Below are 132,500 nucleotides of genomic sequence, written 5' to 3'. Positions count from 1 at the left end.
TGTGTCTGTTACTTGAACTCTGTGAAGCATTTATTTGGGCTGTAATTTCTGAGGCTGGTAACTCTAATGAACTTATCCTCTGCAGCAGAGGTAACTCTGGGTCTTCCTTTCCTGTGGAGGTCTTCATGTGAGCCTCATCATAGCTCGAGATGGTTTTGTGACTGCGCTTAAAGGAACTTTCAAAGTACTTGAAATGTTCCTGATTGACTGACCTTCATGTCTTAAAGTAATGATGGACTGTCGTTTCTCTTTGCTTATTTGAGCTGTTCTTAATATGGACTTGTTCTTTTACCAAATATGGGTAGGGTATCTTCCGTATACCTACCTTGTCACAACACAACTGATTGCATGACATGTATGAAGAAGGAAAGAAATTCCACAAATAAACTTTTAATAAGACACACCTGTTAACTGAAATGCATTCCAGGTGACTACCTCATGAAGCTGGTTGAGAGAATGCCAAGAGTATGCAAAGCTGTCATCAAGGCAAAGGGTGGCTACTTTGATTTGTTTAACACTTTTTTGGGTTACTACATGATTCCATATGTGTTATTTCATAGTTTTGATGTCTTCACTGTAATTCTACAATGTAGAAAATAGTAAAAATAAAGAAAAACCCTGGTATGAATAGGTGTGTCCAAAATTTTGATTGGTACTGTACAGTGGTTGCTCAACTAACAGTTTTGAGATTATGCTGCGGGATTTAGAGGTAATTTGTGGTTTAGTACGGTACCCTGCGTCACTGCTTTATTGCTCCAGACCAGCCCAAGGGGGAGTTAGAGCACTGATTATGCTTTTAGGTCCAAAGGCACTAATGTGTCTCTAACTGACAATGAATGGGCAACATAAACCAAATAAAAACTGATAATTGTGCACGACTTCAAAATTAAATTTCAATGAACTGAATGATGAAGATGAAGATGGTGATTGAATTTAGAACAATAGTGTCACGACTTCTACCGAAGGCAACTCCTCTCCCTGTTCGGGCGGTGCTCGGCGTCGCCAGTCTACTAGCCGCTACCGATCCCTTTTTCTTTTTCTGGTTGTTTTGTCTGTGTTCCTTTTCACACCTGGTTTTCAATTGCTTTGATTTCTGTGGGTATATAGGGCACCTGTTACCTGCCGTAATTCGTGCAGGATTAGACTTGTGTGTATTGCGCTCGATTGTATTTGATGTTTGTTGTTTTTTCGCTATTACGCACGTGTATGTAAAGTGTCGGAACTGTGTTTGTTCCTCCGTGCGTTTGCACGAGTTTCTGAGTATTCGAGAGCGTAGTTTTGGGATTTTTGTCTGTGCCGTTTTGTATTGGTGGACTATATTATTAAACACGCTTCTCAGACATCCCTGCTCTCCTGCGCCTGACTCCTACACCTCTCACCAAGACGCATGTTATCACAGTATCCTGCACCAATATAATTATGGAGTCAGCAGGAGCGAGGGTCCGTGGAGGAGCGAGTTCAACACCACACGGCAGTGTTACACCGACTGGGGACCGCCATGGATCAGGTGATGGCGACGATGGAGAGATGGGAGAGAGGTGGCTTTCCCACACCGTTATCAGCCACACCCCAACCAGTACCACTACCCTCTCCTTCATTGCCTGAGCACAGTGGGATTCGACTCGCCCTCCCGAGGGAGTATGATGGGACGGCGGCCGGGTGCCAGGGCTTCTTACTCCAGATGGACCTATACCTGGCGACCGTTCGTCCGGCTCCTTCAGGGGGTGAGAGCGTGAACGCCCTCGTCTCCTGCCTCGCAGGTAAAGCCCTGGAGTGGGCCAACGCGGTATGGAACGATCCTGACCACTACCCAGAGTTCACCCGAACGGCTGTTCCATCTGAGGCAGGAGAGGAGGAGTGCTCAGGACTTTGCTCTAGAGTTCCGGACCTTGGCCGCTGGCGCGGGATGGAACGACAGGGCCTTGATCGATCACTATAGGTGTAGTTTGCGTGAGGACGTCCGTAGGGAGCTGGCCTGTAGAGACACCACCCTGTCCTTGGACCAATTGATCGACATGTCCATTCGGTTGCACAACTTGCTGGCGACCCGCGGACGTCCAGATCGGGCTCTGTCAGTTCCATCTCCCAGCTCCACCACTCCAACACCCATGGAGCTAGGAGGTGCTTCAGCGAGGGACACCGGAGGAGGGGGCCTTTCCTGTGCCAGCTGTGGTCGCAGAGGGCACACTGCTGACCGGTGCTGGGGGGGTCCCCCCGGGAGTCGAGACACCAGGCCGAGCACTGCCCGGACACCTCAGGTGAGTCGGCACCAGGCTCACCCAGAGCCCCCTGTTGGTCACATGTATGTATGGATTGTTTTTTCTGAATTTTCCCCTCTTTCCCGGCATAAGGCGCTAGTAGATTCAGGTGCGGCGGGGAATTTTATTGACCGCGGTTTAGCGAACAGGTTAGGGATTCCCCTTGTTCAGCTGGACAAACCCTTCCCAGTGCACGCCTTAGATAGCCGACCATTAGGGTCAGGGCTAGTCAGGGAGGCCACGGCTCCGCTGGGTATGGTTACGCAGGAGAGTCATGAGGAGAGAATTAGTCTCTTCCTCATTGATTCTCCTGCGTGTCCGGTGGTGTTGGGGATCCCCTGGTTGGCCCGTCACAACCCCAGGATTTCGTGGCAACAGAGGGCTCTACAGGGGTGGTCGGAGGAGTGCTCAGGCAGGTGTGTAGGAGTTTCCATTGGTGCTACAACGGTGGAGAGTCCAGACCAAGTCTCCACCGTGCACATTCCCTCAGAATATGCCGATTTGGCTATTGCCTTCTGTAAAAAGAAGGCGACCGAATTACCACCTCATCGACGAGGTGATTGTGCGATAAATCTCCTGGTAGGCGCTGAACTTCCCAGAAGTCACGTGTATCCCCTGTCACAGGAGGAGACGGTGGCTATGGAGACATACATATCAGAATCTCTGGGGCAGGTGTTCATTCGGCCCTCCATCTCACCTGCCTCCTCGAGTTTCTTTTTTGTGAAGAAGAAGGAGGGTGGTCTGCGTCCGTGCATTGACTATAGAGGTCTAAATTCCATCACGGTGGGGTATAGTTACCCACTACATCTCATTGCCACGGTGATTGAGTCATTTCACGGAGCACGGTTTTTCACAAAACTGGATCTCAGGAGTGCATATAACTTGGTGCGTATCCGGAAGGGAGATGAGTGGAAGACGGCGTTTAGTACCACCTCCGGCCATTATGAGTACCTCGTCATGCCGTACAGGTTGAAGAATGCTCCAGCAGTCTTCCAATCTTTTGTGGATGAAATTCTCAGGGACCTGCACGGTCAGGGTGTGGTGGTTTAAATCGATGATATTCTGGTCTATTCCGCTACACGGGCCGCGCATGTGTCTCTGGTGCGCAGGGTACTTGGGCGACTGTTGGTGCATGACCTGTACGTCAAGGCTGAGAAATGCTCGTTCTTCCAACAGGCCATCTCCTTCCTTGGATATCGCATTTCCACATCGGGGTTGGTGATGGAGGAAGACCGCATTGCAGCTGTGCGTAATTGGCCGACTCCAACCACGGTAAAGGAGGTGCAGCGGTTCTTAGGGTTTGCCAACTACTACCGGAGGTTTATCCGGGGTTTTGGGCAGGTGGCTGCGCCCATTACATCACTGCTGAAGGGGGGGCCGACGCGTCTGGGATGGTCGGCTGAGGCCATGGCTTTTGGTCGCCTGAAGGCTCTTTTTACCTTGGCTCCCGTGCTGGCGTATCCGGACCCCTCTTTGGCATTTATAGTGGAGGTGGACGCATCCGAGGCTGGGGTTGGAGCCGTGCTCTCCCAGCGCTCGGGTGCGCCACCGAAGCTCCACCCCTGTGCTTTCTTTTCTCGGAAGCTCAGCCCGGGGGAGCGAAACTATGACGTGGGGGATCGGGAGCTGCTAGCTGTTGTCAGAGCCCTGAAGGTGTGGAGACATTGGCTGGAGGGGGCCCAACACCCTTTCCTCATCTGGACTGACCACCGTAATCTAGAGTACATTCGGGCAGCGAGGATGTACCTTTCACCTTTATTTAACCAGGTAGGCTAGTTGAGAACAAGTTCTCATTTGCAACTGCGACCTGGCCAAGATAAAGCATAGCAGTGTGAGCATACAACAAAGAGTTACACATGGAGTAAACAATTAACAAGTCAATAACACAGTAGAAAACAAAGGGGGGGTCTATATACAATGTGTGCAAAAGGCATGAGGAGGTAGGCAAATAATTACAATTTTGCAGATTAACACTGGAGTGATAAATGATCAGATGGTCATGTACAGGTAGAGATATTGGTGTGCAGAAGAGCAGAAAAGTAAATAAATAAAAACAGTATGGGGATGAGGTAGGTGAAAAGGGTGGGCTATTTACCAATAGACTATGTACAGCTGCAGCGATCGGTTAGCTGCTCAGATAGCTGATGTTTGAAGTTGGTGAGGGAGATAAAAGTCTCCAACTTCAGCGATTTTTGCAATTCGTTCCACTCACAGGCAGCAGAGTACTGGAACGAAAGGCGGCCAAATGAGGTGTTGGCTTTAGGGATGATCAGTGAGATACACCTGCTGGAGCGCGTGCTACGGATGGGTGTTGCCATCGTGACCAGTGAGCTGAGATAAGGCGGAGCTTTACCTAGCATAGACTTGTAGATGACCTGGAGCCAGTGGGTCTGGCGACGAATATGTAGCGAGGGCCAGCCGACTAGAGCATACAAGTCGCAGTGGTGGGTGGTATAAGGTGCTTTAGTGACAAAACGGATGGCACTGTGATAGACTGCATCCAGTTTGCTGAGTAGAGTGTTGGAAGCCATTTTGTAGATGACATCGCCGAAGTCGAGGATCGGTAGGATAGTCAGTTTTACTAGGGTAAGCTTGGCGGCTTGAGTGAAGGAGGCTTTGTTGCGGAATAGAAAGCCGACTCTTGATTTGATTTTCGATTGGAGATGTTTGATATGAGTCTGGAAGGAGAGTTTGCAGTCTAGCCAGACACCTAGGTACTTATAGACGTCCACATATTCTAGGTCGGAACCATCCAGGGTGGTGATGCTAGTCGGGCATGCAGGTGCAGGCAGCGACCGGTTGAAAAGCATGCATTTGGTTTTACTAGCATCAGGCAAGGTGGGCCATGTTTTTCACCCGATTTAGGTTTACCATCTCCTATAGACCAGGCTCCCAGAACACTAAGGCAGACGCACTGTCCCGACTAAATGATACGGAGGAGCGGGCCATTGATCCTGCGCCCATCCTCCCGGCTTCTTGTCTAGTGGCACCTGTAAGGTGGGAGGTGGACGCAGACATTGAGCGAGCTTCGCGTGTTGAGCCCACTCCACCACAGTGTCCAGCGGGACGGGTGTATGTTCCGCTGGAGGTTAGAGACAGGTTAATTTGGTGGGCTCACACATCCCCCCTCCTCTGGTCACCCGGGGATCGGGAGGACGGTGCGATGTCTTAGTGGGAAGTACTGGTGGCCCACTTTAGCCAAGGACGTGAGGGTTTATGTGTCCTCCTGCTCAGTGTGCGCTCAGTGCAAGGCTCCTAGGCACCTGCCCAGAGGGAAGTTACAACCCCTTCCCGTTCCACAGCGGCCTTGGTCACAGCTGTCGGTTGACTTTTTGACGGATCTGCCACCGTCACAGGGCAACACCACGATCCTGGTCGTTGTGGATCGGTTTTCTAAGTCCTGTCGTCTCCTCCCTTTGCCCGGTCTCCCTACGGCCCTACAGACGGCGGAGGCCCTGTTTACTCACGTCTTCCGGCACTACGGGGTGCCTGAGGATATTGTTTCTGATCGGGGTCCCCAGTTCGCATCCAGGGTGTGGAAGGCATGGAACGTTTGGGGGTCTCGGTCAGCCTGACCTCTGGGTTTCACCCCGAGAGTAATGGGAAGGTGGAAAGAGTGAACCAGGATGTGGGTAGGTTTCTGCGGTCGTATTGCCAGGACCGGCCAGGGGAGTGGGCGAAGTACATCCCCTGGGCGGAGATGGCCCAGAACTCACTCCCCCACTCCTCTACGAACCTGTCGCCCTTCCAATGTGTGTTGGGCTATCAGCCGGTCCTGGTACCATGGCATCAGAGCCAGACCAAGGCTCCTGCGGTGGACGATTGGGTGAAACGCTCAAGGGAAACCTGGGAGGCTGCCCACGGGTACCTTAAACGGGCCGAAGGGCGGCAGAAGGCCAGTGCCAACCGCCACCGGTGTACACACCGGGGGACCGGGTCTGGCTCTCGACCCTCCACCTGCCCCTCCACCTGCCCTGCCGGAAGCTGGGTCCGCGGTTTGTGGGGCCATTCAAAGTCCTGAGGAGAATAAACGAGGTGTGTTATAGGTTACAGCTCCCCCCGTATTACCGTATTAACCCCTCGTTTCATGTGTCTCTCCTCAGGCCGGTGGTGGCTGGTCCGCTTCAAGAAGATGAGGTGCGGGAGATCCCTCCGCCCCCCCTGGACATCGGGGGGGGCGCCGGCGTATGCAGTTCGGTCCATACTGCACTCGAGGTGTCGGGTGGGGGGGTCTTCAGTACCTCATGGACTGGGAGGGGTACGGTCCGGAGGAGAGATGCTGGGTGCCGGTGGAGGACGTACTGGATCCACCTATGCTAAGGGAGTTTCACCGCCTCCATCCGGATCGCCCTGCGCCTCGTCCTTCGGGTCGTCCTCGAGGCCGGCATCGTCACGCTGCGGGAGCCGTGCGTCAGGGGGACTCCTCTCCCTGTTCGGGCAGCGCTCGGCGCTCAGCGTCGCCAGTCTACTAGCCGCTAACGATCCCTTTTTCTTTTTCTGGTTGTTTTGTCTGTGTTCCTTTTCACACCTGGTTTTCAATTGCTTTGATTTCTGTGGGTATATAGGGCACCTGTTACCTGCCGTAATTCGTGCAGGATTAGACTTGTGTGTATTGCGCTCGATTGTATTTGATGTTTGTTGTTTTTTCGCTTTTACGCGCGTGTATGTAAAGTGTCGGAACTGTGTTTGTTTCTCCGTGCGTTTGCACGAGTTTCTGAGTATTCGAGAGCGTAGTGTTTTGTATTGGTGGACTATATTATTAAACACGCTTCTCAGACATTCCTGCTCTCCTGCGCCTGACTCCTACACCTCTCACCAAGACGCATGTTATCACAAATAGTGTAAGAATTGCTTTTCCTCTGTCCTGCACGTGCACACCCAGAAAAGACACTGATTTGTTTTGTTTCTACTCATCAGTATTACTTACTAAAACTGTTGTTCCACTAAGGTTTTTATTCTAAGAATTGACTGAACATAAGCAAATGATGTCTGCTAAATAATCAAGTTGATGGTGCAGTCATATAGCCTCGGCACCTACATAAAGCTGAGTGACTCACTCATTCATGGCTTTGAATGGCTTTGAATCAAAATAAATATGTACCAACATTCTTTCTGATAGCATGACAATAGACTCTTACCAAGAACAAACAGCCGTGATTGGGAGTCCCATAGGGCGGCGCACAATTGTCCCAACGTCGTCCGGGTTTGACCAGAATAGGCCGTTATATAATGGTGCTGTGCAACGTGACCGGTCAGGTAGCACCATAGAAAGAAGCTGGCTTGATGTCCATTTAGTCTGTTCTCTTTGGTTGCAACGTCATTTTTTTTTAAACAGCTCGTTTTTGAATGGTAACTGTGTTAAGGGTGGAGTTTGGGGCGGGGTGAGGAGTACTGGAAAGGTGTGAATTTCAGGTTACAGTAGGACATAAGTATACAGCAGATCACCTGTAACGTGTGTGCTGGGAGTCGGGAAGCAAGTTCAGGGAGTGAATCATTTAATAAATGAACTAAACATAATACAAAACAATACAACAATACATAATACACAAGCAACACGAACCACGCAGAGCCATGAAACTAAAACAGAAACAATAACGCCTGGGGAAGGAACCAAAGGGAGTGACATATATAAGGCAGGTAATCAGGGAGGTGATGGAGTCCAGGTGAGTGTCATTAGGCGCTGATGCGCGAGCCGATGGTGACAGGTGTGCAATAATAAGCAGCCTGGTGACCTAGAGGCCGGAGAGGGAGGCCGATTGTCCTCTCTTTGATTATGCTGTAACAACATACTGCCTAGTTAAATAAAGGATATTTTTTTGTGTTATGCAGTACACATTTTATTGTGTTACAAAGTGGGATTTAAATAAAAAATGTATGACTAAAATGTAGTAATTGCAAAAGGATTCAGACCCTTTGTTTAGGCAAGCCTAAATGAGTTCAGGAGTAAAACGTGGCTTATTAACAAATCACATAATTAGTTACATGGACCCACACATATAACATCTGTAAGGGCCCTCAGTCAATTATTGAATTTCAAGCACAGATTCAACCACAAAGACCAGGGAGCTTTTCTAAAGCCTCATAAAGCAGGGCAGTGATTGGTAGATGGGTAACAATAACGAATCAGACATTGAATATATCTTTAAGCATGGTCAAGTTAATACTTATTCTGTGTACAAAACATTGACACCTGCTCTTTCCATAACATGACCAGGTGAATCCAGGTGAAAGCCATGATCTCTTATTAATGATGTTGAGCATTTGAACATGTTGAGCATTTGAACATGTTGAACATTTGAACATCTTGGCCATGTTCTGTTATAATCTCCACCCGACACAGCCAGAAGAGGACTGGCCACCCCACATAGCCTGGTTCCTCTCTAGGTTTCTTCCTAGGTTTTGGCCTTTTCTATGGAGTATTTCCTAGCCACCATGCTTCTACACCTGCATTGCTTGCTGTTTGGGGGTTTTAGGCTGGGTTTCTGTACAGCACTTTGAGATATTAGCTGATGTACGAAGGGCTATGTAAATACATTTGATTTGATTTTGATTTGATTTTGATATTAATGTCACTTGTTACATCCACGTCAATCCATGTAGATGAAGGGGAGGAGACAGGTTAAAGAAGGATTTTTAAGCTTAGAGACAATTGAGATATGGATTTTGTGCCATTCAGAGGGTGAATTGGCAAGACAAAGGATTTGAGTGCCTTTTGAACAGGGTATGAAAGTAGGTGCCAGATGGACCGGTTTGGGCGTGTCAAGAATTGCAACACTGCTGGGTATTTCATGCTCTACAGTTTCCCGTGTGTATCAAGAATGGTCCACCACCCAAAGGACATCCTTCCAACTTGACCCAACTGTGGGAAGCATTGGAGTCAACATGGGCCAGCATCCCTGTGAAACGCTTGACACTTTGAAGAGTCCATGCCCCGCTGAATTGAAGATGTTCTGAGGGCAAAAGGTGGGTGCAACTCAATATTAAAATCAAATAAATGTATTTTTTCACATGCGCCAAATACAACAGGTACAGTGAAATGCTTACTTACAAGCGCTTAACCAACAATGCAGTTTTAAGAAAAATACCACAGAATATATATATAAGTAACAAATAATTAAAGAGCAGCAGTAAAATAACAATAGCGAGGCTACATACAGGGGGTACCGGAACAGAGTCAATGTGCGGGGGCACCGGTTAGTCAAGGTAATTAAGGTAATATGTACATGTAGGTTATGAAGAGTTATTAAAGTGACTATGCATAGATAATAACAGAGAGTAGCAGCAGCGTTGATCACGTTGAGGGAGAGTTTGTTGTCCTTGTTAGTGATCAGGCCTACCACTGTTGTGTTATCGGCAAACTTAATGATGGTGTTGGAGTTTTGCGTGGTCATGCAGTCATGAGTGAACAGGGAGTACAGGAGGGGACTTAGCACGCACCCCTGAGGGACCCCTGTGTTGTGGTTCAGCGTGGTGGATGTGTTGTTACCTACCCTTACCACCTGCTGGCGGCCTGTCAAGAAGTCCACAATCCAGTTGCAGAGGGAGGTGTTTAGTCCCAGCTTAGCTTAGTGATGAGCTTTGAGGGCACTATGGTGTTGAATACTGTAGTATGTAGCTGTAGTCAATGAATAGCATTATCAAATAGATGTTCCTTTTGTCCAGATGTGAAAGGGCAGTGTGGACTGCAATAGAGATTGTGTCATCTGTGGATATGTTGGGGCGGTATCCTTATTGGAGAGGGTCTGGGGTTTCTGGGATAATGGTGTTGATGTGAGCCATGACCAGCCTTTCAAAGCACTTCATGGCTACAGACGTGAGTGCTACTACCCTTTAGCTCAGTGCGGATGTTGCCTGTAATCCATGGCTTCTGGTTGGGGTATGTACGCACAGTCATTGTTGGGATGACATCATCGATGCACTTATTGATGAAGCCAGTGACTGATGTAGTGTACTCCTCAATGCCTTCGGGAGAATCCCTGAACATATTCCAGTCTGTGCTTGCAAAACAGTCCTGTTTTGTTAGCACAGACTGGACAGTCTTTTAGCATCTGCTTCATCTGACCACTTTTTTATTGGCCGAGTCAATGGTGCTTCCTGCTTTAATTTTTGCTTGTAAGCAGGAATCAAGAAGATATAATTAGGTGTTCCTAGCATATGCGTCATCTGACCACTTTTTTATTGGCCAAGTCACTGGTGCTTCCTGCTTTAATTGTTGCTTATATCTGCTTCATCTGTTCCTAATGCTTTCTAAACTCAGTGCACTGTAATTTACGTGAAGCTCGCCTGTTCCCCTTTTGCTTGATTGTTTAGTTTGACCACATAGAGAGTACTATTAGAAACCAAAACCATCATGCCACCCCAGCATTAGGCAGCACAAGGAGCTCCATTACTGTGGGAAGCATTGGAGTTGCATTGAAATTGAGGATGCTCTGAGGGCAAAAGGGGGTGCAACTCAATATTAGAAAGATGTTCCTAATATTTTGTACACTCTGTGTATTCATATAAATACATATGGCTGCTGTATAAGTAAGTAACTGTCCAGTGTTCCCAGATTTCAATGAAATATGAACTATATTTAATTAAAATGTGTGGGTATACCGGTCATTCACAATATTAATGGCAAGCATTTCTGAAACGCTGTTTGAGATACAATTTTGAGTTGGGGTTTTTAAAGTGTTTTTGTTTCTCCAATTTATGCTTTGGCTACAAACACCAGTACAGGATGAGTCAACAACGTTATTTGGGTATGAACTTTTAAAAGTGAGAATTTCACTGGTCAGTTATTTTAATATATGGCTTTGTATCTACCTGGTTGAATGCATGTTATGTATCAAAATGGTAACACGTATGTGCATGTTACAGAACAGGACCGAACATGAGTGTACAAGACATGTTCAGGACTTGTTGCTCATCCACTCTGCTTGTGGCACAAAGGTATGTACTATATGGCATTCAAACTCATCCGTCAGAACCAGTACATACACACAACACACACGGCAGACAGACTGTGGAGGAGAGAGAGAGCAAGAGAGCGAGAGAGGAGCAGATTTCTGGTGGGATGACATTTCCCTCGATAATCTGTTGACCTTTTATGATAATATTTCATGTGATCAAACACTCCTCTCCTCCAGGGTGACTTAAAGATAGATGAAAGCCTGGGTGGAAGACACATGGACAGGAGAGGTGGCTATAAGTGTTGTTCCAGCCAGTCCCTCAGACTCTGTCTGTAAAACACAGGACCAGTGTTCTGATTGGATACAGGAACTTATGCTGTTATGAAAGCGTAACACATCTTTAAGTGGATATCTATTCTCTAACCAATCTGGTGAATATAGAATGGTGCGAAAAATATGTCGAAGACAATTATTGTAAGACACAAGTTGAAGTTTAGGTAATTACACACGTGATAATTACACAACAGTCTAAAGTGGATGTAATCTAATAATAGCCTATTAGAGAACTGTCAGGGGATGGTATGAATATTGCGATGGAGAGATGGAGAACAGAAGAAAAGAAGGAAGCGAAAAGAAGACGAGACGATGTCGTCAGTTTTTTTGGGTCATGTAGCATCCAATCACTCGTCAGGTCACCTCAGCGTGGAATCTGTATCCCGGATTGCCATGGCGACGCGGTTGCTATGAGATCAATCCATCTTTAGATCACACGGTGGCTTGCGGATGCCTCTCCTCTCCTCTCAAAACGGACTCAGTTACATACAGTTAAAACTCGACCTCCTAGCTTTTACACTCTGCGTAGCTAGTAATGATTAGCAGTCATCTACTACACAACCAAGACCTGTCTGTCTGGCCATCTGCAAGTGCCCATTGAGAATAGCATTCCACCCAACAGACTGTCCCCCTCCCCCGTTTCCTTCCCTCTTTTCCCCCTTCCCTGCGTATCCCAGGGACTCTCCTGCGAATCATGGTGTCCCCGTATGACGCTTGGCCCAGTACCTTTGACGTGGGGTGGTGTAAGAGCCCTGGCTAGCTGTCAACATACAGTACACTCAACTACCTACAGTTGAAGTCGGAAGTTTACATACACCTTAGCCAAATACATTTAAACTCAGTTTTTCACAATTCCTGACATTTACTCAGAGTAAAAATTCCCTGTCTTAGGTCAGTCAGTCACCACTTTATTTTAAGAATGTGAAATGTCAGAATAATAGTAGAGAGAATGATTTATTTCAGCTTTTATTTCTTCCATCACATTCCCAGTAGGTCAGAAGTTTACATACACTCAATTGGTATTTGGCAGCATTTCCTTTAAATTGTTTAATTTGGGTGAAACATTTCGGGTAGCCTTCCACAAGCTTCTCATAATAAGTTGGGTGAATTTTGGCCCATTCCTCCTGACAGAGCTGGTGTAACTGAGTCAGGTTTGTAGGCCTCCTTGCTCGCACACACTTTTTCAGTTCTGCCCACAAATTTTCTATAGGATTGAGGTCAGGTCTTTGTGATGGCCACTCCAATAGCTTGACTTTGTTGTCCTTTGCCACAACTTTGGAAGTATGCTTGGGGTCATTGTTCATTTGGAAGACCCATTTGCGACCAAGCTTTAACTTCCTGACTGATGTCTTAAGATGTTGCTTCAATATATACACACATAATTGTCCTCCCTCATGATGCCATCCATTTTGTGAAGTGCACCAGTCCCTCCTGCAGCAAAAGCACCCCCACAACATGATGCTGCCACCCCCTTGCTTCCCGGTTGGGATGGTGTTCTTCGGGCTTGCAAGCCTCCCCCTTTTCCTCCAAACATAATGATGGTCATTATGGCCAAACAGTTCTATTTTTGTTTCATCAGACTAGAGGACATCTCTCCAAAAAGTATGAACTTTGTCCCCATGTGCAGTTGCAAACCGTAGTCTGGCTATTTTATGGCGGCCTTTCAGGTTATGACGATATAGGACTCGTTTTGCTGTGGATATAGATACGTTTGTACCTGTTTCCTCCAGCATCTTCACAAGGTCCTTTGATGTTGTTCTGGGATTGATTTGCACTTTTCGCACCAAAGTACGTTCATCTCTAGGAGACAGAACACGCCTCCTTCCTGAGCGGTATGACGGCTGTGTGGTCCCATGGTGTTTATACTTGCATACTATTGTTTGTACAGATGAATGTGGTACTTTCAGGCGTTTTGGAAATTGCTCCCAAGGATGAACCATACTAGTGGAGGTCTACAATTTTCTTTCTGAGGTCTTGGCTGATTTGTTTTGATTTTACCATGATGTCAAGCAAAGAGGCACTGAGTTTGAAGGTAGGCCTTGATAAACATCCACAGGTACACCTCAAATTGACTCAAATGTTGTCAATTAGCCTATCAGAACTTTCTAAAGCCATGAATTTTTGGGAATATTCTAAGCTGTTTAAAGGCACAGTCAGAGAGAGAGAGTCCCCACAAGGTCAAATGCTATTTCTAGGTGGGGTATGCTCAAGGTTAGATTTAATGTTAGGGTTAGGAACTAGGGTTACTTTTAGGGTTAGGAACTGGGGTTAGGTTTAGGGTTGAGGTTATGGGGTTAGGGTAAATACGATTTTGAATGGGACTGGGTCCACAAGGCGTGTGTGTGTGTGTGTGTGTGTGTGTGTGTGTGTGTGTGTGTGTGTGTGTGTGTGTGTGTGTGTGTGTGTGTGTGTGTGTGTGTGTGTGTGTGTGTGTGTGTGTGTGTGTGTGTGTGTGTGTGTGTGTGTGTGTGTGTGTTTGTAGGATGGAGGTGGGGTTGAGAGCGTTTGATTGTCAAGGCTTTGTGCTAAGCGTGGCCCTGGCCTCGAGATAGTCTCATGTTACATGAATGTTAGAGCCTCTGGCATCATACGACCGACCCTATGTTGTACTCGGAGATATAAATCACAGCCACAGTTGTTGGCAGAATCTACAATACAATACAATACAATTCAATATAAAGTTATTGTCCACTTGTCACAATTGAAAATTGGTCTTCACACAACGGGAATTGGACACACAATGGGAATTGAACGCACACACACATACATGTTTAAGAAGACCTCAGGGTTAGGGTCATGGATCAATGGTTAGGGTCAGACACAGAAAGTGACTCTGGTCCTGGTTATAAACCAAACTCTGGAGGGAAATGGGGAGCACACAAACTGTTTAGACTTTTTCAGTAAAGTGACTGAAGTCTACGTAGCATAATGCAGCCTGTACCATCCCACCTGAATCTGAAGAAGGTTGTTGTCAGAGGTTGGATTGTGAGTGGAATACGGAGGCATAGGATCCAGGTCTTCAAGATATTATGCAGGAACTCTGAGTCTATGGTCGGCTTTTCTCTTTAGAGTTTAAGCCACAGGGAATTGATAACGCGTCACAACAGAATCAATCTGTGGATATCACAAAATCAATCTGAAAGTTACAGTCTCTGTTCCAATAGCCCACCATGGATCCTAAACTTCTCCTGTCTGGTGTTAATGACATTCAGTGCCTTCAAAAAGTATACATACCCTTTCATTTTATTTTATTTATTTTATTTAACCTTTATTTAGCTAGGCAAATCAGTTAAGAACTCATTCTTATTTGCAATGATGACCTACCTAATGACAAAATGTTCTTAGAAATGTTAGCAAATCTATTGAAAATCAAATAAATAAATATCTCATATACATAAGTATTCACACCCCTTGTCAATTCATGTTAGAATCCTGTTTGGCAGCGACTACAGCTGTGAGTCTTTCTGGGAAAGTCTCTAAGAATTTAGCACACCCGGATTGTACAATATTTGTACATTATTCTTTTTAAATCTCTCCAAGCCCTGTCAGGTTGGTTATTGATCATTTCCAGACAGCCATTTTCAGGTCTTGCCATATATTTTCAAGCCGATTCAATAAGTCAAAGCTGTAACTAGGCCACTCAGGAACATTGAAGCAACTCCAGTGTATATTCGGCCTTGTGTTTTAGGTTATTGTCCTGCTGAAAGGTGAATTTGTCTCCCAGCGTCTGTTGGAAAGCAGACTGAACCAGGTTTTCCTCTTGGATTTTGCCTGTGCTTATCTGTATTCTGTTTCTTTTTATAAAAAAATTAACTCCCTAGTCCTTACCGATAACATACCCATAACATGATGCAGCCACCATCATGCTTGAAAATATGAAGAGTGTTACTCAGTGATGTGTTGTTTGGATTTGCCCCAAACATAAAGCTTTGTATTCAGGACATAAAGTTAATTTCTTTGCCATATTTTTGCAGTTTTACTTTAGTGCCTTATTGCAAACAGGATGCATGTTTTGGAATTTTCGTATTCTGTACGGGCTTTCTTCTTTCCATTCGGTCATTTAGTTAGTATTGTGGAGAAACTACGATGTTGTTGATCCCTCCTCAGTTTTCTCCTATCGCAGCCATTAAACCCAGTGACACATCTCAATTGAATCCATTTTAAATTCAGGCTGTAACACAACACAAAACAAGTCAAGGAGTGTGAAAACTTTTCTGAAGGAACTGTAACCATGGCTCACAGCTGAACATCTGAACCTGTCGCCAGAGGTTACACCCCTGATGTCATGTGGCCACTCAATCCTTCGACTGCATCCCCCCAGGAGAAATTGAGAGAGAGAGATGGAGAGATGGCTTGTTGCAATATTAATCAGGAGAATAGGTTCTGTTCAACACGGAAGAAACACCCTGGGATTGACACATTATTACAAGTCTGAGGCATCTTGGATTTCATCTGCATTTAATAAATTGATATATTAAGTGACAGAAAAGTGACCAAAAAGAACTGCATTGATACTGTACTTCTAAGAACAATGAATGATTCAAAGTAGTTTCACTGTGAGCCTGGCAAAATGGTAATTTATCCATTATTCCCCTTACACATCAAAGACATTCATTACAGCAGATCTGTCAAGTTCATTGTCTGCTCAAACAGCTTAACAATGAAGCAGGTGTTTCTGTTTATTTCAATGTTCTGATGGTATTTCATAAAACGTTTATTTTGTTGATTCGTCATTATAGTGCAGAATTTAATTTTAATGAAACAAAAAATTCAATTAATCTTACAATATGTTACAAGTGTTTTTGATATGTTTATGCTGAAACTGAGAGTTTAGAAAATTCAACCAATATTTCACGTTCGTCATAAGGAGAAGACCAAGATGCAGGGTGGTATGTTTTCATCCTTTATTATGGAATAGAAAACTTCAAAGAAAAAGAAAAACAAAGATAACAAACGAAACGTGACGCTATAATAATGCTCACAGGCAACTATACATAGACAAGATCCCACAAAGCACAATGGGGAAATGGCTACCTAAATATGATCCCCAATCAGAAACAACGATAAACAGCTGACTCTGATTGGGCACCATACCAGGCCAACATAGATATACAATTCCCCTAGATAAACCACCCTTAATCACACCTCGACCTAACCAACATAGAGAATAAACAGATCTCTATGGTCAGGGCGTGACACAATAGTGTGATCATCTTGATCAATTGGATGGTAAAAACTGTGATAAAATGCCTTACTTACGTAATACGTAGGCTCATAGGGACCATAGGCAATCAATCAACTCCTCTCCATCGCTCCCTGTTCTGGGCTTCTCAATCTCGTTCCACCCCAATGCCGGATCTTTTGGTGTCTGAAATAAATTGTCGTTGTATCAAATTGATAATTAGTTAATCACCATGCTGGAAATATCATGTATTTGTCAATGCACCTTAGAGATGTTGCACTTGGCATTTACAAATACTCATCAGTCTATGTGTAATTCTTCTTACTGAAATGTACAAATGCTCTATCCAAGCAGACACACACCGGATTCTTCGAATCAACTTATCATAGTCTTTAATCAAGGCTTTGAGTAATATAATCAGGTGTGTTAAAGCTTGGCTGGAACAAAAGCCTGGACCCACACACACACATACACTGGCAGAGTAAGATTGCCCACTCCTGCTTCTGACAGTCAGAGTGTGGTCTTGGCCACCTGTGGTTTTCCAGTGTGGTCTGAATGTACCTTTGTCCCTTATACAGTACAGCTGCAGGGGCAGCAAGACACACACTTACCTGTCCCTCAGACTCTCACACAGAGAGGGTGTTGTTGTTGTTCCCATTTGACTCTGGTGGACAATAGCATAGTCCCTGGGTGTGGCTGTGGGTGTGTGTTATAAAAACATTATCTGAAGATGGCAATTCCTCACTACAGGAACAATAATGTGTAAAATAATAAAAATAATAATTATTGTCACAAGCAAACAAATTTTGGCAGGTAAAATGTATTGGAACTCACATTTCACAATCTGACATAAGGGTAGGCAACCTTTCATGCTTTACATTAGAAATGTGCTATGTTTTTCATCCATTTGAACCCCATTGAGCTTTTTTAGGAGCCAAATTAACGGCTCATTTTGGTGAGCTGATCCAAAAGATCTGGCTCACCAAACATACCTGGAATGCCCATCACCCATTAACCCAGTCAGCTCTGATAAGTAAACATTTTCCAGTAAACATTTTGTGTGTGTATGTGTGTGTGCTTGTGCATCTGTGTTCTGCTACTGAGGGTGACAGCAGCAGAGTGTCCTGGTGTAACTCTGTCATATCCTGACAGACAGCGGTCCCAGCGTCCCTGTTGATTGGATTACGGCTGAGGATACCAACACAGCTTTATCCACTTCACAAACACACACACACACAAAATGCACCTCCTGTCCCGCCTTATCAGTTCAACTCAGATCACTGCGTCTCCCCTCCTCTCACCTCGCCTCACCTCAGACGAACTCTCAGCACTCAAGTTCTTAAACATACTCCCCCCCCCCCCCCCCCCCCCCCCCCACACCCTCCTGGCTCCCACTCCAGCACAAAATACAGCTCTTGGAACAAATCTTTAAGACAGTTCCTGGGCAAGAGTTCAGCAAGAAAATATACACTATTCACAGAAGACCTCTCTGCTCCTAGAAGACACGAGTTTGTGGAAGTCACCCTCTTCTCTTGTTAAGAAGCGAGAGATTTCCTAACAAAATATAACATTGTCGCTAATAACTGTACTTGGTCAAAGTTGTATGCCTTATTCCTTTGCAATTACAATGTACAAAGTCAACATCCAATGGGTATTTACAGAGCAGTTTTAGACAACGAGCCTGTTCTAATACTATAGACATGCTTCGCCCTTCCTTTCTTGGATAGTTAGAGAACACACTTAGATAGCCAAGATGCCACGACATCCAATACCCAGTCAGCTCTGATCAGTAATCACTTCCAAGACCGTGATGAGGAAAAGACGCCTTCTATTATTTTCAAGAACTAGACTAGAACATTGTCGAGCTGTCTTTTTTTTCTTTTCAGAGCCAAGTATCACTCTTGGTCTGTAGGGAAAAGGGAGGTGTGAACTGCAAGTCTAGCCTGTCACCGGCCCATTTCTATTATTATGACTAGAGTGAACTCTGAGTGAGTTCAAACCAAGTTCATAGAGCACCATCGCAACACTTAACAGCAGATTCATAAACCAAAGAACTGGGCTTCGCCCCTCTCAGAGACCCCAACCCCATGGACCCCAACCCCATGGACTCTCTGCTTTCCATCTATTGTCCTTTCTCTGTGTGGCCTTCATAATGGCCTCATTCGCGGCGCATTATTAGCAATGTAACCCTCCCTTCAGGACAGAACAAAACATCGCTAAATATCTGTCCCTGGTAAAAACCTGTCAGGAGTAACTACACCCACTTTAACATACTGAATTGATACCGTAGCTCACCAAAATTTTTTGTTTCTGTTTAACCATGCTAAAAAAAAAACATCACAGACCAGCATAGGCTTTCTCTGTTTTGGACACTAGTGACCAGCCTTCACTGTGCTTTTGTTAGAGACCAGCATTCACAGTTTTTTTTGCTGGTGTCGTCACTGTTTTTGCAGGTGACCAGCCTTCACTGTGTTTTGGACACTGGTCACCAGCATACAAACATATGCTCGCCACCAGCAAAACCAGCATCGAAGTGCTTAATTATTTAGGACAATACATTACATACAGCCTTACTTTAAAGGCCTAGTTTTTCGCTAATACAGTGGCCACATCTGGCCTGCAAGCCACATTAAAATAAGAAATCATTTAGAGTGCTTATATTTGTCCAATTTTATGTACAAGTGTGTATTATACGCATGTGTGAATTGAAAATGTGCTTTTTTGCGCATCCCTTCTCTCCTTGAGGCACCCTCGGAGAGTGAGGTCACGGCCAGGGTCAGCCATTATCAACAGCGACCCAGGAGCAATTAGGGTTAAGTGCCTTGCTCAAGGGCACGTCAACAGATTTTTTTTACCTTGTCGGCTCAGGGATTTCAGTTACTGGCCCAACACTCTAACTGCCAGGGTACCTTCCACTGGCTTGCAAAGTTATGTTTAATTCCTATTGGTATCCAGCCAGAGTGGGGATATCCAACAACTGGAACTTTTATTCACCCACAATCTGCATTCAGAATGCTGCCGGGGTCATAGACTTCCTAAACCATCTCAACTGTAACAACCATTTCAGTAACAGGTGTAATAAGTCCAACTAACAGATTGGATTAGTTTATCAAAATGTATGGTATTTATCTTTGTGTATGATAAGATTAATGAATCACTCAATGCACATACAAAAACAAACAAAACAAAGAGCAATAGAGCATGCTGGGAAATATTATGGGTGTGGTTTTGCCAGACCATCTTGACCAGCTAGACCAGCTAGGTCTAGCATACCAAGCATCACCAGCATACCAGCATGAGCTAGTCACCAGCATCACTAGCTTGAACAGATGGTCGGCCAGCCTAACCAGCTAGACCAGCTTGAAATTTAGGTTGGTCTATACTAGGGGTTTCAGCAGGAAATACATTTCTTTGTTAAAGGCATAGTTCATTGAAATAGGCTACTGAAGTCTCAGTCTGAATAACCCTTTGAAGCCTACTTCCGAATTTACAGCCTATTTTATTCAATACGGAGACAAAGGAGACTGAAGCTATGATAAGGTGTGACTGACTTTAGAGGCTTCAGCAGACATCTTGTTTAATGGTTATCTACATGTAGACTGGACCAAAAGCCAGTCTCGAGGTTGCTGTCCTGTTGTGGCCTCGGACAGGGTGAGAGAGGGACGTTGGCTCGACTCCACCCACTCTGTTGAAGCTCATGTTAAGTCGATGCTGCCGCTCACTCTCATTCACTCCACCTCGCTCCCTCTTTCTTTTCATTGTTTTCTTCCAGGTCAATTAAAAGTGTGTTTCATGAAGTGGAGGCTACAAATATAACCCCCTCAGCTGAGAGATACACAGGACCTTGCTCCTGCACCAGTAAGGATGGTTATTATTAAAGCAAGAGCACCACAGGTAGCAAATCCTAAACTAGATATGCCCCTTAATTAAGCCACTCATTTACACTCTCCCTCTCCTTATATCTTTCTATTGCTCTACCACTCCACCCCCCACTTCCTCTCTGAGTAGTGTCAGTGTCACAACTGTTCCCCTCTCGAAGACGTGCATGTTGATTAAGGCAGCCCTCCACACCTCTCTAATTCAGAGGGGTTGGGTTAAATGTGGAAGACACATTTCAGTTGAATGTATTCAGTTGTTCAACTGACTAGGCGTACCCCTTTCCCTCACTTGATCGCCTTCTTATTCTTTCCTTTTCCATCCCTCTCTTCCTCCCCCCCTTTCCTTCCTTCTGTGTGCCCATCACTCACCCTCCCTGCTCCATGCCACACCACTCCAGTCAGTGTGCTGATCACAGAGAGAGCTGCTTTAGTGGTGGATGACTTAGTGAATGGATCGCATGGTCCCATGATGACGGAGGGAACAGACAGAAAGTAAGTAAGGGAAAACAAACACATCCCTCTCTAAGAAACAGCACAGCTGAAGACAGAGAATTAAACAAGAGGGAGTCACATCACTGCCGTTCCAGACCTTCAGGGCAGTGTGAGTCCGTTTCCTGATTCTCAGTAGCTCCTTCCTTGGTAGCTGGCCCCCTCCATCCCCCTTCCCTATCCCATTCATCCACAGACTGCTGGAGAGGGGTGCTGAGTCATGGAGATGCGGGGGAGTAAAACACACACACACACACACACACACACACACAGCAATTGCAACGAAAGTAATGATCATTGTCGAATTCTCTTCCTAAAATACAGGGAACACTAAAATAACACATCCTAGATCTGAATGAATGAAATATTCTGATTAAATACTTATTTCTTTACATAGTTGAATGTGCTGACAACAAAATCACACAAAAATGATCAATGGAAATCAAATTTATCAACCCATGGAGGTCTGGATTTGGAGTCACACTCAAAATTAAAGTGGAAAACCACACTACAGGCTGATCCAACTTTGATGTAATGTCCTTAAAACAAGTCAAAATTAGGCTCAGTAGTGTGTGGCCTCCACGTGCCTGTATGACCTCCCTACAACGCCTGGGCATGCTCCTGATGAGGTGGCGGATGGTCTCCTGAGGGATCTCCTCCCAGACCTGGACTAAAGCATCCGCCAACTCTTGGACAGTCTGGTGCAACGTGGCATTGGTGGATGGAGCGAGACATGATGTCCCAGATGTGCTCAATTGGATTCAGGTCTGGGGAACAGGCGGGCCAGTCCATAGGATCAATGCCTTCCTCTTGCAGGAACTGCTGACACACTCCAGCCACATGAGGTCTAGCATTGTCTTGCATTAGGAGGAAACAGCACAACCCAGGGCCAACCGCACCAGCATATGGTCTCACAAGGGGTCTGAGGATCTCATCTCGGTACCTAATGGCAGTCAAGCTACCTCTGGCGAGCACATGGAGGGCTGTGCGGCCCCCCAAAGAAATGCCACCCCGGACACCATGACTGACCCACCGCCAAACAGATCATGCTGGAGGATGTTGCAGGCAGCAGAACGTTCTCCACGACTGTCACATTGCTCAGTGTGAACCTGCTATCATCTGTGAAGAGCACAGGGCGCCAGTGGCGAATTTGCCAATCTTGGTGTTCTCTGGCAAATGCCAAATGTCCTGCACGGTGTTGGGCTGTAAGCACAACCCCCACCTGTGGACGTCGGGCCCTCATAACCCCCTCATGGAGTGTTTCTAACCGTTTTAGCAGACACATGCACATTTGTGGCCTGCTGGAGGTCATTTTGCAGGGCTCTGGCAGTGCTCCTCCTGCTCCTCCTTGCACAAAGGCGGAGGTAGCGGTCCTGTTGCTGTGTTGTTGCCCTCCTACGGCCTCCTCCACGTCTCCTGAAGTACTGGCCTGTCTCCTGGTAGCACCTCCATGCTCTGGACACTATGCTGACAGACACAGCAGACCTTCTTGCCACAGCTCACATTGACATCCCATCCTGGATGAGCTGCACTACCTGAGCCACTTGTGTGGGTTATACACTCATTCAAAAGCATTCAAAAGTGACCAAAACATCAGCCAGGAAGCATAGGAACTGAGAAGTGGTCTGTGGTCCCCACCTGCAGAACCACTCCTTTATTGGGGGTGTCTTGCTAATTGCCTATAGTTTCCACCTGTTGTCTATTCCATTTGCACAACAGCATGTGAAATTTATTGTCAATCAGTGTTGCTTCCTAAGTGGACAGTTTGATTTCACAGAAGTGTGATTGACTTGGAGTTATTGTGTTGTTTAAGTGTTCCCTATATTTTTTTGAGCAGTGTATTATTGAACGCAATCACAATGGAGTCGACGCTTAAAAGTTCCAAGTCATGTTTCCATAGCAATAGGAGCTGACACCATCCCGTCGTGACAAAATGTCTTTATATACAGAGACCTGGGGTAGCACCGCAGCCGTAAGATCTAACACTGGAGGTGGAGGGAGGTATACAGGAGGAAAGGCATATAACTAGTACATGATCCTTTTTGAAAATCTCTGGTAGCCTAAACAAAACGCTACAGCTGTCGGCAAAAACATTCAGCATCTTAAACGACCTCGTCTGAGAGACAGAGATGAAGAAAGATAGAGAGAGCGAGGGAGGAAAAAGGGAGGGTAACCACAGGGGGGAGGGAGAGAGAGAGAACCATTAGACAACCAGTTTATTTAGTTATTTTCAACATCTCAGATTCCTCAGAGAACATATGTTTTGGGATAAATGGGAAGCAATGTGTCGATGATAAAGCAAATTATTTGTTCATAATAAACACCTCCAATAAGGGTCAAAACGGGGACACTATTCACTTACGTAAATGAATGATTATGGCACAGATGAATAGTTTTCAGAAGTTGACCACCGATTCCTTTTTCCCTGCTAACCTAAATCGATTTGTTCGCCTATGCCTAATGTTGTTCTTACTGGGAGTGATCCACACTGTCTATAGAGGACGGCTCTACATACACACTCACACGTCATCACCTCCACAATACCGAGGCCAGAAAACAAAAATGACTGTGTCAATCACAACCATCACAATTATTATCATCCTGATAATGATCATGGGTTTGAGTGAGCATAATAATTATAGACATGATTCCCTGAGTGGCTGAGTGTGTTGGTCTGTTGGATGGCTGGATGGTGTGGGAGCAGAGCAGGGCTCAGCAGATGTGCTAGACACAGTGTGCGTAGGGGTAGCGTCCCCCCCACCACAGTCCGCCCTGTCTGCTCTCTAAGGGGCTGGGGAACCGCATGACCCTAGAACAACCAATTAAGTTCGGAGCTGGCACCGTGTAGCCAATTGTCTCACTGCACCACTACTGAGAGTGCACAGGGACAACACGGCACAGAAATAGCCTACACTTACCTCATCTATGAGGTTATATTGGTCGATAACAGCTAAGAGGTACAGCTTTTGCCTCAAGGTTATGAATTGGTGCTCTGAGGTTCACTAGCCCGAAGGCTAAGGAGGCAGACCTGTAGGCAGAAGGTCGCCGGGACAAATCCTGGGCTGGGTGACAAATGTCCATTGTTCACTGTGTATCAAATACACAATAAGTGGTATGCTATGGACAATGGAAGGGAGCCTGTTTGATCACATCATACATCATCTCGTGAATAGACCTCTTACCCAATGTGAGTGAACGCTTTATTCTGGACTAATCTCAAAAGTATTTGATTGTACCCAGGTCTGATTCAGTTGTGTAGCCCCCAGACTTTGACTAAGCCCTCCAACAGTCAATAGGTCATCCCATTTACGCAACAGGCTAACTGAAATTAGTCTAGTATGTCAAAACAATAACAAGGCCCTCCCTGTCTGCTCCACTGAATCAGTTTTATGCAACTGGCCCCCTTACCTAGTACACCAAATGGCAGACTAGCAAATCGCTTCAGAATGTCACTGGTTCAGTAGGTTCACTTTGATCGAAAGCTTAAGTATTTGTTTTCCGGAGCTCAGTATTAAAGTAACCGTTTTAAACCACAAGATGGTAGCAGAGAGTTAGTAGGAATCTCTAGTCTAGCAGCTTGATCCTGGGACCTGTTTCAAAGCTAGGAAAATGCTTGCTTGGGGAAATTGTAAGTGGTGTAACATATATATTTTTTTAAAAGTGAGAATAATTTCCTACACTCCAATATCCTCGTACCAGTATAGAATACACGCCTAAGCATTTGATTATACGACACTAGGGGTGTCAAATACTAAGAACTGTTGCTGCCATGCTATGTTGTCATTTTAGGTCTCCATGTAGTGTTGTCTCACTTGTGATGTGTTTGTTCTATTTTTTAAATTAAATACACGTTTAATCCCATCCAGTCCCCGCAAGAGGACTTTTGCCAGGCCGTCATTGTATATAAGAATTTGTTCTCAACTGACTATGCCTATCTAAATAAAAGGTTAAATGAAATGACTCGTACAACGCATCATGACTGCAGGCTAAAATTGTACCCATGGGCTCATTCTAAATGGTAGGCTTGGTACAGAGCCAATAAAAACAAGTCTGGTGTTTGATTTGTAAATATTCTCTCAGGGTTGATGTGCTGTGGTGTAGAGATGTATTAAAAAGGTAATCTCCAGATTTTGAATGATGGAGATTTGAGACTGAAACCTTGATAAGTGATCTGTGTCCACGGATACCGAACTAAATAATAGGGATAGGAGATGGAATCCGTCAAGGAGTAGTCTCCCGTGGCCATCCTTTCTGATCTCATCTCATGGGGTTCCAAGGCTAGTCAAGAAGGAATGAGGCAAATCATGAATGCACTCAATGGCTGTTCTTGGATGAAAATATAAAAAACACATTCTTTATTTACCATATATGTTGATGTACACAGCTGTTTTTTTTTATAAAAGCGCTCACAAAATGCTAATGTAGGATCACTTCACATTTTTTAAATGCTGTAAAACAAATTGTTTAATTACAAAGCGATAAAAAAATATTATAATTCAAATTCTTAACTGCTCTAAATGCAAAATAGTCACATATTGTAGTCTGTGCCACATCCAAACTGTCTGCAGTAGCTAATAACCTTTGTTTCCTGTATGTACACAGGGGCATCTACCATTTAATAATACACAGATCAAATAAAAGTACATTATATGTACAATAGTAGATTAAGCCATTTAGTACAGGATGTCTACTAAAAGGACACTTGCAGTATTATTCTTTTGAAAAAAAAAAAAGTGCTTATGTAAAATATAAAAGAGGACTCCAAAGAAACTATAATATTAAAGTCATTTGATATCACCAAAGTGAAGTCCTCGGTTCTCAGGACATTGGAACAGACAGGGTTGGGAACCATTCTACTTTGTCAATTCAGGAAGTCAACTGAAGAGCCAATTCTCTTCTTTGAGAAGCAATGAATTGGAATTTAAGTTTACTTCCTTAATTTAAGAAAATGTAAGTGAATTGACCACAACCCTGGAGCCATCCAGTTGTTTGTGCCATCTATAAATCACTCTAGACTTCCTTATAGTAATTGTACAGCAAAATAGTTGGGAGTGGAAGGGGATGGCATAAATGGGTGAATGTTATTTCTTTAAAAAAGAAACTAAAAAGAAACCGCAAAACGTGATCATGGTAGTAAATCTACCATTTGCACCTTCAATTTGAACAGGCAAATAATAGAATTTGCAGGCAAAGGAATAGACCCTGCAAGCATCCCGAAGCAGTCTCACACACAAACATACACAGCAGCAACACCTGGATGGTGAGAGACAACCCACATATAGCCAGAGTTCTTGTCTGTCTGGGGGTGCAAACAATGGTACTGCAACATACATCAATACTCTTGATAGAATCTCAAATGGCACACTATTTCCTATATAGTGCACTACTTTTGATCAAGGTCTATAGGGCTCTAGGGGAATAAGTTGCCATTTGGGATAGATCCTAAATGGAACAGGGAATTAGAGGTTAATTGGGAAGCATCCTTCTCTACACGTTATTCATCGGGCACACAGAGGGATTGACAGAACCGAGCAGACCACACAGCATGACTGACTCATTTTGGATATTTTTATTGTTCATGTTTTAAAAATCAGGAAGTCCTTCCATGTTAAGTCATTGGGGCTACTCCACTCCTCTCTAGCTTGACCACCATCATCATCATCATCATCAGCTTTGTAGATTTAACAATACTCTGGGGCAGTGTGTTTCGACGGCTCTCTCTGGTCTGTTAGGAAGCTAATGATGAATTTAACATGGTTTGGCCTTCAAATAACGTTAGTCTTCTATTATTTCCCAGTTTAGCCGATGTCCCCCATGTACAATAAAGGCACTATGAAAAGAAAGGCTTGTGTTCAAATTTGACTCGGTTTCTCCAGACAGAATGGTCTTTATATGGCTGAACTAGCCTACTACTTGCTAACACATAACAGCAACATCAGAAAGAAAGGGGTTTTAGTTATGAAGAGTAGAAAAACCAGCAATGAGTATTCCTCTGTGTGTAGCCCAGTTCAGTTCCTCTTGTCCCACTCACACACACTAAAACTCAAAATGAGTCTGTAAACACTGAACTATAAAATTAGACCTTGGAGTTTTCACATCAATAACATGACAGGAGTTGATAACATTGATCAATATTAATGAGGACTGAAAGACTGATGGGGATTGTGAAGTACACAGACGGAGTCTGTGTCTTTTGTTTTTACATAGACAGTAAACTCCAATGGATCCAGAAAACCATTGACCATTGTGTGAACAACCCAAACACACTGCAACCTGGGTCAACTTATTGCCTACAATATCATTCAGATAAAAAAAAAAAAGTGAAGTTGGCACCAAACTATGTTTGTACAGACCAGCAGATATCCAGTCGAGGACAGAAGAACCCCTTCCTGTCCCTCAGCCTCAACCTTCCCCAGGCCAGCACATTTAAATCCCCACAACAACGTCTGTTGACCAACAGACAGTCCGCAGACTATCCCCCTTGCTTCTCCTCCTATCCAATCATAGCAGAACAAAGAAAAATGCACACAGAGAGAGAAGGGTAAAGCTCATGGCAAAAGCAGCTGTAATGGGGCTCTGAGGAAGAAGTACGGCACTTTCCTTTCTAAGCTCAAGTAGAGAGAGATGGGAAGAAAATAAAGTTGTCTTCAACCAAGCTGCTTCTTCCTTCGCCCATTACGTACAGCATGTGCCTATAATACATGTCTGTTCGCCAGTCGGATTTCCAAAGCACATGACATCATTAATGAGAGAAAAAGAACAGAAAACAAATAAAAACAAGAAAAGAAAACCTGAGAAATAACCAGAAGGGGGCACCACTGCACCCTAGAGCGCTTTTACAAGACAGCGAGAGCAGAACAGAGGGATAGGGAGGTGGGGCGAGGGAAACAATTTCATGTTTGGTCATGCCATAACGTCCTGTGCGCAGTGCGCAGGACATCTGTTGCGCAGGGCTGGAGTGGACTGGGGATCAACTGTCATAGTTGGACTGGGCTAAGTAGAGTTGTGCTGATTTGGTTTGAGCTCCAGATTTTTTCAGCCAGGTCATTCTGTTCTCTTCTCTTCTGTGCTGGTCCGTCTGTCGTGTCCTTCCGTCCGTATTGGACTGTCAGTGTGCATCGGACTGTCAGTGTGCATCGGACTGTCAGTGTGAATCGGACTGTCAGTGTGAATCGGACTGTCAGTGTGAATCGGACTGTCAGTGTGAATCGGACTGTCAGTGTGAATCGGACTGTCAGTGTGAATCGGACTGTCAGTGTGAATCGGACTGTACTGTGTGTGGTCTCTAGTGGCCGTCGTGTGGAGTTACCATGTCCTCGGCCCTCTGGTGCGTCTCCAGGGCATTGACGGTGGAAATGTCTTGAGGCAGCTCAGACTTCCTCCTGACCAGCGGACGCTCCTTACGCTCGTTCCTTTGGAGCTATCAGGGACAGGCAGGAACAGAGAGAGAACAGTTAAGCATAGTCCAGTCATACCAAAAGCTACAAGCACTCCCATTTTTGGGTGTATTTTCCAAATAGCATGCACAACTTCACATTGGCTGTTGGCCTATCCAGCACAGTGCCGAAGCTAGCTAACTAGACCCTCCACCGATTGGTTATTTGTTGCTGCTAATTTGCATAAACATGGGACTCATAGTTGTCGACCGCTAAGTTCCTGAATGTATCCTCGTCTCCTCCCCCCATTGAAAAACAAATTATCTCCAGCAGTTTATCGTTAGAGATGGTGCCTGGTGTAATCAAAGCATTGGACTGGTCACACACCCATACTGGTTCCTCTGCACCAAGAGACAAAGGAACAGTTACACAGAGTGAGTTCACCCCCTCAACACAAACGTTCTCTAGTCCTTAATACTCTTCAGTACCGCTAAAATTCAAATAACAAGTTTCACTAGGTCCATCAGATCTTGACAAGATCTCAACTCAAAGTGATTCATACTGTATCGCTAACTCAGCCCAATCCATCAGTGATCACTAAACCCTCCTAGACATGTAGTAGTCTAGTAGGAAGTGTACACTATGCTGTGCATTGTAGGACAGCGGTTCTCAGCCTTTTCCGGGGACCACCAAATCACTGTCAAAAGCTCTCGAGGACAATCATTCGACGAGTCAAACATATATATATTTTTTTACATAAAATATTTTGGCAGTCATATTTTGTAAATATTTGCGTTGAATGTAACAAATTAAAGGCTTATTATTATTAGAATAAACAAATGTGCATTGTGATATGTAAAAAAGTTTATAATACTATTAATACTCCAAACATATTTTTTGGAAGAAAAACATTATTTTTTTATATAATAATTTGTATACCACTTGCAGTACCCCTGCGGACCACAGGTTGAAAACAACTGCTGTAGGGTGTACACTGGAGTACAGTGTTTAATTAATTAATTAATGTAAGCTCTCCACTGCCTTTGAAATGTGAGCCTGCCTATATCTGATCCTGTCAATAAGTGCGGCACTCAGCCCTCTCCCTGAACCTGTTCTTCACCTACAACCTAGACTACGTCCCAAATTGCACACTATTCCCCACGTAGTGAACTACTTTTGACCAGGGCCCATGCTACCCTGCTCCTGTTCCACACATTTAAAAACTGCAACAAGGTGTGAGAGGATCCACAAGATTAGTTCTACTAATGTCACACTGGTGCTACATTTCACACAGTGAGGAAGACACTGCTCTGGACGTTCACGTGAACACACAACAGCATGGAGGTGATCGGCAGGAAAGGAACACACAGTCCCACACCCACAGTACCTGTGTGGCCTCTTCCTCTATAGTCTTCTTCAGCATGTTGAAGTCCTCTATCATTGGTCCATCTGTCTCCATGGGACTACCCAGGCCTGACTGGTCCACGTACACCAGGAACTAAACATGGAGAGTGAAAGGGAGGAGGATTATAATGAGACACCAGGAAGTAAAACCAGCAAGAGAAAGAGGTGAAGGACTCCCAGAACCAAAGATAATAAATATACCTTGTTTAGATAATTTGGTCAAAATATATGATGGCTGTGTGTCCAGTTCTGCTAAGTGGTTGTTGGGCTCTGAGCAATACAGAGTACAGCCATAGCGTACATCCATTTATCTGTTGCTGCCTGGGCTGTTCTGTCCTGAGATGGGGGACTAGGTGCAGTACTACTGGGTTGAGAGGGGAAGAGACACCGGGGCTGGAGTAACATGCCCGCACAGAGACGAATAGAGACGAATAGTGACGATGCATGCTCACCTGAGGATTGGACTTGGCCAGATTCTCGATCTTCACCCACGCTTCTTCTCGCTCTTTCCACTTGGCCTTCTCTCTGCGCACACACGACGACAGGGGAACAGTCATTTCAGAGTCATGGGCAACACGTGGGTGGATGTTGTAAGTTTAAAGCTTCTTACTTGTTCTTCTCTGCTCGGAACTGCTGTGTGCAGTCGTCGAATAGCTTCTGGTTCATCTCCATGAAGAGCTTCAGGGCGTTGTAGATCAGACCGTGGATCGTCCTGTACACACAGACATGCAGAGAGACACGCAGACACAAATTCGTATGAACCCAGAAATGCATAACAATAAAACATACGGTTGTTAACTTTCTTATAATAGGGCGGAAAACCGCTAGGCAGAAAGAGAGGCAAGCTCCATAGTGGTAGTTAGTTGTTAGCAGAGTGACTCACTTGTTCCAGTGGGTCTTGGAGTTGCGGTAGAGCGAGGGGAACATGATAGGGAGGATTCTGGCGGCATTGTCACTGATCAGACTCATGATGTACTCGTTGTTCCAGTAGTACAGCGCTCTCTCTGCCACCTGACACATGAGGAATCATTGGTCAGGTAACGTCTTAGCACACATAACCACTAACACACGCACAAGCACGCAACACACAACACTTGAGCAAACAACATAACACACCTGGAAGTGTGGGCTGGACACACACTTGGCCAGCTGTCTGAAAAGGGGCTCCATGACCTTGACAAACTCAGAGGGTTCGATGACATCCAAAATCTCCTCCAGCTCGTTGAGGAACATCACCTCCTTTGGACTGTGGGTCTTTGGCCAGTACTTCAACAGAGCCATCACTGTCTGTAGGCGAGAAGAGTAGAGCCATACTTTAACACTGCACTAACTAGTCACACACAGAGCTGTTGGTCTTTGGCCAGTACTTTAACAGAGCCATCACTGCCTATGGAGATGATTTACACATGATAACTGAACCAGCATTGGAGCAATGTACTAATCTCAAACAGTGTACTGGGGACTGGTGATTCTTGCCCAGCGAACTGGAAGAGGTCTTACCGGTTCCGTGAGGGTGCTGTCCTTCTCTAGAAACTGCACCACACAGTACGCCAGCTAGAAAGACAGACACAAAAGAGCATATTAACTACAACTATCATGTTAACAACGCTGACTAGAACTGGAATTAACATGTATTCCAGCCTATAACACTGTAGGTCTATATCAAAAGGTTTTGTTCTAAAGTAGGCCTAAGGCTTCTTTAACAGTAATGGGTCTAGATGCTATACCTGCGGGTGATAGACACTAAGGGACTTGACTTTGTGTAAAGGCAGCAACACCTTCAACAGGAATATCTTGTGCTCCTCTTTCAACGGTAAGGCAAACCCATTGATTATGCTGCAAACAGAAAGACAAAAGGGTTGTGATCAGCAAATCTAATAAGGGGAGATTGGAAAACAACGTAGGCACAAAAGCTATTTGAAATAATTACAAATTGACATACCTTCCTAATATTTCCAATAACTCTGCTATTCCATTATGATGTTCCGTTTCATAAATGAAGCTGCGAAGAAATGACAGTTCTATCAATTAAAATTACCAAAGACCCAAGCGAAACAGACTAGTGAAATTAATGGTCATTTAAAAACATTGCCAACATATAACTAATCTCACAGTGCTCTATTAGGGCTATTTACTCACCTATAAAATATGTTATTTATCTGTTTCCTGATGTACGCTCTCAGGCCCAGGAACTTGCCATAGATGCGATGCAGAGTGGTCTTTAGAAAGTCCCTTTCCCTGGGGTCTTCACTGTCAAACAGGTCCAATAGCTGTGGAGACAACACAGTGACCTTACAACACCTGTTCACAACACACAGACAGTCCCACACAGACAAGATCACATCCCATGTTGCTTTACTTCCAGTGAGAAAGGACCCGTGCTTACCTGCATTACAAATTTCTGGTCGATATACTTCTTGGCTACATTTGGTTGAAAGTCTGGAGACTCTAGAAACCGGAGGAAGAACTCGTAGACGAGCTGGAGAAAGAGGAGCAGAGATGTACACATCACTGGTATGAAACAGTGTGTGTTCATTCACGTGTGTGTGTGTGTGTGTGTGTGTGTGTGTGTGTGTGTGTACCTGTAGGTGTGGCCACGCTGCCTCTAGCGTGGGCTCATCCTCCTCCGGGTCAAACTCCGCCCCTGTGGGGTTGGACGATGGAGGCAATGTCCTGAACATGTTCACTGCAAACTGAAGGACAGAGACAGACAAGTCACTACACAGAACGCCACACATTACCACCATCAGAGCTATTGAAAAAAATAATCATGACAGGGGTCAAAGATTAGCTTTCAAACCAACTCCGGCAAACGTGAAAACAGACATTTTGATGAATGTGTATCAAACTAAATAGAAGATATCGGTACAGACTTTCATCGGACCTCTTCACCCATCAGCCTGTTTATTCCTGTTCATTTATGTGCTCATTTTTAGATTTCAAAACATTTTGTCAATGCAGCCAAAAGATGAAGCACAAACCACTACTGCTGCAGACTAGACAGAGGAGGAAGAAATGACACGACCGTCAAGATGACATTTACCTGGCCTCTCGCTCTCCAGCTCTGTCAAAAAAAATCAAGTAGCCTAGATTGGTGAAAAGAAAGCAACTGTCTCTCAATCTCCCATAACGAATAAGCAGCAGACATCCCTCATCACTCCGTCAGAGTAGACGCAGGCTTCTCTTTATCTCACAGCCTTTTCTCACCTCTTAAAGAAAACTACATCCCGCCACACCCCTTGCAGGCCTGAGGTTAGCGTGCACTCACTTGTCAATGTTTACGTTCTGAGAACCCATTTTATTTTCCCCGAGTGTGTCACTGTCAGTCTAATGGACCACCAAGGCACATGAACAGGGAGTGCTTTACCAATCTGAAGCTAATACGTCTAACAATAGCGCACTTATCAAAGAGCTGTCCGTTGTGGCCTATTATAACCATAAAGAACACCTTTTACAGTGCGCTTCATCCATCCCTCTCCATACTTTGATGTTAAAAGCAGTGAACACTTCAAAGTGAAGGGGCAAGAAGGGGAGAACTAAAGTAAACCAAGAACATTGTTATGCCGATTTGGCAGCAGCCTTGCATTTTCTGCTGCACTGATCAAATAGAGACAGGATCAGGAGAATAGGGGAACATTTGCACCTCGATCATCCTCGGTTTCCTGCGTAGCATTGAGGCCTGCTTTGATAAACATCAAAGGCTTTAATTCAGACCTGGCTGGCTGACAGGCACGCATGCAGCACTTAACATCTGCAGCCATGTCCACACTGGACTCATTTACATTTAGACTACCCCACAGAATCAGTATTTCATTCACTCAGCTACAGGTAGTAGTGGTCTGGCCTGCTAACCAGGGCTGAACTGAGGGGACAACGAGGAGGCTATATCTGTTAGAGGTAGGTGAACCCATGATGACGAACACCAATTCGATTTTTTGTTAACTATGTGGACTGAAACAGATTCAGGCCACAGTAGTAGCCCTTGGCTGATAACAGCTAGCAAGTTAATACTGGTAGATAAGAGGCCTAGAGCTAACCGATAAGATTTAAGTCCAGTGAGTGTAAAGGCTTCAGTATGCTTCAATTCAGCTGGCGGCTAACCGAAGTCGGCTAGGCAAACCGAACGAGTGTGCTCACATACTCCCTTAAAAAGACCTTGGCTTGAGAAACTAGAAAAAAAGCAGCAAGTACTGTTTGTCCTTTCTGAGAGACCGTAGCCAGTGTACACTTCCTTAAAATAGTCATTATTAATCTATGACAACTCAAGAAATCTGTCAATCATTTTGACGTTTTTGCCATTTAGATCTTAAATCACGCATTTTTACATCTGATTAATGTTACATGGTGCAGTATTTCTCAATGAAAAAATGTGCATGAGAACGAGGTCTTCTCTCGTTGAATGACAACAAAGACTGAAGAATCCCTACTGTTGACCAATCACCGACGAAAGGGAGTAGGATGTCAGCACCAAACTTCACCGAAGTCCAAAACGTCACCATAATATATGAACGCACTCTTCTGAACTGTTTGGGCTGGGAAGCATGCAGATGCCTTAAAGCAATTTTATTTTGTCATACCCTGGGTTCACAGTTCATCTGATAGGCACGTCCCATTCCCTATGCCTCAGGAACCAAAATACAATATCTAAATAGAACTGAAATAACCTGCAACCTCAACAATTTATTTTTATAATAGCTTCTGACAGTTGAATTGATTGAAATGGTTTATAGCTTTTTTGATTGAGGATGGCAGGGTTTTGACGTGAATAAAGCCAGAGACAGAACAATACACAAAATATTTGTTTGCATGAGGGGCTTATTAGGTCTACCTACACCTGACCCAGGACAAGACCTCTAGGGGAACACTGGGTTGTCTCTGGTGACCATAGCATAGTTTATGAGGACAGAGTCAATGTCGTTGTGACTAGTCCTATGTTCACCACACAATCAGTATGGAAGGGAAACGGCAAGATAGGCATTTGTAAGTGCATGAGGCAAGGCCTTGTCCACTGTGTGTCTACTGACCACATGCACCACCTCTGGGTAGATGGGCTCTGTGATGACGTTCCTATTGTGGGTGATGTACTCCACCATCTCGCTGAGTGCAGCCCGCTTCACCTCCTTCCATTTCAGGTCGCTCAGAGGATCCGACAAAAAGTCAAAGAGGACACAGCACTGACGCAGCTTCTGGACAAACAGCTTCTCCTGCTCCGCCGCAGGGACATCTAGGAGGGGGAGAGAGAGAGAGAGAGAGTCAGATTCATAGGTTGTCGCCTCACGAAGGAAATTCCTTTTCACTGCTTGACAAAATACGAAGAACAAACAAATTTGCAGCACAGGCTGTAGGCAAAATAATGAAATGGAGAGGCTGGGGATCCAATATAGTGATTTCATGTTTTTTCAGAAGGGAGTACATGCAGCTATTTAGGCAAGCTAAAAGCAGCATATCAAAACACAAGCAAGACAGACAGGTAGTCGAAGCAGCAATGTTATTTTTTCATTGCAAACATGGTCAAAGCAGGGGGGCAGACAAGCAGTCAAAGTGTTATTTTCCAGCAATTAAGGTTACGATATGGCAGCATAACTGTACATCTTTTAATTGCTTTGAGGAGCAGCAGAAGTAATTCCTGGAACCCAAAGAACTGCTGGTGTGTAAACAGTCTAGTTGTTTTCAAGGTCAAAATGTGCAATTGACCATATTATTCACAGGTGGGATCATCCTTACGACCGGGAAGGAATCCACTTTTCAAAATTAAAAAGTTAAGATTTCCCAAAGAAGAATGGCAGCGGGATGCAGTGCCTGCACAGATAGTAACGTTAGCCGCAGGAGGTTGCGGCGCCAGGATGACGTGTAGCACACGGTAAGTTTTTCAAAATGTTTTATTATTATTTAAAACATACTTGCAGTGAAAGCGCTCAACAACTACATCACATTAGTCATCTAACAGACTCACATCAGAGCGACACACAGAAGCAACCAGGGTCAACGCCCTGCTCAAGGGCACGTAGACAGATCTCCCACAAGGTCAAAAACAAGGACCCGAACCATCAGCCACTGGCCAAAGCTCCCAACCGCCAGGCCAATATCCTCCCCACAGTTCCCAAGAGCTGCCCCCCTTTTTCTTGTAAATAAATACAAATAAATAATTTCCCCATCAATCTAAAAAATACCCCGCAATGACAAAGCAAAAAATGGTTTAGAAATGTTTGCAATTTAAATCAACTGAAATATCACATTTGCATAAGTATTCAGACCCTTTACTCAGTACTTGTTGAAGCACTTTGGGCAGCGATTAGTCTGGAGTATTCTTGGGTATGACGCTACAAGCTTGGCACACCTGTAATTGGGGACTTCCTCCCATTCTTCTCTGCAGATCCTCAGGTTAGATAGGGAGTGTTGCTGCACAGCTATTTCCAGGTCTCTCCAGAGATGTTTGATCGGGTTCAAGTCCGGGCTCTGGCTGGGCCACTGAAGAACATTCAGAGACTTGTCCCGAAGCCACTTCTGTGTGGTCTTGGATGGGTGCTTAGAATCATTGTCCTGTTGGAAGGTGAACCTTCGCCCCAGTCTAAGGTCCTGAGCGCTCTGGAGCAGGTTTATCAAGGATCTCTCCCCATTTGCTCCGCTCATCTTTCCCTTGATTCTGACTAGTCTCCCAGTCCCTGCCCTGAAAAACATTCTCATTATGTTCTTGGGGACCTTCAATGCTGCAGAAATGTCCCGTTACCCTTCCCCAGATGTCTCGACACAATCCTGTCTCAGTGCTCTACGGACAATTCCTTTGATCTCACGGCTTGGTTTTTGCTCTGACATCCACTGTGGGGACCTTATGTAGACAGGTGTGCCTTCCCAAATTATATGTCCAATAAATTGAATTGACCACAGGTGGACTCCAAGTTGTAGAAACATCAAGGATGATCAATGGAAACAGGAAGCACCTGAGCTCAATTTCTAGGGTCTAAATACTTACGTAAATAAGGTGGTGTTTATTATTTGTAATACATTTGCTAAACATTATAAAAACCTGTTTTTGCTTTGTCATTATGGGGTAGTGTGTGTAGATAGATGAGGAAATCGTTTTATTTAATTAACTTTAGAAGAATAAGACAAACGTAACAAAATGTGGAAAAATTCAAGTGGCCGAACACTGTAGGTGGTGGTCTTTGCATGATATGAAAGTGTTCATTCTTTGACTTCAGTATAGTGAATTTTATGGTAATTTAACTGATGGGATTAGTATTGCCCTTGTGGGCATGTGCAATGCATGTGGCTTGTCATTTCTATACTGAAACAGGACTAATCAATTCTCACAGTTCTCAACTAAATGTAAACAGTTCTCCATTTTAAAATGATATTAGACGTAGTAAAAGCACTCACATCTAAGGTAAAGTGTGTAGGAATCATTTGATGATAATTTAAAAAAGAAAAAGGCTGATATTGGAAAGATGTGTGTGTGTGTGTGTGTTTTTCATTTTATGAGGCTAACTGTGTGGAAGAATAACCGATTTGACTTCGCCAGCTACTGTACATGCAGTCATGAAATATATTTGTGCAAGCCCTACCCTTGCTACAGATGTTAAAGCCAGATAATGTGATTTAACCCCACAATGTTGGTATCCATTAAACTGGGAGTTACAGGTTTGCCTACACAAAACGTCAGATGTTTCAACTAACCTGGTATTGGCGATATTATCTTTGTTCTCAATTCACAGAAACAGGAGTCTCAATGTCCATGTCCAGTTGCAGGGGGCCCATTTTAACTTAGAAAATGCTCTGTTACTAAAATAAATACATATTTGCCCCATGAAGTAAATCAAACAACGTGTACACCACCATCTTGTCTATTTCAAATATTCTCTCATTGTAAGAGACAGGTGAGTGTCATGAAATGTGGCACTTTAGGGTGGCAACTTTAGGGTGGCAAAATACAAAAAAATAAAATAAATAAAAATCGCCAAATGCTGCTTGAAATAAAGTTAATATTATGTACCATCCTTGTGCGCAGTTCAAAATGAACACCACAAGGCGTCAGTGCTAGCATCTGTACAGTCTAGCTTTACTGTAAACAAACCACTGTCTAGGTCTCGTAATTTTTTATTTTACCTTTATTTAACTAGGCAAGTCAGTTAAGAACAAATTCTTATTTTCAATGACGGCCTAGGAACAGTGGGTTAACTGCCTGTTCAGGGGCAGAACGACAGATTTGTATCTTGTCAGCTCGGGGATTTGAACTTGCAACCTTTCGGTTACTAGTCCAACACTAACCACTGGGCTACCCTGGTCGATAATACATGACTAGAGCAAGCTAGCGGTTCATTATCCCAGAGAGGTTATGAGGGACGGTATCACACCACCTCGCCAACAGCCAGTGAAAGTGCAGAGCGCCAAATTCAAAACAACAAAAATCTAAATTAAAATTCCTCAAGCATCCAAGTATTTTACACCATTTAAGATAAAAATTATCGTTATTCCAGCCACAGTGTGATTTCAAAAAGGCTTTACAGCGAAAGCTCCACAAACGATTGTTAGGTCACCAACTCACAGAAAAACCCAGTCATTTTTCCAGCCAAAGAGAGGAGTCACAAAAAGCACAAATAGATAAAATTAATCACTAACCTTTGATGATCATCAGATGACACTCATAGGACTTCATGTATGTTTTGTTCGCTAAAGTGCATATTTATACCCCAAAAAAATCTCCTTTTACATTGGCGCGTTAGGTTCAGTAGTTCTAAAACATGCGGTGATTGTGCAGAGAGCCACATCAATTTACAGAAATACTCATCATAAATGTTGATGAAAATACAAGTCTGTAGAAAAGCTATGGAACGAGAGCTACCTCATGTGAATGCGCGTCACTGAGATCGAGGCTGATTTCTCAGGTTTTCACCTGCCATATGAGTTTTGTTATACTCACAGACATCATTCAAACAGTTTTAGAAACTTCCGAGTGTTTTCTATCCAATACTACTAATAATATGCATATATTAGCATCAGGGACAGAGTAGCAGGCAGTTTACTATGGGCACCTTATTCAGCCAAGCTACTCAATACTTCCCCCTGTCACCAAGAAGTTAAAACTACAGTACGTTTTTATTTTAACACTATGAAGGCCAAAGGGCTCATTTTGACCCAATATTAATTTAACATTTAAAATGTATTTATGTCCCCACCATCCTTGACTCTATTTAACACACGCATGTTAGAATTTCAATATCACAAACAATGTGTTATAAGCAGTTAAGAGGACATGTCAATCGAAACATCACATGCAGGTAAAATGGTTACATTTATATATAGTATCAGAAAGAGCATATTGAGATTTCCAAAACACTTTGCCAAGTAACTCTATGTTCCATGCGCTCCACAAGTGAGCACACGGCAACAAACAGCGTACAGTAACAAACTGATGAATGGTAGTCAAGATTGATTTTTTCCTTGTTACCCAAGACCTTCATAAACACAAGCAAAATATTATTCTACCCGTAGCATACATGAAATGTATTTATTACTATTATTTATTACTATTAGAATGTTGAGTAAAAATGACTACTCATTGGCCTCAACGGGGCTACAAAGAGACCAGACTTTTCTAGTGTTAATAGAAACTAAGTGGTAAATACACCTGGGCAAAATATAGTTGCATTTTGGAGGAAGCAGACGAAGTGCTGATTGACGAGGTGTTGATAACAAGCAGCAGTAAATACCCCACTAACTTTTGATGTAAACAATGTGGCCATCACACTAGCTCTGTGGTGTTATTTGCTGTGCTAATCCCATAAACACCATCGCAACACATCACACCCAAGTATCATGATATCGTTTCGTGAGGTCCCTGGCATTTCCCAGCCCTAAAGTACAACACTAGTGCTTAAAACAGATTACTTTGTGGCAAAACAATATGTAGACTAAGGATATTATGCTACTGCAATATCCTTAGTTACAACAGAGAAGGTTGTAGCCTAAATCCCCCTACAAAACGTATTTATTTTTGGAAGGTCAATTCAAATAGCCGCTGGGTTTTTATTTCTGTTGTTCAGAAATTTGAGGCAGAAACATAGGCTACATCATGTTGATCAAATTGGTTGAAGGTTCAGAAGACGGTGAGTAAAGAGAGAAACGTGAAGGGGGAGGTTGAGCAGCAGATACATAAGAAATGTGATGAGGGGGAGGGTGGGCAGCAGCTTCCTAAAAAAGTGTAAAATAACATGCACAGAACGGGAATGAGCAAATGATTGATACTCTAATAGTAGGCAGTCTCAGACCCTGAGGCACTCCTGACAACAGTGCTTGCTGAATGAATACAAAATGTAAAACACTTTCAATCATGCTCCAGGAGAACAGAGCGTGACAGCCACCACAGAACCATTAACTCACAAATAGCCATTCGTTATCAGTCTCATTTTTCTGGATGAACGCTCACCTCATGTAGATAGCTAGCTATTGCACACTCATCATTGCCGAGCAGCAGCCTTCTGTGCATGTGATGACCGACCACAAAAACAGCCGGACAGAAATCAAGGTTTAGAACAAAGCAGCCTCGTACACTACACAGCCATGCCAATCTGCAGAGGACACAGATGCAGTCTGACATGGGTTTCCCGTGGCCTCAGACAGTGCATTCTGGTAAACCACTCAGAATGTTGCTTTTAACCTGTTCAAGTAGACAAATGTTTCTTTATGAAATGTCTGCCGTTCATTTTTTCCCAACTTGTCAGCGTAGGTTAGTGCTTTACTGACCCACCTGTATCTGACTACTTCTATCTATGCATCACCATCACCACTGAGACAGGCAAGAGACCAGGAGCGCTGCTCTAGGATGAGTTGTACCTTTTAGATCACAAATTTATGGACAGTGGGCCCCGATGATAGATAGACCAGCACTTGATACATATGGCCACAGATGACAATTCTAATCCCACAGATAGCAATAAGTTGTTGTTGTTTTTGGCTAAACTACACTCGCATGATGGGTAGCCTAACCATGCCTGGCTAGCTTAGACTTGAAGATGCAGTTATCCAAGATGGAACCCTGTTCTGTTCTGACACACAAAGTTAATGGAGATCAAGGCATCTACACTACCTATGTATTTGGACAGTGACACTAATATTTAAATATGGCTCTAAACTCCAGAATTTTCATACATCAGTGCTTTACTGTTTAGAAACAAAAGCACTTTATACATCTAATCCCCCATTTGAAAATGTATAAGTATTTATTAAAGTAGTAAACCATGTATTATTTGGTCCCATATTCCTTACACACAATGACTATCAAGCTTGTGACTCTACAAGCTTGTTTTGGTTGTGTTTCAGATTATGTTTTGTCCAATAGGAAGTGAACGATAAATAATGGTGTCATTTGAGTCATTTTTATTGTATGTAAGCATGAATGTGGTTCCTACCATGAATACAGATAACAATGACAATCGTGAATGGTGATGAGTGAGAAAGTTAGAGGGACCCTGGCGGCAGGTAGCCTAGCAGTTAAAACTTGTTAGGGATGATGCGAATTTTCGCAGCTTTTGTAAAAAAAAAATCGCGCAACATTTCAACGTCCTGCTACTCATGCCAGGAATATAGTATATGCATGATAAGTATGTGTGTATAGAAAACACTCTGAAGTCTCTAAAACTGGTTAACCTCTTAAGCCTACGGGGGCGCTATTTCATTTTTGGATAAAAAGACGTTCCCGTTTTAAGCGCAATATATCGTCACAAAAAGATGCTCGACTATGCATGGAATTGGTAGCTTTGGAAAGAAGACACTGACATTTCCAGAACTGCAAAGATTTTCACTGTGAGTGCCCCAGAACTCATGCTACAGGCGAAACCAAGATGTTTCTGCAACCAGGAAATGAACAGGATTTCTGAGGCACCAATTTGCATAATCTCCTTATATGGCTGTGAATGGGACAGGAATGAGCCTGCCCTTTCTATCGTTTCCCCAAGGGGTCTGGAGCATTGTGACGTATTTGCAGGCATATCATTGGAAGATTGACCATAAGAGACTACATTTTCCAAGTGTCCCGCACGGTGTCCTGCGTGGAAATTGATGCGCAAAACTCAGGTGCTGGTATTTTTCCATGGAATTCAGAGACAAACCATGCTTCCACGAACGGCATATCAATGAAGAGATGTGAAAAAACACCTTGGGGATTGATTCAAACAACGTTTGCCATGTTTCGGTCGATATTATGGAGTTAATTCGGAAAAAAGTTCGACGTTTTGGTGACTGAATTTTCGGTTCGGTAGCCAAATGTGTAGTAACAAAACGGAGCAATTTGTCCTACACAAAGAATCTTTCAGGAAAAACTGGACATCTGCTATGTAACTGAGAGTCTCCTCATTGAAACATCTGAAGTTCTTCAAAGGTAAATTATTTTATTTGATTACTTTGCTGGTTTTTGTGAAAATGTTATGTGCTAAATGCTACGCTAATGCTACGCTAAATGCTACGGCAGCCATTATCACTCTTACACAAATGATTGATTTGCTATGGTTCAAAAGCATATTTTGAAAATCTGAGATGACAGTGTTGTTAAGAAAAGGCTAAGCTTGAGAGCAGGCATATTAATTTCATTTCATTTGCAATTTTGAGAAATCGTTAACGTTGCGTTATGGTAATGAGCCTGAGGTTGTAGTTACGCTCCCGGATACGGTATCAGTAGTTCAGAGAGGTTAAATCGTGTCTGTGGCTATAACAGAACGTGTTTAGGAGTAAAAATCCCAGGGAAAACTGTTCTCCAAAAACACACAAAAAATATTCATCCGCCAGTCAATGTATTGTCTAAGGCAACAGACAAAAAAACGAGGTCCCCATTACAATGCCTACAGCTTCCACACGATGTCGCCAGTACTGGCATTTTTTGGCTGCTTTATCCTTGGTTAGATGACGTATAGGCACTTCCTTTCTTGGGGCTCACCGCAGGATGTTATGAAAGTGAAAACATGGAGTATGATTTCAAGACTTGCTGCTATCGAATACAGATCACCCCGTGATCAATTTGATAGATTATTAACGTTTATTAATACCTAAAGTTGGTTTAGAAAAGTAGTTTGAAGTGATTTGTAAAAGTTTATAGGCAACTTTTGTAATTTTAAAAAGTGACGTTGCGTCTTGTAAAGAGGAATTTTCCTGGATCAGACAGGCCTTCATGAAATGACATTTTGGGTATACAATGACGGATTTAAAATCGGGAAAAAAGACCCAATTGTGATGTTTATGGGACATATAGGAGTGCCAACAGAGAAGCTCGTCAAAGGTAATGAATGTTTTATATTTTATTTATGAGTTTTGTGTAGCGCCGGCTACCGCAAAATCTGTTGTTTAGGTGACGTTCTGGGATTTTGGGGGGTGCATGCTATCAGATAATAGCTTCTCATGCTTTCGCCGAAAAGCATTTTACAAATCTGACTTGGTGGCTAGATTCACAACGAGTGTAGCTTTAATTCAGTACCTTGCATGTGTGTTTTAATGAAAGTTTGAGTTATCGAAAACTATAGGTGGCGCTCTGAAATTTCCGCTGATTGATGTTCCTGCACTGGGATTAGATTCTGCATCATCCCTAACAGGTTAAGAGCATTGGGCCAGTAACCTAAAGATCAGTACTTATTGCGCAAAACATGCCAAAAAAACAGAATTAAAACAAACTGCGAATGTATCCAACGAGTTTGTGGAGTCACAAGCTTGATGTAGTCATTGCGTGCTAGGAATATGGTACACTAACATGCTGACCAGACCGTGCGCACATGTTGATTTTGCCCACCCCCAACAGACGAACAGGACACGCAGGTTGAAATATCAAAAACTCTGAACCAACTATATTCATTTGGGGACAGGTTGAAACACATGAAACATTCATGGCAATTTAGCTAGCTAGCTTGCTATTGCTAGCTCATTTGTCCTGGGATGTAAACATTGGGTTGTTATTTTACCTGAAATGCACTAGGTCCTCTACTCCGACAATTAATCCACAGATAAAAGGGTAAACAGTTCGTTTTTAGTAATCTCTCTTCCTTCAGGCTTCTTCTTTGGACTTTGTATGGCGGTTGGCAACCAACTATAAAAGGTGCATTACCACCACCACCACCACCACTAACTGGACTGGAGTGTGGACCTCAGTTCATCTTTCAATCACCCACATGGGTGTATGCTCCTAAAAACAAATGAGGAGATGGGAGAGGTGGGACTTTCAGCGCAACAAGCTTCACATATAGAACCAAGTTATATTTTAGCGCCTGGCTACGCAGACGGACGTGAGCAGTGTGGGTGCAATGATTGAATAACATGTACAGTACCAGTCAAAAGGTTTGGAAAAACATTCGAGGTGAAGCTGGTTGAGAGAATGACTACTTTGAATTCAAATATATTTTGATTTGATTAAACACTTTTGGTTACTACATGATTCCATCGTTTTGATGTCTTCACTATTATTCTACAATGTAGAATATAGTAAAGATATATTAAAAATGCTGAAATTAGTAGGTGTCCAAACTTTTGACTGGTGTACATTTATTTTGCAACAGTGGTCAGCATTTGTGAAATTTGTCCAAACACTTATGACTTCTTTAAAATGGGGGACTAGATATATAAATTGCTGTCATTTGTAAAGAGTAAAGTCAGATATTTATGACAATACCCTTAACTTCTTGGTGACGGGGCAGTATTTTCACATCCGGATGAAATGCATGCCCAAATTCAACTGCCTGCTACTCAATCCCCAGAAGATAAGATATACATATTATTAGTAGATTTGGATAGAAAACAATGAAGTTTCTAAAACTGTTTGAATCATGTCTGAGTATAACAGAACCTATTTAGCAGGTGAAACAGAGGACAAACCATTCATATATATATATATATATATATTATTATTAAAAAAAAATTGAAGTCACTCTTTTCAATGCGTTTTCATTGGGAATCCAGATTTCTAAGGGACCTTCTTGCAAGTCCTATCGCTTCCACTGGATGTCAGTCTTTAGAAATTGGTTGAGGTTATTCCTTTGTGTAATGAAGAAGTACGGCCATCTTGAACAAGGGTCATTTGAAGTGTACTGTTAGATAGAGGCGCGAGACCAGAAAGCATGCTACAGATTGTTTTCTTCCTGTATTGAACACAGATCATCCAGTCTTTAATTTTATAGATTATTTACGTTAATTTACAAAAGTAGTTTGAAAATGTTTTGGCAAAGTTTACAGGTAACTTGAGATATTTTGTAGTCACGTTGAGCAAGTTGGAACCAGTGTTTTTCTGGATCAAAGGTGCCAAATAAATTTACATTTCGGATACACACACACAGCTCAAAAAAAAAAGGGAACACTAAAATAACATCCTAGATCTGAATGAATTAAATATTCTTATTAAATACTTTTTTCTTTACATAGTTGAATGTGCTGACAACAACAATCACACAAAAATGATCAATGGAAATCAAATGTATCAACCCATGGAGGTCTGGATTTGGAGTCACACTCAAAATTAAAGTGGAAAACCACACTACAGGCTGATCCAACTTTGATGTAATGTCCTTAAAACAAGTCAAAATGAGGCTCAGTAGTGTGCGTGGCCTCTACGTGCCTGTATGACCTCCCTACAACGCCTGGGCATGCTCCTGATGAGGTGGCGGATGGTCTCCTGAGGGATCTCCTCCCAGACCTGGACTAAAGCATCCGCCAACTCCTGGACAGTCTGTGGTGCAACGTGGCGTTGGTGGATGGAGCGAGACATGATGTCCCAGATGTGCTCAATTGGATTCAGGTCTGGGGAACAGGCGGGCCAGTCCATAGCATCAATGCCTTCCTCTTGTAGGAACTGCCGACACACTCCAGCCATAGGTCTAGCATTGTCTTGCATTAGGAGGAACCTAGGGCCAACCGCACCAGCATATGGTCTCACAAGGGGTCTGAGGATCTCATCTCGGTACCTAATGGCAGTCAGGCTACCTCTGGCGAGCACATGGAGGGCTGTGCGGCCCCCCAAAGAAATGCCACCCCACACGATGACTGACCCACCGCCAAAGCGTTCATGCTGGAGGATGTTGCAGGCAGCAGAACATTCTCCACAGCGTCTCCAGACTGTCACATGTGCTCAGTGTGAACCTGCTATCATCTGTGAAGAGCACAGGGCGCCAGTGGCGAATTTGCCAATCTTGGTGTTCTCTGGCAAATGCCAAACGTCCTGCACGGTGTTGGGCTGTAAGCACAACCCCCGCCTGTGGACGTCGGTCCCTCATACCACCCTCATGGAGTCTGTTTCTGACCGTTTGAGCAGACACATGCACATTTGTGGCCTGCTGGAGGTCATTTTGCAGGGCTCTGGCAGTGCTACTCCTGCTCCTCCTTGCACAAAGGCAGAGGTAGCAGTCCTGCTTCTGGGTTGTTTCCTTCCTACGGCCTCCTCCACGTCTCCTGATGTACTGGCCTGTCTCCTGGTAGCGCCTCCATGCTCTAGACACTACGCTGACAGAAACAGTGAACCTTCTTGCCACAGCTCGCATTGATGTGCCATCCTGGATGAGCTGCACTACCTGAGCCACTTGTAGACTCCATCTCATGATACTACTAGAGTGAAAGCACCACCAGCATTCAAAAGTAACCAAAACATCAGCCAGGAAGCATAGGAACTGAGAAGTGGTCTGTGGTCACCACCTGCAGAACCACTCCTTTATTGGGGGTGTCTTGCTAATTGCCTATAATTTCCACCTGTTGTCTATTCCATTTGCACAACAGCATGTGACATTTGTCAATCAGTGTTGCTTCCTAAGTGGACAGTTTGATTTCACAGAAGTGATTGACTTGGAGTTACATTGTGTTGTTTAAATGTTCTCTTTATTTTTTTGAGCAGTGTATATATATATATATAGACAGAATTAATCGAACAAAATGACAATTTGTGATCGTTAGCCTTGTTTGCTTTCGCCGAAAAGCCTTTTTGAAATCTGACATGTTGGCTGGATTCACAACAAGTGTAGCTTTAATTTGCTATCTTGCATATGATTTAATGAAAGTTTGATTTTTATAGTAATTTATTTGAATTTGGCACTCTGCATTCTCCCTGGCATATCCCAGAGATGTTAATTAAATAAAAAGGTGACAATCTATACAGTCACCTCATGAAACATTTGATGTCAATTCACTGTCCAAACACATATGTAGGAGAGTGTATACAGATATGCTGGATAGGCTAAGCCCTAACACAAAAACAGATGATACTGGAGGAGGGAGACTGAACATTCAACAATAACATCACACCAAGCACACAACCTTATCACAGAGGGGGGGGGAAAAACTTCCTGGCAATGTCAGATTTTCCCAGTTCCCACAGCATGACCAAGAGGCTGTGTCCGAAATGGTACCCTTTTCCCTATGGAATGGGATACTTTTTACTAGAACCCATTTTTATGACGCAACCCCATAGAAAATCCTGAAGAAAAGGTTGCGCAAACTGGGACGGGGGCTGTTGATCATAGAACACAGCAAATCGAGCATTTCACTCAAAATATAATACATTTGCGTATGAAATATGAGTAGTGCACCAACCCTAATGATTGGCCAAACTGGAAAATTCCATAACATAAGCCTAAACCTATGTTTTTCACAAAGTAAAAATACACTACCTGACAGCCCTGTTCTAACATGTCCCTGTCAATCTCCTGTTTCCCAACACTGCTCCTGCTATGGTACATGCCGGTGTTAGGTGTGTTGAGGCACATGTTGCGCTTACACGGTTGTCCTATGATCCTCCATGCCTACCATACCCCTGCTCTCCTTACAACAGCATTAGGGTTTCTCAACACGCCTAAAACATTCAAGGGATGCGCTGTGGCGCCACACACAGCTAACAGACACACGGGCACATGGCCTTTATGCCCCCACAGGCATTTACAGTTTAAGAGAAAGCATCTGAACATTTGACGGGTGTAAAAGGCAAGAGATCAAGGATCCGCTTCATCAGAACTCCCAGTGAACACAAGCACATCTGAAGGGTGGTTGTTGCACAGACCCAGATTCAGCCAAGGCACTTGCAGTGGGAAAGTCTGTTGAAAAAACATTTAACTCCAGTAACAAGCTTAAACTGATTCTCTGCAACAGCCCCGTAGTGTGGCTAGAAGTGCCTGCTCTCAATACTTTAGGCCAATATGAAAGTGTGGAGTGCCCTCCCTAAACAAACTGCTTTGAATGTTTACACCATTTAGAAGCCAAATAATGGCATACATGCATTTCTCATGAATAGGTATAGTAACAAGTCCCCACCTCGAAGCCAAAATGGCAGTGTCACTGCTGCAGTGTCTCACTAAACTATTCGCAACAGTGCCAGTGGCCATTAGCTTCTATGAATATTTGAACGAGTGCTGATGCTTAATGCATTAACCCCACAAAAGAAATGTAATGACATCTGAGGCCGCAGGTGTCTTAGCATAATTTACAGTACTAGTCAAAAGTCTGGACACCTACTCATTCAAGGGTTTTTATTTTTTAATATATTCTACATTGTAGAATAGTGAAGACATCAAAACTATGAAATAACATATGGAATCATGAGGCAACCAAAAACAGGTTAAACAAATCAAAATAATGTTCAATTTTAGATTCTCGAAGTAGCCACCTGTTGCCTTGATAACAGTTTGCACTCTTGGTATTCTCTCAAGCAGCTTCACCTGGAATGCTTTCCAACAGTCTTGAAGGAGCTCCCACATATGTTGAGCACTTGTTGGCTGCTTTTTCTTCACTCTGCGGTCCAATTCAACCCAAACCCTCTCAATTAGGTTGAGGTCACGTGATTGTGCCAGCCAGGTCATCTGCTGCAGCACTACATCACTCGTTTTCTTGGTCAAATAGCCCTTACACAGCCTGGAGGTGTGTTGGTCATTGTCCTGTTGAAAAACAAATGATAGTGGGACTAAGCGCAAACCAGATGGGCATGGCGTATCGCTGCAGAATGCTGTGGTAGCCATGGTGGTTAAGTGTACCTTGAATTCTAAATAAATCGCAGACAGTACCACCAGCAAAGCACGCTCACACCTCCATGCTGCACCGTTGTAACCACACATGCCGAGAATATCCGTTCACCTACTCTGCGTCTCACAAAGACACAGCGGTTGGAACCAAAAATCACAAATTTGCACTCATCAGACCAAAAGAGAGATTTCCAGTCGAATGTCCATTGCTCGTGATTCTTGGCCCAAGCAAGTCTCCTTATTGGTCTCCTTTAGTAGTGGTTTCTTTGCAGCAATTCGACCACGAAGGCCTGATTCACGCAATCTCCTCTGAACAGTTGATGTTGAGATGTGTCTGTTAATTTAAGTCTGAAGCATTTATTTGGGCTGCAATTCCTCAGGCTGGCAAATATAATGAACTTATTCTCATGAACCGCCACATGAAGACCAGTTTCATAGAAGACCAGTTTCATCAGAGCGCTTGATCGTTTTTGCAAACGCACTTAAAGAAACTTTCCAGATTTTTTCCAGATTGACTGACCAGGTCTTAAAATTAACGGACTGTCATTTCTCTTTGCTTATTTGAGCTGTTCTTAACATAATATGGACTTGGTATTTTACCAAATCGGGATATCTTCTGTATTCCACCCCTGAAAGAAATTTCACAAGTTAACAAGGCACACATGTTAATTGAAAGGCATTCCTTGAGACAACCTCATGGATGAGAGAATGTCAAGTGTGCAAAGCTGTTATTAAAGCAAAGGGTGGCTATTTGTTTGTTTGTTTTAACACTTTGGTTACTACATGATTCCAAATGTTATGTCATAGTTTGATGGTCTTTGCTATTATTCTACAATGTAGAAAACAGTAAAAGTAAAGAAGAAACCTTGAATGAGTAGGTGTCCAAACTTTTGACTGGTACTGTATGTGCATAATAAAACGAGATAAGTGTAGTGTCCCCATCAGCACATAGTACGGTATCTATAAACATTTACTCATATTGCAACAAGGAAACCAAACAGGATTATTACAGGAGGCAGACCGACACATACTGACTTGAAGTGTTCATCTCCGCTTATGTGGGGCCTACATTTAACAGGGGACAATTTATGTTGATATCTACAGTGTTCTGATACCGTCAACCCAGAAGCAAAATTACATCAATTTATTCATCTCAAAAGTCACGCACATGATAGTCTGCGTCTGCTACTGTTGTACTAATTTTCCCCTTCAAAAGCTACAGTGTAACACAAAGGGGATGTATGAAAAAGAAACCATTTCCTCTGTGAAGGGAGGACTGCAAGACAGAACATAGCCAAAGGGCACTGCCGCTTTAGGGTAACACTAAACACATGCAAACGGCTGTGACCTCACTTCCTTTGACGTCAGCAGTCTTGGTGGGGGATGGGAGAGGCAGAAGGCAGTAAAACTAGCCCCCCTCCCATCGCTGTCTCTCACTAAGCGATCCTAGTCGTTTTCATAGGACAAACACGCACAACCTTTTCCTGCTTCAAATACACCACAGTTACGCAGACAAAGATAAGACACCCTTCCCTGTCTCCTAAAGCAGGTTTTACTTTCAAAACTGTTTATCTCCAAAGTACACTAAAAAGCTACAGATGGTAAATCGCAACATTCTTGTCCACCTCCCCCTAACACACACACAAACAGCCAGCCAGCTAGCGTTGCTCACCTCTAAAATGCATGAGGGCCACGGGCTGGAAAGGCCCATTTGAGTTGGGTGAATCCAGAACCATCGCACTGGCAGCTCTAGTACATGTCAACATCTAGGGGCTGGGGTAGAAGAGATAGCGATAGCCCAGGCTAAGTCGAGGAGCCAGCCTCCATTTTAGCATCAAACACTCAGAGCAGAAAATAAAGCTCTGCACTGCTGCTGGAGGGAACAGGCTAGTTAGTGATGTCATCCCTCTAGGAAGGAGCCCGATTGGCCAACCTGGGTCACATGGGGAAGGCTGTCAGAATGCATAACCATGAGGCAGGGGATTGGCTAGTGGGCTGAGGCAGGGGATTGGCTGGTGGGCTGGGGCAGGACCTTTGCTGTGATTGGCGCAGAGGCAGGAGGTCTGGCTAACTGAGGCACAGCTAACCTTTCCCCTCATTTATTTTTTATTTCCCTCAGGCTCACACGTCTACCCTACAATAAATTACATTCCCAACAAGCAGAGTTTTTGGCTTATCCTAATACATATCACCTCCCTTATCTTCACTCCAGGAAAAGCATAGAGAGTCCATTGATACATCATAGAAAGGTCAGTTCTATACACACACACACACACATTTTTAGGCTCTCTTTAATTATCTGGCCTTTCTGGAGCCACAACACCTGGATTTCCCCTCAAACATCATACAATGACAGTGAACAATTAGAGATGTGAAAAATAACCAACACTTGAAGGGAAGCATTGATTATCATTCAGTAAAAGGCTGTTATAAACACAGAATTCACTGCTGACGTGTGTGTGTGTGTACAGATGGCCCAGGTGTGAGAAACAGGAAGCCACGATTATACAAAAAACAGGAAGCCAGTGAGCGAGTGTGCTCTGCCTCAGCTGCTCTCCCAGAGTGAGCAGTTACAGTGCTTAACACCAACGCAATGTCCCCATCTGCACCACATAGTGCACACACAGCAATGGCTCACATCCGTCTATTGTTCTTAGTTGTGTATCAGACTTTTATGCTTTATAAGACTTTGACACGAGTGTAGACTTACAATGAACATGGTTAGTCAGAGGCAAGTTATGTTTTTAATGTCACATGCACAATTACAGCAAATTGCCTTTCTTGCTCATGCTTTCCCAACAATGCAGTAATCAATATCTGTAGTACTATAAAAAAAAAAATGAATACATACATAAAAAAGTAGAACAAAAACACGAGAGATAGAAATAAAAGCCTGAGAAAGTAAGCTACAGTGTTTACAAGTTCAGTTCCAATACCATATTTACAACGTGCAGGGACACTGGAGTGATAGAGGTTGATACTGTATGTATGTATGTATGTATGTATGTATGTATAGGGGTAAGGTGACTACGCATCAGGATATGATAAACAGAGTAGCATCAGTGTATATGATGACTGTATGCGAGAGTATGAGCAAATTTAGTGAGTGTGTTGGAGTGTCCGTGACTGTGCGAGTGAGTGTGTAGTGTGCGCGTATGGAGTGAGTGCATAGAGAAAATAAAATAGAAGAGTCAATGTATTCCTCCTACTGTTGTTGATTACCTAAATCCTTAGGTGAAGTTAGTCATATTGCATCCAGTGAACAGAAAACACCCCAACTCTAAGCGGGACTTCTTGGCTTTGTTTGTAACAGGTAAAACAGAACTTGACCCGTCAGGTTAGCTGCTGAATGTTTTCAGTCTGAACTTTGTAGGTCCTGGGCTGGGTGGCTACAGGAAGGTGTGAGGAAGCATTGATGTTGCTATTGACTCATTTCTCAAGTTATTGATAGAGACCTGCAGCCTTGTCCTTTGTTAACTACATTTGGAGCTCCATCTGTTCTGCTCAGTCTCACCAAACATAAAGCAGATGTTGTAGCACTCTCATGCCGTGGACAGATTTGACTCAATTGGAAATCCTTCAAACGAGTCCACTCACTATCCTCCCACTGTCTAGTCATGGGGGCATTCTCCTGTCTGAAGAGCTGTTGTTCTTCTGATACAGACCAAATAAGCACACGCCTGCGTGAACGAACACACTTTCTCTCCAACGGTCTGCGGTTATCCTCTACTTTGGCACACGTAACCGGGCTCCAGTTATTTATAAACTCTACATCTGTGCAGAACGACGGGGTTGATCTTGTGACTGACTCTGGCTATTAACATTAACAAAGTCTGTTTTGTAGCGATTTCAAAGAGGAGTCAACGACAGGAATTGAAGACAGACCGCTGACCCTCGAGAATCTACTGACCTCGATTACTGAACTTGAAGCTATTTATCATCCAGCCAAGTCAGTGAACTTTATCCACTATGAGACCACAGTTCCCATTCCCCCCAACAGAGGGAGACCGAGCGTGAGAAACTATCCCTCCCAGGACAGTTCCTCTTTTCACACTATAACCAGCTGTTTGTTCGTTCACTACCTTTTGGCAAACACTTGCAGCTGGAGAGTTGAGGTGAATTATGTTTTTTTTTTTTAAAGGCACCCGTCTGAAACGCTGTGGTGTTGCTGTCCACCAACATAGCATGTTTGTCATGCTTATCAATTATCCTGCGACTGTGGCACAGCTCTTTTCAAGCATTAATCACCAAATGAACACAATGCATACTGCATCTTCCACTCAGCAATAATGTGAGGTGGTATCAGTCATCTTTTCCTGCCTATAGACTGCTGTCCAAAAGAGGCACTTACTAGAAGAACTACCTTTCCAAAAGCAGCCCTCTACTACTTCATGTAGCCCAAGTCTCCAGAGTGAGCACTTTGGTAAAGCTCTGAAAACAAGCCTTTCCTGACTACCTGTCAGGACAGGACCACTGACAACATCCATGGCCCATGGGACAATACTTGGAGAAGCCCTCGTTGCTGGGCCGCTGGACGTGCCCAGCTGTTATCACAAATCAAAGCTTATGGAATGTGTTGTAAAGACCATAGTAAAACCAAGATAAAAGGTCCTCCATGATCAGAGAAAACAGTCCTTTGTGTCTGACAATGTAGGCTGTCCAGTGTTTCCAAAGTATTAAAATTTAGCAGCGGTGGCTCTAAAGAGTCAAGCTTTTAAATGGATAGTCGTTAGCTCAAATGACTTGAAGTCTATAAGAACAGCTAGCATGTCAATGCGCTAACAAGCAATTCACTAACCCTAGCAGCCATGCACCCCCCCCCAAACCATTGCTGAAAAAAATCCCAGAGGGAAGCACTGCGGTCTGACAGAAGACATAGGGAAGAATGAGAGGTGACAGGTCATGACACCATATCACTACTGAGGTAGCTGGCTTGGTTGGCAACTGTAACAAGGCAACTGTGGTGTGTGTGTGTGTGTGTGTGTGTGTGTGTGTGTGTGTGTGTGTTCGGCTGGATTGTTGCCAAAGCTCCAGTCTAGACTGAGTTGAAGCCAGATAGCGGCTCTCTACTTTGCCCTAGAGAGGTTTGGTGGTTCAGGTCATGGTAGATTAGCATGGAGATGATCCACACAGTGATCCAAACACAGCTACATTAAAACTCTAGAAGCTCCTAAACACTAACATTATTATGGACTCTGCAAGACTGCATCATCTCTCCTGTAAAATCCGCTGGATTTGCACACTGTGCACTTTCCACATCTTTAAAAGTTTGGCCATGGAGAGCCAACTTAGTGCCAGTCACTCAAAGTAGTAACATGATAGCATAGCATTGGACATGCATCTGCCAGTGCTGACATTTTCCATGAGAGGAGCAGGGGATGAGAGGTGGGCTGCAGTTGTACACTGTAGCTCCCTGCCAGCCACCCGCTTATCTAGGCACTGGCAGCATCCTGAAACACAAGGACCCGTAGCATTAAAGCCTTATCTCTGGATTTTCCCTAAATATAGACACTTGGGTTAAATCAAGCACAGTCAGTCACTTACATTTAATGTTACCATGGCTTGCGCAACACCGTGGCGGTGCGTTTTATAGCAGGGCAGTGTGGATTTTCAGACACACACAGAGAAGAGAGGGATAGACACGGTGTAATTTACATCAGATAAGAATGCAAGCAGACTGAGATGGCAGGCAGCTATGTTAAGGCTGAACTTAAAGGCTAAGCCAAGACCAGGGGACAGGCATCAGTAAGGTGGGCTGGGAAACCAAACCTTACCAAGCCTATACATGGTTCTGTCCTGAACGACTAGTTGACTAGTCAATCAAAAGTGGTTCAAAAAGGGTTGGGAAATCTTCTGTTAGTATCGGATATTGAAGATGGCGACGACATCGTGATGTGACAGACAAAGTATAGCCCATTTCAACTTGACCAGCACCACGCAGTAAGGAGCTGACCGGTCAGCGCACAGCAGGGCCATGCCAAGTGGCCTATTTCTTTGCTATAGCCTGCATAACCTATTATTTCAAGATGTTAAACAATTTACAGAATGCAAGAGAACAATGTAGACAGATGTAAGATTTACACCAAGCAGTGCAAAATGTCCAGTCAAACCCCCCCCCCCAAACTCCCTCTCTGAATGTTGGAAGATCTGGGTCATATAGCCAAAGAGCCAAATTTGGAATTCTCTCCATTAGATATGAATATGACTTCGGTTTTTTATGCATGCTGGCTTTGTCCCGCCACGCTACCTCATGATCAAACAATGAATTATCTAACGGAGTTCTAGGCTATAAGAAAGTTAAGTTGTTTATGAATAACATAAAAACATGATTGGCCTAAGGTAATAATGAGAGCGGTAGAACAAGAGCAAGATAGAAAAATCGAAAGATACTTTGAACAAACCTTAGTTGGAAGCCTAGTCTATTATACAATACATTATTCATGCACCCCTCATTGCTGTTGTGAACAAAATGGCCAAAAGCTACTAATTAAAAAACAACCTATCAAAAGCATTAAGTTAGTTATGAAAAGTAATTCTCATAAGCTATTCTAATAAAGTGTTTAATGTCCTAAAGTTGCAGCTTTCAAAATGGGAACAATTGTGAAAGTCAGAGTCTACAGGTGATTCTCTCTCACAGCTTTATTTTGAATGACAAATATTACAGGCAACAAGAAGTGAAATTGAGCAAACAAGATCAATATGGAAAAATCTAATGAGAAGTCAAAAGATACAGCTGAGTAAAGCTTATGAAAAGACATGTAGAGTAGGTCTATTTCCATTGCCTATTGTTAGCAATGTAGGCTACAACGTATAGAAGCCCAGGCCTAATAAGAATGTAAAATTAGTCAGCGATGTGAATTTTAAAAATAATTATCCAGTTCTGGGGACAGCAGAGTTGCGTGCTCTGCAGATGGGAACCTTGATGATTTTAGCTGCCTTTCCCCCTCCCGCTCTAATTTAAATATTATTTGTTTATCCATTATTTTTTTGAGCAGTGTACACACACACTAAAAATATTTTTGTGAGTTACAATTCATAAAAGGACATTCATTAGGTCCTAATCTATGGATGTCACAAGACTGGGAACACAGATATGCATCGGTTGGTCACCAAAAAAAACTAAGTAGGTGGGTGGATCAGAAACCAGTCAGTATCTGGTGTGTCCATTTGCCTCATGAAACATCTCCTTCACAGAGTTGATCAAGATGTTGATTTTTTTTGCCTGTGGAATGTTGTCCCACTCCTCCTCAAAAAGGTTGTGCGAAGTTGCTGGATATTGGCAGGAACTGGAACACACTGTCGTACATGTCAATCCAGAGCATCCAAAACATGCTCAATGTGTGAAATGTCTGGTGAGTGTGCAGGCCATGGAAGAACCGGGACATTTTCAGCTTACAGGAATTGTGTACAGATCCTTGTGACACGGGGCTGTGCATTATCATGCTGAAACATGCAATGCCGGTGGTTGAACGGGCCCTCAGGATCTCATCACAGTATCTCTGTGCATTCAAACTGCCATCGATAAAACGGAATTGTGTTTGTTGTTCGTAGCTTATGCCTGCCCATAACCCCACCATGGGCACTCTGTTCACAGTAGAAAACCGCTTGACCACACAACACCATACAAGTGGTCTGCGGTTGAGAAGCCAGTTGGAAGTACTGCCAAATTCTCTAAAACGACGTTGGAGGCAGCATATGGTAGAGGAATGAACATACCAGTCTCTGGCAACAGCTCTGGTGGACATTCCTGCAGTCAGCATACCAATTGCATGCTCGCTCAAAACTTGAGATATGTGGCATTGTGTTGTGTGACAAAACAGCACATTTTAGAATGGCCTTTCATTGCCCCCATCACAAGGTGCACCTGTGTAATGATAATTCTGTTTAATCAGCTATGCCACAACTGTCAGGTGGACGGATTATCTTGGCAAAGGAGAAATGCTCACGAACAGGGATGTAAACAAATTTGTGCACAAAACTTGAGAAATAAGCGTATGTGCGTTTGTAACATTTCAGCAAACATGTATTTCAGCTCATAAAACATGGGATCAACACTTTACATGTTGTGTTTATATTTTTGTTCGGTCCAGATAATCTGCTTTTACCTAACAGTGACACAAAATAGGTCTTAGAATAAACTGTTTAGAGCTAGGCGATATGGCCTAAAAATGATCTTGATTTTTGTTTTATACTTTCAGACGATTCACAATATCTTGACTTTAATGTTCTCGAAATAAGCTTTGCTCTACAATTAAAATGTCAAATACACTGCATTTCAAACAGTCAGCAATAATCTAAATTATTTCAGGGCCTGTGAAATGCTACCCAAGCTACATATAAGCCTTCCACAAACGTTAATCAAAATAGTTTAACCCGTCTTTGTTGCAATAGTCACTGATATGGTCAGTCTACGAAAATGCCCTTTGTTACAAATTTAACCAAAACTATGCATAACGCACATTCACTAATAATGACTAACTTCTTGTTGCAGGTGTTTTAGAAAGCTAACACAGGTCTCAAACAATCTCAAGCTCGTGTGCTAGTGAGTAGCCAGCTAATCTTTATATGTCAAGTTTAGCCAATAATTTGTATCCATTTGCTAGCTAACAAGGCAGAGCAGTTGAATTGTTATGAACACACTTCAGTGTCTCCCCAACTGTTTAAACAGCATATTAGCCTGTCCACTTTGTTCAGATGTTGAAATTAAGGGGCCTAGCTTATTTCTAAGAACGAGTTGCCAATTCCTTATATAAAATGGTGTTCTATGTTTATTGCACATTTATTAAACAGAATAGACAGCTAGTATAACAGTCATTGGCTAAAATGCAGCTACTGGTACCACAACGCTGCACGTAACAAACCTCTCATTCATTTTCCAGAAGCAATGTTCATTGATGCTCCCATTTGAGTAGTTTCTGCTGAGCGCAATTTGAGTAGTTGAAAAATAAAAGGGTCTCGTTAGAGAGGTTCACTTCTCTAACACAGTAAAATAATGTCAACATTTGTTTCGGTGTCTATATGACCAATTATGTTGGACCAAACCTGATAGACGTGAGAGTTCAGTGTGTCAAATCAGAGGGCCTGTTGTCCGGGCCTCTGGCAGTCTCTATGGGGGTGCCACAGGGTTCAATTCTTGGGCCGACTCTCTTCTCCGTAAACATCAATGATGTCGCTCTTGCTGCTGGTGAGTCTCTGATCCACCTCTACGCAGACGACACCATTCTGTATACTTCTGGCCCTTCTTTGGACACTGTGTTAACAACCCTCCAGACGAGCTTCAATGCCATACAACTCTCCTTCCATGGCCTCCAATTGCTCTTAAATACAAGTAAAACCAAATGCATGCTCATCAACCGATCGCTAACTGGACCTGCCCGTCCAACATCACTACTCTGGACGGTTCTGACTTAGAAAATGTGGACAAATACAAATACCTAGGTGTCTGGTTAGACTGGAAACTCTCCTTCCAGACTCACATTAAGCATCTCCAATCCAAAGTGAAATCTAGATTTGGCTTCCTATTACGCAACAGAGTCCTTCACTCATGCTGCCAAACATACCCTCATAAAACTGACCATCCTACCGATCCTCGATTTCGGCGATGTCATTTACAAAATAGCCTCCAATACCCTACTTAATAAATTGGATGCAGTCTAGCACAGTGCCATCTGTTTTGTCACCAAAGCCCCATATACTACCCACCACTGCGACCTGTACGCACTCGTTGGCTGGCCCTCGCTTCATACTCGTCGCCAAACCCACTGGCTCCATGTCATCTACAAGACCCTGCTAGGTAAAGTCCCCCCTTATCTCAGCTCGCTGGTCACCATAGCAGCACCCACCTGTAGCACGCACTCCAGCAGGTATATGGTCACTCTCTGGTCACCCCCAAAACCAATTCTTCCTTTGGCCGCCTCTCCTTCCAGTTCTCTGCTGCGAATGACTGGAACGAACTACAAAAATCTCTGAAACTGGAAACGCTTACCTCCCTCACTAGCTTTAAGCACCAGCTGTCAGAGCAGCTCACAGATTATTGCACATAGCCCATCTATAATTTAGCCCAAACAACTACCTCTTCCCCTACTGTATTAATTTATTTAGCTCCTTTGCACCCCATTATTTCGATTTCTACTTTGCACATTCTTCCACTGCAAATCTACCATTGTAGTGTTTTACTTGCTATATTGCATTTACTTCCCCACCATGGCCTTTTTTTTGCCTTTACCTCACTTCTCACCTCATTTGCTCACATCGTATATAGACGTATTTTTCTACTGTATTTTTGACTGTATGCTTGTTTTACTCCATGTGTAACTATGTTGTTGTAGGCGTCGACCTGCTTTGCTTTATCTTGGCCAGGTCGCACTTGCCTACCTGGTTAAATAATAAAGGTGAAAAAAAAGAAAGTAAAAACTCAAAATGCAAATAGCGATTTAAAACCGCTTGTCAGAGGAAGAAGTGATCTCCCATCTTTGTTGCTGTGAGTGGCAGGTTAGAGGCTTGGTGTGTGTGTGTAAACAAAGAGGAAGAGGTGAAGCGAGAGGTTTCAATCTCACAAATCTGCACAAAAATAAGCCCAATGCATTTCTATGGGTTATTTTGGACCTAAGCTTGCAGCCACTCTTCCCGCCTTTGGGACAACGACTTCCATTGTTAGGGTGGAGACATGCGCATCTCATCATTATATACAGATCTCTGACGTAAATGGGAAGGTGCACACCTCAGAAGGAGCGAAGGAGGCGAGACCAAAAACATGTGAACAAGTGGCTCATAAATATAAATAAACTGATTCTTGCAATACAGGCATTTGACATATCGTCAAAAACTCATTTATTTAACTCGATATATCCCCCAGCCCCAACTAGCCTAGGCTAGTAGTGGCGTGCTACGCAGTCATACTTTTGAAGGCAAAAGAATGGGCTGCATTACAGCAAGGCAAGGAATAGACTAGATTAGGTCCAGTCATACCTTTGAAGGCGGGCAGCTTTTGCAGCTCTCTGTTGTTGCTGAGGCTGAAGCGGGACGAGCTCTGCCTCTTGTCCTTCTTGACAGGCATCTGGGAACCCAGCTGCTTGCCCTTCAGCAGCTGAGTGGTAGGAGGGACACTGTTACTGCCTTTTCTGTTGGAGCCCTGCTGTATGAAGGGAGGGAAAGAGTAGAGGTGGATCAGAGCATGCACCTGGGTTTGTTCACGAGACACCAAACGAAGAAAAAAGACAAACGCGGAGGGACTATTCATTTCAAAAGGTTTTAGCACAACCCAGTGTTGTCCCCAATCTCCCCTAGGTTAGATATGTAATCTGGTGAATGTGGGCAGTTTCATTCATCACCACACACACGACAACAAGGGGGGGTGGGAATTTTCAAATGAACTTAGAACCTCAACTAATTTTGCCCTTCACACTACAAGACAGGGGTTTAGGGTTTTAGGCCTTCTTAGTGAGCCGCCGGCTGGCTGACTGTCTGGGAGACTAAAGCTGCTGAACCCCGTGATGGGCCTGGATTACTGACGCATGTGACCCAACCGAAGGTCTTTTCTCCCACTGATTCATTTACCCAAATGTGTGCCAGTTTCTTACTGTGCCAGCTTCTTTTTACCTTCAAATAACAGCATTAGCTTCATAAATGTCTGGTTTTAATAGCTTCATATACTGTATTCTCTTCATACTGCGGCTCGTCAGGCCCTTGGGTTAGAGATTGAATAAGAGGAGTGGTTCATACATCCAAAACACAAGATGGATAGAAAAATAGGTTTAGCTATATCAACCAGAGGCAGAAATGTCTGTTCGGAAACCAGCAGAATACATATTAACAGACCTCTTTGCTTACATTTAGTGCCCTTTTTAACCTTGCTCAAACAATGAGAAGATAATGCCAGCTCACAGACCATTGGCACTTGAACAAAGGAAATGACCAAGCCTGAATCAGCCTGTCTTAATATGACTCCCATGTTTTTGTCGTTGTCCCATTGACGTCGAAAGCTTAGAGCCCTAGTGCCCACAAGCATCCGTGAGGAGAGTGGAGCCTGGCTGTACGCAGGGAAGGGGAGTAATACAGCAACAGCTTGTTGTCCATCGATTTAAATTTGACACATGGTTGGCACATTAGCAGATCTGCCTCATGGCTGATGACACACAGTAGAAACATAATCCAGGGTTATAGCCCCAGAGAGAAGAGCAGACTACACAAAATAAAGAAATGCATTACTGGGTGTTAACAAGGGACATCTTCCATTCTATGAGCTTTTTTCATTACCGATCGGTTTGTGTGTTTCTGTGGGTTTAAGGCCACATCTTCGTTTTGGTCTTCAGTATATTTTCTGATTTGAACGGACATAGCTAATCATCTCAAGTGGTCTCAGCGCACAATGGTAGTGGCTAATGTTTTGCAAACATTATTTTTACCATCCATTCTGAAGGGATAGTGGCTACCTAGTCTGCTTAAATCAGGCTGTAATACAGTCTGAAACTGCCTGCAAAAATCATGTAAATATTCATTACAAGCCAGAATGTTACATAAAATTACATTTAACCCTACTCTGCCGGTTGTCTGTGCGGTATGTCTTTCAGCTGTGAAAGCGAGCTTTGGTGATTCAATTTCACTTCCTTCTGTTTTAAATACAATTTACCAAGACAAATATGATTATTCATGTTCTGAATTGTTCAGTGGGGTCTTTAACAGTATATAAAAAAAAAATTCGCAGCGATACACTTGTTTTTGTGAGAAATCATCCATTTTTGGGGGGGGGGGAGATTTCAAATTAATATGAAAAGTATATACTAAAAATAGACTTGTTGTTTAACAACAGAAACTGACACGTGCGCAATTACGAGGCAAAACAGACAGTTGGCTTAGACAGTTGAAAACATGCAAACCTTATTTTGTTTCCAAATATTTATTGAAAAGAAATACATTTGCACAATGAGCACTTGTCTCTCAAATACAGTTGTTGTTGGTTAGTTAACAAATAATTGCCATATTAGCATAGACATGACATCAGTCAACACCTCAAAACAAGACATGGTATCCATAAGACACGAGCCACCTACGATTCCCCACACGGCAGCTACTTGTCATTGTTGCTAGTGCTCTGACCATTTAGAATCATAACGCATGCCTTCCAGCCACATCGATGCGCACAGCATTTGTGTTGTCAGCCAACCAGTCCATAAAACAAATACTACATGTCATGTCTCAATGTCCATCTAACCTCTATTGTTTTATGTCCTGCAGATATGATATGACGAATTCAATGAGAAAGTGGAGCCTGTCAGGTAGAGCAGCCTTAAAGCTGAAATATATAACTTTTGGAGGAACCTGACTAAATTCACATAGAAGTACGTGTTATAGATCTGTCACTCATTGAAAGCAAGTCTAAAAAGCAATAGATATGTTATGTGGGCTATTTCTATGCTTCCCGTTCTTAAATTTAGTTTTTGTAGGGCCTCCCGAGTGGCGCAGTGGTCTAAGGCACTGCATCACAGTGCTAGCTGTGCCACTAGAGATTTTGGGATCGAGTCCAGGCTCTGACACAGCCTGCCACGACTGGGAGACCCACTATTGGGTCATCCGGTTAGGGGAGGGTTGTCCTTATCCCATCGCGCACTAGCGACTCCTGTGGCGGGAGGGGCACAGTGCACGCTGACACTGTCGCCAGGTGTACGGTGTTTCCTCCGACACATTGGTGCAACTGGCTTCCGGGTCAAGTGGGCATTGTGTCAAGAAGCAGTGGTTGGGTTGTGCTTCGGAGGACGCACGGCTCTCGACCTTCACCTCTCCTGAGTCCGTACGGGAGTTGCAGCGATGTGACAAGACTAACTACCAATTGGATACCACGAAACTAATTCATATTTAGTTGGTTATATAACGTTAGCTAACATGCTGACATTATAGCACATGCGCTGCAAATAAATGTACACATACATGTTATTCGATCATTGCGTGCGCCAACGAGTGTCTGCATAGCCAGGGACCAAAATAAAACTTGGTTCTATTTGTGATGCGCTGCAAGTCCCGCCTCTCCCATCTCCCCATTGGTTTTTAAGAGGATATACCTACATGGGTGATTAAAAGATGAACTGAGGTCCACACTCCAGTTGGTGGTTGTAATGCAGCTTAAAAGTTGTTTGCCAACCACTATAAAGTCCAAAGAACAAGACTGAAGGAAGAGAGATTACTAAAAACTAACTGTTTACCCTTTTATCTGTGGATTAATTGTCTGAGTAGAGGACCTTGTGCATTTCTGGTAAAATAACAACCAATGTTTAAATCCAAGGACAAATTTTCCAGTAATAGCAAGTTCGCTAGCTAGCTACATTTCCATAAATGTTTAATGCTTTTTGACCTGTCCCCAAATTAATATAGCTGGTTCAGTTTGTATCACAGATCCAGCTGTGATTGAGAGTCCCACAGGGCAGCGCACAATTGGCCAAACGACGTTTGGTTTGGCCAGTGTAGGCCATTGTAAATAATACATTTGTTATTACCCGATTTTCCTAGTTAAATAAAGGTTCAATTAAACGTTTAATTTTTAAGTAGAGTCTGTTGCTGGTGGACAAAATCAACATGCAAACGTTGGCGCACGCAAGCGGTGTGGTCAGCATGCACGTGTTATAAAGTTACCTCAATGTCCGAGTTCTCTTGACCTCCAGTTTTGCAAACTTTTCCATATTTAGGAGAGTCCTGTAAAAATGGAGATGCATTATTCACCAGTCAGCTAATGTGAAGGGACAGAGGCAATTTAGCTAGTACTTTAACTTTTCCGCTAACTAAACTGTTTGACAGTTGTGGTTAGTTAAACAAGTTGACTTTAAAATGTGAATTTTGTAGCAAACGTTAGCTAGCGTTTTCATGTACCACAAAACGTACATACGGTAACGTTAGATATTAACGTTACTCAAACTACAGCTAGCTTCACTAAAACACTCAGGTAGCTAGCAAGCCTAGTTAGCTAGCTGATGATGCGTTGATGGGACATTACAAATATCGCGTCGATGGGTGTCTGTTCGTAGTTTTAAAACATAAAAAAAAACTAGCTAGTTTTGTTAGTACTCTGCACTAGTATCAACTGTTTTGCAAGCCAACTCCTAACTCACCTTCTCTTTTTTCGCTTTATTCGGCATTGCACAAAAATAACCGCCGTCGTTCCCGTTTTGACACACCGAAGCTAAATCATGACAACTCTCCACTGCACTAGCCGTTCGCCTATCCTCTCGGATATGATAGGCTGATATCTATCAGGTGACTCAACGTGCTCTAAAAGAGTGCATCCGAGGGAGTTCTTTATACCTTCGTGATGGAAGCACCCTGCCAGCGAGACAAATTACAGCATAAGTCATGTATACAGTCATTGGGTGGGTCTTGTTCCCTCTCCAACGTGGCAGGTAGCAGTTTCTTTTAATGTGTGGGGCTAACTTTTTAATTTTTTAATTAATCTGCTGGAGACCATTCAGAATTGTCAGTTATCTATAAATTATTTGTATTTGTGTCAGATGCTCTGACATATATTTCACAAATAAATAACGATGCACATTAGCAAATATGTGTATGTAGCTATTACTAGTAGCTACTGTAGTTAGTGCCTTAAACATGTTCAATATGCCGACCTCTTTCAGTCACTGTGGGGTAGTCATGGACGCAGATGCCATCTGGTGGCCAAGGTGTCTGACGCAAGACTGTAGGTTTCGCTGACTGCTGTGCATATTTATTCAGATTATGGAGTTCTTTTCCATTCGTGGTGTGCATGCACAGGATATGCAACTGTAATTATGTATTGTGCAATTGGTGTAGACTAAATTGTAATACAAAGTATTTCTCAGCACAGTAAGTGACCAAATAAGCTCGCATCACCTCAAACTTGAGTATTTGTACAGTATCTAACTAAACCTCTAAAAGAGCTAATTTCATTCAACAACATAAATAGCGAAAATGAAGCAATGGAATTTGTTAACATAGGCAACTTTATTTTGGGGTCCCACCATTTCAAGTTACAGTATCAATTTCAGAAAATATTTACAGTCAAGTCAACACACAAAAGAAAGTTGGAATGTCAATAAAAAAAATAATTGATACAACTCAAGATACAAAAAAAGTGTCAACAGGCTCTTGTTTTGTAAACACTAACACTTATGGGAATAAATCTAAACTGCATATGATCAATGCAGGTCAAGGGATTTTGGATCGAGAAGGAGGGCAAGGGGGGAAATTCCAGGTTCATGAACAAACAAAGTCATCCTGTCTTAATTTACAACACTACTAGTGTCAAAGCAAACTGGTGTAGTTACAGTAACACTGCAGCTGAGACAGTTGGTCTAGTCAACCTCCTCCATCCTGGATGTGTCCTCGTCTCCCTCCAGGGGAGGCATGTCCTCCACAGGGGCTGAGGTTGGCTCCTCGGGGGTCAGGTCATCCTCATCAATACCTGGACAGGCGAAGGGAGGGAATAGAGTCTCAGTCAGTTACTGAAGCTTAAACAATGTTCTCTCATATCTAGACCACTTAATGCTGAGAAAATGAAGGAGGGCTAGATGGAGCCATTATTACACCAACATGGGTCCTTCAGATCAGCAAACACAAAAGGAATACAGACAAGGGGCTAGCATTGATCATATATTGACAGCAAACATGGTTCTTGTTTAGACAAACTCACCCAGTCCTAGCTTGATCATTCTGTAGATGCGGTTGGAGTGTGTCTGAGGGTCATCCAAGGTGAACCCAGAGGACAACAGAGCCGTCTCAAACAGCAGAAGGACTAGGTCCTTCACTGATTTATCATTCTTATCAGCCTCTGCCTTCTGCCTCAGGGTCTCCACAATGGGGTGGTCTGGGTTGATCTCCAGGTGCTTCTTGGCAGCCATGTAGCCCATGGTGGAGTTGTCCCTCAGGGCCTGGGCCTTCATGATCCTCTCCATGTTGGCCGTCCAGCCATAGGTGCTGGTCACGATGCAGCAGGGGGAGGAGACCAGGCGGTTGGACACTGTCACCTATAAAGGGGGGGGGAAGATAGGAGAGGTTGGTTATTAGGGAGATGATCAGAACAACATTGAATCAGGCAATCATTGTACTGGCAGTGAGCATATAAATACAGTGGCAAATATTGGTGGCATTTTTAAGGTAATGTCAAGCCTCCTGACATTTGTCTTAACATAAAGGACCCCTTCAGCAACATGATATATGTAAGCAATGTGATTAAGCGTTCTTACCTTCTCCACTTTCTTCTCCAAGATGTCCTTCATGATCTTGCAGAGGTTCTCAAACTGAGACTTCTGTTCTTCATGCCTCTTCTTCATGTCCTCGTCCTCAGGCAGCTCCAGACCCTCCTTGGTCACAGAGACAAGGGTCTTGCCATCATACTCCTTCAGCTGCTGGACACAGTACTCATCAATAGGCTCAATCATGTAGATTACTTCCAGGCCGGCCTTTCGAAGGCGTTCCACAAATGCAGAGTTAGCCACCTGGTCTCTGGTCTCGCCTGAAACATGCAGTAGATAAAGCAACTTGAGAAATCAGGTTCTTATCACGTGACAACCTATGAACTGGGCTGTACAGAGAGAAGTGTGTTTCCTCACCAGTGATGTAGTAGATATGTTTCTGGGTTTCCTTCATGCGTGTGACATAGTCTTTGAGGGATACCATCTCGTCCCCTGAGGCTGAGGAGTAGTAGCGCAGCATGTCTGACAGCCTCTTACGGTTCTGAGAGTCCTCATGGATCCCCAGCTGGGAGAGAGAAAACACAGGATAGGTTATGTGGCCCTTTCCTGCAGTCAATGACAAAAACCACCCTCTTTGGCCTCATGGGTGGAATTTTATTAATATTTTTCATAATAAAGATTATGAAACTATGAAAATCTGGTGTTTCTATGTCAAACAGTTGTTATATTTCAGTCTTCTGTAATGTATAAAAGTGTAATATTGGGACGATTTAACGTGTACGCTAGGAGTCTGGAAGCAAGTACAGGTGAATATTTAATATATAAACAAACATGGACCAATACAAGCAACACAAGTAGCGTACAGACATGGAACACAGAGTTAATAACGTCTAGGGAAAGAACCAAAGGAAGTGACAGATAAAGGGAAGGTAATCAGGAAGGTAATGGAGTCCAGTTGAGTCTCATGAAGCGCAGGTGCGTGTAACGATGGTGGCAGGTGTGCATACTAATGAATAAACTGGCGACAACGAGAGCCAGAGAGGGGGAGTGGGAGTAGATGTGACAGTACCCCCTCCCTGACGCGTGGCTCCATCCACAGCACGTCGATGAGAGAGACGGTCCCAGGGACCTGAAGCGGACCGGTCGCCTCTGAGGCGCGGGAACCCGTAGAACCAGCTGAGACGCGGGAGCCCGACGAGCCGGCTGTTCTATGTTCATTTATTTATTAAATACACTCCCTGTACTTGCTTCCCAGCATATACGTTACAGAATATCACCTCACCAAAGGGGCGCATCAGGGAGTGTTTTTGTAGGTGACGCCGGGTCCGGGTACCACTACAGGAACAACCGGGGATGCCTCAGCGGGCTCGTCAGGTTTACAAGACTTGGAGGATGCCTCAGCTAGCTCGTCAGGTTCCCGAGCCTCAGCAGAAACGACCGGCTCGCTCCTGGTCCCTGGGACCATCCCTCTGGTCGGTGTCCTGTGGCTTAGGCCGCGCGTCAGGGAGGGTGTACCCTCACGTATACTCCCTCTCAAGCACTCGAGGTCGCCAGTCTGCTTATTACGCACACCTGTCACATCGTTACTCGCAACAGCGTCTCAGACTCAGATTAGACTACTTTCCGGCTACCTAGGTAAAGCACTAAATAAACCCCTCAGAGCCTGGTTCCTCTCTAGGTTTCTTCCTAGGTTCCAGCCTTTCTAGGGAGTTTTTCCTAGCCACCGTGCTTCTCTACATCTGCATTGCTTGAAGTTTGGGGTTTTAGGCTGGGTTTCTGTATAGCACTTTGTGACATCGGCTGATGTAAAAAGGGCTTTATAAATACATTTGATTGATTGACCTGGACTCCATCACCTTCCTGATTACCTTCCCGATATCTGTCACACCCTTTGGTTCTTTCCCTAGGCATTACTGACTGTATCCCATATCTGTACTCTACTTGTGTTTCTTGTTTTGATCTATGTTAATTTATTTATTAAATACACTCCCTATACTTGCTTCCTGACTCCCAGCATACACGTTACAGATGCAAACTCAAAATTGAATACATTTCAACTCTAAATCTGACATGGTACAGACTCTTTTTTTAAGCCCATAACCATGTGTGTGATATTTATACTCTTGTTTCAAAGTAGATTTGTTTAAGACTACCAATAATCAATCTGTATGACCATGATTTATCCCATTGCAGTAAAAGGTTAAATAACAACTGTCCCCCAAAAATATCTTGATGTGTTACAAGACTGACATTTTCCAGGAAGTAACCTAAGTTCAGTAAATATGATACCAACAAGGGGCGTGTTGTTGACTTGTCAGTAAGGTTTTTCTGACTATGTAATTAGTGTACTCAGGCAAAAATATATATAAAGGGGTAAACGTCCCCTTTAAGATTAAAACCAGATAGATTTCACATAATTTCAGCAGACATGACAAAGTTGCACCCCCTGCAGATTATTTCCACATGGAATCCAAGGTTTACCTTAACTGTAACGATATGCCATAGAGCCTGTCTAGTCATTTAAACACACTACAGAAAGCCAGAGGATGGTGGTAAGGAGCTCTGTGAAGGACTGGGCCCTAAGCCGCTTATATCAGGTTTAGAGGAGACAAGATGGCGAGGGGATCAGACGGGTGGTGACCAGTTAAAGGTTAGTGGAACATTCAACAACTACACCATTCAGAATATTCCCCAAGGATTTTTAAAAGAACAGGTGGTGATAAGGGTCATCGTAGTATCCACCTAGATCATGTCTACCACTAAATACAATGCATCCTTAGTTCAGTTTAGGTTGACCTTTAAGGCAATGTTACATAATGATGAAAGCTGGACTCGTGGTGAACCTGCTAGCACAAAATGGCTGCCTTGTATCACCCATGTGGTGGGTGCTGCTGCAACATCAATTGTCAGAAAGAACTAGTGAGAATATCTGTATAAATAATGCAATCCATTATTACTATGTTCTATACTGTTGCGTTAAAAAGTATGAAACTGACCTTGATGTTCTTGGAGAACTGCTCATAGTACTTCTTGTAGTTTTCTTTGTCCTCTGACAGCTCAGTGAAGAGCTCTATACACTTCTTGACCAGGTTCTTGCGGATCACCTTGAGGATCTTGCTCTGCTGCAGCATCTCTCTGGAGATGTTTAGGGGGAGATCCTCAGAGTCCACCACACCCTTGATGAAGTCTGGAGAAAATGACAGAGACAATTGGTCAGACACCTTCTCAATTAGATTATAGCTCATTCCCAGATCTACGTGAGCATCTGCTTCAGTTCTGTCTGACTCACTGAGGTACTCAGGGATAAGATCATCACAGTTGTCCATGATGAAGACCCTCCTGACGTACAGCTTGATATTGTTCTTCTTCTTCTTGTTTTCAAAGAGGTCAAAGGGTGCACGGCGAGGCACAAAGAGCAGGGCACGGAACTCCAGCTGGCCCTCAACTGAGAAGTGCTGTGTAAGTAAACAAACAGAATGCCAACTGCTGAAACCTTAATATACATGTATATTTGTCGTTATGAAATTACCTCACTTCACACATCAGCGAGGGAAACTTAGTAAATAAACAGCGTGGGAACTTATTCGGTTGGCCAATATGAATAGAATATCCTCACCTTGACAGCCAGGTGTTCCTCCCAGTCGTTGGTCAGACTCTTGTAGAACTCTCCATACTCCTCGTTGGTGATGTCATCAGGGTTACGGGTCCACAAGGGCTTGGTCTTGTTCAGCTCCTCCTGGTCAATGTATTTCTCCTTGATCTTCTTCTTCTTCTTCTTCTTCTTGTCACCGCATGCACTGTCGTGGTCATGGTCATGGTCATGGTGATCCTCCTCGTCTGAGCCTACGTCCTCGATCTCGGGTTTGTCAACCTCTCTCTTCTCTCCTTCTTCCCCATCCTTCTTCTCCTCTTCCTCCTCTGCCTCATCGTCACTCACTTCCTTGTCACGCTCCTTCTCCACCTGAACAGAGAGGATCATGAGAATGTTAGGGGACACATTCAATGTGTTGATGTACTGTAGCTGACTTTAAGTGGGTAGTTGTCTAAAATATTTCATTCACTGTGCCTGTTTTTCATTCAATAAAAAAAATCTAAAAGTGAAAGATATCCGCATCAATTTATCATCCAGTCATTTACTTGTCCAATCTGAAATCAACTCCTAGCCCCTCCCTTGACACCTCTTTCATGTAAACCTGAAAGGAAGTTTCAGATGTAGTACAACAATTTGGTAATCACTCATCACTCATCACTCTCATGCCTGCTAGCTCTTACAAAGAGTGTGATGGGATATCCGATGAACTGGGAGTGCTTCTTCACGATCTCCTTGACACGTTTCTCCTCACAGTATTCTGTCTGGTCATCCTTCAGGTACAGAATCACCTTGGTCCCACGACCAATAGACTCAGCTAGAGTAGAGTGACATGGGAGTTTAGTGGGTGTTAAGAACAGACCACACCAGGAAAACAATAGTCTGTAACTGTAGGCCTCTTCAGTTCACACAATTTATATAAAATATATATTAATATAATAACAAGCTCTGGTTAAGTTAAGTGTAAAACTATAATCTGTCCTTACCTGACGGGTCGACTTTGACGGTGAAGGATCCGCCAGCGGATGATTCCCAGATGTACTGCTCATCATCGTTGTGCTTGGTGATGACGGTCACCCTCTCAGCCACCAGGTAGGCAGAGTAGAAACCCACACCGAACTGCCCAATCATGGAGATGTCAGCCCCAGCCTGCAGGGCCTCCATGAAGGCCTTGGTGCCAGACTTTGCAATGGTTCCCAGGTTGTTGATCAGGTCAGCCTTGGTCATGCCGATGCCGGTGTCAACCAGGGTCAGGGTGCGCTCCTCCTTGTTGGGAATGACCTCGATCTTCAGGTCCTTGCCAGAGTCCATCTTGGATGGGTCTGTGAGGCTTTCATAGCGGATTTTGTCTAGAGCCTAGTTGAATGAAAATACATAGGTCTAAATAAATCTGTTTTTTGACGTCACTAGATTAACAAAACTCTTAATTATATGTAAATGTATTCTGCAGGCTACGTCAATATTTTATGTAATAAAATATGAATACCTCCTAATAAACTATCTATAGATATGTAATAAAATATGAATAGTGGTGTAATAAACAAGTATTTAAAGTAATATGCCTGTGTGTGTATTTTGTAAATCATCTAATAATACTAAACTACCAAGTAGTCTAAACGCCTGTGGTGCCTGAAGTACTCACATCTGAGGAGTTGGAGATGAGCTCCCTAAGGAAAATCTCTTTGTTGGAGTAGAAAGTGTTGATGATCAGGGACATCAGCTGGGCGATCTCAGCCTGGAAGGCAAAGGTCTCTGCCTCTTCCTCCATCGGGGCGTCATGGGCTTCCGGCATCTGTGGAGACACAACACACATACTGAATGAATATACTGTAAACACACTGTGGTGACAAGGGGGCCCAAGATCCCCGTCTTAGGTTCTCAGCTGATGGTATGGAGGACAGCTGGTTCCATGTGAACTACAATCCCAACGCTTTGTTTTAACATTTAGAAACGAATAATCCTTGCTTGTGGTACAGTTTTTGAAACATTTGTAACTTAACTTTCATAACAGCACTAAATAATCTTTCAAAAACAAATTATGCACTTACTGTACGCAGTTCAGCAAAGTTGCATCCTGGTTACACCCTGCAGAATTGTTTAAAACACAGCCCCAAGCTGAGATACGAAACCTCCTCCCCAGATACGCTCCATAGGAGAAGTTTGAATCAAAAATATGGAGGGGAGGAAGTGTATTCTCGGTTGTTGGTAGTGTTCTTGAAAATACAGCCAGGTGCAACTTTCCTAAACTGCTACAGTAAGTGTATCTTTTGTATTTTTTAAATGATTTCTCACTTAATGAAAGTTAAGTTCCAAATGTCACTGGAGCAGCGTCGGAGCATTTCTCTCACAGGGCTAACAGATCGTTTTAACTAGTACTTATATTCCGCCTCGCCACAAAGAGAGTACAGCATGAATATTGTCGCAAACCTTATGCGCAAAATATGTAATCAGGTCCTCAAATCAAAGGTTCTCCTTCAATATAAAGTTGCTTCTGACAAATTAGACGTGTCAGTTTGTCACTTTCACAGATTGCTTGGAGTAAAAACATGTTCAACTCCTTAAGACATTGGTTCAAAACCTACGTTGTGCCTTTTGTTTTAGAGATAATTAACAACTGAAAAATTTTACGCTTCTCTCATTGATTTCCCAAACCTCGGCCTAGTCTGTTTGATCTGTTTCGCAAGCGTTCCTGGAAGTCTTGCGATGTTGCGCCTCTGGGTTAAGAAAGGAGCGTGCCACAATGTCGTGGAGTATTTGCATAAAGTTCAGCTCTCCCCAACTTTGGTGCCGCTCAGTTCACGTCCCTCGCCCATGCTTGCATCGCCCCAAAGGTCCTCCGCCCACTTTGCTTCTCTTCCATTGGAAATTAATGGCTTTCCGTAGTTTTATCGCCCACATCGTCTTCAGAGACACTGTAAAGGGGGCGTCCAATAGGTTAATGTAATACAATGGAATTGGAGTCATGAATAAGGGTTAAGCGTAAGCACATACTGAGAAGGAGGCACAACACTACAAAACGCCCTGGCACTGCATTGTCTTCTGACAGCTTGCATCACTCCTTTGGCTGTTAGCACAGCCACTTAAAGCATGGTTTGGTTGCCCCTTGCAACCATCAAATATTCCATCCCCAAATAAACAACTGTTTATCAGCATGTTAGTCACAGTATGGTTATGACAGTCCACAAGCCTACTTCAGGTCAACGGGAATCAGTGGGACTCACTACACTAAGAAAAAAAGGGTTCCCGAAAGGATCCTTCTGCTGTCCCCATAAGAGAACCCTTGTTGGTTCCAGGTGACACCGTTTTGGTTCCATGTAGAACCCTTTCCACACAGGAAAGGGTTTTAGGAAAATGTTCTCCAATAAACTGAAATAAGTTCCTTGTAAGGAAATTGATAGGCACATCATAAATTGATAATTTTGTACTTTGGACAGGCACACTAGAATATAATCAAATGGAATCAAATATTCTACATTCCACATTGCTGGTAGACTATGTAAGAACCAGCCATAATGATGATGCACAGTTTGAAGGGACGGATATATTACATTGGCTTTCATTCATTATTCCGTATCCCAGTGAAAACTGACCAAGCGTAACGGTAAAACATACTCCACCTGCCGGTTCGCGCGGCTAATAACATGATTCTAGAAACTACCAGAACGATCGATCAAACGTTTCCATCCTTTCTCAATCTCGCAACCGGGTAACATAACGAGTTTGAATGTGAATCTTGATGAATTTCCTATTTGAATAAATATTGGCCAAATCGTGATGAATAGTTGTCATGTCGACAGTGAAGTGACGTGAATGAAAATACTTTTCTGAAAAGGATTATCAAAGCATGTGTGGCAGTCAAGACCCAAATGTGGATGTATTGGCCTAGGTTTTATAGGTCAACTTTAATAGAGAATGTGGTAGCCTATTCTGAAATAGCGGACGAAGTTCATTCTGAAATAACGTCGTTAGACCTACAAATTAGGAAATGTACAATGCAATTCATTGCAACAAAATTTAAAATAATGTTTCGAGTGGATTATTCTGAGAGTAAAAACGATATTTGATGATATTATGTTGATATTCTAAACTTCCATTGACTATATTAATTGGATAATGACACTCGCATCATCATGCTGGAACATAAATGTTATTTCATGTCTTACCTTGCTGTGGAAATATCCCTGAATTCTTCTTCAGAAGTTGGTCGCCAACGAAACGAAACCTAGCCAGCTATCAGAGAAGATGGGGAGATGATAACTGGCTAGGTTTTATAGACGCTGAGAGTGTTCGAGAAATCAGCTTCCAGAACCGTCTGGAATCTTCCTGACGCTTCTACTGTTTGTAGGATGAGCGTGTACACTGAGAGGAGCGATGGAATATCAATCAAACCCTACTGTTTCTCTGTCCACGCCCCTCCTTCATTTAACTCTATCGTGAAGGCGGGTCTATGGGCGTGGCGATATCAAATCTGTACAGTGGGTACATAGTGTACCTGGGATATTCATCATCATTCATGACCCTCACAAGATTTCACAATTAAGATAAACTTTTTACCTAAACGTTTACTCTAAAAAGATCTGAAATACAGGAGGTTCTTATGGGGGTAAGGTGATTGCAAAAGTATGAATGAAGATGCAAAATAGATAGTCCAGTATTGAATTATAAACATGCCATCACAATAATCCAGACTATTTGATAAAGAGAAAACATGTCAAATATGTTTCAAAATATTTTTTTATTATAAACCTTGTCATTTTTCATAGAAAATAGCTTACAGAAATAGATAAAGACACAAGTCAAATCCCTGTTGACTTTTACAGTTGAATAGGGTTGAAAGCAGTAGATATACTATATAATTATGGTATTCATTAATTATGATGAATTAATTACAACACTTTCCCTATGACTCAACAGTCATGAAAATGTAAAGTCTATTTGGGACACAATGAAGTAACTTTAAAAAATGAAATGTTAAAAAGGGAAAAAATTATGTACTTCTGATATATCTTTAGTCAACTTCCTCCATTCTTGATGTGTCATCATCTCCCTCCAAGACAGGCATGTCATCCTCACTGGGCTGGAGGATTTCCTCCACAGCTGAGTCATCACCATCGATGCCTGTAGAGGCAACATTAGAAAAACATATTCACATCGTGTACAATCTGCTATTCAGACAGCCAAAGTATGGGAAAAAACTAAAGCCTTATTCCTAACCATTGTACTACCATGATAGTCCTGTAAGTTATTTGGTGTTTGCAGACCTGTACTGTAAATTGCTCTAGGAGGAGCCTTTAAATCCCATCAACCAAGACAAAAGTTGAGGGCAAATAATGCATTAAGGCAAAGCAACTCACCCAGGCCAAGCTTAATCATCCTGTAAATGCGGTTTGCATGGGTCTGAGGGTCGTCCAGCGTGAACCCAGATGACAATAGAGCAGTCTCGAACAGCAAGATGACCAAGTCCTTTACGGCTTTGTCGTTCTTGTCAGCTTCAGCTTTCTCTCTCAAAGTCTCGACAATAGGGTGGGTTGGGTTGATCTCCAGGTGCTTCTTGGCTGTCATGTAGCCCATGGTGGAGTTGTCTCTGAGAGCTTGAGATTTCATGATTCTCTCCATGTTGGCCGTCCAGCCGTATGTACTGGTGACGATGCAGCAGGGGGAGGAGACCAGGCGGTTGGAAACTGAAACCTGTAGACATATTGACAGTTGTGTATGAAGTGGTATGTTATTAAAAGGCGTAGACACATTGCAGAGGGATTGGGTTCAGGTGAGTTGTGCTTGTACCTTCTCAATCTTCTTGTCCAGGATGTCCTTCATGGTCTTGCAGAGGTTCTCGAATTTAGTGTTCAGCTCCTCCTGCTTCTTCTTCTCATCCTCATCCTCAGGCAGCTCCAGACCCTCCTTGGTCACAGAGACCAGGTTCTTGCCATCATACTCCTTCAGCTGCTGGACACAGTACTCATCAATGGGTTCAATCATGTAGATTACTTCCAAGCCGGCCTTGCGGAGGCGCTCTACAAAGGAAGAGTTGGCGACCTGTTCCTTGGTCTCACCTAGAAGAGAATACACAGTTATTAACAGTTAGATTACCCTGGTTTAAATGATGTATTTTTATGTCACATGGATTTAACAAAGAAGGAATAATGGAGAGTGAAAATAGATAGCAGCTCACCAGTTATGTAGTAGATGTGTTTCTGGGTGTCCTTCATGCGAGAAACATACTCCTTCAGGGAGACCATTTCGTCAGCGTTGGAGTTGGAGGTGTAGTAGCGCAGCATGTCTGACAGCTTCTTGCGGTTCTGAGCGTCTTCATGGATTCCCAGCTAATGGAAAGATGGAAAATGTTCAAGCTGAAGGTCCCTCAAAAAGAGAAGGAGAAGTTCTGGTTGAAGAGTTTCAGGAACTTGGAAAATCCATTTCAAAGGGAGGAAGACCTTACCTTGATGTTCTTGGAGAACTGCTCATAGAACTTCTTGTAGTTGTCCTTGTCTTCTGAGAGCTCGACGAAAAGATCCATACACTTTTTGACCAGGTTCTTGCGGATCACCTTGAGGATCTTGCTCTGCTGCAGCATCTCTCTGGAGATGTTCAGGGGGAGATCCTCAGAGTCCACCACACCCTTAATGAAGTCTGGAGATAAGAGAATGGCAACTGGTCAGACATCTTACTTACAGCTTTACTCAATGTCATGCTTGAGTGCGGTGCTGAAGAGGTATCCATGAAAGGCTAAAGGTTCAAGGTACAGTACTCACTGAGATACTCTGGCATCAGCTCGTCACAGTTGTCCATGATGAACACCCTGCGCACGTACAGCTTGATGTTGTTCTTCTTCTTCTTGTTCTCGAAGAGGTCGAAGGAAGCCCTCCTGGGCACAAAAAGCAGAGCGCGGAACTCCAGCTGGCCCTCCACTGAGAAGTGCTGTGGGAATAATGAGATAAACGTTGACTCATACAGTCATACTAATATATTAATTCATAGGTTGGATCAAGACAAACCCATAAGGCTTGAGTTTTGATTTTCAGTTTGCCATCATAGAGACTCGCCTTGATAGCCAGGTGGTCCTCCCAGTCGTTGGTCAGACTCTTGTAGAACTCTCCGTACTCCTCATTGGTGATGTCATCAGGGTTACGGGTCCAGATAGGCTTGGTCTTATTCAGCTCCTCTGCGTCAATGTACTTCTCCTTGACCTTCTTCTTCCTCTTGTTCTTGGAATCCTTGGTGTCCTCATCCTCATCAGAACCGACATCTTCGATCTTGGGCTTATCTTGGTCCTCAGCTGCAGAATCTTTATCAGCCTCCTCATCCTTTTCTCCCTCCTCAAGGTCCACCTCTTTCTCTCTAGACTTCTCCACCTGGATGAAAATGTTTGTTATTAAAAAGTTGAAGGATTTGTCCAGTATGGGGAGCAATGTTTGGATCCACTTTTTTTTAACAGGTTACTTTCCTAGTTCATACAGCAGATTTCAGTCAATCTCCGCATTATGTTGTTACATTGTTACAACCAAAGAAATATAAAGTTCTATTTGAACTTACAAAGAGTGTGATGGGATAGCCAATGAACTGAGAGTGCTTCTTCACAACCTCCTTGACGCGCTTCTCCTCACAGTATTCAAACTGGTCCTCCTTCATGTGCAGTATTACTCTGGTGCCACGGCCAATGGACTCACCTTCAGATCAGAAAAATCAGACTTAGTCATTGGATCTAAACTTACTTCCTTTTGAATGACATTGTTGAAAAGAAGATTCAACTGATCCAGGATGTAGGTTGATAGTGTTGTATTGGAGAAAAGTAATTGCAGCAGCATATTAATCAATACTGTTGAAGATGCTTACCAGTGTCAACTTTGACAGTGAAAGAGCCACCAGCTGCAGACTCCCAGATGTACTGCTCATCATCATTGTGCTTGGTGATGACAGTCACCCTCTCAGCCACCAGGTAGGCAGAGTAGAAACCCACACCGAACTGCCCGATCATGGAGATGTCAGCTCCAGCCTGCAGGGCCTCCATGAAGGCCTTTGTGCCAGACTTTGCAATGGTTCCCAGGTTGTTGATCAGGTCGGCCTTGGTCATGCCGATGCCAGTGTCAACCAGGGTCAGGGTACGAGTGCGCAGGTCAGGGGTGACCTCGATCTTCAGCTCCTTGCAAGAATCCAATTTGGTTGGGTCTGTCAAGCTCTCGTATCTGATCTTGTCCAAAGCCTGTCAGATCATGGCAAAAAGAGGTCACAAGGGTAAAAGAAAAGTGTCATGGTTGATACCTTGAGCGAATTTAACAAAGTGTTTAGCAGGTTAACTCTGGGATATAGCTTGTTTTACTATATTGGCTCAGAGAGCAGTGTATAAGTGGCTGCTTATTAAGGTAAAATGTTACATTGGTCAATTCAGCATTATGATTAATCTACTCACATCTGAAGAGTTGGAGATGAGCTCCCTAAGGAAGATCTCTTTGTTGGAATAGAAGGTGTTGATGATCAGAGACATCAGCTGGGCGATCTCAGCCTGGAAGGCAAAGGTCTCCACTTCCTCATCCATGGTGTGGCCGGCTTTCTCTGGCATCTGGAAGGAGAAACAAAATAGCAGAGTTTGTACTTCAGACTGATGGAGACTTTGATGCCTCAACACTTAGATTTGAATTGTTCTTCAATTATCCTAACAATGGATGAATATTGTATTAATAAGGCTATTCAGAAGACATGTTTTTGAAAAGCACATAAGGCTTTTTTCTGCATTTTGCAATAAGACTTGCTTCAGCTAAATAAAAAAATAATACAGCTTATAGTAGCTTGCAAATGATCATGTCTGAAATGTGGACTTTTATATTTTACAGCTTTTAAAGCCAGAAACACCTGCTTTTTTGTATACAGCCTCTAGTCTAGTCAGACCACATGACAATGAGGCAATAAGGGATTGAAGTATTGAGGAATAGAGGCACCTGTTACAGCCCTCCGTCAGAGGCTCCTATTGCACAGGCCACATCTGTCAATCAAGGCCTCTGCCATTTGAAAAACTGTCGGAGTTTCCAGACCTTTTCACACCCCCTTGCCAACAGCTGCAGTCATGCCATGTGATACCCTTTCTTTGAAATGGAGTATTAAGATGAAGCAAGACTTGGCTTGAATAGAGTAATGTAGAGTTGTATTAATAGAGCTTCTTCACACTACACTACTTAAATTACACAAACTAGGTCCAGGAGATATACTTGTCTAGTGTAAAGAGACGGATCTATATTAAAATCTCTCTTTTTAAGAGATTTCTCCCACGCTACCTCTGCAGGTAGTGTGCAAGACATCTACACAACATATCCTCCTCTGAGTTGTACAGTGTAAAGACAATAGCTCTCCCACACCACATATCCCTGCAACAATGACCTTAACACCAGTAGAGAGCATTTTTGCTCTGTTAGCCAAATAGAAAATGAAAGGCTTTTAAAATATCTGCACATTTGTGAATCATTGCATGAATAAAGTGTGCAATATGTACACTGTGCAATATGGTTTAGATGAGAAGCGCCTGTATAGTTTGAATTGCTACCCTTATTTTGTTTGTCTATATACTATGGTTTTTATGGTATGTTAATTAATAGCTGCAGTCACACTTTAAGCAAGAATGTGGATTTGGCCACACCACATCCAAGGCTAGTGTAAACAGAACATTTGCAAATCTGGTGTTGAAGAGAGATAGATCTCACTAGACATATTTTACTAATGTAAATCCACCCATAGGCTGTCTTCAACATTGCATTTTTCTCTTAAGTATAGGGTTTTATATGTTATTAACTTTCAGCAAAAATATTAGAGTTGCTCTTAAAAGTTATGATTGTTTAACAGCACTGATATACTGAGAAGTATTCATCAAATGCCATTAACACTCTTTCCCATGAAAGATACCTTTTCCTAAAGTAGCTGCTTATCAATAAAAAACATCAAAGGCATTTCTCCAGTTCAATGAATGAATAAATGAATCCTTCCTGGTCCTTGGCTTCAAATTCACTACATGAACCAGTAGAATTCTGGTCTGAGACACTTTCAGGTCTGATAAATGCATTATTTAATAACTTGGTATAGATAACTTGATTGTAATAATTATTTGTGCTGACTGCCAGGCCTCTCTTCTTTCTCTTCAACTGCCATGTCCCTTGCTCCTTCTAACCAGGGTCATATTCCATGCCATGTGCTCCTCTCTTGCCATGCACCCACAAAAGGGTTTTTACCAGATCCAGGGTAACTGTCTATCAAAGTCTCCTCACTGATTTAATGCCATTTCAGATTAATACAGTGCAATTCATCCCCATGATATATTATTCAATTTAGAGTATCAATATATACTGTAGGCTGCTTACTTCCTGCTGGTGTTTCACCTTTATAATATCAATGCATAATGTATTTCCAGAATATTGTCAATTGATCTTCCTTGTGCCCCTGAACTGCAAGTGGCTACATATTTGGTTTACCTTTCTCCCTGATACCCTCTCTCTCTTACCTTGAATAGATAAGAATGAGCTCCTGTGCTTCACTTCTCGTTTGCTGATCGCTGTAAATTGAATCTCTGAGCGTCACTTCTGTTCCTCTGCAGATTAATGTAGTCTTTAAATCTCTGTATTTCACTGCTCCTAAATCCTCTATGGCTTCAGGTGAATGTCTTCTCACTTTCTGTATCTGAGTACCCCTGGGCCTAGTCCATTCTTTTTATACAAGGGGCAGCTTTCTCGAAGCCCCCATTCAGAAGCTTCCAGAAGGAATGCCCAGTCCCACTACAGTACAGGCTAAGAGAGAAATGACCAGTAGGGTGGGGGTGACAGTGAAAGCTGTGAGGGGTCTGCGCCATAAACCACATGTGTCCTTATAGGGCAGCACAGTCATAAGGGGTGCCTGCCACTCGGGGGCCTGAGGCGTCATGATAGTGTGTCAGGCCTGGCCCACTAGGCCCCACCATACACCTCTATGGCGTGTCAGCAATGTCACAGCTGTGCGCAGCCTTTCAAACCACCTGCTCCCATTGAACCATCCGGACAGACAGACGCAGGGCAGAAGGACTCTGGAAAGATAACAGGCTGGCCACAAGTATGTTTTGGGGGCCTGTGAGATTGGGAAAGAATAGATGTGTTCAAGTAATGGTTCAGTTCTAGGCCACAGAAACTGTGTTGACAAATTGGATAAAGAGTTTACTTCTACATTCTTTAATCCCGCCAACCAATAAAACACTTGTAGGCCTATAGAAATACACTCTTTTGTGTGGTTTTATCCCAACAAGAGGGCATGTTTTGTGTCCTAACGGTGACACTACTGCTCATTTAGTTATAATGATGATATTAACATGACTTGCAATATGTTGATTTTGTGTGAGGAGTTTAACATGAGTAGGCTAACACATATACAATACACATCTTGATTATAAACAAGAAATTTGAAAATCTTTCATGTCAAATCATAGAAAATACCAGAATTCTCAGGCATGGGTATACTGCACAGTGCTGGACCGCAGACTGACCAGACGATGGCACTATTAGCAACAGACGAGGTATTAAAACATATCTAGTTGTTTCGAGAAGTTACTGTATATCCCCTAGTGGATGTAAACATCGAGAGGAGACAGAATAATTAGATTTAGACTATGGTCACACTACAGAGAACATCTGGACAGAACAAATAATGAACAAGAAGGAATACATTGAATTGCTTGCAACTATGATGATTGGACTGGATGACTAGAGTTTGCAATTTCAATGTCATACATTTATGTAACTAATCAATCAAATATTCATCACATATTCATATTCACAACATTAATATAAATGTCGGGGTATTGTATTCAAATTGAAAGAAAACTTGTTTTCTTTACGACATTCTCGAGCGTGTTCAAGAGGATATTATATTCCAAAGGTCCACCATGATTCAAGGACCCACAGAGACCGCATTCTCCACAATAAGAAATTACTCATCCATGCAATTCCACAAGAGCGTTTAAACTAGATTAAACTATGACATTTATTTTTGTCGAGGGTTTAGAAGTGAATTTCGTCTTATCAAATACCTCACTGCTTTCGCTAAACTAGAGCGTCACTTCTAACGTTCATTGATGCTTTTAGCGCATGGGTTCTAGAATCAATTGCCGAGCGCATGCTCTGTGGGTAAGATCCGGGTTTTGGACAGGATGAACGCCAATTTCCAAGATGGCGGCGGAGGGAGGAGGGAAGGAGATGAACGAAATTAAAACTCAATTCACCACTCGGGAAGGTGTCTATAAACTCCTCACTCACTCCGAATATAGCCGCCCTAACAGGGTGCCTTTCAATTCACAGGGCTCGAATCCGGTGAAAGTCTCCTTCGTGAACGTCAACGACCAGTCCGGCAACGGCGACAGAATCTGTTTCAATGTGGGCCGGGAACTGTATTTTTATATCTACAAAGGCGTAAGAAAGGTACATAGCACTCAGGTGACAATGCCTGTATTATCAAGAAGTGAATGTGTGTGTTCAAACGCATAGTAATTTGCTGTCCAGTATGGTATTTTCACTGACGTGCGCAGATAGCCAGACTAGGCCACTTAGCTATGGTGGCTAGCTAGCTAGCATCGCCACAGTTTGTTTTGCCCGCACCTTGTGGAGATATGCTGGTTTACATGTCACCCACCTAGCTATCTAGCTGGCCAGTTAACCAGTTCAATTCAGGCGAAGGGCCCTCCTTCTGTTATGGTGGACTGTTTACTCATAGTCATGAGATTACTCTTGTGTGATGCCTATTTGCTCTATATGAATATGTACGATTTAACCTTGGAGTGTGGGCAAAGGCTCGTGCCCGTCTTCAGTTCTGACATGTTGATTGACATCTGCAGTTTCAGAGTATGTTAAATAAGACACGTTTCCTCGTTGACATAGTGTATTTTGACGTTAGTGATAATTAACTGGTTGTGTTTTTAGTGCTCTTGTTTAATTGATGATTCTGCACAGGTTCTTTGCAATCATAGAATAGTTGACCATTGCATAGCAAGCTAGTTATGTGTGATATGCTGCTGGTACTTCAAGGCCCCAAAGCCAGCGCTGTACAGTATTGTGGATGTGTGTTAGATTGGAAGTAAACTGTGTTTGTTGATGATTCGGGATGATGATGTCATGCAAGTGATCTGTCTGGTTCTGACAGTGGTGGTGATGCAACATTTGGGGATGTCACTGCATCGAGCTGTATGCTTGTTTACGGTATCTAGTGACGATGATGGTGATCACGTCTGATCCACACATTTCTAAATAATCCATTGGCTGCTAGGGGCTTTCTAGTGTTATGATGAGGAAGATGTTTTACCACTTCCATGACTTACTGTGTTGGCCTAGTTGGTTTTAAAGGTCCATTGCAGCTGTTTTTATCACAATATCAAATCATTTCTGGCTAACAATTAATTATCTTACTGTGATTGTTTTCAATTAAAATTGTCAAAAAGAAACACGTAGCTTTTTGATAAGCTATTTCTCACGCAAGAATTTTGCACGAGTAGTCTTCAGTGAGGTACCTAATTGGAGGAGCTTAATGGGAGGGATATGAAACTAGATGAAGGAAAAAGGAAACCACACACTGCTCTTGATAGTATCACCGATCTTTAATAAGCTTACGTATCGGCCACACGGCCTTCGTCAGAGCTTTTGGGATTTTTTGAAAGTTGCACCATTATGTGGACCTGGCCCCACCCACATCCGTTCTACACATCGAAGGGGGTTGGAGGCAAAGGAAAAATAAGTGCTACCAAATATAACAATATGCATTTCATAAATATTGCAAAAGTGTATGAATAAGGCGTATTAAACACGTCTGTAAAATCTCAATGAGGACATAGCAAGTTTTCATTAGTCATAGGGTACATCATACGAAAAACGTCAGAATAATCTACAAGAGACACATATTTCATGTTCAAATTCACAACATAACATACATAGGCATTTCATCATTAAGTCCTTTAGGAAATAATGTCTGGAGGGTGAAAATCCCAAAACATTCTCTTTTACTCAGAGTATTATTAATATCTCCTCCCCTGTCTGATATGTAACTAGAAAATTAGCTGTTATTGGGAACTCTTTGTTGTTGGTCTATTAGCTTTAACGAGGCAAACCAAAAACAATAATAAATTCCTCCTCCCTCGAGCGTCCCATTGGTTCCTGCATGAAGGCCCCCCTTTCGAGCACGGCATCTTCATGCTTGTGTGACATTAATGGTATTCAGTATTTTCCCTGATTTTCCTTGCTACTAAAAATGTGGCTTAAAAGGAAAATAAAAGTATCTGCTGTGTACCAGAGTCTTCCTAGCTAGCAAAGTGTCTGTCCTTCGCTCCAGCCTGTTGAACACCTGCCCCTTGCCATCATTAACAGAACTGCAGGAAAGCAGTGCCTGACAGGTGGGGCAAAGGACACTGTCTCCCATTGTCCTAGCTAACTCTGGGTCTTCCTTTCCTGTGGCTGTCCTCATGAGCGCTTGATGGCTTTTGCACATTTTTATTTGATTTATTTAACAAGGCAAGTCAGTTAAGATCAAATTCTTATTTACAATGACGGCCTACCAAATGGCAAAAGGCCTTCTGCGGGGCTGGGATTAAAAATAAATAAAATATAGGACAAAACACACATCACGACATAAGGAGAGACCTAGGACGACAACATAGCATGTCAGCAACACAATATGGCAGCTCACAACATGTTAGCATTACAAAACAGGGTAAAAACATTGTTGGGCACAGACAACAGCACAAAGAGCAAGAAGGTAGAGACAATACATCACGCAAAGCAGCCACAACTGTCAGTAAGTGTACATGATTGAGTCTTTGAATTAAGAGATTGAGATAAAAACTGTCCAGTTTGAGTGTTTGTTGCAGCTAGCTGCAGCGAACTGAAAAGCCGAGCGACCAAGGGATGTGTGTGCTTTGGGGACCTTTAACAGAATGTGACTGGCAGAACGGGTGTTGTATGTGGAGGATTAGGGCTGCAGTAGATATCTCAGATAGGGGGGAGTGAGGCCTAAGAGGGTTTCATAAATAAGCAACAACCAGTGGCAGGGCTCTACGCTGAGATTTTTGACGAGGAGCACATGTGCACCTCAGTTGAAACATCCCTTTTAATTTATTTTTGTTGCACTAAATGTTATCCAAGTACTGTAGGGGCACTGGCGCTTCCAAATAAAAATGTCAGGTAGCACAGCAAAATATTTAGGAGCCAATGTGACCAAAATGGTAGCACCATAGAGCCCTGAGTAGGTCTTGCGATGGGTATACAGAGATGACTAGTTTACATAAGAGTATAGGCTTTTGCGAATGCTTTTGAATACATTTTCAAAGTTGTTGAAATTTTCCTCTGACTGACCTTGACGTCTTAAAGTAATGATGGACTGTCATTTCTCTTTGCTTATTTGAGTTGTTCTTGCAATAATATGGACTTGGTGTTAGCCCTATTTGGTATATCTTCAGTATGCCACATCTACCTTGTCACAGAACAAATTATTGGCTCAAATTCAGTAAGAAAGAGATTCCACAAATTCACTTAACAAGGCACACCTGTTAACTGAAATGGATTCCAGGGGACTACATCATGAAGCTGGTTGAGAGAATGCAGTGAGTGTGCAAAGCTCTCATCAAGGCAAAGGGTGGCTACTTTAAAGAATCTCAAATATAACATTTTGATTCAACAGTTTTTTTTTTCTGGTTACTACATGATTCCGTATGTGTTATTTCATAGTTTTGATGTCTTTACTATTATTCTACAATATAGAAAGTAAAGAAAACCCCTGAATAAGGAGGTATATCCAAACTTGACTGGTACTGTAAGTATTCAGACTCTTTGCTATGAGACTCGAAGTTGAACTCCGGTGCATCCTGTTTCCATTGATGATCCTTGAGATGTTTCAACAACTTGATTGGAGTCCACCTGTGGTAAATTCAATTGATTGGACATGATTTGGAAAGGCACACACCTGTCTATATAAGGTCCCACAGTTGACAGTGCATGTCAGAGCAAAAACCAAGCCATGAAGTCGAAGGAATTGGCCATAGAGAGCCAAGACAGGATTGTGAGAGGTCACTGATCTTGGGAAGGGTACGAAAAATTTGCTGTACCATTGAACGTCCCCAAGAACACAGTGGCTGCCATCATTCTTAAATGGAAGAAGTTTGAAATGACCAACTCTTCCTAGAGCTGGCCGCCAGGCCAAACCGAGCAATCGGGGGAGAAGGGCCTTGGTCAGGGAGGTAACCAAGAACCGGATGGTCACTCTTGACAGAACTCCAGAGTTCCTCTGTGGAGATGGGAAAACCTTCCTGAAGGACAAACATCTCTGCAGCACTCCACCAATCAAGCCTGTTTGGTATAGTGGCCAGATGGAAGCCACTCCTCAGTAAAAGGCACATGACCACCAGCTTGGAGTTTGCCAAAAGGCACCTAAAGGACTCTCAGACCATGAGAAACAAGATTCTCTGGTCTGATGAAACCAAGATTAAACTCTTTGGGCTGAATGCCAAGCGTCACGTCTGGAAGAAACCTGGCACCATTCCTACGGTGAAGCATGGTGGTTGCAGCGTCATTCTGTGTGGAGGTTTTTCAGCTGTAGGGACTGGGAGACTAGTCAGGATCGAGGGAAAGATGAACTGAGCAAAGTACAGAGATCCTTGATGAAAACCTGCTCCAGAGCACTCAGGACATCAGACTGGGGCGAAGGTTCACCTTCCAACAGGACTACGTTCCCACACAGCCAATACAACGCAGGAGTGGCTTCGGGACAAGTCTCTGAATGTCCTTGAGTGGTCCAGCCAGAGACCGGACTTGAACCTGACTGAAATCTCTGGAGAGAACTGAAAATAGCTGTGCAGCAACGCTCCCCATTCAACCGGACAGAGCTTGAGTGAATCTGCAGAGAAGAATGGGAGATACTCCCATACATGTGTTCCAAGCATGTAGCTTCATATCCAAGAATAATCAAGGCTGTAATCACTGCCAAAGGTGTTTCAACAAAGTACAGAGTAAAGGTTCTGAATACTTATGTAAATGTGATATCAGTTTTTTTTTAAATATAAATTAGCAACACTTTTTTTTGCCTGCTTTTGCTTTGTCATTATGGGGTATTGTGTGTGTAAATTGGAGGGGGAAAAAACTGTCATAAATTTTAGTATAAGGCTGTAACCTTACAAAATGTGGAAAAAGTAAGGGTGTCTGAATACTTTCCAAAGTCACTGTTAAACACAGGAAAGTCATGTTTTTGACTGCACTGCCCATTTAACATGGGGGAATTGTGGGCCACTTCTTGGATGGAGTAGATCTGTGTGGGAGATTGTAAGATATTTTAACACTTGTCACCAAGTTTTGCAAGTGTTCCTGACAAGTGGTCTATTGACCGTGACACAATTGGCACAAAATCTTTTGTATAAGAGGGCCTGGATGTTGCTTTGGAGGCCTCTGTGCCCTGTCTGGAAAATAATTTAAGGGACAGAGTGGTTTAATGCATCATAAAGGCCTACTTCTTCACTGAGTTCACTCCTGTCACATTGTAATTTCCTGTAAACAGTGCTCTCTTAGCACAGGTCGGTAAGATTGGCAAACCTGCCCTCCCCAGGACTGGACTCAGCAGGTCTCTATGTAGTCCTTCCTGTAGTCAGTGAAGCATGCCAGAAGGGTATACCACAAGCCAGCTAACTTGCCTAAATCTTCTGATATAACTTTTTTTTTTTGAGAGAGAAGCTTGACATGCGTGTGGTCTAATTGAATAAACAAACTATAACACATCTAAGTTTAGCTATTTTTTTTAATTAACAAGAAAATCAATGGTTATTTCTGCAGTTTTATTAGAGGTAGGTGGCTAACTCATTGATCTTGTTTTGTAGAACACCCCTAGGTAAATAGGGCTGCAGAGCTAATGCCTGTTGATTAGTTTTGAGGGTGCTGTTTGGTTTCATTGGGTTGGTTTAAAGCAGGAGATACATTTGTTTCCCTGTGATAAGTCATTTTATAGCAGGGAGTAGGACTACAGTCCCTCACTCATTACCAGAGAGTTAGGACAGTCTGTGTTAATCTCGAAATGAGTTTAATAGTGGCATTGGATTATATTTTAGCTGTGTCTGTGTGGACATTTCTCAGTTAAAGACAAGGAGGCAGAAGGCTAAGCACCCTCCAGTCTAATTGGCTAAACTGTTTTTTTTTTGTCACTAGATAGTTATCCTTCCATTTGGAGACAGATTTACATGTGAATATTCTAAAATCATAAAAACAATATCTGCATTTTCCCACCAGAGATGTTTCCATGCAATTGACTTGTTGTGGATAAAATGCATGATCGCGTAGTGTATAGAAAAATGACTTTTGTTAAAACCATCAGCAGAGTTGAAAATCCATTTATCACAAATTGTGCATTTTATTTATTTATATATATATATATATAGATAGATAGATAGTGAATGTTCCCACTCTGGTCTTGCCATGTGCGCTTTAGCCAACCGCTCACAGACAGTGCGGTATAGCCTAGATCCATGATCAGATTATTATGGACAAAAGAGTGAGATTCTTTGTATTTGTCAAACGCCAGCCAAGCATTGATTATCATGTCACCAGAATAAGACCCTTGATATTTATTGGAAAGGAGCATGAAGCTCATCACCGTGCATTTTTACCACCCTGTGAAAATTTATTTCAGCTGTAGCGTAATAAACTGCATCAATTCCCAAATCGTAGTGGGAGGACCACACAACACATCGTGTGACTCCAAGTTGTGACTCCAAGTTGACTTGATGGTTATTATATCAATATTTGCCCATAAAGGCATTTCTACCACCATTTATCACATTCATTTTTACAAAGATCCCATCTTGTCTAGTGTGTTTTATTGTTTTGTCGACGTTTGAAAAGTTTACTGACAAATTATCTGTTTCCGTCAGGCCTGTCGTGACTTTTTTTTTTATCCAACATGTACTTTTACTTTAATTGCATAAAAAGGTTGGATGGAAACTAGGGATATGACAAAAAAATAAAATCTTAACGTTTAAGCAGCAATTTTATTTTGCTTTTCATTAACAATAACATTTTCTAAAATTCACACTAACAATGCAGCTTGCGCTGCTGCCAACAAAGGGTTGGGTCTCTCGGTGCGTCCCTTTTCAAATGCAACTGTCCCTTTTCAAATGCAACTGTACTACCATCATTGTACCTCCGTTCCATCTCGCAAAGTTAACATTTCCTTCTCATTTAACTCCTGAAAGCCATACAGGAATTCGCTGCTGTCGCTTGCCTTTCTCTGCCATTTGTCCAACTGTTAACGACGGTGGCGTAGTGGTAGAAAGTCGACTCCAAAATAATTTATTCCTCTAATCATTGCACGTCTACTCCCATTTCTGAGTGTCAGGACTCGATTCAGCTATGAACCGACTCTTAAGGTTAAGTCTTTTTGGAAAGGAGGAGACTGATTAGTTGCTGTACTTCCGAGAACACAAATACTCAACTTTCATAGCGAGCAATGAGGGACTGACATTCTGACCACACCGCTTGCGTCGCAAAATAAATATACACGTTATTCAAGCATTGCACCCACACTGCTCGCACGCGCCAACAAGCGTCTGCGTTGCCAAACAGTAGTCAGTTCTATTTGTGACGCTGAACATGGTGCAAGTCCTGCCTCTCCATCTCCTCATTGGTTCATAGAAGCATATACCCACGTGCCATCTCATTAGTTATACCCACGTGGGTGATTGAAAAATGAACTGAGGTCAGTCGGTCGGTTTTGGTAATACACCTATTATGAAAGTTAGATTCCAATCGCCATATAAAGTCCAAAGAAGGAAAAGGCCTGGAAGGAGGAGAGATGACTAGAAACAAATCGGTTGACTGTTTTATTTGTGGATTAATTGTCGGAGTAGAGGACCTTGTGCATTTTCAGGTAAAATAACTCAACGTTTATATCCCAGGACAAATTAGCTAGCAACTGCAAGCTAACTAGCTAAATTAGGGGGACAGCTTTCGACCTGTCCCCAAATTAAGATAATTGGTTCAGAGTTTTTTTTGATATTTCAATCTGCGTGCTGTGGTTGCATTTGGTGTGTGGGGGGACAAAATCAATTTGCGCACGATGGCTGACGCGTTTGGGCATGGTGTGAGAGTAAGGGGAGGAGCACAACATAGGCAGGTCTGCCACCAGGCAGGCAGACAGACAGGCCTAGTGTGCGGTTCTATCTGACAACAACCAAAGCTGTATCTCGCAATGGAATGATGTATCTCACAATTTCTTGGCTTGCAATTTCAGTAAAGCAGGGCCTATCAATGAATAGGCTACGATATTCTACACGCAACAGACCGAAGACTGAACACACTTGTATCATTAGCGTAGAGAAAGAGCAGGGGTGTAATTTAGTCCAATCCAGCGGTCACCAATCAGTCCATCACCAAACATTTCTATAAAAAATAAAATAAAAAATGGATGAAGTATTATTAGTTTTGCAGTAGGTGTACTGGATTCAGCTGCCCTGCATGCTAGGTAGTAAAAGTGTTCCCATTTTGAGCTATTTAATCTGTCTGAATGTAAAAACTACTACCCGGAAGGCCGGGAGAGCAAATCAAGTGCCCTTATAGGCCTACTGCTGGCTAATCAGATCACCATGTCTGCAGCTTCCACGAGCCCATAGCGAAGTTGGTACTGACATTTCTAAACCTTTAAAATCATGACTAGAGACTCAACTAATACTGCAAAGAACAGCTGTTTTTCTGAGTGAGTGAATGTTTATTTTTTTTCAGCACTGTCAACACTTATATAAGCCAGAAAATGTGCTTCTCCCTATCCACTTCCGCTACAAAGTATCGATTGGCTTATGTTATTAGCGGCTTGCCTTTTTTAATATTGAGGAATATTTCATGTTCTCTGGTGATAGTAGTAAGAACATGTATTCATGTATGAGGCAGAAATAATGAAATGTGGTGCAAGACGGTGGCCCCTTTTTGGTCAGTCTCAGCGGAGGAAACGAGAGCTGAGGAACTGTGAGAGGCTGGCCATCAGATGCAGGCACAATCAGTCCAGTAAAATTAAAAGGAATTATTTTAGTTTTTGTTCACTCAGCTGTGCCTCACAAGTAATACAACAAATGATATATTACCAGTGTATTCATATGCCTCAAGTTTTGAAATATCATTTTTAAATGGTCTGAGAATAACAACACTGGCAGGGCAATTCAAGCATAGCCAAAATGCAGTGATAATGTATTGGGCCTATAGCCTGCACAAACCTCATTGCTACAGAACGGTTTTTAATAGGTTATTAAAGGTGCAAAATTGCTCCGCCATTTCCTGGTTGCTAAAATTCTAACAGTTTACCCAATTTCAGTTTGTGACAAAACAAGTAGTGTGTAGTGTAGAGAATTATTGTACCATCTAAACCCATGTGAAATATTTTTCAAAAACCAAACTTAAGAACATGAATCATAGAAAGTGCACATAGAACATATTTACCGCTTCTTAGACTTGCTATTAATGAGTGACAGATCTATAGCTCACATTTCTATGTGAATTTGGTTGGGTCGGCCAAAAAGTTACATATTGAGCGGTAGATCTCGGCTCAAAACATTTTGCAACAAAAACAAGATTTCTATTGTATAAATGCTGGTAGGTTGCTCCCTGTTTGCTTCCGTTTAAGAAATGGTTTGAAACAGAATCGGCATAATGAAACTAGCTATCTAGCTAAACCGCAACCCTGGATGATTACCCCTGGCTAGCGTTTCCACCCACTTAGCTTGAAGCTAGCCCGGCCTGCGCTACCACCGTAGCATACTCCTGAGCTACAATACCCGGGCCCACGACCGGTCTATCGATGTCACCGCATGAAGAGGAATAAACAGACTCACCCCATCGCGACGTCCCCCAAAGGCTAACTCTCTAGCCCTCGCTATCTCCCTGCTTGCTAATTCGGCCTGCTAACTGCTAGCTTGTCCAGCTCCGGTCCGCTAACTGCTACCTTGTCTAGCCCGGGCCTACAAACTGTTAGCTTGTTAGCACAGGCCTGCTAACCGCCTGAATCGCCGCGTCCCAAACGCCCACCGGACCCATATTTACTTTCTATCTCTTTTGACTTTTAATTTGTTTATACCTTCCGGAAACCTGCCTCACCCAATGTGATACGGAATCGCTATTATTTTTTATTTATTTTTAGAACACACTCAAGAACCTCCAGAAGCTAACCAGCTAACTAGCTACAAGCTATTTAGTCATTGTTCGTTTTTTTAACCTGGATAACACTCGCCAGTCCAGCTTCCCTTCCCCATCCACCGCTGCCCCCTGGACACTGATCTCTTGGCTACATAGCTGATGCACGCTGGACTGTCCATAAATCACGGTACTCCATTCTGCTTGTTTGTTTTATCTGTTGGCCCCGTTGCCTAGTCTACGCCATTTTACCTGCTGTTGTTGTGCTAGCTGATTAGCTGTTGTCTCACCTACTGTTTTAGCTAGCTTTCCCAATTCAACACCTGTGATTACTGTATGCCTCGCTGTATGTCTCTCTCAAATGTCAATATGCCTTGTATACTGTTGTTCAGGTTAGTTATCATTGTTTTAGTTCACAATGGAGCCCCTAGTTCCACTCTTCATACCCCTGATAACTCCTTTGTCCCACCTCCCACACATGCGGTGACCTCACCCATTACTACCAGCATGTCCAGAGATACAACCTCTCTCATCATCACCCAGTGCCTGGGCTTACCTCCGCTGTACCCGCACCCCACCATACCCCTGTCTGCGCATTTTGCCCTGAATATATTCTACCATGCCCAGAAACCTGCTCCTCTTATTCTCTGTCCCCAACGCTCTAGGCGACCAGTTTTGATAGCCTTTAGCCGCACCCTCATACTACTCCTTCTCTGTTCCGCGGGTGATGTGGAGGTAAACCCAGGCCCTGCATGTCCCCAGGCACCCTCATTTGTTGACTTCTGTGTTCGAAAAAGCCTTGGTTTCATGCATGTCAACATCAGAAGCCTCCTCCCTAAGTTTGTCTTACTCACTGCTTTAGCACACTCTGCTAACCCTGATGTCCTTGCTGTGTCTGAATCCTGGCTCAGGAAGGCCACCAAAAATTCAGAGATTTCCATACCCAACTATAACATCTTCCGTCAAGATAGAACTGCCAAAGGGGGAGGAGTTGCAGTTTACTGCAGAGATGGCCTGCAAAGTAATGTCATACTTTCCAGGTCCATACCCAAACAGTTCGAACTACTAATTTTGAAAATTACTCTCTCCAGAAATAAGTCTCTCACGGTTGCCGCCTGCTACCGACCCCCCTCAGCTCCCAGCTGTGCCCTGGACACCATTTGTGAATTGATCGCCCCCCATCTAGCTTCAGAGTTTGTTCTGTTAGGTGACCTAAACTGGGATATGCTTAACACCCCGCCAGTCCTACAATCTAAGCTAGATGCCCTCAATCTCACACAAATCATCAAGGAACCCACCAGGTACAACCCTAACTCTGTAAACAAGGGCACCCTCATAGACGTCATCCTGACCAACTGGCCCTCCAAATACACCTCCGCTGTCTTCAACCAGGATCTCAGCGATCACTGCCTCATTGCCTGTATCCGCTACGGAGCCGCAGTCAAACGACCACCCCTCATCACTGTCAAACGCTCCCTAAAACACTTCTGTGAGCAGGCCTTTCTAATCGACCTGGCCCGGGTATCCTGGAAGGACATTGACCTCATCCCGTCAGTTGAGGATGCCTGGTCATTCTTTAAAAGTAACTTCCTCACCATTTTAGATAAGCATGCTCCGTTCAAAAAATGCAGAACTAAGAACAGATACAGCCCTTGGTTCACCCCAGACCTGACTGCCCTCGACCAGCACAAAAACATCCTGTGGCGGACTGCAATAGCATCGAATAGTCCCCGTGATATGCAACTGTTCAGGGAAGTCCGGAACCAATACACGCAGTCAGTCAGGAAAGCTAAGGCCAGCTTCTTCAGGCAGAAGTTTGCATCCTGTAGCTCCAACTCCAAAAAGTTCTGGGACACTGTGAAGTCCATGGAGAACAAGAGCACCTCCTCCCAGCTGCCCACTGCACTGAGGCTAGGTAACACGGTCACCACTGATAAATCCATGATTATCGAAAACTTCAATAAGCATTTCTCAACGGCTGGCCATGCCTTCCGCCTGGCTACTTCAACCTCGGCCAACAGCTCCGCCCCCCCCGCAGCTCCTCGCCCAAGCCTCTCCAGGTTCTCCTTTACCCAAATCCAGATAGCAGATGTTCTGAAAGAGCTGCAAAACCTGGACCCGTACAAATCAGCTGGGCTTGACAATCTGGACCCTCTATTTCTGAAACTATCTGCCACCATTGTCGCAACCCCTATTACCAGCCTGTTCAACCTCTCTTTCATCTCGTCTGAGATCCCCAAGGATTGGAAAGCTGCCGCAGTCATCCCCCTCTTCAAAGGGGGAGACACCCTGGACCCAAACTGTTACAGACCTATATCCATCCTGCCCTGCCTATCTAAGGTCTTCGAAAGCCAAGTCAACAAACAGGTCACTGACCATCTCGAATCCCACCGTACCTTCTCCGCTGTGCAATCTGGTTTCCGAGCCGGTCACGGGTGCACCTCAGCCACACTCAAGGTACTAAACGACATCATAACCGCCATCGATAAAAGACAGTACTGTGCAGCCGTCTTCATCGACCTTGCCAAGGCTTTCGACTCTGTCAATCACCATATTCTTATCGGCAGACTCAGTAGCCTCGGTTTTTCGGAAGACTGCCTTGCCTGGTTCACCAATTACTTTGCAGACAGAGTTCAGTGTGTCAAATCGGAGGGCATGCTGTCCGGTCCTCTGGCAGTCTCTATGGGGGTGCCACAGGGTTCAATTCTCGGGCCGACTCTTTTCTCTGTGTAAATCAATGATGTTGCTCTTGCTGCGGGCGATTCCCTGATCCACCTCTACGCAGACGACACCATTCTATATACTTTCCGCCCGTCTTTGGACACTGTGCTATCTAACCTCCAAACAAGCTTCAATGCCATACAACACTCCTTCCGTGGCCTCCAACTGCTCTTAAACGCTAGTAAAACCAAATGCATGCTTTTCAACCGGTCGCTGCCTGCACCTGCATGCCCGACTAGCATCACCACCCTGGATGGTTCCGACCTAGAATATGTGGACGTCTATAAGTACCTAGGTGTCTGGCTAGACTGCAAACTCTCCTTCCAGACTCATATCAAACATCTCCAATCGAAAATCAAATCAAGAGTCGGCTTTCTATTCCGCAACAAAGCCTCCTTCACTCAAGCCGCCAAGCTTACCCTAGTAAAACTGACTATCCTACCGATCCTCGACTTCGGCGATGTCATCTACAAAATGGCTTCCAACACTCTACTCAGCAAACTGGATGCAGTCTATCACAGTGCCATCCGTTTTGTCACTAAAGCACCTTATACTACCCACCACTGCGACTTGTATGCTCTAGTCGGCTGGCCCTCGCTACATATTCGTCGCCAGACCCACTGGCTCCAGGTCATCTACAAGTCTATGCTAGGTAAAGCTCCGCCTTATCTCAGCTCACTGGTCACGATGGCAACACCCATCCGTAGCACGCGCTCCAGCAGGTGTATCTCACTGATCATCCCTAAAGCCAACACCTCATTTGGCCGCCTTTCGTTCCAGTACTCTGCTGCCTGTGACTGGAACGAATTGCAAAAATCGCTGAAGTTGGAGACTTTTATCTCCCTCACCAACTTCAAACATCAGCTATCTGAGCAGCTAACCGATCGCTGCAGCTGTACATAGTCTATTGGTAAATAGCCCACCCTTTTCACCTACCTCATCCCCGTACTGTTTTTATTTATTTACTTTTCTGCTCTTCTGCACACCAATATCTCTACCTGTACATGACCATCTGATCTTTTATCACTCCAGTGTTAATCTGCAAAATTGTAATTATTTGCCTACCTCCTCATGCCTTTTGCACACATTGTATATAGACCCCCCCTTCGTTTTCTACTGTGTTATTGACTTGTTAATTGTTTACTCCATGTGTAACTCTTTGTTGTATGCTCACACTGCTATGCTTTATCTTGGCCAGGTCGCAGTTGCAAATGAGAACTTGTTCTCAACTAGCCTACCTGGTTAAATAAAGGTGAAATAAAAAATAAAAAAATACGCCCTAGGGGAGCCGGTGCAAGGAAGAGGCAGGCAGAAAAAGCTATGATGTGAATGTCTTGATAATATGTTTAGCATGCCTTGCATATATTTACCAAAGTAGCCTAAAGTTCTATTTAAATTACACAATTTTTCCCAGGCCTTATAGCCTATCGTTTAGTTAGGCTATAACACGGATAATCATGTTTTGTGAATACTGCACTATTTACATTTTTCTTCAATGTTAAAGATCACACTTTTATTTCAAAGTTTTTAACTTTAAAATGTTCACACCCCTAATAGAAACCTGGTTATTGACATTCATTTTCAATAACTCACTGTCATCACTCATGCTGGAGCTCGGAGTTAGCAGGTCTGACAGAGCATTTATGCCCTGTTGTGGCTCTTGGTGTGTGTGATTGAATTTGTCATGGTGTCTTTCATCTGAGGGTCCACAGATCAGCAAGATCTGATCCTGAGTGGAACTCTGCATTATTCTCTCAGACATAGGCTTGGCCTAAACAATTGCCTGTCTTTTGTGTGTTTTGAATGAGTTTCACATGACATGAGTTAAAGTATAAAGTGCCATGGATAGAAAAGGCCTATGGTCATTGGTTTGTCGAGGGCTTTGGAGCAGCATGGATTCTTTGCATATCAAAGTGTGCTGGCCGTGCTCTGACAGATCTGTCAGCAGTCTTATGACAGCCATATAATCTCCCTCGCTGCCTCCGATGATGCTCCACTCAGTTGCATCACCGGGGTCTCAGACTGACTCCTACAGTATCATCCCTTGGGCCAGGAGTTTTTCTGAATTTCCTCAGAAAAGGTAAAACTATGGCCAGGTGTTTTTCCTGGTCAGTTCACATGGACAGGAAAAACTCTTGGCCTAATCGTCAACAATATAGCTACTTCTCTTACACGTGATAACCTACCCTATACCTTCAGGGGGCCTCAAATCCAGCTGCAGTGACCTACTGTACCACTCACTGCCTAGTACCGACCAGCTGTCCACAAACCCTTACTCTTTTACATTTTTTACATCCATGAATTTGACAGCCGCTGTTAAATTACCGACATTACAAATGACCCCTCTTATAGTGTTTACACGGCAGCATCTCTCTGATTTAGAGTCAAGTTGTCACCCCAGAGGTGCGTCTCTGCCCTAGCCACCTGTTGGTAGACATTGCAGCTCTCTCTCGCTCGCTAATGATTGGTCATCAGGAAGGCAGTAGGACCAGCGTCTTGTGCCTCTGGAGATAATGAATTTACAGACATGCGATACCTCTAATGCCCTTGATATGATTGTCCTTGGGCAAGTTTGACAATGTTGCTACTTCCTAGGTTATGATTTTTTAAATCTGTGTGTGAGGGATGGTGGATCTGATTATGCAGCCACATACCAGTATGTATTGTAAAAAATTGGAATACAAAAAAGAAAAACTGCTTATCACGCTATACCATAATAAATGTAAGTTCAAATGCTGAGACCAATTGATTGCTTTTGAGCAAGCACCTTACACACTAAAGCAAGGCTGTTGAAAACTTAGGCTAGTTAAGGAAGTCATTTTATCACTCCATACCCTAGGTTTTTGCCGAAATGACGCTGCTGGCTATACCACAAAGATTTTTTGAAAAATCAAACAGCTAGATTGTTTACCTTTTCAAAAGATCCTCTGTGGAACTTCCTGAATAATCCGTCATTCCATTCTCAATCTTCTTGTAAGATCCCCCTCAAATGCCAGTTGTTTTAGTTTTCCTTGGGTGTAGCATGCTTCTTCTGCTGACTGAACACATTTGTCAAAGTGGGAAAGGAGTTCTCACATGAAGCTGTGGATGCCCCAAAAGTCAATCCATGTGCAGTAAGCACTGTCGGCATAGCGGAGAGAGGCCCAGAGGATCGTTTGCAGGATATCAAGTGGGTTCATTTGTCCTCATTGGCGTAAAAACTGGCAAGTGGCACTAAACTCAGCTTCCACCAAATCTGTTTTGCTTAGATCCAGCAGTGGTTTCACGTTTTCACATCTGGAAAGTCATGGCTCTCAGGGCCTCCACAGGGCACACAGGGCCTCCACCAGTTGGCTGTTGCATTCGCTGAATCATTCTGACATTTCACCAATGAACGCGTCCAAGATCAGTCTTTTTACACTCAGTCTTTTCTCTGTCCTCATAGGCCTATGTTACGCCCCTGAAAACGGGAGAAATAATCACGAGAGTGATACGGTGTTGTATTCTCAATTTAACGTTTAGTTGAATCAATTTCACAAAAGTAACACATTACAAAACAACAGAAAAACCATTATACAAATAACACAGCAAAATATCTTATTAACAACGTACATGTTCATTCACAATCGACATAAAATGGCAGCTACTCTCAGTACGATGCTATTCTTCACTTCAACCGAGCAGGGCTCATATTACTCTCTTCAAACTTAACTCTAACTTCCTCAAAACGTTACTAAGACACACCTTAAACACTCTTGACATGTTAGTGAGTTATAACATTTAAATTACTATTTTTATCATCAATAAAGTACCTGAAAACAGGGGAGAAATAATCACGAGAGTGATACGGTGTTGTATTCTCAATTTAACGTTTAGTTGAATGAGAAAAAGACCGCGATTTTCCCCAGGAATATGGGTGGAGACCAGAGCAATCGATCTCCGGCTCATAGATTAAGAGCATTTCGTAGATCACAGATTAACACTTTTAGGCACTACAAAATAAAGTAATCAATATCACATTTACACATTACTCTCACAATTCGTACCCTTTGACAGGTTTGAACTTTAACACAATTATATGAATGTTATCAATCTTTATCAACTGATACTGAATGCATCTTTTTAACCTTAGATGTTCCTCACATACTATGAACTTACTAATACTTTTTAATGTATAACAGGCTATGACTATTTCCTTTAACCTGTCACACCTACTGTACTGTCCACCATGTATTGCTGGAGATATGTACTTACATAACGTTGTCGTTTGCTTGGAGCTGGTGGTGAGTCAGTGCCACTGGCACAGAACTGTGCCCAAATGGTTTCGAACTCGCTGTCACACCTCAGCTTCTCAACACACTCCAACGCACTGCGGACCACTTTGACTCTAGTCTAAAGATCTGTTGCTTTTGCATGGGGTAATTTGTTTGGAGGATCGAGAAGACTGATTCTGTAACCATGGTGGCTGTAAATTTAAAGCCAGGGTCCGTCACTGCCTTCAGCAGCCCTGTAGCAGCCCTGTAGCCTCGAAGCTTACTTCTGTGTTGTACAAACATGGACATTCGATGTCACAGAGGAACTTCACAATGCTGTCAACTTTTAACAACCACTGACACAGTTGCCATGTGTCCTCTTCTCCTTTGGCTTTGTTTGAGTACTTCAGCGAAGCCAATTTCTGATATCCACCGTGGCAGATTAGCTAGTTCGAGCTAGCTAAATAGGCTAAGGCTAAGACTTTAAAAAAATACGAAATTATACAGCAAGCTAAGAAGCTAACTAAACTCTGTAGTGGTGGGGCATGAGGCAGAGTTGAGAAGCAGCTTCAATGGTGAACTTGACCCCCTGCCCTTATAAATCTAAATCAAATATTACAGGTGGAGGCGTGTCATGTTATTCACTTAGCTTACCACAGATAAGCATTCCCCCCCCCCCCCCCTGCTTTTTATGGAAACCCAAAGGAGTCATACCTAACCCACCCTAGTGGCTTTCCATAGTCCCCCTATACACACAGCAGCGTGCGCTGTCTATGGTGCTGACGCAGCCGAGATGCAGATTCTGTGCCAACTTGTCACTTAATCAGTAGAACCTTTTAGCTTCTTTCAATATATTGGCATATAAAACTTCACTGAGGGGGCTAAGCCCCTGTTTGCCCCCTCGTGGATCCGCGCCAGCATATATACTGATTGTTTCAAGAAAAACTACCAAACCTATTGGTGATGGAAGATCTGAGCAATCAAATAAAATCTCATGTCAGCCCTGATCAGCGTGTAGCCTACATATAGTCAGATGAGTTGTCACCGGTGGTAGCTTAGGCTATTTTTATTCCGGTAAAACACAACTTAACACACATGATAAAAAAATAACCTATCAAATGACATTGGGTTGTCATTCAACTAATAAAGCCTTATGTTCCCCAAGCCATTTTTACAAACATTTTAATGCTGAAGGTGACGCGCAGATGTGCCAGATCGGGAATAGGCCTACCTCCTCATTGGTCAGCTCTCGACGCAGTGCATTTTGACTAGGCTACTGATATTGCCTGGCGTTGTTCGATATGAAAAATGATTTGTAGATCAATGACTGTCAACATAATGACATACTTAGCTCGACACTGAAAGAGCGGACGCAGGCCGATGCAGTCGTATCTTAAACATTTGAACTGGGGACATTGCTTATCGGTGGTGAATCGTTACATCTCTACTAATATTGTTGCTATAGGGCAATTCCACGGTATGGGAATTGTGCTGAGACTCTGATTTGTCACTTAAAATGTATGCCTAACAAAAAACATTGATTTCAAAGTTTAACAATCCATACAACTATGCACAAGGAAGGCTTTTAACAATGTCTGGACTGCACCAACTCTTCACCAATCATAGACATCTGTTTCACAAGTTTGGACATCAAAGTACAGCACAGTAGAGTACAGTACATTATAGTATACTCAACTCTAGTGTGTGCTATGTACTTTAGTGAGCTCTACTTTTCTTTACTGTGCTGTACAGTCCAAACTTGTGAACTCTACTGTGGTTTGTGACTACTATGATTTACCGTTGTAGCCAATTCAATTGTAGACAGTCTGTTACCGATTTTTGTTTAGGGAATTACATTACTGATTTTGTAACGGAATTTAGTTTTAATCGCTTAACAATTAATGAACACGTTTGCTATCAGTAAAAACACTTAACTAATTGAAAGGTCTACCTTGTTACATCTGTGAACTTTCATTATTCTCCCTCATGAGGGAGTGCGATTTGAAAATATCTTAGATATGTGGGTTTTTGATAACGGAGTTAAGGCACAAGGCAATGTTTATTAAATGTATTTCTAATACCTTTTAAGACCTATTTTTCTGGTAGATGTTTTCTAAGACCCGTTTTCTATCTGTTTGACCAGAATTCAAAGCCTTTGATTATTCCAAGTTTTTAGGATGGAACATGGTTGAACAATTTACATGTCCCTTAATTCCTCAACATTATAGACTCATTTGACTCTCAATTTGACATTCTCCTATGAACTTCACATGTTGGTGATCATGGGTCCTTTTACATGGAAATGATACTATTTCTCATTAGGTCAATGATGATCTGCAAGTGTTATATAGACAGGAGGAATGGCTTTGTAAAATAACTGAGGTGTATGTTCAAGATAATTGCTCTACCTGTGAGTCAGACGTTGTGTCCTGTGTTTCTCCACGTTTCTAGGCGGCTGACCTGAGCAAGCCCATAGACAAGAGGATCTACAAAGGAACGCAGCCCACGTGTCATGACTTCAACCCCCTCACAGCCACAGCGGAGAGCGTCTCCCTGCTCGTGGGTTTCTCGGCCGGCCAGGTGCAGCTCATTGACCCAATCAAGAAGGAGACCAGCAAGCTCTTCAATGAGGAGGTAGGTTTAACAGCGTTTACTTTAGCCAAGCTGGCTAAGATGGGTGTCCTGTGGTTGAATATCAATGTATGATGTTGACTGCCTACTGGGAGGAAACTGTTTTCTAATGCAAAATGAGAGTAAAGGTTCTGTTCCAATATCCAATGTATTAGGCATGCATTTAAGTGTAACGCTAGTGTTGATATCTTGTTTGAATGCATGTTTGACACTTGAGTTATTTGTCTCTCGCTGACAATCATTGTCTCCCCCTCTCTCCCTCAGAGACTGATAGACAAGTCTCGTGTGACATGTGTACGGTGGGTTCCTGGCTCAGAGAGCCTCTTCCTAGTGGCCCACTCCAGCGGCAGCCTGTACCTGTACAACGTAGAGCACACCTGTGGCACCACGCCACCCCACTACCAGCTTCTCAAACAGGGCGATGGCTACGCCGTGCACACCTGCAAGAGCAAGTCGGCCCGCAACCCCCTACTGCGCTGGACAGTAGGCGAGGGGGCGCTGAACGAGTTTGCCTTCTCCCCCGATGGGAAGTTCCTTGCGTGCGCCAGCCAGGACGGCTTCCTGCGCGTGTTTGGCTTCGACGCAGCCGAGCTGCACGGCACAATGAAGAGCTACTTCGGAGGGTTGTTGTGCGTGTGCTGGAGCCCGGACGGACGATATATAGTGGCCGGGGGGGAGGACGACCTAGTGACCGTCTGGTCCTTCTCAGACTGCAGGGTGATCGCCAGGGGCCACGGACACAAGTCGTGGGTGAGCGTGGTGGCGTTTGATCACTGTACTACCAGCGTGGAGGACAGCGACCCACCCGCCGAATTCAGCGGGAGTGACGAGGAGTTCCACGAGCAGATCCACTTTGGAGGGGGGCGGGACCGGGCTAATAGCTCCCAATCACATCTTTCCAAGAGGAACTCTACAGACGGCAGGCCAGTCAGCGTGACCTATCGCTTCGGCTCGGTGGGCCAGGACACCCAGCTGTGTCTGTGGGACCTGACTGAGGACATCCTGTTTCCCCACCTGCCCCTGTCACGTACCAGAACTCACACTAACGTCATGAGTGCCACCAGCCCCCCGGCTACTGGGGCGGCCACTACTAATACTACTACTACTACTACTGCTGCTGCTGCTACTACTACTACTACTGCTACTACTGCTACTACTCCTACTACTAACCCACCTGGTACCAATGGCAACAACACAGTGAGCAATAGTAGTGGTAACAGTGGCGCCCCAGCTAACTCGCTCCCCGCCCCCCTGCCGCGCTCCAACAGCCTGCCACACTCCTCCGGCCCCGCAGGGGGCAGCACCACGCCTAACTGCCACACGAGCAGCAGCAAAGGAAGCAGCATCATCGACAGCACCTTCATCGCCACGGGCGTCAGCAAGTTCGCTACACTGTCGCTGCACGACACACGCAAGGAGCGCCACGAGAAGGACCACAAACGCAACCACAGCATGGGCCACATCAGCAGCAAGAGCAGCGACAAGCTCAACCAACTGAGCTCTGCGGCGCGGACGGCCAAGGCGGACGCCGCTAAGACTCTGGGCACGCTGCTGTGCCCGCGCATGGAGGAGGTTCCTCTGCTGGAGCCGCTGGTGTGTAAGAAGATTGCTCACGAAAGACTCACTGTGTTAATCTTCCTGGAGGACTGTCTGGTCACAGCCTGCCAGGAGGGCTTCATTTGCACATGGGCCAGGCCCGGTAAAGTGGTGAGTCTGTTACAACCCCTAACCCCTAGACATATGGGCCAGGCCTTGGAAAGTGGTGAGTCTTAACCCCAAGCCACTTTCAACCCCAGACACTTCAGTTTGACATCTAACACCTAGACTAGACACATCATAAATCTCTGAAAATGATTGAGTGAGTTGGGGTTTGCGACGCAGGATCCTCTTTTGCCCACTGTGATTCGCTTACAAGGGTGATTATCAATCCAGGAACTTAATCTGATTTTCTTTATGATGATGAAAACGTACCGTTTCCCCTCAATTACCTAAGTTTGAATTCAAATTGTTTTACCGTTCTGAGTGTCCAAAAAACATCTCTTCTCCTCTAACTCATTCCCCTCTGCTCTCTTCCTCCACAGGGCTTACTATCATCTCAGAACCCGGCCAACTCTCCTAGTGGGACTGTTGTATAGCCCTGGTGCTAGTGCTGCTAAACTAAACCGAGCTCCACCAGACATGACGGGACAGGATGACCTGGCCATACCTCGCCACAGCCCTGCAGCGCTGTTCTCTCTTTCACACACCTTCATCACAATCACCACTACTGAAGCTCTTTTTGTTCTGTTTATCTTTAGATAGAAAGATGGATAACTAACGTGGGCCATTGAGGGTAGATGGGTTGGCCCACAGTCTGAAAAGAGTGTAAAGGATCGTGTGAAAGGTGCAGAATGCTTGAAATCGTCCAGGAGGATTTAAAGTGTTGTTCAGAGAGGGATGCTGGCTGCGATGTGTTTACTTTGTTTTCACCTCCCTTCCTCTCTCAACATTCTCTTTCCCGGTCCAAAAACAACCCCCAAGCTACAGCTTGTTTTCAGACTGGGCTTGTCTCTAATAGCGTGGCCTCCTCCAGAAACCACCCCTAGCCACTACTACCCCCTAGGCTCTTCATGTAGATCTGAAAGACCTTGGATAGGTTTAATCATTATGGTAGTAGGCACATTTCTCCACTATTCAGTTCTCTCAGATCTAGCCTAGGTATTAGGGGCTAGGTGTTGTCTTGGGACAGGTGCTATTGCTTTTAGCTTGATCCTCATCCATGACTAACCCTGGTGGAGTTGGATCACATGTTCATAGCAAAGGGAGACCGGAGCAGTTAGCTTCCTATAACTACAATAAAAAAAATATTTTTGAATTTAAATCAGAATATCACAGCTTGAGTACGTTGCACTGATTTTATTGTTTATGTAAATTTTTATTCATAATTATGACAAAAACAAGATGGTTGAAGATGGCCTTTGGATGCACTTGGGTTGTGGCGAGTAATCTCTGTCTGGATGCTAAAATCATAGTTGTTTTTTTTTTAAGAAAAAGAGAATTGTTTGCACTTAATAGTTTGTTAGAAGAGAATGGCTTTACAATTTTGGAGTGTGCAAGGACTCCCCCGACAAGGTTGTTAAAAATATAAATAGAATTAAAAACCTTTATCTATTGAACATTTTATTTTAATATTGTTTCAGATTAAAAAAATGGGCTCTGTATTATATGTAAATATTGTACTTCAATGATTTGGTGAAATTATCATTGTTACACTAGTTTGAAGTTCTTCATTTCAGAAAATAGTGATATTTCTAATTCAGAAAAATATACATAATAATATTAAAAATGAATCTTGAATATGCAGGTTCATGTTTTTTCCTTTCTGTTGTACATAAAGAGAATTCAGGTGTATTTTTCATAATGAAATGTTTGTTATAGGAGATGTCTCTATGGAATCCTCTTTATCTAGTAGGTAGTGCTGAAAGCTAGCCTGTCGCTGCAGACTCCTCTATGTAGAAACGTTTTCCCAGTCCCAAACTCGCTCCTGCACCCTATGCACTTGTGAAGTCCTGAGAGCATGGCCGCAGGAAGTTTTGGGTTGGGGGTGCTGTCGACGGGGTTCTGAGTAATATTTTTCTCTGTGCTATGCTGAGAGGATTGTATAGGAAATGTGGAAATTGAAAGACTAGATATATACTTTACCATATTGCTCATATACCTATCCAATCTTCTTAGATCGCCACAAGTGTCACAGGGCTTAGGTGCTAGTGGTTGTTTTGGGACTGGGCCGTAGGCTAAGGTAGGAGCCGTCTAATTCAGCCATCACTCAGAGCTCAGGTAAACCACGGAAGACTAACGCTAACATAATTCTCTTACCCATTATTAGGCCCCAGTACATAAAATATCTGTGAATTCACCTACCTAGTATACAAATATGACTAAACCGGTGTTATAGGTGTGTGTGGACTATGGCCGCTACATGAGTAATGACAATGGGACTGTGTGTCAACCACATTTCTGGTTAACTGACACTGTTGATAAACGTCACTACTTGATGGCGGTATGCGTGCTGGGCCTTGTTTACGGGGGTGCAACATTATGAAATGTTCACATAGAAATGTATTGTCTAGAAAACATGGGAATATCTGTCGTGTAGATGGGGACTAGAGTTAGCTCTATTCATGACATTTCTAGGTGCTCATTTCAGCTGAGCGTTTTCCGAAAGCTTCATGGCACTGAGATCATCTTACAACCATTGCCTACAATGGACGTCTATAACTTTATTTTAGCGCTGTGAAGCGTCCGGGAAACTCGCACCTGAGTGTTTCACCTCCCTGAACCCACCCCAGGAGATGAGGGAGTTTTGTGAGGCACCCAGGTAGGCAGTGTGAGGATTCTCCAAGGTCTAACAGTGGGAGTATTATTTTTTTTCCTCCATGTGACACCTATTAAACAACTTTGACAGACCTCGTTGTCTCCGACCTCCAGTCTTTATTAGTAGGCCTATGGGCTGAATGAGTATGAATGGACAGTCAGTCAAAAGTTCCCTATCAATTCTGTTCTATTCACACTTGAATTAAACAATTATGATTGTAGCTGTAACACTCTGTTTTGGTAGTATTGAGTGGACAAATGACACTTCAATTTCATTTGAACAGATGACTATCTCAAATCACTCAACATAATGTTTTGTTTGACCAACTGTTCAATAGCGTTATGACTAAAAAAGCGGAAATGGTTTCTTGGAACAGATTAAACCACAACATTGTGTCTCCACCTACCCCACCCTAAACATTATGGACCTAGGAGTAGTGAAGCTATTAGTGTTTTGGGTCTTTTTGGACCCCTCCACATGTGCAGCCCAGGGGGGCGATGGGACTCCTCTCTGGGCTAGAGGGACAAGTAGACAGAGCCTATAATCATCTATCGGAGTAGGGTAGAATATAACTTGTTCGTACAGAGATGGAAATGTACTGTGTTTGTCATGGCATTCTTAGTGCCACCATGATGGATGCAATGGAGTTCTCTGCTAAACTCAATAGATCTTTGTCTGAGGGAGTCTGTCTCACCTTGATCAGAATGTTCTCTGGTTTCACATCCTGGTGGAAGAGCCCACAACTGTGAGGAGAGAATCTACACGTCACAGAAATCAACTGAAAGTACCCTTGACACAGTATCAGAGGTGAGCCTGCTCTCCTATGCTCATCTGTGCTTACCGGTACATGTGGTCCAGAGGCTTGCAGAGCTGGTACATGAAGTTGTGGGGCCTGCTCTCTGGCATGGAGTACTGTCAGGCTAACTCAGAGGTCAGGGGTTATGGTAGTAATGAAGCATAGTTTTTACACCTCACCCCTGATAAAAATCACCTGCTGAAAGCATTTTAAATTCCAACAAAGGCAAAGACTTCGTTTCATTCCCGGCAGTTGTGAATGTTCCTTCCCTTTTGCCCGCTTTCACTCTGATGGGGTTGGATATGTAGAAGAAATATGGCGGGAAACTAGATGGAAAAACCATCCCAACTGTGAAGCACGGGGGTGGCAGCATCATGTTGTGGTTAGTGCTTTGCTGCAGGAGGGAATGGTGCACTTCACAAAATAGATGGCATCATGAGCAAGGAAAGTTATTTGAATATATTGAAGCAACATCTCAAGACATCAGTCAGGAAGTTAGCTTGGTTGCAAATGGGTCTTCCAAATGGACAATGACCCCAAGCATACCTCCAAAGTTGTGGCAAAATGGCTTAAGGACAACAAAGTCAAGGTATTGGAGTGGCCATCACAAAGCCCTGACCTCAATCCTATAGAAAATGTATGGGCAGAACTGAAAAAGCGTGTGCGAGCAAGGAGGCCTTACAAACCTGACTCCGTTACACCAGCTCTTTCAGGAGGAATGGTCCAAAATTCACCCAACTTATTGTGGGAAGCTTGTGGAAGGCTACCCAAAATGTTTGACCCAAGTTAAACAATTTAAAGGCAATACTACCAAATACTAATTGTGTGTATGTAAACTTCTGACCCACTGGGAATGTGATGAAAGAAATAAAAGCTGAAATAAATCATTCTCTCTACAATTATTCTGACATTTCACATTCTTAAAATAAAGTGGTGATCCTAACTGACCTAAGACAGGGAATTTTTACTACGATTAAATGTCAGGAATTGCGAAAAACTGAGTTTAAATGTGTTTGGCTAAGATGTATGTAAACTCCCGACTTCAACTGTCTCTCTATGGCACCACTGTTCTCATCACTGACAGGACACATCAGACAGAAGAAGAAGAGTGTGGCAATGGGAAAGAAACTAGCATGTGTGCCTTGATATTAAATGTTTATCCTCAGTGTGATGACTTCAGAAAGGAATTCTTGGTAAGTAGTACAGAAGAGTTATTCTGTTTAAGAACAGAACATAACTAGTCAGTTAACTGATGCTTATTTGAAGTGACATGCATTCAAAATAGGAGCTGAGACAACCATGTAGAATTAACGTAACTAAACCTCTATCCAAAAATAAAATGTTAGTAACAATTACGAATGCCTGTGACTGAGGCTTGTCGCCTTATATGGCCTATGGAATGGACAGACACATTCAGTGTTACTCACAAGATGATCTGACGTAGTTGCAGGATGTTGAGATGAGAACTCAGTCTCCTGTTACCTCCCTCAGGTTACAGACATGCCCTGAGCTGAACCAGAACACAGTCACTAACAAACATCTACATACACTATATATTACAAGAGTATGTGGACACCTTTTCAAATTAGTGTATTTCAGCCACACCTGTTGCTGACAGGTGAATAAAATCGAACACACAGCCATGCAATCTCCATAGACAAAAATTGGCAGTACAATGGCCTTACTGAAGACCTCAGTGACTTTCAACGTGGCACCGTCATAGGATGCCACCTTTCCAACAAGTCCATTCGTCACATTTTTGCCCTGCTAGAGCTCATCTGTAAGTGCTGTTACTGTGAAGTGAAAACGTCTAGGAGCAACAACAGCTCAGCCGCGAAGTTGAAGGTCTCACAGAACGGGACGGCCAAGTGCTGAAGCGTGTAACGTTTAAAAATCATCTGTCCTCGGTTGCAACACTCACTATCAAGTTACAAACTGCCTCTGAAAGCAACGTTTCCATGGCTGAGCAGCCGCACACAAGCCTAAGATCACCATGCGCAATGCCAAGCGTCGGCTGGAGTGGCGTAAAGCTCCCCGCCATTGGACTCTGGAGCAGTGGAAATACGTTCTCTGGAGTGATGAATCACGCTTCACCATCTGGCAGTCCGATGGATTAATCTGGGTTTGGCGGATTCCAGGAGAACTCTACCTGCCCCAATGCATAGTGCCAACTGTAAAGTTTGGTGGAGGAGGAATAATGGTCTGGGGTTGTTTTTTAAGGTTTGGGCTAGGCCCGTAGTTCCAATGAAGAGAAATCTTAGCACTATAGCATACAATGACTTCTAGACAATTCTGCACTTCCAACTTTGTGGCAAAACTTTGGGGAAGGCCCTTTCCTGTTTCAACATGACAATGTCCCTGTGCACAAAGCGAGGTCCATACATAAATGGTTTGTTGAGATCTGTGTGGAAGAACATGACTGGCCTGCACAGAGCTCTGACCTCAACCCTATCGAACACCTTTGGGATGAATTGGAACGACGACTGCGAGCCAGGCCTAATCGCCCAAAATCAGTGTCCGACCTCACTAATGATCTTGTGGCTGAATGTAAGCACGTCCCAGCAGCAATATTTCCAACATCTAGTAGAAAACCTTCCCAGAAGAGTGGATGCTGTTATAGCAGCAAAGGGGAGACCAAGTCCATATTAATGCCCATGATTTTGGAATTAGATGTTTGACGAACAGCTTTTAATCACTTTTAACTTTTAATCACAATGTCAAATAATGCTGTGTGTGAGAGAGTGTGTATAAATATCTGTATTACAAGGTGCACATCTCTGCTGGTCTGTGAGCTGAATTACCTTTCTAAAGGCTGCTTTATTGTCTTACAGGCAGAGTAGTCCTACTTTCCATCCATTAGACATTTGGTCTTTACAACATCTGCAAATGTCCCTTTTCCAATTTTCTTGATGATCCTGTATTTTACAAGAAAAAAGCAGAAGACAAGAAAAATGCAAGACATGAAACTCAACGTTTGTTGACAAATGATTGTTGAATAGACATTTTCAAAAAAAATAGTTGTGATTATATATTTAAAAGTAAAAAAAGTTATATCCCATCCATATATAAGATTTCAGAAATAGTCATCTGATTAGAATATGAACCACAAAACCTTACTATCCATCCTCCTCCCGACTGCATCATATATGCTGAATAACTATTTCATCATCGTGAGTGTGTTGCTGTGTCTATGCGATGTGAAGAATGGTAACAGACAGTAGCCTAAACAAACTATGGCTTGGAAATCGGGGATTCAGTACCACGGACAGCTGTGATAGTAATCCCTACGATCTGACGTCCAGTATGGGGTCAATGTCACACCATATGTGTTGAATTCAAAATAAAATACATTGTGAACATAATCAATGAAGTTGAGAATGTAAACATATTTTCGAGGGCGGGTGAAATAATGGATGTTGAAATCGAGCTCATATCTCAGGGGAGGATTGGTGCACTCTCCCATGATCTTACTCACCAAGTCAACCGCGTCATTTCTGACAGCAACTTGACCCCTCTGCTGGTTATTATACTATCAGAAAAGGAGCAGAAAGAGTCATGTCTTCTCCCCTTATGGTAATTTATTTAATGTCCAGTGGGTGTCACTACAGCACCAGCAAATATTGATATGCAGCAACTCCCTCAGTATTGATGTTATAATGCCCTTCTCTTATGCCACATGTTAAATTGTTCAGATGATACTATTCGATTTTTACTTGCTGATGACATTTGGCACCCGGAACATTTTAAATAACAAAATACGGCTTGCTAGCTGCTAGCCATGTTGAAAACAAATCTCTCATCTTCAATGGGAATTGATGGAAATTGATGTAAAATGTATCACTAGCCACTTTAAACAATGCTACTTAATATAATGTTTACATACCCTACATTACTCATCTCATATGTATATGTATATACTGAACTCTATATCATCTACTGCATCTTTATGTAATACATGTATCACTAGCCACTTTAAACTACGCCACTTTGTTTACATACCCTACATTACTCATCTCATATGTATATACTGTACTCGATACCATCTACTGCATCTTGCCTATGCCGTTCTGTACCATCACTCATTCATATATCTTTATGTACATATTCTTTATCCCTTTACACTTGTGTGTATAAGGTAGTAGTTTTGGAATTGTTAGGTTAGATTACTCGTTGGTTATTACTGCATTGTCGGAACTGGAAGCACAAGCATTTCGCTCCACTCGCATTAACATCTGCTAACCATGTGTATGTGACAAATACATTTGATTTGATTTTCAGTACCACCGTGATTTTGAATTTGCAGTGAGAGGTGAGGCGGGTCGTCTTGCTCTGAACTAATAATATGAATCTCCTGCAAAATCATTTTAAGCCCAGTGGTAATCGTAGCATGTAAATCTTGGTGGGGCAAAAAAAAAGTAGGATGCATTCCAGCAAAGCTGCTACAAAACACTAAACAATACATTAATTTCACTATAACAGTGACAAACAGTGCCCACAAACTGTTATACTGCCTACATAAAGCTGTCCCAACTGCAGTCGAAACAGCTTACCATTGCTACACCTGGCTATCAGCAGAGCCTTGTCTGGCAGCGAAACAGTTTATTCAGTCTAATTTACTGCCTTATTTACTGCCTTTGAAAAAAAACAGCTGATATGGCTGACTTGCTTAAACAAATGTGGTTTCTAATGACATTTGAGATGTACAAACTATGGCATAAGGGGACAACAAGCGGATAAGAGGCAATCCGTTATTTCAATGAATACATTAATGAGCGAGCTAGGACGGACGTAAGTCAGTATAACTATTTGTTTAGCACTAATGAAATGTACAGCAACAGAATTCAGAACAAGGGCCGTTCTTAAAGTGTTCTCCCTGTACACCAAGCCAGAAACGTAGGATAAATAAAGGGGGCATATAAGCAGACAATGAAACAATATTACAATATTACAATAATTACATTTCTCTAAAACAGTTTATAGGCTACATGTGCACCACCAAGTCAGAACAGTAGGCGAAACACTGTAAGAGTTTTCTCTAATTTAAATACCTTAAATGTGTTTTACAGCATTGATGCTGTAGATTGCACTGCATTCTGGGTAAAATGCTGAAAAATACTGTTATTAACTGTAATTGTAAGCCTCCTGTAAAAATTATTCTAACATATTTCTTTAATAAATAAAGGGGGCATATAAGCAGACAATGAAAGCTCTTACAATATTCAATAATTTCATTTCTCTAAAACAGTTTATAGGCTACATGTGCACCACCAAGTCAGAACAGTACGCGAAATTAAGAGGGGTAAATAGACCAAATTATTAGGGTGAGGCCCATGGGCTACTAACATTTTACTATACAAAATACACTTAATATTACTTTCTTAGCTACAGTATATATATCTCCCTGGCATATTACATAAATTATGCAGCAGTATACAGTACATTTTTGGACTCACCTCGTTGTACTGTGCTCACTTGAACAGGAAGGTGGCGTGGCCGTGCTTCGGCAAATTTTGTCATCAAAGTCTGCTATTCTCTGGATTTATGGTGCTTTAAAAACAACTGAGAACTCTGAAAAAAAACAAGCTTGAATCATGATGATGTTATTGATCTTCACGTTGTAGCTCTAGAAAGAGGCCGGATTTACAATTCCGAGTTGGATGACCGTTCAAAACGCGTTGTCCCAGTCGGAGTTCATTTATTCCCGACGTACCAGTTGTCTTGAAGTCAAGTTTTCGCAGTTCCGAGTTAACAGTTGTTTTGAGCACGGCACAAATCATGCTTCATTGACAGCATGACCAATGTTGAATGTTTATAATTTTAAACTTGTAAAAGAGACCCTTAATCGCAGATTTGGGACCACACAGCCACTCCACTGAATAGTAGGCTAGTGATTGCTTTGCAATGCTAGCAGTTAGCCACTGTCACTGATTCCTTCCAAACCACTCATTGTTGAATTTGCAATTTCCAACTTGTTGTGTAATGTTTATGTCCAAAGGCTGATGAGCACCAATACCTTTTAGCTATTATTTCTCTTTATTATTTCTCTTCATATGAGAAGGATTAAAAAGGATTTGCCAGTAGATTGTCGACTTGATTCATGATGATGACTGTTAGCTAAGATTTTGAAAGTATGATGTTGACATCAGTCCAATCAAAACTACTGTACATATAATACATTTTATTTAACTAGTCAAGTCAGTTAAGAACAAATTCTTATTTACAATGACTGCCTATCCTGGCCAAACCCTAACCTAGACATCACTGGGCCAATTGTGTGCCACCCTTTGGGACTCCCAATCACATCCGGTTGTAATACAGCCTGGAACTGACCAGGGTCTGTAGTGACTCCTCTAGTACTGAGATGCAATGCCTTAGACTGCTGCGCCACTCAGGAGCCTGAGTGATTTTAAGTCATTTTATCTGTGGCTAATGACCTTGAGCCTTCTTGGATGGGCACTACTTTTTTGTAGCTCTACTCTTAGACTTGGCGGTGACGTAGTGTCCTCATGAGTGACAGAGCACTGAGCCAATAATGGCGCAACGCTCCGTATTTTCTGACGCTTGCCCCACCATCACAGAAAGCACTGAGCTAGGCGGAAACACCTGCATTACTCAAGAAAACAAAAAAGAGACCATGTTTGTATGCGGCTTTATTAACTCAATGATCTATATATATATTTTTTTTACATTATTTGCAAACTGATATGTGACACGTATTAATGCCAAAATAAACATGCAGAACAGGCAAGCGCCCCCCCCCCCCAAAAAAAATGTGGGGCTCAAAACAGGTGGGGCAGAATGATGGGTCGCCACTGTGAAATCCCATTGGCCAATCAGAATTGACATTCCTTGGGAACTACATTTCGGAAACCAATACATACAATTTACATTTTTGCACCAGTTCATATTTTTTTTTAACTGGCAAAAATAAGTTAGATAATAAACATCAAGCCAACACTGTAAGAGTTTTCTGTAATTTAAATACCTTAAATGTGTTTTACCGCATTGATGCTGTAGATTGCACTGCATTTTGGGTAAAATGCTGAAAAATACTGTTATTAACTGTAATTGTAAGCCTCCTGTAAAAATGATTCTAACATATTTCTTTACAGTAATACCCAAACGCCAAACGGACTGTGGAGTGTGTGCCTGTGTGAGTGTGTGTGTGTGTGTGAGAGAGAGAGAGAGAGAGAGAGAGAGAGAGAGAGAGCTGTATTGCTTAGTTGAAACCAAAACTGTTCTCAGGGCAGGTCTTCTGGTTTTGACTAGCAGAAGTGACTTTTCGTAGCAGGTTACGAGAATTAACGCAGCATGCTAGGGTAATTAACGTGGCAGGTTATGATAATTAAGTAAAGGTTAGGGAAAGCTAAAATGCAAAAATGGTTCCCGATGCGACTTGAACCTATCTAGAAACAGTTTTGATTTCCACTAATGCGATGCTCTGCGACAAACGGTCTGTGAGGGAAGACGCATGAGAAAATAAAAGTAAGCTTTATGTTCTGCTCGAGCTATTGGATCTTTTCCTTTGGGGAAAAGTCTCCTAAATATTTTTGAGCAGCTGCTAGGTATGTACTAGAGGTCGACCGATTAATCGGAATGTCCGATTAATTAGGGCCGATTTAAAGTTTCATAACAATAACAATCGGAAATCTGTATTTTGGGGCGCCGATTTGCGGATTTTTTAATATATTTTTTTACACCTTTATTTAATCTTTATTTAAATAGGCAAGTCAGTTAAGAACACATTGTTATTTTCAATGACGGCCTAGAAACGGTGGGTTAACTGCCTCGTTCAGGGGCAGAAAGACAGATTTTCACCTTGTCAGCTCGGGGGATCCAATCTTGCAACTTTACAGTTAACTAGTCCAACGCAATAACGACCTGCCTCTCTCTCGTTGCACTCCACAAGGAGACTGCCTGTTACGCAAATGCAGTAAGCCAAGGTAAGTTGCTAGCTAACATTAAACTTATCTTATAAAAAACAATCAATCATAATCACTAGTTAACTACACATGGTTGATGATATTACTAGATATTATCTAGCATGTTCTGCATTGCATATAATCTGACTGAGCATATCTAAGTATCTGACTGAGCGGTGATAGGCAGAAGCACGCATGTAAACATTCATTCAAACAGCACTCTCATGGTGTTTTGCCAGCAGCTCTTCGTTGTGCGTCAAGCATTGCGCTGTTTATGACTTCAAGCCAGCAACTCCTGAGATGAGGCTGGTGTAACCGAACAGAGTGGGAGAAGTGAGGAGAGGGACGGAAGCTATACTGTTACACTGGCAATACTAAAGTGACTATAAGAACATCCAATAGTCAATGGTTAATTAAATACAAATGGTATAGAGGGAAATAGTCCTATAATTCCTAAAATAACTACAACCTAAAACTTCTTACGTGGGAATATTGAAGACTCATGTTAAAAGGAACCACCAGCTTTCAGATGTTCTCATGTTCTGAGCAAGGAACGTTAACGTTAGCTTTCTTACATAGCACATATTGCACTTTTAATTTATTCTCCACACTTTGTTTTTGCATTATTTAAACTAAATTGAACATGTTTCATTATTTACTTGAGGCGAAATTGATTTTATTTATGTATTATATTAAGCTAAAATAAGTGTTAATTCGGTATTGTTGTAATTGTCATTATTACAAATACATAAAAAAATTACAAATAAAAATCGTCCGATTAATCGCTATCGGCTTTTTTGGTCCTCCAATAATCGGTATCGGTATCGGCGTTGAAAAATCATAATTGGTCGACCTCTAGTATGTACTAATTCCATATACAAAATATGCAAGCTACGTTAGTTAGCTAGCTTGCTTGGATTGTGTTAGCAAGCCAAGTTGACATGTCGGTCTGTTGCGTTGATCTTTTCTGCTGGTAGAATGATCAGGGATTTTGTAGCTATAGAGCAAATCATTTTGCTATTAACCACATGCAGAAATCCTAATGTGTGTTTCATTGGATAGGCTACTTAACCGGAGGGTGCATGACACAGGTGGCATCGTGTGAATGTTGGTATTGTCAGAGAGTCCAGTCACCTACGTCATAGACTGTATTTCTCTGCTACCGCATGAGAAGCGGTACCAAAGCGCCAAATCTAGGACCAAAAGGCTCCTTAATTAACAGCTTCTACTCCCAAGCCATAAGACTGCTGAACAATTAATCAAATGGCCACCGGATTATTTACATTGACCCCCCCCCCCCCCCCCCCCCATTTGTTTTTACACTGCTGCTATTCGCTGTTTATTATCTACGCATAGTCACTTCACCCCTACCTACATGTACAAATTACCTGTACCCCGCACATTAACTCCGGTACCCCCTGTATATTGTCTCGTTATTGTTCTTTTATTGTGTTACTTTACTTTTTAATATTTTTTTACTGACATTTTGCCTTTGGGATGTATAGTTTTTGGGGGATTCTGTAGTTGGAATGATAGGCATCTCAGATGAAAGGGGAACACTGCTTGCTAATGTTAGCTATAGCTCAGAGATGGGAATTCCACTGGGCATCTTTCTTTAAATATCTCTGGTTACTGTACCTATATTCAGTCTGGGGGTGCTTGTGACAGTAGAAGTGTAGTGGAATATTCCCCCTGCATGTGTTATCCTTCTTAATCCATTACACTAATTAATTCAGCACAGCACAGACTGGTATTTTGCCCATGCAGGATATGAAAGTCATCTTTTATTTTCATTTTCTTCAAATTGTGTGGTTAACTAGCAGCATTATTCAAGTCCATGGTCGTGGCATTTTTCCACGGGAGTAGAATTTTCCCTCTTGTTTTTGGAAAAGCAAGAATCTTTCAGAAATGTTTTTTGAGATTGTATGGTTGGCATGAGTTGCATGGTAACTGTAGCTTGATAGCTCTTCAGGTGTGTGCATGCAATTTGCATACAATTTGGTGGGTGGGGGTAGTGTAATTTTAATATTGCAGGCTGGCTGGTAGCTGGAAGTAGCTTTATTGGTAATGTACAGGTGTAAATCCTGCAATTCCTGTTGCCTAAATATTAAAGCATTCATTACTCATGCAAAATAATTAAGTTTATCTTGTGGGGTAGAGGAGTGCCCTTGCATTTTTAAGAACTTCTCTGATTTTTAATCCCATGCATATAGGCGTTATAAAAAGACAAAACCTCAGAATGAGGTGACTCAACAAGGGGAATTTCCACGGACCTGCCAGGTTCAGGGATGCTCATTTCAGAACCCTATTTTTTTCAGTTTTGTGTGCTCATTTGAGATGGCATATCAGAGATGGGAAAAAGTCTTGTCCCATAGAGGCTGCTTTAGATATTTCCATGTCAGGTTATCTTTAACTGCCATCTGAGCAGAAGACATAAGGAGCCGGTTGCAGATCAGTCATGTCAGACAAAATGCAGTGAACACAGTAGAGGATGAGAATGTAACACTCGCAGATGCACATGTCGATAAAGACGATGAAGTTGACCAAGGGGCATTCTTGAGTAACTTAGCCTTGTTTTACTTAAAAATGCAAGCCAAAAATGCTGTTGCCAGGCAACCGAATGCAGTCCATAAGAGAGGAGTTCCAGGAGGTCCACAACTGAGGAATGAAAAGTGTACTTTAAAAACTCATAGACAGGGACGTTGGACCATCGAAGAGGCGAAAATATGATGAGAACTACATTGATTTGGTTCACTTATATTGGGAGTAGTGCCTTTCCTCAGTCACAGTGTGTTATATGTGCAAAGTACTATCTCACAACTCGATGAAACCTTCACTCTTGCGCAGACATTTAGAAACAAAACATGGCAATTAGAAAAATAAGCCACGGGAGTTTTTTGAGCGAGAATTAAGACAACCTTTGAATATTAAGACAGGTATAAAAGCAACAGACACCATTAATAAGAATGGACTAGAAGCATCTTATATGGTGAGCTACAAAGTGGCTAGGACAGGAAAGCCCATACTATTGTGGAGGACTTCATTCTTTCTGCTGCCGTGGATTTGGCTGGGACAATGCTGGGGAAAAGGCCAAACTAACTATACAGACAATGCCTTCATCAAACAACACTGTTTCACGGCGCATTGATGACATGGCAGGAGATGTTTTGAAACAATTGCTGCTTCGCATACAAGCCAGTGAATTCTATGCGTTACAGCTGGATGAGTCAACAGACAGGGCGGGCCTGGCACAGCTCCTGGTATATATCCATTATGTTTATGGGGGGTCAATTAAGGAAGACATCCTCTTCTGCAAACCACTGGAAACCGGGCCAACAGGAGAGGATTTTTTAAGGTACTGGACAGCTTTGTGACATTAAATTGACTTTGGTGGTCAAGATGTGTTGGTATCTGTACTGATGGCACAAAAGCCATTACAGGGAGACATAGTGGAGTGGTAAGCACGTGCAAGCAGTTGCTCCCAATGTTACTTGGGTACACTGCAGCATCCACCAAGAGGCTCTTGCTGCCAAGGGAATACTTGACAGCTTGAAAGACATTTTGGACACTACAGCGAAAATGGTTAACTTTGTTAAAGCAAGGCCCTTTCCATTTTGAAACATAAGCATTTGACCTTATCATAAGTAGACATAATTGCAAATGATTAAATCCTTCCAATAGAAAAAAACGTAGTTATGAATTGAACTTTAATAATGAGTTGACTCTTCACAATGGGTGATTTCACTGAACAACAAAAGTAAGGGAATATTGAATGATCCCCAATGATTCATCGCATCTCCCAAAAACTTTTTCAACATACATCTGTAAAATGATAGTCTGTAAATTAAAGCTTTGGTTGTCTTCCTCTCAGGCTTCTATGTCTTCTCCCTGGACCTCCTCAATGTCCACCTCTTGAACATCAGACTCTGAGGCCTCATCTTCACCTCATCTTCGTTTCCGACCTGGTCCGGTTCACCCCTCCTTAGACAACCTGGTGGTCCCGGGCTCCCCCAGGAACACCATATCGATACCGAACTTAGCATGGACACCCATTCGACATAGTGTGCTGCAGCGCAGAGCTCCTCAGCTCACTTGATCCACCAACCTCAGCCTCCCAGTGACTTGGATTACAGGCACATGCCACCGCACCCGGCGAGATATTCAGCTGCAGGTAAAGGTGATAGAGGTAGGAGTCTGTGACGTAATTACGAAGGATGGATGTAGGCTAAAGGCCTTTGCATGGGAAAAACTAAGAAGTGCTGCTTCTATAAAGCTAGTGCATACACTGTCATTGGATGTCCAGTTGGGCCCTTGGTAGGTTTAGGTTGATTTGAAGATATTGGTACATATGCAGAAACACACATGAAATGTGATGTCATGCAAAAACAGGTAAAAATATATAATCTGCCTAAATATATCATCAAAGGTGTATAATCAAAATTTGTACACAACAAATAGGCAAAACACCAAATCAATAGATATGCATATCAAATGCCTTTAGTGATGGAGAATGTCATTTGCCTAGTTTGAGAGCTATTTGCCCAATGCAATTATGCAGTCTAAAATATCCACAGTGTGATTTCAATTGTTTTCTGATTATTGTCAAATATATTATTATATTTTAAATTATGTAACAACATTCCAACCTTGTATAACTTAATCTAGTACAAACATATGACATGATTCCACTTTTTGTATTCGTTTGCATCACCTTCAATAAGGGACTTCATTTGAAGGTGAATCTCAAATTCCAATGATTTGGCTAATCATTATTGTGGCTCATTTCACACAGGTATATGAACCTATCCGAACTGTCTGTCTGTCGATGGTGATGGTAGAGCTGGCCTCAGTTTCATGCTAAGCATCGCGCTAGCACTTACTACTCCCTCAACGGTCCGTGCTGCATTTTGTTATCGGTATTCACACATTTCGTCAGTAGTAGTCAGTATAATTCTCGATTATCAGAAGCTATAACGGTAATTGTTTTTGGAAAGCTGCAAAAAAGTGTCGACTTTTCATGGTCTGATAAACATTTCGAAGTGACAATTCGTGTAGCAGATAAAAATATATTTTTTTTAAATGGAAAGATTAGGTCTCGATGTTTCGCCATGGCTGCACTGCAGCATCTACTCACAGGTATTATCCCACGGGGGATTTGACCTGCTTCGTTTCCGACCTGGTCCGGTTCACCCCTCCTTAGACAACCTGGTGGTCCCGGGCTCCCCCAGGAACACCATATCGATACCGAACTTAGCGTGGACACCCGTTCAACATAGTGTGCTGCAACCCAGAGCTCCTCAGCTCACTTGATCCACCAACCTCAGCCTCCCAGTGACTTGGATTACAGGTACATGCCACCGCACCCGGAGAGATATTCAGCTGCCGGTAAAGGTGATAGAGGTAGGAGTCTGTGACGTAATTACGAAGGATGGTTGTAGGCTAAAGGCCTTTGCATGGGAAAAACTAAGAAGTGCTGCTTCTATGAAGCTAGTGCATACACTGTCATTGGATGTCCAGTTGGGCCCTTGGTAAGTTTAGGTTGATTTGAAGATATTGGTACATATGCAGAAACACACATGAAATGTGATGTCATGCAAAAACAGGTAAAAATATATAATCTGCCTAAATATATCATCAAAGGTGTATAATCAAAATTTGTACACAACAAATAGGCAAAACACCAAAACAATAGAAGAGAGAATAGAGTAGATGTCACGGGTCAAAATTTTGATTGATGACCCTATGTGAACCTATGTGAACTCTATGTGAACCCTATGTAGTGATGACGTGTGCATGTCTTCTGGTCAGGCAAGCCTGGTTAGGTGGGGGCTATGGGGTGAGTAAGGGTCCATTTGACAGGCCGTTAATGATTGATGACCCAAGCCTGATAGACAAGCCTGGTTAGGTGGGGGCTATGGGGTGAGTAAGGGTCCCTTTGACAGGCCGTTAATGATTGATGACCCAAGCCTGATTTATGACCCTATGTAATGATTTATGACCCTATGTCATGTAGAAGGGTGCATGCCCTGGGTTGAGTAAGGGACCATGTGTCAGGTCAACCTGTTACTGTTTCTCACGGTTTGGGTTGGTTAAGGCCCCTTATAAAGCCGCTGAACAATACCTGTTTAAGACTGTACATGATAACCCCCCTGAATATTAAACAAAAATGACACCTATGCCAATTTTAGGGATGTTATGCTCGGCTTGTCATGAACCCAGTGACCAAAGCCTTGAAGAAGTTCTGTGTGAAGCTCCAGAATGTTTTAAAGGATTTTTGGGTACGAGTGAGGGCCACATGTCTTACATATTCCACCCGGAGGATTCTACGGTAAAGATATTCACAGACCGTGGACCCAAACCCCTTTATCCTGCAAAACCTGGGAGTTTTCCCCCGGCTCTGGGGATGAGAGAATGGCTAAACATCAGGCTGGCTCTTTGTAAAATTGAACAGGTCCTAAGTGTTACAAATGTGCCAGGATATGCGTTGGAAGAACAGGTCTGCGGCCGCAGTGATCTCAAGGCTCTAAGAATTGCTTCAATGGACTATAGCCCTGACAACAAAGTGACAATTTTAGCCTGTGACCTTTATGATAAGGCTAATGCTACAAAGTCTGTCAATTCTCCGGTAGCTTCCAGAGCCCGCAAACATGTAAACTTTTTTATTCCTGTGTTTAGTTTTAAATGGGTGGATTATCCAATTTTCATAACACTTATGAATAAGCTGGACATTCTCTTCCAAAATGGGGAACAGTTAAAGCGCTGGGCGAGGCTTTCCTTGAGACAGAGTCAAGACCAAAAGGCCCGACGGCGGATCTACCCCTGGAGTGAAAACTTACCATGTGTTGATGGACATAACAAGAGAGCCTTGCCTTTTGAGGGTGAACTCGACACGGACAATGGCGGTTGGTTGCATAAGCTCCCAGGATCTGTAAGAAAGGCATCGTAAAATACCTTAAGAATGTAACGATATAAAATGTATGTACTAAATATTTTGAATGAAATAAATGGTTTTAAAATCAGAATCTCACCACGTTATGAACTCTCGCGTTTGTTCACTCTTAGCGCAGTCTGTCCCTGAGAAAAATCTTGCGGAAAAAGCCATGTGCGCGCGCATGTGCGTGAGGGAGTTTTCTGTAGTGGCTGTGTGTGTGTGTGTGTGTGTGTGTGTGTGTGTGTGTGTTTCAAAAACAGAAAAAGGGGGGCGGGTTGTTTGTTAAAAAAATACCCTTGCATGCCTGGTGGGTCGTTTGAAACCAAGGTTTACACTAGCCTGCAAAACAGATGCCTACCCCCCCAACAATAATATTGTGTCTTACGACTCCTAATCTTAAAGGCCTTTTCATAAAACTATTTTTTTTAGGGGGGCTAAAAAGTCATTCATCCCAGCGATGTCGAGAACAACACACCCCCATGCATCTAGGTGCTAGCACCCCGGAGATTTTAGAAGCTCCAAAAGGATCCTAATGTTTAGACACACCCAATACCATGTGTTTGAAATGTGTCAAATATACCATGGGCGGGGGTATAGCCCGAAAAAAACGACAAACCCCAAATGCTATGTAAAAAAATCATTCAGGGGTTTTTCTCTAGGTCGTAGGGTACAAAAGCGCTAGAAACCATGGGCAATGTTAGCAGCGTTTTAGTTCCGATGCAAACAGCACCTCCAGAAACTCCAAGAATCGTTATCGGACTGAAGCGTTAAAAAAGATAATCGGGGAAAACAGTCTAATGGATCTATCGCAAGGTGAGTTCTTGAAATAAATCTTTATTAGATTTGATTGTTGTGGGGAATTGTTTGAAAAGCGTGGGATGTTATAGAAATATTAAACAATCATTAGGATCAGTATGCTTACCGTATAACAAGGCAATATTAGCTAAAGTGATTATAGCTTTAATATTGTCGAATGTTTTATAGATTCTGAAGCATTCACGCAGATACTCCGAGGTATAACTGAGCTCGAACCATCCCATGGGGCTCCGAAACAAAGTGCCTACAAACAAACGCCTGCCCTGAATTGTCAACGTAAGTAAGCTCCAAGAATTCCATACATAAAAATATTTATACCTTAAAAACAAAAAGTGTGGGCATCTTATATTAAAAGTTATTTTATATGTTTACAGAGGACCTAAAGCCTAGAAGGTTAAACGATGCCCTATGGAGCCTGAACGGTTTCTGCGAAGCATATGACTACGAGACAATTCTGCCCTACTCCCAGGATGTATTTACACAAAAGCAGCGAACAGAGACTTTAAACGGCAGGTCAACTCCCCTTGGCCAGGACAACGTTGTCCCCCATATTTCTAAACACCAAAGGATAATTAGTGCTCAGATCCACAGTTCCGCTTCACCCGAACAATTCTACTTGGCCGATATTCACGAGACGTCGTTCCAAGGACTAGGTATGAATCAATTATATATTATTATTTATATATATTATTATTTTAATATTTATATATTTTTTTTATGCCGGAATATGTTAAAACAAGGCCTAATGCTGTTTTTTTGTTTGTTTGTTTTTTCAGGCTCCCCATCTACCGGACCTGCAGATGTTGTAATACAGGTTGAACAAAGACAACAGCCCCTGGTTTCAGAGCTTCTTCAGAACAGCCCTCGTCAAAAAAGCCGAGGTATTTAATTAATGTATTGTTAATATATAGGCTTATATCTGAAATGTATTTGGCATTTTTAACATATTTTAGGGTTAATAACCTATTTGTGTATGTATTATTTTTATTTCAGACTCCTCACCGGCTTATGAACACAACGCACAAACATCGGAGGATGCCCAGACAAGCATCCCCGAGGAGGCTCCAAAGACACCAGCGAAACCTGATGATGTCAAAGATTTAAATGACATTTCTGAGGTAGACGATTTGATGTTCTGTGAAGCTGCCAACCTTCTTGAATCGGCCAATTCTGTGGGGGAAACAGCAGATTCTGAAATAGACCAAGAACGTTTTTTCAAAGCGTTTACCCTGGGTTTAAAATCACGAAAGGCTCTACTCCAGAGGCGCATGTGTATTCTACTCGAGCATCAATACAATCAGGATGTGTCATTCTGGCGTAGCGAGCTACCCCGTATGTTAAAAAACATTAGGGCTAAAACAAGCAAATACCGCCGTTAAAAAAACACACATGTAAACACACACACACACACACACACATCCTTAATTAGACAGATGGCGCCCCCTATAGACCAAAGTGAGACAATTGAAACACTCTTAGCCAGGATCCCTACAGAGCTCCAAGATATAGTTAACCATATGAATGATTCGGGGGTAATTGACATAATGACAATAGATGAAAATCTATTATCCCAGATTCCCTCCGAACTCATAGACATTATTACACGTATGAATGAGTCAGGGCCTTCCGAGGAAAACATGTTAACACAGATTCCCGAAACCATCATATCTCTAATTACCCAGCTTAACGCGAGCCCTAGGTTTAATTCGGCCCCACAGACACCTCTAAGACAGCCTTTAACAACATTGTCCGAAGAGTCTGAAAGGCAATATGATGTTTTTGAACAGTTGGACAAATGTCTAGCAAATCTGGAGGGGGGCGGTCTTGAGATCAGTGTACAGAACGAGAGCGCTAGGTTTAATTCGGCACCCCAGACACCTATAAATCAGCCTTTAACACCAATGTCCGAAGAGTCTGAAACCCAATACGATGTTTTTGAACAGTTGGACAATTGCCTAGCAAATCTGGAGGGGGGAGGTCTTGATCGAAGTGTACATGTTTTGCGTCGAAATAAATTCAACAATATTGAGGTTCGCCAGTTTTTCAATTTCGCATGGGGGGGTCAGATTCGGGAATATGCTGTGTTTTACGTAATGCTTATGGACACTTTGAATGAACTGTTAGCGAGGATTAGAGATTATAGCGAACCTAGGGATCTCTTACAGTTGGAAATTTGTGGAGACAGTCTACAGAGCAAGGTATCGCTTATTTTACAGAATGGTGAAGCAGAGCTTGAACAATTTGTTAAACTGCTAGAACGCCTTGTTCAGTCAAATTTAAACGTGCTAGCAGATAGGACCCTCGAACTTGTAGTACAATTAGTACGCCAACCACAAGGGGGCGGGGGTCAGAGACGAAAGCTCGAGAGTTTAATGCAGTCCGAAATCATAAGCAATAAAAGGGCCTATCTCATAAACGTTCACAATCCAGGTAATAAGCTATGTTTTGCCATAGGTTTGGCCCACTTACTCAGCCCCGGATGTACTGATCAAGCCGCGTTACATAAAGCTCGAGAGCTACAAACTGCGGTGGGTCTCGGTATACAGGATGCTGTGGCTTTCTCAGACATAGTCAAATTTGAAAACTTTCTGAACATCAAGATTGTGGTTTTGTACCACAGTAGGGCTAATGACGCTCTCCTCAAGTTCCAAAATATACCCGAACCACATCCTAAGACTATGTACTTTTATGTGCAAAATGAGCATTACTATGCCGTAACTAACATCACAGCCTTTTTAGGCGCGCCATATGTCTGTCCAGCCTGTCATACCGGCTACACACGCATGGGGGGGCACTCGTGCCGTTACAACTGTTCAGTATGTCTGGATAAACATTGCCCTATGCAGCCGCTAAACTTGACCCCCTGTGCGGATTGTCACCGCACATGTCGTTCGGCCTACTGTTACGAAAAACACAAAACTTAAACATGGCATCCCAAGGCATGTAAATCTGTAAGCAGTTGTGACATTAACAAGAAATGTCCAAAATGTCATTGCAATTACAACCTTAAAATAGATAGCCCTAAACCTCATGTTTGTGGAATTATACACTGCCCAATCTGTAAAGGTCCTTTGAAAAGCAGAGACGCGGAAGCGGTTCAAGAAGTAACACATGAGTGTTACATTCAGCCCTTGGCTGAAGATGAACATACAGAGAAATATGTGTTTTATGATTTTGAGACAACTCAGCAATCAGGGGTTCATTTGCCTATTTTTGTGTCAACCATGACTTTCAAGGGTGAAAAATGGTCGGCCGAGGGACCCGATTGTGCCCGACTCTTTCTAAAACATTTTAGAAAAGCCCAGTACAGAAACTTCACGTTTATAGCTCACAATGCTAGGGCCTATGACTCCTATCTGCTTCTGAACCCTTTGATACAGCAAGGCGTGGCACCCAGTGTCATAGCTCAAGGGAGTAAAATATTATGCTTTGTTGACCCCGCCTTCAAACAGAGATACATTGACAGCTTAAGCTTCTTACCCATGAGATTGGCTCAAATGCCAGAGGCCTTGGGTTTTGAAAACTCTGTCAAAGGCTATTTCCCTCATTTCTTCACATCTGAGGAGAATCTACATTATATAGGATCTTATCCAGCCCCCGAAATGTACGGGTGTGATCAAATGTCTCCCAAAGAGCGTGAGAGATTCATGACATGGTACGAGACCGTAAGACATGGCACTTTTGATTTCCATAAAGAGATGGAATCATACTGTGACAATGACGTTGTTATACTTCGTGAAGGATGCCTCAGATTCAGAGAAGAGGTAATCAAAGATGCGGGCATTGACCCCTGGAGCTGTACAACTATTGCATCAGCGTGCATGAAAACCTATCGTACACACTATCTAACTCCTGAATCTATAGCTATCCCATCGCCAGACAACTACCGACGCCAATTCAAGGCCTACTCTAGTGGTTCCATTCAATGGTTGGAGTACTTGGCCCAGGATAAAGATATTTTTATCCAACATGCTTTGAATCGGGGGGAGAAGGCTTTTGGGCCTTACCATGTAGATGGATACACACAGATTGACGGGGTTGAGACAGTGTATGAGTACAACGGTTGTTTCTTCCACGGTTGTAAATTATGCTTTGTCCCCCACACCTTGTGTGTCCTAACCCAAAAGACTTTTGGGGAAATGTACCAAGAGTTTCAAGACAAACTGAATTCTTTAAAGGCTACTTACGGGTTAAAAGTTGTGGTTTTGTGGGAGCACGAATGGACAGCCCTCAAAAAGGCAGATCCTAGTGTTAAGGCCTTCCTTACCCATTATGACCCTCCAGAGCCCCTGGAACCGCGACAGGCCTTGTTTGGAGGCCGGACCAATGCTTTGACATTGCGTTATGTAGCTCAACCCGACGAGACAATAGGCTATGTAGATTTTACATCCCTATATCCTCATGTAATGAGTTCCTCATTCTATCCTATAGGGCATCCTGAAATTATTCACAGCGACTTTGACGAACCCCAAAATTATTTTGGTTTAATCAAAGCGACTGTCTACCCTCCTAGGGGGCTGTTTATACCTGTGTTGCCTTACAAGGGTCCTAAAGGAAAACTTTTCTTTCCCCTTTGTCGCACATGCTGTGAAAACCACAACCAGGAAAACCCCTGTGATCACACAGATCAAGAAAGAGCCCTGACCGGTGTATGGGTCACTGTAGAATTCTCTAAGGCTTTAGAGAAGGGGTATCGTGTGGCCAAAATCTTTGAAGTGTGGAACTTTTCCAGGAAATCAGACACACTTTTTAAAGAGTACATCAAAACCTTCTTGAGATGCAAGCAGATGGCTTCAGGCTATCCTGCATCGGTCACAGATCAAGAAAGTAAAGACCAGTACATTCAAGACTACCATGACAGAGAAGGCATACTTCTTGACCCTGACAGAATAGAGGTCAACAAAACCAAAAGAAATGTGTCGAAATTGTACTTGAACTCCCTTTGGGGGAAATTAGCGCAGAGATGCAATATGCTAACAACTTCGATCATTAAAGACCCCGAAGAATTTTTGGAATTTGTTTTTTCGGACCAATACGAAATTTCACATTTTTCCTTCTTGAGTCAAGACATTGCCTTGGTGCAATGGAGGCGCCACCAAAAGTGGGTTCTACCCCCGGGTAATGTAAATGTGTTTCTTGCAGCATTTACCACAGCCTATGGCCGCCTTGAACTGTACACCCTCATGGAACAGCTTCAGAGGCGGGTTCTTTACCACGACACAGACTCTGTGGTCTATGTAAGCAAACCGGGGGATTGGACCCCCCCACTTAGCAACTATCTTGGGGGTTTAACGAGTGAACTCGAAGAGGGTGACCATATTACAGAATGGTCCTCATGTGGTCCAAAAAGCTATGCTTTTAGGACTAAAGCCAATCACGTGGTGTTGAAAGCCAAAGGCGTGACTCAAAACTATGAAAATGCACCGCGTGTAAACTTGGAATCAATCACGCGCTTGGTCGAGGGGTTCGTAAAGGACAAGAATAGTGACTTGGAGATTTTGAGCTCCTACAACAAAATAGTGAGGGATAAAAAGGGGTTCCATCTAAGAAACGCACCACTCACTAAAAGATTCAGGGTAGTCTATGACAAGAGACAGCTATTGCCTGACGGTACCACATTGCCCTTTGGCTACTGACTTATGCTACAAGCCCCAGTGTGTCTTAAAGCTTAAGATATTATGACTGCTGTCGAGGGTTTTGACCCCCGGCTACAATTGCCTTTTTCAGCATTAATTGCCGGCCCTTCAAACAGTGGCAAAACTTTTTTTGTAAAAAGTATTTTAGAGAATTCTGAACATGTGTTATCTCAAAAGCCTGACAATATTGTATGGTGTTATTCATGTTACCAACCTCTGTATGATGAATTATTGAAGACAATAAAAATCAAGTTTGTTGAAGGAATACCCGATTCTCTGTCTGATGATGAACTTCTCCCCCCACATGTAAATAATCTGCTGGTTTTGGACGATATGCTATTTGCTGGTAGCGAACACCCTGAAATTGCACGAGCTTTTACCCAATATACTCATCATAGAAACCTGTCCGTGCTTTACTTGGTCCAGAATGTGTTTCACCAAGGTAAAAATAGTCGGACCATTAGCTTGAATGCCAACTACATGGTATTGTTTAAAAATCCTAGAGACAAACTGCAAATTAGCACTCTAGCTCAGCAGATGTACCCTGGACGGAAATCATACTTTATGGAGAGCTATGAGGACGCTACCAAAGAGCCATTTTCTTATTTAATCGTGGATTTAAAAGCAAATACTCCAGAACACCTTAGGCTACGTACAGGGCTGTTTCCGGGGGAGAGGCCTGCTGCATACCTTCCTAAAAAGTAAACGCTATGTCTCTGCGTTTAAAAAGAAACCTCCCCCTCTTGAGAAGGCTAGTAGGTTCTACAGCTAAAGAACGGAAGGCCATCTTGGGTCGCTGTTCTTCAGATCTCATATTAGCCCTATGTGAGATTGCTTTGAATCTTCTCAAAGGACGCATTCCACTCACCCTGAACCAATTGAAAAAATTAAGGAGACAAAAGACAGCGATCAAACTCTTTGCCAATAAAAGGGCCAGTCTTCAAAAGAAAAGACATAGTATACAACAGTCTGGGGGTTTTCTTCTACCTTTACTCAGTATAGCCGTGCCCTTCATCACCAGCCTTATTGCGGCCAGACGTGGTGGTTGAACACGTGGGTGTGATGGCCACTAAAATGTACTTGGTGCCTCAACAAGAGTTGGATAGACTTAAAAAACAAATGCAGGGTCCTGAAGATATCAGACAAACAGCGGAAAATGATTTGGATACGGCCATGAAGGATGTTTTGAACCGAAAAGGATTGAACCCCTATGATAAGATTCAAAAATACACAAACCTAATGCAAAGGTATTTGACTCGGGTAAAGCAAGGGGAGAGAGAGACTAACCATTTAACCCTTTCCCTACCGGACCCTTTAACAGATGTCGAACCTAACGATAGCCATGCCCCTGTAAGGCCTGTACCGTCGATCTTACCTAGTGGCGATAATATGTCGGGTGAAGCTCAAATGCCATTTGAAGATAAAGTTATGCATGACCTACTGACACATGTGCCTTTACGTAACAGGAAGAATGTTAAATACATTATGAACAAGATAAAAGACTCAAAGGGGATAGCTGCTTGGAACGACTCTGGAGAGTTTATCCTTCAGGGCTCTGTGGTTAGGGGGTCCCATATGCAGGACTTGCTTAAAAGTACCACGGCTGCCCACAAGGTTGCTGATGACCGAAGGCCTCCCGGCTGGCGTCAGTTTCTTAAGGCCCTGGCAATCCTCAACATCCCCCTCTCCGGTGTACCCAACCATAAGCTTCGTCAACAGATTCAAGCTTTAAAACAAAAGCCTTCAACGAGATACAGCACCCCTAAAGATGCCCCAACGACACCGGCCCCATATGAAAGCGATGATGCTAACTCATTTACTCCCATGAACGTCTCAGGACCTTTTCCTAAACCCGATCTCTCGGCGTGGTTAGACTTTTGAAAATGACTTTTGAATGACTATGATTAAATTCAATAAATTTTTTATTTGAAAAATAAGCAAGTTAACATTTGTGGCATTCTTGAAACATATGACGTGAGCATACGCCTTGATTACGCGTTCTTAAAGGACACACATTTGAACACTTTTGATATTTTCTAACAAAACAAGATACAAGGTTATCATTACTTCTTAAATCATCCTTATAAAGAGACATAACATCTTCAAAAGAAACTCCCCGGGCTCTTTGGCACAGGTAAAATACACAGTGGTGACCGCATGTAGTGGAAAGGTTATCTTGCACTTGTTTGATGTTGTAGTAGATCTTTGTACCGTTTAGGGTCAAAAAATCTTTAATAGATTTAGGGAAATGTGAAAAACCGGGGGGAAAGCCATAGGAATCAAAAAAAGTTGAGATTTTTCGTCCACCTTCCTGTTCTAATGTCATAGCTAGCCAATGTTCACCAGGCATGTGTTTAGGATGGGTATTGACAATAAACATTGCAGGCCTCTCAGACCATATCTCCATAGGTAATTCATCACAAGCCAACACTCCACAAAATTGTTTTCCAATCAAGCGGCTCATGAGCCCGTCCAACTCTTGGGTATTCATGTCTTTGTTCAAAGGTCCTTAATAATAATCCACTAAGACCTGTCTTCGGGCATTCACTTCCAAGATTGAATCAGAGCATGCGTAAACAATCATGCTAACTGTACAGGTTAAAGGTGTACGGAAACGCATTTCCAGCCTGAGGTTACCTTGGGACACCACAGACAGATTTCCTGAGGTGTCATCATCAGGTGATAAATTGAAAGCATACAATGTGTAACCCTCTGCAAAATCATTTCTGTCAATAGGTAAAGAGAGATCTTTTAGATGTCGCCCTGTAGCCAGGAATAGATTGTAAAATTCTCGCACAGATATGTTGTTATTAAATTGTGGTTGGAAAGCCTTCGCCGGAACCTGACGTCCGTCCTGACAGAGCGCTACATACTCTGCATTGAAGTGCTGAAAATTAAAGGGGTTTTTATCTAAACTGCCCGTATTAGAGGCGTGATCAACCAGACCTATAACCACATATCTAGGTAAAGGGCCTAGAAATAGGTTTTCTTGACTGCAGATTCTACTGCCCACAGGTATGCTAAAGGTTTTCATGGTAATTCTTTGGAGAGGGTAAAGGGCATTTCCTTTCATCAAAGCATGTGAGTGACCCAGGCGCACGGCCGGAGATACAGATACTTTTTTAATAAAAAGGGTTGCCCCCAACACTTTCAAACTAAAATCCCCGTCTTGGGGAGACATCAGGCAAAAATCATCCTTGGCCCTGGTTAATTTTAATCTTAAATCAACCGAATTTAAGAGTAACCGTTCTTGAAAGAAAATGTCAGAGTGTATAGGGCCTAGCAAATGAAACTCTCGAGATTCGGCGCAGTAGCGAGCTCGTGCCGCTAGTCCTTTGTTTGCACCGGTGGAAGGGTCTGTCGATTCCATAGAGGCTCCTGCAGTATCCTTGCTAAACAGCCCGGCGCTAAATTGGGTTTTGAGAGTGTCTTCGGAGTAGTTTAGTAAACACTCCATGATGGCTCTATAAGGGTATGTAGCGCTGCTTTGACTGATTAGGCGTTCACCCAAAGTCACATCAACTTGGGAGAAAATGGTGGCCAAGGGGTAATTAATGAGACTCACTTTGGCATCGTCTGCAATATTAGACCCATCTCTTTTGGTCACTTTTAGACGTAAATGCACCAAGGTGTTGTTGAGGTCCAGATAGTTGTCACCATGGCCTGGTATGAAAAATTCGATAGGCCCGTTATCGGTAATAGCAGAGAGAGGGGCTATCTCCACATAACTGGATCTATCTATTGAATGCTGCGTTAACGGTGCCGTGAAAAGATCAAGTTCTGTCTTTATAGCTTCAGAGGACATTCGATGTAAAAGAGCCATGTCACTTATTCTTTTAGAAAATACTTCCTAGTATTCTTTTAGCCTGTTTTGGTACAGACCTCCTCACTTTACCCCGTCTTTGACTTACTGAGGTTCTTTTAACAGTTAACCGCCGCTTTTTAGGTGCAGGTCTACGCCTTAAACCAGGAGGTCTCTTTTTTGGCCTTCGAGACAATATCATAAGCCCCGAGCCTTCTTGATGCTCCACCTCTGGTGACGCCCTTCGGGTCATAGCATTGGCTACAACCTCACTTACTATATTTTTAGCCGCTGATTTTAAATGTGGTTTGGCTATGCTGAAGCCTCTCTTCATAAACGGTAAAACCATCCTGAAGAGGTTACGGAATATACCTCCTATCCCCGAACCATACATTGTCGGCGCTCCATGATATCCTGGTAGTCCATTACCCACTTGATCCACATAGTATGAAACATAACGGTTAGGGTCGAGCTGATGGTGCTCCATAACCCTTTTATTTGTATTATGTTTATAAATATAATACAGCTATTATATATGTAGAGAGGTTTTGGTGGGTCTACAAGTGGAGTTTTACAATCGTTTTACCATAAGTAAATTCAATGTTTTCGTTCTGATCCGTTTTAAGCTCAACCAGAATGTTTTCAATATAGTTCTTGCTGACATGTCCGTAGTGCGGCTTGTCATAATTGACAGTGACGATGTCCCCATCCTTGCCGTCTATATGAACTGTTCGCAGGAGGGGCACACAGCTGTCTCCGACCCTTGATAGGTTATGATGTCGGTATAGACAAATATGTTGTAAAAGCCTGCATGTATATCCGCAGGGAATGGGAATAATTTATCGTTCACATACGTCCATTTATTGGGACCCATCCCCAACATGTAGGATAAATTACCGCTGGTCTTTATACCTCCGTTAGCAGGCCCTGAGATTTGTATCCTTTTATGGATTGGATTGTAGAATAGGAATATTTCCATCTTGTTCAGGGTTAGGTGTTCATTCAACTCTGAGA

The 132,500-nt window shown here is 43.0% G+C and overlaps 4 protein-coding genes across 6 annotated transcripts; 1 reads left to right on the top strand and 3 right to left on the bottom strand.

The window, feature by feature from the left end:
- Positions 1–25,358: 25,358 nt before the first annotated feature.
- On the bottom strand, positions 25,359–64,027 carry LOC109900944 (serine/threonine-protein phosphatase 2A 56 kDa regulatory subunit gamma isoform). 3 transcript variants are annotated; one of them, XM_020496857.2, is made up of 16 exons: positions 63,869–64,027; positions 63,396–63,455; positions 59,742–59,907; positions 34,839–35,038; positions 32,397–32,507; positions 32,201–32,293; positions 31,954–32,084; positions 31,757–31,816; positions 31,542–31,650; positions 31,315–31,368; positions 30,931–31,101; positions 30,698–30,825; positions 30,425–30,526; positions 30,267–30,339; positions 29,798–29,908; positions 25,359–28,454 (listed from the first exon to the last, which is right to left on the bottom strand). In XM_020496857.2, the coding sequence occupies exons 1-16, from the start codon at positions 63,893–63,895 to the stop codon at positions 28,320–28,322; spliced, it is 1,731 nt and encodes a 576-aa protein (XP_020352446.1). In that variant the 5' UTR covers positions 63,896–64,027; the 3' UTR covers positions 25,359–28,319. The 3 variants fall into 3 exon arrangements, with proteins under 3 accessions (XP_020352446.1, XP_020352447.1, XP_020352449.1); XM_020496858.2 differs by having other exon boundaries at positions 59,742–59,904; XM_020496860.2 differs by lacking the exons at positions 59,742–59,907; positions 63,396–63,455; positions 63,869–64,027 and adding an exon at positions 50,446–50,644.
- Positions 64,028–64,711: 684 nt separating this feature from the next.
- Positions 64,712–73,841, bottom strand: LOC109900941 (heat shock protein HSP 90-alpha). Its single transcript, XM_020496855.2, has 11 exons — positions 73,676–73,841; positions 71,155–71,304; positions 70,499–70,868; positions 70,196–70,329; positions 69,540–69,884; positions 69,213–69,378; positions 68,920–69,110; positions 66,341–66,488; positions 65,975–66,243; positions 65,422–65,755; positions 64,712–65,193 (listed from the first exon to the last, which is right to left on the bottom strand). The coding sequence occupies exons 2-11, from the start codon at positions 71,302–71,304 to the stop codon at positions 65,084–65,086; spliced, it is 2,217 nt and encodes a 738-aa protein (XP_020352444.1). The 5' UTR covers positions 73,676–73,841; the 3' UTR covers positions 64,712–65,083.
- Positions 73,842–74,228: 387 nt separating this feature from the next.
- Positions 74,229–80,273, bottom strand: LOC109900942 (heat shock protein HSP 90-alpha 1-like). Its single transcript, XM_020496856.1, has 11 exons — positions 79,993–80,273; positions 77,920–78,069; positions 77,346–77,712; positions 77,046–77,179; positions 76,556–76,864; positions 76,265–76,430; positions 75,952–76,142; positions 75,685–75,835; positions 75,297–75,565; positions 74,867–75,200; positions 74,229–74,630 (listed from the first exon to the last, which is right to left on the bottom strand). The coding sequence occupies exons 2-11, from the start codon at positions 78,067–78,069 to the stop codon at positions 74,521–74,523; spliced, it is 2,181 nt and encodes a 726-aa protein (XP_020352445.1). The 5' UTR covers positions 79,993–80,273; the 3' UTR covers positions 74,229–74,520.
- Positions 80,274–81,569: 1,296 nt separating this feature from the next.
- Positions 81,570–105,675, top strand: LOC109900945 (WD repeat-containing protein 20). Its single transcript, XM_020496861.2, has 4 exons — positions 81,570–81,931; positions 101,050–101,232; positions 101,494–102,936; positions 103,311–105,675. Exons 1-4 carry the CDS (start codon positions 81,683–81,685, stop codon positions 103,362–103,364), a joined length of 1,929 nt encoding a protein of 642 aa, XP_020352450.1. The 5' UTR covers positions 81,570–81,682; the 3' UTR covers positions 103,365–105,675.
- The last annotated feature ends 26,825 nt before the right edge of the window (positions 105,676–132,500 follow it).

This window comes from Oncorhynchus kisutch, linkage group LG12, assembly GCF_002021735.2.
Source record: "Oncorhynchus kisutch isolate 150728-3 linkage group LG12, Okis_V2, whole genome shotgun sequence".
Taxonomy (NCBI): Eukaryota; Metazoa; Chordata; class Actinopteri; order Salmoniformes; family Salmonidae; genus Oncorhynchus; species Oncorhynchus kisutch.
Note: the sequence above shows the minus strand (reverse complement) of the source record. Positions and strands in the feature narration are given on the sequence as shown.

What these genes read in the sequence shown, in the direction of transcription:
- LOC109900942 (XM_020496856.1), bottom strand. Translation starts at nt 78,069, where the DNA reads ATGCCAGAGAAAGCCGGCCACACCATGGATGAGGAAGTGGAGACCTTT. An exon ending in GCTATCCCATCACACTCTTT is followed by an intron (nt 76,865 to 77,045) that starts GTAAGTTCAAAT and finishes ATTTTCATCCAG; the next exon opens with GTGGAGAAGTCTAGAGAGAA. An exon ending in AGTTCTCCAAGAACATCAAG is followed by an intron (nt 75,836 to 75,951) that starts GTAAGGTCTTCC and finishes TCTTTCCATTAG; the next exon opens with CTGGGAATCCATGAAGACGC.
- LOC109900941 (XM_020496855.2), bottom strand. Translation starts at nt 71,304, where the DNA reads ATGCCGGAAGCCCATGACGCCCCGATGGAGGAAGAGGCAGAGACCTTT. An exon ending in CGTCAAAGTCGACCCGTCAG is followed by an intron (nt 70,330 to 70,498) that starts GTAAGGACAGAT and finishes ACTCTACTCTAG; the next exon opens with CTGAGTCTATTGGTCGTGGG. An exon ending in ACATATCTACTACATCACTG is followed by an intron (nt 66,244 to 66,340) that starts GTGAGGAAACAC and finishes TGCATGTTTCAG; the next exon opens with GCGAGACCAGAGACCAGGTG.
- LOC109900944 (XM_020496857.2), bottom strand. Translation starts at nt 63,895, where the DNA reads ATGCCGAATAAAGCGAAAAAAGAGAAG. An exon ending in ACAGCACCCTCACGGAACCG is followed by an intron (nt 31,102 to 31,314) that starts GTAAGACCTCTT and finishes TCTCGCCTACAG; the next exon opens with ACAGTGATGGCTCTGTTGAA. An exon ending in TGTCCAGCCCACACTTCCAG is followed by an intron (nt 30,826 to 30,930) that starts GTGTGTTATGTT and finishes CTCATGTGTCAG; the next exon opens with GTGGCAGAGAGAGCGCTGTA.
- LOC109900945 (XM_020496861.2), top strand. Translation starts at nt 81,683, where the DNA reads ATGGCGGCGGAGGGAGGAGGGAAGGAGATGAACGAAATTAAAACTCAA. An exon ending in GCAAGCTCTTCAATGAGGAG is followed by an intron (nt 101,233 to 101,493) that starts GTAGGTTTAACA and finishes TCTCTCCCTCAG; the next exon opens with AGACTGATAGACAAGTCTCG. An exon ending in GGGCCAGGCCCGGTAAAGTG is followed by an intron (nt 102,937 to 103,310) that starts GTGAGTCTGTTA and finishes CTTCCTCCACAG; the next exon opens with GGCTTACTATCATCTCAGAA.